Genomic DNA, 120,769 nt, shown 5'->3' on the forward strand with positions numbered 1-120,769 from the left:
GCAGAGGCTGGCTGAGCATAGCCTCTCCTCCTCCAGCCTCCACAGCCAGGCTGCTGGGCTAAGAGGTGCGTCCCCTGCTCTTGCTTGTCTGTGCACCCACAGACACCTGCTCACACACGTGTGCTCACACACATGCCAGGACACCCTGTTCTCTGTTCAGGACTGGGTCTCATAGGCTTGCAAGACGTCTCATGGTGGTCTGAGTGCCTCTCATGTATGGGGATGCTCCAAGTGACCCAGGGGCTCCAGGCACACTGCAGCATGCTGCGCTCACTACCTGGCGTGGCCCTGCTGAGCCCCCTGCCCCCAGCTGCCAATGGCTGACCACAGGCATACTGTACCAGGGAACCCTTCTGGTGGATCTACAAGCACTTGGTGTGCACGAGGGGAGAGCTGGTGGTGTGCTAGGGCAACCCAGCACCTGGATGTGGAATGATTCCCCAGGCCCCTCTAGTGTTTCTGCCTCCAGGAACACTCAAGCCACATGTCTTGAAGGCGTAATGACACTTCCCACACATTCACTTCATGCACATCAGCACACACGAGCATCCCTTGGGATCAGATCAACTCATGCAGAGTCCATTGAACTGGGCCTGGAACCAGCTGTGGAGGCTCTTCTGGCTCCCCGGCAGTTTCCCCTGGAGGGGCTTCCCCTTCTCCTGGAGAATGGAGATCCAGGAAATGCCATCCTGTAGGTTACTTCGCCACAGATATGAGAGGCCCTGTTGTGAAAAGCCCAAGACCAGGACAGAGTTCTGTCCCCAAGCCCATGCCCCTTGAGGTCCCTTGGGCTGGAAGGCAGATTTTGGGTGGGGGCCTGTGGGCACATGGCTGCGCACCCTCACCACCTCCCTCTCTTTTCTACTGAGACTCATTTGAGTGCTCAACTTCTCAGAGCTCTACCTCCCTCCTTTGTGACCTTGCAGTTCACCTAGGCTAATTAAGATTGATTATCCCTGCAGCACCAGGTGGACACATGGGCAAATAGTTTCCAGCCTCATGGGACATTTCTTTCCTTCCCTATTAGGTGCTGGTTAATAGTTAACTTTCAGAAGTTTTCCTCCTGTCAAGCAGGGAGCTTTTCAACATTTTTCTTTAACCCCTTGGTTAAAGAAAACCCAAGAGCCAGTTGGTGTGTGGTGAACTTCTCTCCATGCAGGGTGGAACCAGTGTCCACTTTGCAGATGCCTCCATGCTGCTGCAGCAGGAGGCAGGCAATGACAACACTGCCAGGTCAGCGTGAGCTGCAGGCAGCCATCTACAGGTGCCAGCAGCAGGATACAGGAGAGGGTCTGGGGAAGTTTTGATTTCACTTAGAGGATGTAGAAGCTTGGTCTGATGGAGGGCTACAGCTGCAGCTGAGGATCTGGGGGAGGGGGGCACAGAAGCTACCTGGCTGTTTGCCACCAGGAAAAGAGCCTGCACCAGGCAGGACTATGGGCAAGAGGGGCTGGGACTCCATAGCCCTCTGTCACGTAAGTGCCTCAGGAAGATGAGCACCCGGCAGGTGGCCATGAGATGATGTGGTCCTAGCACTCTGCAGGGGAAGCAGGGGAAGGGGACTGTGGCTGGGTCAGTGGGCTGCATCCTGACTGTGAGCTGTTGTAGTGGGTTTACATGTCAAGGTTTTGGTAGCAGGGGGCCGTAGGGGTGGCTTCTGCGAGAAGAATCCAACCCCATGTTAGATAAGGGCCCTGCCGCTGGCCAGGGCCAATAAGCAATGTTGTTTGTGCCTCTGTGAGAGAACATTTAAGACAGGGAAAAAAAAAACACTGCTGGGAAACAGCAGCTGGGAGACAGAGGAGTGAGAAACAGCCCTGCAGACCCCAAGGTCAGTGCAGCAGGAGGTGCTCCAGGCACGCAGCAGCAGTTCCCCTGCAGCCTGTGGAGAGGCCCCTGGTGGAGCAGGCTGTCCCCCTGCAGCCCATGGGTCCCACACGGAGCAGATCTCCACGCTGCAGCCCGTGGAGGAGCCCCCGGTGGAGCCAGTGGATGTGGCCTGGAGGAGGCTGCGGCCCATGGAGAGCCCCCGCAGGAGCAGGCCCTGGGCCGGAGCTGCAGCCCATGGAGAGGAGCCCCCGCAGGAGCAGGGGCTCTGGGGGGGGACTGTGGCCTGTGGAGGTCACACGTTGGAGCAGTTTGCTCCTGACGGATGGACCCTGTGGTATGTACCTGTACTGGAGCAGTTCTTGAAGAGCTGCTGCCTGTGGTCAGCCCCCGCAGGCTCAGTTCGGGAAGGACGGCATCCCGTGGGAGGGACCCCACATGGGAGCAGGGGCAGCGAGTGATCAAGAAGGAGCAGTGGAGATGAAGTGCTAGGGACTGCCCGCAGCCCCCATTCCCCTGCACTGCTCAGGGGGAGGAGGTGGAAGAGGGTGGATGGAGGGAAGGCGTTTTTGGTTTCTTTCCTTTGCTTCTCACTTTTCTAGCCTGTTAGTAATAGGCAATACATTATCTCCCTACTCTGAGTCTGTTTTGCCCGTGACGGTAATTGTTGAGTGATCTCCCTGTCTTTATCTCAACCCTTGAGCCCTTTGTGTCTTATTTTCTCCTCCTTTCTCTTTGAGGAGGGGGAGTGAGAGAGTGGCTGAGATGGAGCTCGGCTGCCCACCCGAGTAAAACCACCACAGCTGCCACATCCATTGCAGCTTCCCACAGTGGAGGGAACCTGGAAGGCATGGTGCTTCCCCAGCACCACTGGCTTCAGGGCTTGGTGCTGCTGTCCCACCTGGGCAAATATTTCTCAACTCCCTTAACATCTGTAATGTGGGGAGGATCTTTCTTTCTCCCCTGAATAGTCCTAGAGATGGGTGACTGTAAGAATTCCTGTGAGCGACTGGGATATCAGACTCCATCACCAGTTTGTGTGAGTACTGAGGTCCCTGTTGTGCTGTAAATCAAAATTTAGCCCTTCTTCCTCTACAAGAGCAGAGTGGGTGGGAATGGGCTTGATGCTCTGATCTACCCAGTGGAGCCTCAAGCCCCTTACCAGTATATGCACAATACATCCACAAGCCCCTTACCAGTATATGCACAATACGTCCACAGTAGTTGGTGCTAAGGCACCAGGTGCTGGGAGCTCCCCAACAGCTGTGACCACCAGCTCTCTTCTAATGGCAGGAAAAGAAAAAAAAGAATGCATAGGTTACTGCTTACTCTATCTAATAGTTGTGCTGTTCCCCAGCAGTTTGTGTATTTCAAAGAAAAAGAGGGTCTGCTATTAACAGTTCAAAGGGGTAGGATATTTCACAACCTTGTTTTTGTCTCACTGATGGCCACCGACAAACCTTCAGCACATGGTGACCCTCATGCCACAGAGATGAGTAATTGGGGCTGCTCCCTGGCAGACAGCAGCATGGCACAGTGCTTTGTCCCTTCACCCAAGGTGGGGAATAGCATTTTTTGACAGGTGTCTTAAAATATCACTGGATTTCCGTTCTCTCTGCCATGATGGAAAAAGCAAACAGGCAAAGAGACTTTGCACTTGAATTGTTAAATTTTCATGGCAATTTAGCAAGGCTGATTGAAAGTCATTTTCCAGCTAATTTCAGTTCCTCTGCATTGCTCCTTAGCTACAGGGCCAGGGCTGCAAATGTGACAACTGGGAGCTGCTCAATTGCTGCTCAGAGTCTTGTCATGGAATAAAGCTGACCTGGGAAACATTGTTATCAGCATTTGATAAGAGATCATAATACTAATTTTGGTCCTAAAATCTTTCCCTAATAGAAATGATCAGCTTATATTTATCCCAGCAATTACAGCTGCAAAGAGCTCACACGGTTAGAGGACAGCCATGTTCTGCAGTTGAAAGAGATGTTTACATGGATAGTGTGAACTAATGCTAACGTGCGTTTTTGAAGGATTTTTTCCCAGTGATGGTTAAATCAGCACCTAACTTTTAGAAATTGTGTCCCACTCTCCCATGGACAGGCTGTCCTCATATCTGCCTGACACATGGGTGTCTTGCCAGTCCCCTAAAACATCTGACTTTTGTCCTTGTAAGACCCAGAAGGCAGGACCTGGCCTTGCTCCAATGCCAGCGTGGGTTTGGGCTCAAGGTCTGACATTTTCGGTGGTATTTTTGAGGGTGTCTGCAAGGTGCTTTTACCAGAAAATGTCCCTTCCTGTGCATCAGGTGTTGGTGGGCACAGGGATCCCAGCCTGCACTTGATACCAGAGTCCTGAAGTGTGGCTATGAGCAATGTGACCTGCTAAGGCATCATGATATCAGGGTGTGATCATTGCTTGCAGATATTGACAGCCCACATCTCTCATCTAGTATGTGTGACCTGAAGGCTCAGCAGGACCAAAGGACAGAGCATGCATGGCTCCACACTGGGGATGCTGGAGCTGCTGCCAGGGAGTTGGGGTTTCAGGGGCTCAGGCAGATCTGCAGAGCCTTTGCAAGGCAGATTCCTACATGTTTAGTGGCAAAGAGGAGACAGCTTTCCTGCCAGCTCCAGACCTTACCACACTGCAGAGCACAGTCCTTGACTCAGCACAGCTCACCAGCTGCTTTCCATGAGCACCAACCATTACCCTGTTTCATCTGCCCATGTAAGTCAAAGTGTCTGCAGGGCCTACGGAGCTGGTGGGCGATGCCAGCCAGCACTGATGGATGCACTGGGAAAGCAAGAAGCCAGGAGGTACCAGGGAGAAATGCATTAGCCTGATTTGTCTGGGTCTCCTCTGGCTACTGGGTGATTCATCAACAAGAAGGATCAGTGCATGCCAGTGGGGCAATGAGGCCACCTGGGGTGGTGCCTGGACACCTACCTGGCCCTGCTGCAGAGCTGGCACTGGCACTTCTGCCACACAGGTGGGTGAAAAGTCAAGGACTGGAAATGGGGCACTGGAACAGGCTCCTGAGGGAAGTAGTCATGGTACCAAACCTGCTGGAGTCCAAGAAGCATTTGGACATTGCTCACAGACATATGGTCTGATTTTTGGGTTGTCCTACGTGGAGTCAGGAGTTGAGCTTGAAGATCCTTGATAATAGGATCATAGAATCATAGAATCAAGTACGTGCTGGTCAAACTGAGGCACAAGAAGGAAATACATAGGCAGTGGAAGCAGGGATATGTGGCTTGGGAAGAGTACAGTGATGCTGTCCAGATGTGCAGGGATGGGATTGGGAAAGCCAAGGAAGGGATGGAACTGAGCTGGGCAAGAGATGAAAAAAATAACAAGAAGGGATTCTATAGGTACATTGGCCAGAAGTAAAAGATCAAGGAGAGCGTTCCCTCTCTGATAAACGAGAAGGGAGAACTGTTAAGGACAGACATGGAGAAGGCTGAGATACGCAACAACTTCTTTGCCTCAGTCTTCACTGCTAGTCCAGCTTCCCATGTCTTTTGTTTCCCTGAACCTGTAGATGAAGGCTGGGGGAGCAAAGTCCCAACCACTGTAAGCGAAGAGCAGGTTCAATACCACCCAATGAAACCAAACGAGTACAAGTCTATGGGGCCCGATGCTATCCATCCCAGGGTCCTGAGGGAACTGGCTGATGGAGTTGCCAAGCTTCTCTCTATCATATTTGAAAAGTTCTGGCAGTCAGGTGAAGTCCCTGGTGACTGGAAAAAGGGGAACGTCACTCCCATTTTTAAAAAGGGTCAAAAGTAGGATGTGGGGAACTACAGACTGGTGAGCCTCACCTCTGTGCCTGGGAAGATCATGGAAAAAGTCCTCCTGGAAGCAATGTCAAGGCACACGCAAGACCAGGAGGTGATCCGAGACAGCCAGCATGGCTTCACCAAGCATAAATCCGGCCTGACCAACCTGGTGGTCTACTAGGATGGAGTGAGTGCATCAGTTGACAAGGGAAGACCGACCGATATCATCTACCTGGCCTTCTGCTAAGCCTTTGACACGGTTCCACATGACATCCTGATTTCTGTATTGGACAGATATGGATTTGGTGGGTGGACCACTCAGTGGAAAAGGAGTTGGCCTGAAGGTCACACCCAGAGAGTGGTGGTCAATGGCTCCATGTCCAGGTGGAGGCCGGTGCTGAGTGGTGTCCCTCAGGGGTCTGTCTTGGGACCAGTGCTATTTAATATCTTTATTGACGACGTAGATGATGGGATCGAGTGCACCCTCAGCAGGTTTGCAGATGACACCAAGCTGAGTGGTGCAGTCAATACACCAGAAGGAAGGGATGCCATCCAAAGTGACCTGGACAAGGTAAAAAGAGGGCCCATGTGAACCCAATAAGGTTTAACAAGACAAAGTGTAACTAGATGGTCTTTGGGGTACCTTCCAACCCAAGCCATTCTGTGATTCTATGATTCTATGTGCAATCAACCACAGCCAAGGGTGCAGGGTGAATTCACTAGTGCTTCCCACAAGGTTTACGCAAAGGGAAAATCACTGGCATTTCTGTGTTGGGACTTCTGCCTGGTTCAGGTCTCACATACAGCAGCCTCAATTTTAGCGTGTCAGGACTTTCAGACATTCGGCACTTTGTCTCCGGTGACCTGGGCTCACTGAACACATTAGCACTGTCCCATCTTCAGCGCAAAACCTGCCCGCACTGCCTGCTCATGAAGGCCATTAACCACCATCTTGCTCTACCCGGTCCCCAAGAAAGGAGCCAGACATCTGCACTGGTCCCTCTCAGGACAGGGAAATGGGAGCGCATGCATTCAAGTTCATGAGGCCCAAAGTCAGGATCCTGTTAGGCTGAGTCAGGTGCAGGGCACTTCCCAAGGGCTGAAGTGGGGCCCAACTGCTTTAGCTGGTGTGACTGCTCCTGACACCCCTCAAATACTTCCTTTGCAGGGGCGATCTCTGAGGGTTGGATTGGCCCCCTTGCTCCTGCTGGCAGCATGCTGCAGAGCAGGACTAGCAGACAACGTGAAGCCTCCTCAGCTCCGCTCCTTCCCCAACATCCCCCTGTCCTCCCTCAGCAGCCTCAGGTCAGCCCCGTCCCACAGGACCAGGGCTGGGAAGCCTGCAGCAGCTCTGCCAGGGCACGGAGCTGGCACCCCCGAGTCTGCTCACTCATCCCACTTATGGTCCCATTAGCCACCATCATCCAAAGCTGGCAGAGGGCTGGGGGGGTCTCAGCAAGGTGAATAAATGCCCTGAAGAAGGACCCCACTGTCAAGCCCAATCCTCTGCCACTGAGAGAGGCTCCAGCTGGGTACTGGACTCCCTGGCATGTGCACAGACCTTTATTTTCCACATATTTGTGACCCTGTGTGTGATGAGCAATAATCAGGTTGGGATCCCACTGTCTGTTGCTGCCAGGACTCCCAAGCCAAGGCATTCAAAGTGCTTTCCCTGCATGCAGGCTGAGCCCCATGGCTGCAGCAGGGAGGTTGCTTGCTGTGGGCCTGTGCCTTCAGCCATGGGGATGGTGGAGGCTGCTCAGAGTCCAAGGGGGCAGGAATATGGGACAAAGACAGGTTTGTTTCACCAGCCTAGACTTCTTTCACCAGCTCAGCCAGGTGCTTTCTAGTTCAGCATGGGCATCCCCCGGGAGGATGCTCCTCTTGTCCCAATGTATTTGTAGGGTCGAGGCCAGAGACACTGTGTCCCCACTAGAGCCTTGCTGAGGACCTCGTGACCCCTCTGTATCGTGCAGCCCATGGGACTGGGTCCTGTGAGGAAAGCTGCCACTGGCCATGGCCAGAGGGGAGGAGAACTCAGCAGGCCCTGGGGCATCACAGACCACCATGGGCACAATAAAAGGGTGGCCAGTGCCTACTGCCTTCCTGGGGCCAGCACTGCCAAGTGGGTCATCTCCAGGCCAGGTTCAGGCCCCCTTTGCCTATCGGGCAGCTGGGGAGGTGGCGGTGCACTGCTGTACCAGCCCTGCATGGTTGGGATCCCTGGCTCAGAGACCCTGGGTGGGTTAAGTGCTCCCTGCATCATCCTCTCCATGGGACATCCCTGGGCAACCCGATGGCCCTGGCTGGGGTCAGGCTCTGGTCTGGTCCCCAAGCGCAGCCACAGTTAATATCAGTAGTACCACCACAAGCCTGTCACTGGGGCTTCAGCTGGGAATCCTCCGTGGAAGACCCCACCTTAATCTAGCAATATTGGCCCAGGCTTTTCTTGTTAACTTCTACCAGATTTCCAGATGCTGCTGGTCAGCGTGTCCAGCAGCAAGGACTGTCCTTCTGTGCCTTCATGGGGGTTCAGAGCAGGGGTGTGGGGTGAACCGCACAGCTCCAGGTAGGTTTTGGGTCGGTTGGTCAGTGCTGGGGCTCAATTCAAAGAAGTCCCCCCAGGGGCTTAGACCATTTAGGAGTAGCCAAGTGCTTCAGAACAGGAGCAGTATGAGACAGAGGCACCTGGAGAGAGCAACAAGCAGGGCCTTCCTAGTTGCGGGAGGCTGGAGAGGGCCATGGCTTCCGACACCATGGCACTGCCAGACTGCCAGATTGTTTGTGCTTCCCCTAAGATGTGTGTTCCCCATGCCCCTGCCCTCCCAGAGATGGTCCACATGGGTGGTCAAACAGGGTCTGTCCTTGCCGAGGCCCTGGTGTGCTGGCTGTGGGACATGTGCAGTAGTGGGACATGGCAGGGGCTGACAAACAGCTGTGACGCATGGTCCTTCTGCAGCCCCCTCATCCTTGGTCCTTCACTGAGCGTGAGCCATGAACATGGGCTTTGAGCCTCACCTCCTCAGGAGCATGTATGCACATTTGCAGGCACCTGCCTGCAGGACAGCAGTGTGCAGGGGAAAGCTGTTTGCTGCCTGTCTGGTGGGAGAAGGCAAAACACAGTGACAGGCAGATCTTCCAGGGCTCCTCGAAGTCAGCGTGGAGAGCCTGGCATTGTTCAAAGGGAAAGTACCTTTTTAGTCGTCATCTTCTCGGTTGCCCATGCATGCCTCCTGCACAGCTTCCCACTGGCTGTGGGCAGGACCTGGCAGCATGCACCCTGCCCACCCCGTACACCAGGTTGAGGATGAAGAGGCTGAGGTGGTCCTTAGCTGAGATACTGCTGAAGCAGCCAGGACAAGGGTAGATTAATTTGAAATAAATCCCCTTCCTTCTCCCCCAAAATGGTTGGGATCTCCTCCTGGGTGCTCTGCACAAGCACCTCTGGTGCCTGCTGTCCCACCGATGGCGAGCAGTGTGGTTGTGGCTTTTGGGAAGATGTGTGAGATCTGTCTCATTCAGGGACGGTTGGAGCACTCTCCAGCTACATTTGGAGCACCTGGGATCTGCTTCCAACCAGTGAACTGCCTCTGGGTGAATTTCTGGCATGTATGCTGGCATATTTGGCAGGAGATGGGAAACATGAATCATGCATTCAAACCCATGAGCACCTTGCCAACATCCAGACCTCCACCCAGACTGTTTAGGAACAAATGTGGCTTCAGCAGAGGTTTTGCAAGCTGTTCATCCCTCCCCACGTGCTGATCCCAGGTCTAGGGTCCCTTTTTACTCTCCCTGGCAAGTCCTTGCAGCACAGCTCCCACAGCAATGTCACTCAGCCCTGGCGGTTTTATATCATTGCATTTTGGGGAAAAGTTTTCATGGGCTCCTTTCATTTAGAAGACTTTCCAGGAAGATACTGTAAGTAACCATGGGTGTGCTAATTGCCTTGAAGGCACTGGAAAACCCTCTGCTCCTTGTGACCCACATCCCTACAAGAACTCCCCTGCTTCTCTGCATCAGCAGGCAAGGGGGTTGTGCCCACCTCCCAGCCAACTTCAGCCCAAGCACAGAGCAGACGCCTGGGGACCCCGATAAAGAAAGTTTTTCTTTCTTCACCCATCCTGAAGCCTTCGTGTATGAAGTTGAGTCCCAAATGCACCTTAAAATCACAAGCATTTGCTGACATAATGTTTAAAGTTGAAAGAGGTTCAAAAAAGAGCTGTAAGCCCACTTGGGTCATAAGAACCTGCCTGGCAGTGGGAGTCTGAAGAACTTGCGTTCATTGAGTTTCTTCAGAAGAATACTCAGAAATGCAAGTGGGGGCTGTTAGGCATCATGGAGGGGGGAGGGCTGTGCGTGAGACAGCTCTTTAATCACAGACCCACAGAATCACAATCATCTAGATTGGAAGAGACCTCCAAGATCACCGAGTCCAACCTCTGACCTAACACTAACAAGTCAACCACTAAACCATATTGCTAAGCTCTACATCTAAACGTCTTTTAAAGACCCTGGGCTGCCCAGGGATGGTGACTCAACCACTTCCCTGGGCAGCCCATTCCAATGCCTAACAACCCTTTTGGTAAAGTTCTTTCTAATATCCAACCTAAACCTCCCCTGGTGCAACTCTAGCCCATCCCCTCTCGTCGTGTCACCAGGCACGTGGGAGAACAGACCAACCCCCACCTCGCTACAGCCTCCTTTAAGGTACTCATAGAGCGCGATAAGGTCACCCCTGAGCCTCCTCTTCTCCAGGCTGAACAATCCCAGCTCCCTCAGCTGCTCCTCATAAGACTTGTTCTCCAGATCCCTCACCAGCTTCGTTGCAGAGAAGGTCTCTGGAAGGTCTGCAAGAAGGTCTCTTCATTCCAGAGAAGGTCTCTGGACTTGCTGGAGAACCTCGATGTCCTTCGTGTAGTGAGGGGCCCAAAACTGAACACAGCACTCGAGGTGCAGCCTCACCAGAGCCGAGTACAGGGGGACAATCACTTCCCTAGACCTGCTGGCCACACTGCTTCTTATACAAGCCAGGATGCTGTTGGCCTTCTTGGCCACCTGAGCACACTGCTGGCTCATACTCAGCTGACTCTCAACCAATACTCCCAGGTCCTTCTCTGCCAGGCAGCTTTCCAACCACTCATCTCCCAGCCTGTAGCGCTGCTTGGGGTTGTTGTGCCCCAGGTGCAGGACCCAGCACTTGGCCTTGTTGAACTTCACACAGTTGGCCTCAGCCCATCGGTCCAGCCTATCCAGATCCTCCTGCAGAGCCTTCCTACCCTCGAGCAGATCGACACACGCACCTAACTTGGTGTTGTCTGCAAACTTACTGAGGGTGCACTCGATCCCCTCATCCAGATCATCGATAAAGATATTAAAGAGAATTGGCCCCAGTACTGAGCCCTGGGGGACTCCACTAGTGACTGGCCTCCAACTGGATTTGACTCCATTCACCACGACTCTTTGGGCCCGGCTATCCAGCCAGTTTTTAATCCAATGAAGCGTATGCCAGTCCAAGCCACGAGCAGCCAGTTTCTTGAGGAGAATGCTGTGGGAAATGGTGTCAAAAGCCTTACTGAAGTCAAGGTAGACCACATCCACAGCCTTTCCCTCATCCACTAAGCACGTCACTTTGTCATAGAAGGAGATTAGGTTCGTCAAGCAGGACCTGCCTCTCATAAACCCATGCTGACTGGGCCTGATCGCCTGGTTGCCCTGCAAATGCTGCGTGATGACACCCAAGATAATCTGCTCCATGAGCTTCCCTGGCACTGAGGTCAAACTAACAGGCCTATAGTTTCCCGGGTCTACCTTCTGGCCCTTCTTGTAGATGGGCGTCATATTTGCTAGCCACCAGTCGACTGGGACCTCCCCCAATAGCCAGGACTGTTGATAAATGACGGAAAGCAGCTGGCCAGTTCTTCCCCCCCAGTTCTCTCAGTACCCTCAGGTGGATCCCATCCGGCCCCATCAACTTGCATACATCTAAGTGCTGTAGCAGGTCACCAACCATTTCCTCATGGATTGTGAGGGCCACAATCTGCTCCTCATCCCCCTGCACCAGCTCAGGGTACTGGGTATCTAGAGAACAACTGGTCTTGCCGCTAAAGACTGAGGCAAAGAAGGCATTAAGCACCTCAGCCTTTTCCTCATCTCTCGTCACTAAGCTTCCCCCCGCATCCAGTAAAGGATGGGGATTCTCCTTAGTCCTTCTTTTCGTGTTAATGTATTTATATAAACATTTTCTGTTATCTTTAACAGCAGCAGCCAGATTGAGCTCCAGATGAGCTTTGGCCTTTCTAATTTTGTCCCTATACATCCTTACAATATCCTTATAATCCTGAGTGGCCTGCCCTCTTTTCCAAAGATCATAAACCCTCTTTTTTTTTCCTAAGCTCTAGCCACAACTCTGTTCAGCCAGGCTGGTCTTCTTCCGCGCCAGCTCGTCTTTGGGCACAGGGGGACAGACCGCTCCTGAGCCATTAAGATTTCCTTCTTGAGGAGTGCCCAGCCTTCCTGGACTCCTCTGCCCTTCAGGACTGCCTCCCAAGGGACTCTTCCAATCAGACACATGTGAAGCAAAATTTAGTGGCTGGAAATTGGAAGCACTCAAATTATGTCTGAGATGCACTCAAATTATGGCTGATTCATACAGCAGAGGTTATTAAGTTCCTTAGGGCGGTGGTCAGCTCCCCACCATGCCTCAGCTGGCTGTCCTTCCCATGGACATCTGCTCAGCCATCAGCCCCAGGCTGCACAGGAGGCTATGGGGCTAGTTCTTCAGGCTTCACTGGGTGAGGCACCGGCCTGGATGATTATAACAGTCCCATGTGATGTGGTTCTTTTTCCACCCAAAGAGGACCTTGGATCACTTTTGACCCTCTTGTTTTCTGACTTTCCAGCTTTTAGGTTTCACTTTTCTTTTTCTTTGGTACCCACATGTGTTAGAAAAGGAGATTTGCACGAAGTCATCTGGGCCCAAGAGCAGGGACACTAGGGCTTGTAACTGGTAATATGAAATCCAGAACAGATAGATTTTTTTTCAATTTTTTTTATGTCCCTGTGATTCTTAATAGAAATATTCACACAGTTCACACAGTCTCAAAATGTTTGCATTAGTAAGTAATAGATTGTGAAGCATTAGGTACAAAGTCAAATTCTTGGGCAGAAATAACATTTTCTACTGGGGCAGTCCTCCAAGTCAGCACTCCTACTGCAACACAGTGATTAATAGTGCACCCTCCGCTGTGGCTCCCCAGAGCAGAGCGACTTAGCATAGACCCAGCTTTAAAGAGCACCCGTCCAGCTAGGGCAGCTGAGTGATGCAGGAGCCATGTGAGGAAGATGCTTTGTAGCGGGTGCTGCCACATCAACTGAATCTTTCCTGCCTCAGAGCACCGATGTTGGCAGAATGGTGTTTGTGTTAAGGGAGTAAACACTAGCATGTTTGTGCTCCACAGTTTCCGCTTTGTTCTTCATCTTTTTCTGCTTTTTCTCTCCTTGGTGCCTAGGGTTTCTGCTGGGTGGGTCTCAGCTGTGGCTCTCAGTGGGCAGGCTGGTGTCAGGCTCATTTTGCTCAACCCCTGCCATTCTCAAGCTGGCAGTTAATTAAGTTGTCAGAACCATCTATTTAATCAGAGCATGTCAGACACATGCCAGGGTCTCCCCTCAGGAGAACTGATTATTTCCTGGCAGCATCAGGATGCAAAGACACAGGATATCCCATCGTTCTGCTGATCTTATGATGTTCAGGGTAAATCCTCAGCCTCACTGGGCTCCTATCAGGATGGAACTGATGCTCTCCAGGGACTCATGACCCAGGATTGCATCCGGCTGGTCTTTGCTGAAAGCCCATTGAAGGAATGAGAGTCTTCCACAAGGCTCTTGCCAGCATGGGGAAGCATATGCACAGAGGGCCAAGGCTGCAACTGGGAGCAGAACCTGTCCAGCCCTTCCTCCTTTCCGTTACAGCCCATGGGAAAGAAGTAATCGGTTGTCAATATTGTCACTCTTTTCACCAGTGTCTCCTAAGCCCATCACTGACTCGCTTTGGACCCCATCTGTGCCACGGGTCTGCTGAGATGGACACACCAAAAGTGCTTTCCTGATTACTTTGCAGTTGGTAGCTCTGTCTCATGGCAAGAGGCAAGCCACATCCTGCCCTGGTCCCCAGGTTCCCTGCCTGGAAAGTGGGCAAATATGCCTTCCTCCCTGCACCCCAGAGGTGCTGCAGTTCTTCCCACTGAAATCCTCTTACCCCTCCAAGTTGGAATGTGTTACAACTATTAGGCAGGTTATGAATCTCTTCTGATTAAATTTTAAAAACACATTTCCTGTCCCTTTTGTTCTTAGTTGTCAAGGACGTGCATAACTACCTGAAGTTATGCTCAACTATCTGAAGATCGGCAGGCCTTGACTGCATTTTGCCACTAGATCTTGTTACCTGGGAAGCAGGATGAAGGCAGTGGGAGGGCTGTGTATCCCCAAAGACTCCAGGGCTCCAGACACATAGGGATACAAGGTTTGATCTAAGTTATCTGGTGGTATCTCAGTCCCAGAGACTTCTTCAGGCTTTGGGTCCCACTCAAACAACCTGGAGGAAGATGGCACAGATGGCCCTGCATGAGTACCACGAGCTGCATGTGTTTTCTTTGGATGGAAACATTGGCCTGAAGCTCCTGGAAGCTCACCAGTGGGTTCCCCACATCCGAAAGGTGTGCAGGGCAGAAAGCGCCTAGGAGCACAGTGCAAGGAGTTGTGCTCCCTCTCCAGCAGGGCTGACTGCTTCTGCAAGCCCCCCTCAGCCCTCGGGCACCCCGTGCCTCACAGCAGGCACAACTTTGCCAAGGGGGAAGGAGATGAGGAGCACACGGAGTGTCTCACTGCTCCCAGCTGGCAGCTGGCTCCCTGAGAGCCACAAAGGGCCTTTTTATGGCCTGCATAAACAAGTGAGAGGCATGAAAGGTTGTTACCGCAGAGCATTACTTCTAGCAGCAGCTCAGGCGAGGATTCTCAAAATAACCTCTTCCCAAAACCACATGCTCTTCTTTCCATGCTGCTGGGTTATATGGATTAAAAGCTTTCGGTGTGCTCAGTTCCTCCACTGGCCCCCGCAGCCCAGGAGCTGGTCACAGGCATGGCTTGACAACTGCAAGGCAGATCTGGCAGTAAACCAGATCACGCTTGTGCGTGCTTGTGCGTGTGCACGTGTATGCACATGGGTATGTCTTCACCTCCCGTTGCAAGTGGGCAGGAACACAATCACACTGACTTTTGCTATATCCTTGTGTTTGCAGATCTGATGACGAGCACTTTGCGATGATTATTAATAACCAGAGGTGTGCTTCCCTGACACTGATATTGCAAGGACTAATTAATAGTTTGCTCTGTGCCTGGAAGGAGTGCTAACACTGCTTCCAACAGGGAAAGCAATCATGATGAGACAGGAGTTAATAAAAATCATGTAACAGTAAGGAATGTAGAAATAGAGTCAAGGGTCACTACTGAAGTATGTCCTGACCCTTTTTGGTTTCCATCCCATAAAGCCAGGCCAGACTCACTGCAGATTTTAGTTGTAATGGGAAAACTTGCCGGAAAAATTTAAAAAATATAAAAATACAAGTTCTCAAAGAGATCTAGTAAGAGCCCAGTGACCAAATCTGTCCTACCATTGAAACATCAAACATCTGCAAGGCCTTTCCTTTTATGTCAGTCCTCATTTATTTGTACTGGCATTAGTATTTTCTTATGTTGTTGTTTCAGGCCAATTCTGCCCGACAATGGGAGTGTGGCCAGGAGATCTCACTTTAGCTGCGAAAGCATGGGTCCCAGGTGGTCCAAGCAGTGAGCAGTGCTCGCAGGCTCCTCCATCACCTCGCCACTGCAGGAGGCTCAGGGATTTCCCTTGTGCACAGCTGAGCAACAAAGGTCTCCATGTCCAACATGGTGCGGGTGGACAGACAGTTCCCTCGGGCTGTGTAGTGGATTATGGATATTTAAAAAAATATATATTAAATAATACATTAAAAAAATGGATATTTAAAATAGATGGATATTTAAAACAATTTTTCTCATGGAAACCTAACTTTCTGGGAAATTTATTTGATTTTTCTGAAGAAACAACTGAGTAAGTATTGGCTGCTTTGAATTTCTGTGGGATTGTTGTTGTTCCCATTAAGCTCCCAAAAATCTTGTAAAGTTCTCGCTTCCTCAGTGCTTTCTGGGAAACAAAGTACAAAAGCTTATTTGTCTGTTATTGAATAATCAGAAGAGGATCCATCATACGACAGGGTGATCAATATTTTGCAAATTAAGCTCTTTTCCTCATTTCAGTGGGCAGAGGGCTGTATGGCCAAGTATGCACATAAATTGCATTTTCCATGTCTTCAGCACTGCTGAGGAGTTTCAGTTTTAGCTGAAACTGTTATTTTAGCTGAAACTGAGGAGTTTTAACTTCCTAGTAAGTGGAAGACAGCTCAGGCTTGGCCATTTGTACCAGTGCTAGAAGGGATTCCTCACTGGAGGAATTTGTTTTGCATGTTCCTGTTCTGGCTCCTTGGCTTCACAGGGGGAATACTGCCATGCTAGGTACTAGAAAACTATCAAGAATATCTGTATGTATGTGGTCACCCACTGTTTGTTTTTGACCCAAATTCACTTTTAACATTTAAATTTCTTTTCAGAGGATGACAGAATCTGACCCATCAAACAGAAATTGTCATTTTTCCATTGGATGAACTGAAAGATGAAAACAGGCGGTAACAGTCTTCAAGACTGTGCACAGATCTACAACAGTGCATATTTTAGCAACAATACTGTGCAACCTTTTTCCTGTAAAAGTTCCCTACAAAACCAGCACAGCACGACAGGCGAGTGACGCCCCTTGCGACTGCACCGCAGCTGCTGCAGCAGCAAGGGGTGGCACCCATTCAGCAGCACCTGGCAGCACAGCACTGTGGTAGAGGCCTGAAGGTGAAAACTATGTCTGCAAGGGGAATCTGAGAAGCCAGATGAAATGCCATTTATTTGTAAATGAAAGCCCTCCCTCAAGCTTGGCCCTGACACAGTGCCTTTTTTTTTTTTTTTCCAAGAGGTTCCTGCTATTTACCCAACTTTCCAGCTGGGCTTCGCTGCAGCACAAAGAGGCAGGACCTGCCTGGGTTTGCACAGTGAGTCAACAGCTCAGCGGGGGATTAGAGCCTACAATCCTTCTGGCAGTGCTGCCTTGGCTCTAACCACCGGACCATGCAGCCTCGTTTTGTTACTGGTGCTCTCTGCTGCTATGTGGTTTGTCAGGAAAAAGCCTCGATGTGGCTTATAAAGGGGCACTTCATAAAGCAGTAGAAGAAGCCGGACTTGTTCCAGTTCCTTGTCCCGGTGAGGGTGCTGAGGGCTGGGTCAGACCAGTCAGACCTACCTTTCCCGGGGTCGCTGGCAGAAGAGGGAAATCCAGGGACACCATACAGTGCTCGGAGCCCTGCGTGACCCGGCCGGAGCCCAGCCCAGCACATGCTTGCTGGCCCTGGACATCAGGACAGGATTAGCCAGGAAGGGGGAAGCCCGGCTGCATGCTAACCTGTGCCTGACACCCCACTTCTGTCCTCCACCCTCAGCACCTGCTGGGCAGAGAGGGCCGCTTCAGTTTTGGCCTCCACAAAGGTTTCGTGGATGTCTACAGCAGAGCCTGGTGCTGGGGGTGCACGTGTGGGTGGAGAGCAACTGCACCCCTTAGAGCGGGCTGCCTGCCCTGGCGCACTCAAAATCTCGAAGCCAGACAACCACACAGAGCTCACCGGCAACCGACTGAGGGGGGTTGCTGCGGCAAGCCCTGCACGAAGGCTGCCAGGCACCGCCACACGCTGCGGGACGGTCACCCCGCCTGGGCGCCGCGCAGCTTGCCTCAAACTTGGCCCCGGGGAGGCCGATCTCCTCCGTGACCGGGGACGCCTCGGTACGGGGCTGCAGCTCCCCGCGGGGAGGGGGGAGCTCCGGGAGGCTCCGTGGGGACCGGGACCTGGGGCGGGGCGGCGGGGCTGCGGCGGCCGAGCCAGGCGGGGCGAAGAGAAGCGCGCAGGGCCCTGCGGCGCCTGCCCGGGGCTCACCCGGGACGAGCCAGCAAGCAGCGGCGGCGCCCCCCTCACCCTCACTGGGCCGGCGGCTGCTCCGTTCGGGGCGGCGGCACTCCCGGGCCGGGCCGGGCCGAGCCGAGCCGAGCCGAGCCGAGCCGAGCCGAGCCAGGGGCGGCTCCCCGCAGGCGGGGCTGTGGGCGGGCAGGCGGCGCGGCTCGGGGCCGGTCCCCCCCTCCGCAGCGCCGCCGCGGCCCGCCCCACGCTGCGCTCCCGCCGCACGGCGGGCAGGCGGCAGGCGGCGGCCGCTGCGGCGTGGGGCCGCGCCCCGGAGGAGGAGGCGGCGGCGGCGGTGGAGCGGGCCCAGGTGAGCGCCCGCGCGGGCCCGGGGGCGCGGGGCCGGGGCCGGGGCCGGGGCCGGGCCGCCCGGTGTCCCCAGGTGCGCTGCCCGCAGAGCGGCGGGAGCCGGCGGGAGCGAGCTGCCGGCGGCGAGCGGGAGGGGGCGAAGCCCCGCCGGGCCGCCCCCTGCCGCAGGGAAGCGCCCGCAGTCTGCCAGCCCAGCCTCCCGGGGCCGGCTGCCGGCACCGCGCCGCGCCTCCCTGCCCGTCCCCGGGGGAGCCGAGCCGGGGCGGTGCCGCGCTGCCCGCCCGCAGCGGAGCGGGACGGGTGCGGGGAGGCGGCGGCGCGGGTCGGATCCCGGCCCTGCACCAGGGCGAGCCGGCCCCGGGACCCGCCCGGAGCTGCGGGTTGCTGTAACAGCGTTTGGCCGCGGGGCTTTGATTTCAGGGAGACAATTTACATTAGAGGGAGAATGTGTAGAGGGCCAGGAACAACTTGGAATGGGTCCTCGCATATTTCTGTGGTTATTTTTGGAGTATCGTCATATGGCAGGAGGTGGGCTCTGGAGGTATCCTTGAGCTCAGCATTTTCTCCATACGCTGGTTACCCAGGAGATTGTGTTAGGGGACCCGTGCGGCCCTCTTCTCTGTCAGTGTTTTCTGTTTAAAATGCTATTTCCATTGCTGCTTCTGCAGTGGTATTGTTTCCCTCCTGCACGCCCAGCCCTTCTTTCACGGCGTGTTGTGGTAGGGACCCTTCTGCGGACAAACAAAGGTCTGGGTATGCGCTCCTGAATATTTGCAGTAATGCTGCAGGAGCAGGCGGTGGAAAAGCCGCGTTTGATTTAGCTGTTGATGGTGTGAGGTGACTCCTGATCTGCCCCCTCCCACCCCCCGCTGAAATGCCCTGAGAGGTGTGGCTTTTCCAGCTACCTAGAGAGGCATCAGCCTCTGCCTGCACTTAGCTGTCATTTTCCCTCATATTCTCACACTGGACTTGTTCAAAGAGGCTTTTGCATCCAAACAGCTCGAGATGTGGGAAGCCTTTTGTTACCGAGGTCTGCTTCTTGGGGCTGCCTGGCAGACCTCTGGCTCCTTTGCAGCTCTCTGGAGGACTGCATGTGCCTCTCGTCCCTTTGACTCAAGCTGTCACAGCTATGCAGGCTGTGGAACTGTCCTTGTGGCCTTCAGCAGCGTGCCCATGTTGTCTTCAAGCACATTTGGAGCTGAGGGAAGGCTGGATTTGGGTGGTGATCCTGACAAGTCAATTGCTCTTTAATTGTATGTTTTGGCTTCTGGTTTGCCAGGCATGGAGCCTGTGCGGGTCTCCCCAGGGTGCTCAGAGCCATGCTCTCCGTGAGGACCCCCAGCCTGGCAGGAGAGGCAGGGTGTGTTCTTTGAGCTGTGTCAGACCCTTGTTATTGTAGCATATGGCAGGTATACAATTGCCCTCTTTTGTCCAAATCATCCCCTTCTTATGCAAGGGCAATCCCCAAATTTGGTGAACCATCAGCATGTAGCCATCCCCTGGGGGCGTGAGCTGCCTCCCCTGCTCGCAGCCACTGCTGTGAGCAGAGCATTCACATCTCTTCACAATCATTGTGCCGTGTTTATTGCTTTAACAGCAACTTCAGATGGCGATGGAGTCATTAGACCAGACACTGCTGTAAATAGCAGAGCCCTGGTTGTGACCGCAGGGGTTCAGGGTGTCTTGGGAGGGTGTGATGCTGCTCTGGGTTAGCTGCAGAGCCTGCATGTTTGCACCGATGGTAGGCTGGCTCTGCATGAAGGTTTTTCCCCACCATTTTGGTTAAGTGTTGATGTTGTAGCTAGAACTATCCAGCATTTTTATTTTTACTGATTTTTGAGACATCAGCCTTTTCCAAAACTGTCAGGAGAGATGTTTTGTTTTGTACAAAGCTTCAAAAAAAAAAAAGTCTGGGGTTGTATTTCTGTGCAAAAAGCATGACTGTAGAAGAGAGCCTGCACTCCTGGTGCACAAGGTTTTGGTACCTTTCCTGTCTAGTGCAGGCAAAGAGCTTAGTGGGTCCTGTTTCCTGGGCTGCTGTCATCGTTACCATGACATATGACAGCCTTGCAGGGCAAGTGTCTTCTGGCATGCTGTTCATGGGAAGCCAGGAGAGGTGGCCAGGTTGGCTGAAGAAGGCCTTGGTGTCACTGCATTGTAGAATGGGGAAAATTTTCAAAATCAATTTTCTTCCCCAAGGCGGCTGAGTTCCCTTTTAAGCTCTGGCTGATGACCTTGGTCCTGGTGAGGAGGTGAATCTCTCCTTGATTTACAGAATAACCTCTCCTGCTTTCTGCTTGCAGCACCAAGCCCTTGTCCTGTATATAAACGAAGTGTCTCTGTGTTGCCTACACTCCTTGCTCTAGCGCTGCTGAAGAGTTTTGCATAACTAAAAGGGGGTTACATGGACAGAGGGACCAGTCAGGTGCCTGGCTAATTTTGTTCCTAGAAAAATATTTCCTGTAGATAATTAGGATTTCTAAATTAGGAAGTTGTGGAGAATGGCCTGTTGGTTAAAGTACAGGAGGTGGGCTTGGCTGTTCCCAGGCTCGCTCTGGGTTTCCTGCCTGGTCTCACAGGCATCACTTGAGTGTCCTTTGCCTTAATTTTATTCAGCTATGAAATGATGATAACTCCCTGCTGCCTTGGGCACAGTGATATGCTGCCTGAGCGACAGCTGGGATGCTGATGGGGAAGCGTGTGTGAGGAGATGGGTTGAGCATGGGCTTAGGCTTGGTGGCAGATCTGTGTGGGTGTCTGGAAGGCCTGTGTTTAGCTATGTAGTAGACTTTCATGCGGTGCCTGTCACTTGAAGGTCTGAGCCTATTCTGAAGTCTGAAGCTCTGTTTTGAGCATAGATACAAAAAAAGAAACACGGAATGGCGGAGATTCCCAGGCCTGGTGGCTGGAAGCTGCTGCGCAGGAAGACTTGTACGGTTATAGATACGTTACTCTCACACGGCATCTAAAAATGTGCTTGTGCTGAGGCTGTGACAGTGACGGCTGCGTGGCTTATTGTTCTCATTAGAGCAGTCAGGTGGCTGTGAGTCAGCAGGTTTGGGTTTGTCACAACCGTGGTGATTGTGCCAGAAGACCTGGGAGGTTCGGCAGCCAAGAGCAGTGTGGGCTCTTCCTCCACCTGGGTGCGCGGGGATTTGAGCCTGGATTTGGGCTCACTGTTGGCTTGTGCTCTCCTCTGAGCATGGAAGAAGTTACAGCGGTAGTGGGAGTCTGAGAGCTGTCTGCCTTGGGACCTCCTTCCTGGCGGTATGGATTTGCCTGCCTTGGGCCATTGTTCTGTTGTTCTGCCTTGGGCCGCCCTGTTCTTCAGGGCGGCAGCCTGCCGAGCGAGCAGGTTTTCTCATGCTTATCACGTTGCCTGGATTACAGGAGACAGGAACGGTGGTGGGAAGAGACAGTCCTTGGTGGGGACGTGGCGCAGTATTTCCTTGTGGTTCCAGACCCATCTTTCCTCTCAGCCCTTGAGTGGAAGCTTGTGGTTTGCCCAAGGCCTCAGTGAGTGTGAAAGGGAAGAGAAGATTTGGGTGCCTGTGTCTGCCGCCGTGGAAGCAGCAGCTGCTTTCTGCAGCAGCTCTCCTGTCTACGTGGTGTGTCTTTGGTGCAAAGCAGGATGTTCGGCCCGGGCCCGTGGATGTCCCTCATCTGGGATGGTAGTTGCTCCATCCACCCTTCCTTTCTCCAAGGAGGTGAACTGTTTGGGGGTGCATGGGGGCATCCAAAACAGGAGGTGTTTGGCTGAGCTTTCCTACGGCTGGGACAGAAGCCAAGGTTTGCTCTCCTTGTGCTGGACAGGGGAATGTAGGACTATATGGAAAGGGAGGGTCATCTTAGAGCCCTGTTTGGTGATTTGGTACAAATCCTTCACGTCTGTTTGTCTCAGTACACAGCTGAAGGTGCTTTGAATTGAAGCTGAGAATTATGTAGTACCCTGCTTATAGTGTATGCATGTACATGTGCCTAGTCATGCACACATCACAGGCTTACTGTCTGGGAGGAAGGGAGTAAGGGACAGAGCCTGAAACACAGAAAATGATGGTCTGGAAGGGGAGGGGATTTCCTTCCATCTTATGCTGATGGTCTGTGATTTGCCCTCCACAGGGGGAAAAAAACAAAACAAAACAAACAAAAAAAACCCTCCACTACTAGCTGTCCTGTGGGCTTGACAGTGTCTCAGGATGGGTCTGCCCTGTGTGGGAGCAGCTGGATCTGGGCGAGCAGCATCCTGGGGCTGGTGTGATCACAGAGCGGAGAGGAGACTGGGCTGGCCCCATTGTGCTCAAAACACGAGACAAATGAGGCTGAAGCTGCAGATCTGCTGTTCCCAGCAGGTCAGCAGTTTTATTTGGGTACTTGGCCTCTGTAGAGATGAAATGTGGTATCACTTTAATATCTGATCCATTTCCCTTTCAGAAGCCAGCCCTCTCCCCATCAGCTGTAGTCGGACCCCATGGTAGTCTTGTTGGGCTTCGTTTTGCCTTATCTCTTCTGTTTCCCAGTCTGGTCCAAAAGACTGATGCTCCTTTCCAGGGTATTGGAGACGTGGTCAAACCTGGCTCCAGGTGCTGTGCTAGTGTAAAATGCATCCCGCGTTTGAACTGATGCTGAATGAGGATTTACAGTACAGCTATTCTGCCAGGTTCCACCCACCTGACTCTTTCCTCTTCTGTTCCTACTAACCCACTGCCTCGGCCCCACTTACTGGCTGGTGGCGGAGCAGAGATGTGTGCCGGTATCCTTCACGGAGTACCAGATGAAGAGGAAAACACAGGGTGGAGTCATCTTTTGCACAAAGGAAACGTTGAAGTATCGTTTCTGACTTGGGTGGATTTTTAGGTGGCTGGGGAGAGATTAAACAGGATCTTAACACATTCACAGCCGCCTTCCCACTTCGTTTTCCTGTGAATCTGTTGCTGTCATGGTATCTTTCAGCAGGTATTTTTAGCTTTGCTCCCCCCCCTCCCTCCCTCTGCCCGTATCAGGCTTTTGAATGGAAACAGATTTCTATGGCAGAACGGAATAAGCCATTTCACGAGGCATTTTGTTATGGGTAGAAGAGACGGGAATCTGAATGTTCATTTTAAATGACATATCCCCTTTGTAATCAGCAAATTGTGCTTGCTGTGGTGAGTGCCAGCAGAAAGCCGTCCTGGCTCATCTGGAGGCAGCTAGGTGTGTACCCTGGCAGCCTGCTGCTGTGGGGGACAGACCGCAGGGGGGACGGACAGCTCCTTCACACCCTTCTCTGGCCCTTCGGAGCCATCATCCGGGTGGCCCAACATGAAGGGCTGCAGCACTGGGAGTGCTCCTGCAGGTTTTCCTCTGTAATTATCCTGTTGGGGAACGGTACCCCTGCATACGAGAGAAGCAATTAAATGTTCTCATTAGATGCACTATTGATCTGGCGGTGTCTCTGTTGGCAGGAGCTCCTGCTGAGCATGGGATGGCATGGCACCTGACAAAATGTTGAGTCTCATCTTTGCCAGTGACCAGAGGGAGGTGGCAAAAGTCACAAAGCAGGGCAGTGATGCTGTGCGAAGGTGTGAGGCACCCCTCGCCAGACAGCGAGGTCTACTGCTTTCCAAGGGAAGGTGGAATTTTGGCCAAGAACACAAACCCAACAGTGATGCTCACCTTTGGGTCAGGAAACTTCCAGCCTGAATTCTCAGTAGTATTGCCTTTTAGGAGAGATTTATTACAACTCCTGATAGGTGTTGTTGTTCTACCACTACTTTGCAGAAACAGAAATACCCTTTGAGGTCTGGTCCGGGCCAGGGTATACGCATGCCTACGTGAAGCAGGGACCATTACCTCTGCAAATTCATTGGGGCTTTTCCTTGGGGAACCAAAAAAATGCTTTCTGATAGTATGGCATGAGTACATCCTTGCTGGTTACCTTGGTCTAGTGAGTAATACATCTGTAAGAAATACAGCTGACTTTAGGATGACTGTTGAAAGTAATAAAGGGGGTACAGGTAGAGAAAACACAGCTGCTCCTGCTGTGTTTTGGTGGCAATTTCCACCGTAGCTATAAGCCTGCCTGGCCACTTCCATGCTGTTGCTTTGAAGCTCAGTCCCACCACATGTGGGCAGGACAACCTGCAAGGCCAGAGTTACCCATGGTGTTGTGGTCCACGGTCATCTGCTGAGTGCTGGCTGGGCTGTTCTTGCTTAGATCACTGGAGCTGATGTGATCGCAGTGTGGGGTGGAGCTGTGCACAGCTGGATCTCTACCCAGGTGTGTTTTGTGCTCCACTAAGCTGCCCCGGGGCTGCCGCGCTGCTCTGCCCTACTCATGTTCTCATTCTGGTGGACAAGTGGAGGGGACAGCGTGAATCCTTGTCCCCTCCCTTGCCCTCTGTTCATAGAAAATCCCGAGTTGGAAGGGACCAAAAGATCATCTAGTCCAACTCCTAGGTCCCTAAAGGACCACCCAAAAAATGAGACCATCTGTCTGAGAGTATTATCCAAACGCTTCTTGAACTCAGCAGGCTTGGTGCCGTGACCACCCCTGTCGCAGCTTCGAGCCATTCCCTCGGGACCTATCGCTGGTCTCCAGAGAGGAGATCAGCGCCTGCCCCTCCACTCCCCCTCTTGAGGAAGGACTGATGAACATTTTTGTAATGCTCTGGCCTAGATTTGAGCAAGCTGGGCATGACATACGGCTTCCTCCTAACCCCCGCGAGTAGCTGAGCCTGCCAGCATTGCTGGCTGGGCTCTGCCCCTTGCAAGGGCTGCAGCATTTGTCGGGCTGATTCAGCCTCCTGCCTGTGGTCAGTGTCCCAGTGCCTGCTTTGACAGCCAGCACTCACGCTTGCCCTGTCAGGGTCAGGCTGGATAATTGCTATGAGTTTGTGACAATGTGGGTCATCGTGGGATGTTTCCAAGCCGGAGGCACTTGTCTGTGGCTGAAATGGCATACGGCAGCCTTGGGCTGGGAGAGCTGCGTGGCAGAGATCGCGATACAATCTAGCAGGCATTTTTGCTAGCAGGAGTGTTACAGGGAGGCAGAAGCTAGCAGGGATGGGGGAGGGTTTGCTCTCAGATGCCACCCTTCTCAGAGCACTTCATTAATATGATATTAATTGATGCAGTAGCTCAGATCCCAAAGTGTCTCCCTGCTGAAACGCAGCCAGCCCCGGTGAAACCTGCTTCAGCAACAGCAGCAAACAGGAAGGACGGATGCTCTGTGGCTGATGGGGAGCACAGGGCTTTGTTTGGCAGCACACGTGTGCTGGCGCTATAGCACACGCAGATGGGGGATGCTGGGTGCCTCTGCCCTGCCCTTGGTGTCTGCCCCCCGGATCTTCCTGCTCTGTGGGGACGAGTTGCAGCCCCGGGGTGCTGGGCTGCTGACGGATGGGAGCTGGGCTCCTGCTCCCGGGTGGGCCGACAGGCTGCTGCGTGCCTGCTTGCCCCCCTCCGCTGCTTGACTCGCCCTCGAGCTGGGACGAAGAAGGCCGAGTGTGTGAGCTTGGGAGCAGCATGGGGACCCCACAGGAATCTCTGGGCTTGGTAGAGTAGGAGCAGGGCCATGGGGGCTTGTGGTCACACCGGTGAGGAGAGTGGCTGGGAGTGATCCCTGCGGATCCCTGGGGTGTTGTGCAGCCGGTCTTTGAGCCTGGTCGGCCTGGCCTGCTGGGCACCCGTGTGTCAGCTGCTGGCAGCGGAGCTGCGAGAGCTGGGCTGCTGGTGGGGCTCCTCCACCTGCGTCCTCGGCCGGGGCAGCACCTGCCTGAGAGGAGGAGGCAGGAGCAGGAAAGGAGTCTGCTGTGGGATCGAGGGGTGTGAGGAGTCAGGAAGGTGAAGCTGCTCTTTCTTCCCTGGACTTTACCCCGTGCAGTGAAGGGACGCTGGCCAGGGCATTGCTGCCAGCCGTGTCCCCTGGGATGGCCTGGGCAGTAAATTCTCCCTGCTTAAAGGTGATTTTGTTTCCCTGGAGGTGCTGAAGCTCCTGGCTTACTGCATCAGGTCTGGTGGACAGCGTAACGTCCTGTCCTTGTTTGCAGTGATGTGGACTGGAGCCAGCTGCAATATCTGAGCTAGCTGCTGAAGGCTGACAGTGTAAATGCTCGGATGCTGCGTGTCACCTTGTGCTGCTTGGGGACTCTGTCCAAATGGAAGTGGAACAGCTTTTGTGCCCTGAGCAAGCTTTTGAGAAAGTTGCTGTGGATCTGTGTTGCTCCTGTGGAGCCAAAGCCTGCTCTTGGCACTTTCACGCAGTGCAAGCTGCGTAGGGCTGCATGCGGCTGACTTTTGTTGACAGGGAGTGAAAGGGTTTTACTACATCTGTGTGAAATGTGGAACAAGTGAGCTCTGAGTCCTTGATGCTGAGTGCTCAAAGGGCTTTTGGTTTCTTTTTGTTTGTTTGTTTATGATGTTTGTGAGGTGACTGAATTTTGCATAAGCAAGTTATCCTGCTTTTGCATTTGTGCTTATGAGAGGATTGCCTGTGCGTGTTGAACTTATATTTGAAAATTAACCTTTGTGAAAAAGGAGGAGGTGTCCTTGCTGTGCTATAGAACGTTGCTACTTCCTTTATGTAACTGTAGAGACCACTGGGCTGCAGCTCTTCCCTGTACCTGCAAGGGTCTCCTTTATTTTTTCCTTCCTCCATTAGACATAGCTGTCATCCAACACATGGCTCTGAAAATGCTGTTGCAGGATCCAGTTCTTGGAGCGTTTCCTTTTAAAACTGCTCATTTTACTAGTGGTGTGCCAAACCTGCCCGTCTCTCTGTGGATGGATGAGCCAGACTGTTTCCCCATGTATTGTGCATCATTGCCCAGGAGGAGAGTCCTGCAGACCAGATGTTGCCCTCACTGCCCCTTGCCTGGGCTATCATTGTCAGAGGGGCCGTGCAGGTGAGACAGAGGGACAGAAGACAATGACATGGCACAGATGGCCCTGAAATGAGAACTTGGGTAGCAATTGGCCGTGCAAGCCAAGAATGTATCTGTTTCACTTCTCAGACGTGTCTTGGTTCTGCAGTGCTGCCTGTAGTAAATACTTGCTTTTACCAGTCAGATTAGCAGAGTTGGCTCCGAACACATGCAGCGAGCAGATATGCTGCTTTAGAAGGTGCTGTTTTCACGTCACTCTCTTTGAGAGTAAAGCTGCATTTAAAGAAATCTGTAGTGGAAATTCTTCAGCAAGCGGATTTGTATGGTGTCTAAACGCAGTGCTTGAGCGGTTTGGGCACCATCTTGTGATGAAACGCCTGGCTACTGTCTGTCCATGTGCCTGTCATCATCCCTGGGAAGATATTTTTTTTTTCCTTTTAACCAAATCCGATTTCTTCTTTGCAGGTACTGAATTGTGCCTGAGCAGAGTGCTGAGATAAGCCCCTGGAAGCAGTGTGAGTTTATCTTGAAAGCCTTTATTCTCCTTTCTAGATCTCATGTAAGACCAACTGGGTTTTGTAGGGTAGAAGGGCTTGTGCTGGCTGGTGGCAGGAGATTGGAGATGGTGCTGCAGTATGAAAGAGGTTCGTGTGGTGGCTGGTTCTTTGCTAGAAACCCACATAGGATTACAGGAAACGTGGCCTGCTACTGCTGAAGTGCAGAAGTGTTGGAATTAGGATTCTTATGGCTTTTCTAATGTGTTGGGATTTTTCCTATTTTAGGAGTTAGGCAATAGCCCATTTGCCAACAGGAAGGCTCCTACCAGCTGTCTGAGTCTTTGCTTACTGACAAAGCTGTTTTGGGGCATCACACTTACATTAAGTTTCCATGTGCTTTTTTGTGCAGCCTTTTGGGGAAGGCAGTGCATTTGCAAACCAGCAAAATGTGCCACTGTGTTTTGTGAGGAGGTCCCAGGGTTTCAGGTGGGGTTGGGCACGGCTGGCATGAAGTGTGTCCCGGGTTTGCAACTTGGAGTGGAAGACAAGCGAGGACAGAGATCTGAGCCACAGATTTAAACTTTTGGGGAACCTGAAAGAGTGAAGGCCTTGTGGCCCAGACCTTCCTGGAGAGGGCTGTTAACACCTTGGGTCCCTCCGGGTGGGTGGTCTGCTCTGCTCCAGTGCCTTGGTGCAGGTCTGCATTACACTGTCCCTGTGAAACCAGCCACGAGCTTCTTCTGTAGGACATGTGGCAGGGGACATCTGGGAGAATGAGGTCTAGCCTCTGCTGTAGCTCTCTGACCTACGAGTTGAGCTTGAGAGGAGGGCAGTGCAGCAGGTCTACCTCTGCTCCAGAGCCAGAATGCAGGGAAGGTGGTGGTGTCTGTAAACTGGGGGCAATGAGCTCAACATCTGCAGTGGATTGAAAGCACCTTACTGAAGAAATGATGAATGCGGCTGCAACTGCTGTTTGTCATGGTCTGTGATGTCCCAGGTGGCATGCAGTTCAAGCACAAGGCCGAGCCTGTTGGGCCTTTGCTCCCAGCTGGCAGCGCTCCTTTACTGCTCCTGCTGCCTGGGGGACGGCTCTGAGCCTCACAGGCTTTGTGCAGCGTGGGTGCATTGGGTGGTGGTTTCCAGGTCTCCAGTGTCACCTCTGTACCTCCTCCAGCACCATCCGGTCCTGGCTGTTGCTGGTCACAACACCCTGCACTGAGGGTATGGCTCCTGCCTGTCTGAGGCAGGCAGCGCTCAGGATGTGGGCAGGGACTCCACATCCTTGCTGAGAGCTGCAGATGTGCTCCTTGGGGCTGGAGGTGTCCTTGGATCTGAACAGAACAGCTCGTTAGTTCTTATGAGTAGTTCCTCACCAGCAGAGAGCTAGGAGACTGGCCCTCCAGAGGGCTTCTTTGCAGGTCCAGTTCTGCCCATGTCCAGAGGGAAAACAAGGAGCACAGGGTTTCCTGTCCCTCCTCTCTGTGCTGCATAGACACTTGGGTGTTGGAATACCAGTTTTGGAATTAGAGAGGTAGAAGTGCAGTCCTAACTCGAGTGTTGGTTTGCACGTGACCCTGCGTCACCACGTGCCTCAGTTCCCCTCTGGCATGGGGTAGGTGTCTGAGTGCTGCTGCTCTGGGGTTCTGAGTGAGGAAGGCTGCCTGGCGTGGGAGCGTTTGGCTGCTATGTTTGCTGTGCTGTGTTTGCCTGCCGGGAAGCTTTGCCCCTGTGCTAGAGGGGTGAGTCCCTGTCTTTACAACAGGGCTGTTGAGGTTCCCCTGCAGAGCCGCCCCCTTCTTGCTACAAGCTCCTTTTTCTTCCCTCTCTGGGGAGAGGAGTGTCCCTTCCCATCCTGGGCAGCTCCTGCCTGCCCTGCACAGCTCCCTCTGCTCTGGCTCTGTATTTAAGACTGTCCCTGAGAAATGCTGGGGAGCCCCCAAGGGCTCCTTGCTCCCTTATCACTGAACGTGAGCTTGGCTGTGCTGGAGGGGGCTGGGGCAGGTGGACAGCGTGCAATCAAGCCCAGTGGGTGAGGTGTGGGTTGAGGGGGATGGAGAGCAGGAAGAAACCCCCTCTGGCACTCCCCTGTGCTGGGTGCCGCACCAGAAGCTGTGAGTGAGCCCTGCTGCGACTCCCAGCACCCCGCCATGCCCTTGGCTTTTCTGGCAGCCTGGGTGCAGCGGGATGTCGGTGGCCCAGCTCTGGGTGTGTTGGGTTTCTTGTGTCTCTTTCTTGCTTGTGCTCTGTTTAACAGGTGTCCTTGCTAGCTGTGCGAGGCACAGATGCACCAGCAACTTGGAGAAAACACTTGCACATTGAAGCAGAACTGATTGGTTGCCGTGCAGTTTGGGGAGGCTTGCTGAGCCACGCACTGGGGTGACAGCATGGAGCCTGCGGGCCCAGCTGCCTGGCAGGTCCTGGCAAGCAGAGCCTCCTTGCTGGGGCAGCACGTGTGGCCTGACCCACTGCTGTGCTGTGCTGAGGAGGGTGTCCCTGCCCTTCTCGGGGTGCTTGTGATGCTCCCAGTCTTGGCACAACTGTCAGCCTTTCATTCCTCTACGTTTCTGCATCTTCCTCACAGCTGATTGTACCTCATCAATATCATGAAGGGCTTGCTGCTGAATTTTGGCAGGCGGAGGTGAAGAGGAAGAACTCTCCTTGGGAGCTTGCTCTAAGGAGGTGGCCTTCCTCCTGGAAAGTGATGCACAAGACTTGACTGGAGGAAATGAATCCACTGCTTTCCACTTTGAATCCACTGCTTTTGGCCCTGAACAGGGCTCTTTTGGGGCTGAAGATCAAAGAATCACAGAATGGTTAGGGTTGGAAGGAGAACACCTGGTCCAATCCCTCTGCTCAAGCAGGGACACCCAGAGCAGGCTGCCCAGGATCATATTCAGGTGTATTTTGAAGAACTCTTGAGGAGGAGGGAGACTCCACAACCTCTGGGCAACCTGTGCCAGTGCTTTTGTCCCTTGTACAGTAAAGAAGAGGACTAAGACTGTACAGTATTTGCTGGTCAGCTTGCCTGAGAGCTCATGCTTGCCTTTAGCAGGGAAAAGAGGTTGAGAGAAGGCAGGGCCGAGTGTTTGACTAAGCTGAGTTCCTTGTATTGGCTCCTCTTGCTCTGGGTACTCTACACCTGCAGCTGCTCACACTCTTCTTTCCCAGCGCTCTGCTTGGAGGCTGGGCTTGTGGTTTCCTGGCTGTCTGCTTCTGCGTCCTTCTTGCGGCTGATCTCCCTGGCTGCTATGTGCCAGTGCAAGACAGCAAACCCCATGGATAGTGCCTTCCTCTGCTTGCTTTTGCCTGTGAGCAGATTGCCACAGAGGCAGCAGGTGACTTGGAGTGTGGACAGGAGCTGCTTTCTGCAGTCACTGGTGGAGGAGTGTTCCTTGGTGATGCATGGTCCAGATGTCCTAACACCCCTGCCCACTTCTGACACCGGTCTGAGCTGTCTGCTTGTCTGTTGCTCCTCAGAGATCAGCCACCCTTCCACAGGGCATATGTGCACATGGGTGAATTGGAACTTTTTGCTTCTCCTTCTTAATGCACTAATTTTGCTCTTTGAAGCTGGTCACAGTTACCAGCCTTTGGTTCAGTGTCCCTCCCTCTGCTAAATATGCTGTCTTTGTCTGCTGCTACAAAACAGCCCCAGTCTCTACTGCAGTACCTTCCCTGCATGGCTGTGAGAGCAGGAGGGGAGGAATGGCTGCGGTGCTCCAGGGCTGAGATTGTCGTGGTCCTGACATCTCCATGGAGAGCCTCGTCCAACCCAGGCTGATGGCTCTGGAGTGTGTGACCATGGCATCTCCCGAGCAGCCCCTTCCCTGCCACTCCCAAAAAAGTGCAGCGGAGGCCTGCTGGGCATGGCCAGCTCTTCACATGGCAGCTCTGTCCCCAGTGCAGAGACCCCTGCGCTGTCAGGACGTGCACATGGCGCTGAGATGGTTTAGCCCCATAACTCTGCTTGCAGGCAGTTTCTAATGGCAGCAAAGCACAGATGAGCACAGAGCAGCTGCTGAGGTCCCTCCCCAGTGCCCCAGGCAGGATTAGCTCCTTATTGTAAGAATTGGCTCAGGAAGTTGCACTAATCACATTTTGCCTGAGAATTGCTTTTGGTCCATTTCATGGAGTAGCTGGGAAGATGAAGGTGCTCTTTCTTCTTTGGTCTTTACCCTGCGCAGTGATGGGACTTTGGCCAGGGTGGTGCTGCCATCCCCGTCCCCCTAGGATGGCCTGGGCACAGCCGCACAGCCCACAGGAGCTGGCACCCACAGTGTGGGGCAGATGTCTGCTCTGTGGCGGTACTGCCCAGGGTGGGTGCTGCAGCACTGTGCCCGCTCCACCGCCCTGGCTCAGGGCTGCTGGTGCACTTTCCTCTTCATCCAGGGCCTGTCCTCACTGGGTATGTGTCTTGGTCAATGAAGCTTGCTCTGCACCATTTCAGCTGCTTTGGTGTTGTCTCAGCAAATTGTTTTGTGGTATGTGGCAATGTGCGCCCTGAAGGCTGGCGAGAATGCTGCCAGCTCTCCCTCAAACTCGTATTGAGAAAGGATGGCTTCTAGCCAAACATCCTGCTTGCTTCGGCTGGTACTTTTAACCTCTTCTGTATCGCCTCAGTTAGGAGCCTGGTTTCCCCCAGGTTGCCCTACAGCTGGGATGCACACCCACTGCTGACGCACCCCTGCCTCTCTGCCCAGCCGTTGAAAGTTTCTCTGCTGAGATCCATGCTGGGGCTGTAATCTTGCCCCACCTTTAGGTGTGCATTCAGTGCTGTCTGTTTGGCTGGCAGGAGCTGTGGCTTTCCTTTGAAGATAGAGCTTTGCTGCTCCCATGGTTGTGCGTCTCTGAAGGTGTTCTGTGGGGCTGCTGTGCTTGTTCATCTGAGCTTGCAGGGCTCGGCTCTCTCCTGGGTGCAGCTCAAGGATGCCGTGGCTCACCTGCCTCCCGCTGCCCATCTGGTGCCAGTCCAGGGGCTGCGCCTGCCACAGTGGCAGGGTGCTTTTTGGGCCTCTGTGTACAGCTTCTTGGGCTGCTGAGAGGGTCTTTGTCATGGCTGTTATCTTTTATATTGTGGGATTGGATGGGGTCGCCTGAAAATGGCCAGTTCTCCATCAGGCCATGTGCAGCTCAGGTCTCGGCTGGTGTCCTTCGCCCCACTGCAAAGGCTGCAGGACACCTGGTATGGCGATGGGACGGTGGATGGGGCTCTGGAGGGAGCTTTGTGCTGCGGTGAGCAACTTTTGGAGTCTGAGAGGCAGCTGAACGTGTGGGCTAGAAACTGAGGTTCGACCCCTGTGGTGTCACGTGGGGGCACATGTCCTGCTCCCACATGCACGTAGTGGCCCAAAGGCTGTTCAGGTGGAGCCGGCGCTGTTTTCCTGCCCTGGAGTCACATCTGTCATGCGACTGCAGCACAGGCCCCACCTGCCTCGAGCCGAACCGGCCAGGGCCCAATTGGCAGGCTGGCAGGGGGCTGCTGCTCCCTGGGGCACAGCTGTGACCATGCTCCTTCCTGACCCCGAGGCGATGATTCAGTGCTGTGTTTTGGATGAAAAGGGCAGGAGGGCGGGGGAAAGAAAAGGCCTGCTGTAATTCTGTTAGGATTCTGCGTGCTGCCTTCTTCACAAGGCGGCTCGGCTGCGAGTGCCGAGGTGCCGGTATCTGCGTTGCCAAGGAAACGGAGGCTCTTGGCGGCTGGGGAGATGGAGATGGGGCTGGAGCCAGCGTCGTGGCTCTGAGCCGGAGGCCACCCCTCTGCTGCCACCGGCGGCAGCCTGGTGGCTGTTCCCAGGCTTTGTTGCAGAGGACGCATCAGATGGCATCCATGCCTGCATCTTCCTGCAGAAGTTCCCGAGGTGCTGGTGACAGAAGGCCCGTGAGGGTGTTTCCCTGGTGATCTGTGCCCGGGGGTCCCCCGAAGCCGGGGCAGGCAAGGGAGAGGCTCACGGAGGTGAGGCAAATGCAAGCGCTGCAGGAGTGCAGGTTGGAAACCCAGGTGTTCGAGCCACCTCCACGCAGTTCCCTTGTGCTGGCCCCAAGGGCTCTACTCTTGCCAGAGGGTCTGGTGCTGGTGGGTGGTGCACGGTTTGTCGCAGGTGATGGGTTGGAAGGGAGGTCTTCCCTCTGCTGCTCAGCTCCTCCATCCTGTACATGAGGCAAGCGGACCGCCCCTCCTGGGGAGTACAGACTTGTACCCTCTGCTGGAAGGCGCCTGTCATGGGCCACCTTCAGCTGAGGAGCGACCACGGACCAGCCAGCCCGTGGCCTTTGGAGCTGTGCTTTCTGTGGGCCTTCTCCTGTAGGCCCAGAGGTGGGTGTGACCTCTGCCAGGGCCGATCTGTGCCTGGTGGCCACAGTGACCTCCTGCCAGCCAGACTGGGACCTATGGGATAGAAGGGGTGGGCTGGGATGGACGCAGCTGAGACTTCTTGTCTGTAGCCCAGGGCAGTGCAGATCAACGTAGGAGCTGTCGCTGCCTCTGTTCCCTTTGTCCTGGCTGTGGTGTGGTCCCCAGTTGAGCTGCAAGGACAGGAGCCACACCATCCTGTGCCTGGCTCTGCTTGGCACAAACACCCTCACAGTGCCCGCCATGGTGCTGGGGAGGTGCTGCTGCATCTGGCAGTGAGGCTGTGCCCAGGTGGTCAAAAGTGTGTTGTGTGGCAGGGCTGTCCTGGGGCACCATGGTGGGGCTGAGAGCTCGCCTCTAGTTCTGCAGAACTCGCATCCAGACCTGGCAGGTGTCAGTTAAACCACGATGATAGTTTGAAAATGTTTCTCTGCCTGCCAGATCAGGGGAAAAAGTTTTGATCAGGAACTTTGCGCATCATGTAAACTTTAATCTTTTTGCTGATTGCTTCAGTGGTAAAACATTAATTTCTTTCTTTGTGCCATGACTGCTGAATGGTGCTTCCCCGCTGCAGGGTGAGCTTAGCTGCGACCCCAGGCACTGCCAGCTGGATTCTGATCCCCCACTTTAGGTCTGTCTGGAGCAACCTCCTGGGCAGGGCTTTGTGCCCCCGCATGCCTGTGTTATTTAGTGGAACTTTCCTACCACCCCTGTGTGACAGCAGGAAGCTCTGGTAGGCCTTTCACTGGTTCTCACTGAGGGCTCTGCCCTGGGGTGCGGTGGAAAGGAGAGGCTTAGTTCAGTTGTAGTTTTTTTTTTATTTGTTTGTTTGTCTGTTTTTAACCTCTCCAGCCTTTCCTTTTCTTGTCATTTAATTGTCCAAGTTCGCTAGGTGCCTGTCACCGGCGGGGGGGCGGTACAGAATTTGAGACTCATCAAATCTAGAAGAGATTCTGCAAGCAATAAGCATACGTCTTCTGGGAGCTGGAGAGAGATTAAACAGTGAGGGGAAAAAAAAAACCTGCTGAGGATTGTCCAAGAGGTAAATGGAAGGGTTGGGGGAGAGCAACAGAAAACTAGCAATATTTGCTTACCAGCAGTTGCCCCCCTCATCCCTGGGAGGCCTGCTGGGATGATGGGTTCCCCAGGGAAGACCTGGCTGGATGTTGAGGGGGGAAAGCAAGGCTGGAGCTGTTTTACAGCGGGAACCGGGGGTCTCAGTGTGTCTCTCCCATTTTGGTATTGGCATAAGTTTGTGCATCTGTTTGTCAGAACTGTATTTGTGCATCATCTGTATAACTGACTGTGATATCCCCATCTACCCAGGGAGTCTCTGCTCCTTACTCTGGAAAAACCGGGTGCTCATCTGTTCCTGTGCAAGCTTTCCCTCTGCAGCTCCCTTGCAATGGGGGAGCATTTGCTGTAATCTTGCTCAACAGGGTTATTCCTTCTTGGAAATCTGATTGTGTGTGGAAAGTGGAAGAGAGGTGCCAAGAATGAAAAGGGTTAAAATTAAGCAGCAGACTTGGTGCCATACCTGGGCTGGGTTCTTTCCTGGGCTCTGCAGGGGCACCGGGCAAGGCGTGCACTGCCTTGGGCAGCAGAGGGGCACTTGCCGGCTGGCTGCCTGGCCCTGGGCTGCAGGCAGTGACTGCTGTGTTTGAAACCTGCCTGGGCACGGGGACTTTGACTTTCTGCTGAAGAGAGGGAAAAAAATGAATTTTGATCTTTGTATTTGCAAATAATAGCAAACGAGATGAATTGGTGGCGTTGTTTGCAGTCTTGGGACAAGTTTAAACCAGTGCCTGGGGAGGTGTCAGCAGCTCAGCCTCTAGCAGGAGCAGTCTGCTGTGCGTAGCAGCTTCCAGGTGCACGAGGGAGCGTGGTGTGGGCATCAGCAGAGGAGCTCCTTGTGCTAGCCAGCTACTAATCTCAGAAACGAGCTGAACAACAGCATACCTTGCAGGCACTGTCCAAAAAGATGTTTGCAAGAACAGTTCCTTCACTGAGCTGCAGCTCCTGATTGGTTTCATTTACTGATTTGCTTCTTTTCTTCCTGTGGACTTGCATCACTTTCTTCCTTACAAAGAAATTTTGCGATGTTTGGAAGAATTCCTCCAACATGTTGGTCTGTATCAGTTGGGAAGCAGCAGCCACGCTGAGGGTTGTGATTTGCCCTTGGTGCAGAGCACTCCCTTCTTATGCCCCCAAGGGCTCTGTCCCACGGGTTGGCATGTTACGGAGGTGGAGAAGTGCTGTCCCGGGCTCGTTGCTGGTTACAACCAGTGATCTGTTGAGCAGCAAATGTGAGCATGGTGTGGTGGAGGATGGAGGCAGCGTGGCAGGTTGGGAATCCTGCTCTGCTGGTGTGGCTGATTGCCGGTGTGCAGGGAGCAGGTTGTTTGGGCAGGTGCTTCTGGATTTGTAAGGCTTTGCCGAGCCTGGCTGTGTCCTCAGCACTTGGAGCTCAGGGCCTTGGGGGAGGAGAGCCAAGCTGGAAAGGGTTATGCTGGCCAGAGCACAGGGGGAGCCCTGAAGCATTGCTGTCCTTGGGAAAGCAGGTTGTGTGGTGCTATGGAAGTGCTGCTTCCCAAGCTGTCTGGGCTGGCTGCTTGAGATGGAGCGGAGCGGTTTAGATTTGTTCTTTTCCTTTTTGTATTCATCATTTGTCAGCTTCCAGAAGCAGCAACTGGACTCGGAGTGGAAGGTCCGCCTTGTCTAAAAGCATTGCTCCCTTTCCTCTAGGCCGTGGGTACAAAGCGAAGCTGGGGGCCATGCGGTGGGAGGCCAGGCGTGGGGAGAGGCGGCAGCAGGGCATGTCCCCAGCTCAGCCATGTCGCAGTGCTTCAAGCAGATGCCATATGAAGGAGATACAGGGCTTTGTGGTCTCACAAAGCTTCTGGAACTGGCAGGGGCTTGGGTTGCGGAGGCTCCTGCCGATGCCTGTTGCTGAGCAAGTAACAGAGATGGAGCTTTCCAGGTACTGTTCCCTGCGCTGCTGGTGGGTGAGTCCAGCTTCATCCATGCCCCTCTCCAGCAGCTCAGCGGGAAGTGCTGCCGGCTGCCCTGCTCTGTGCAGGGAGACAGGGTACCCCAGGGCGTTTGGGCATCACTGACAAAGGAGTTGGGGTTTCTCTGCCCAAGATTGCTGAGACCCTCACCACGGGGATGGAAGTTGTCTTGAAGCTCTGGTGGCTCTTTTGTTTGGGGCTTCCATTTCAGGGCTGCTTCTGTTCCTGGTTTTGCTGGCTTGTACCAAAACAGGGAGAAGAGCCAGGAGCCACAAGGCCTCCTGCAAGGCCCCAGCACCAGCAGCTCAGGTGCAGCCCCTTGGTCAGGGCAGGGGGCTGGGAGATGCTGGGCAAGGTGTGTGAGCATGTCTTCCCTCCAGACAGTGACAGGTTATGTAGGTGAAGCATGGGGGCCTTTAGTCTTCGTTACGTGGTGGCTGTGTCGAGACGGGTGGGCAGAAGAACATCCAGGTGCTTCAGAAGGGTTTGGATGACCTGTGAAGGCATCAGTGGCTGCACTGCTCAGGTGTCAGTACTCCAGGCTGCCCCTCAGGGCAATCGCAAGGCTGTCTGGGTAAGTTATTGCCTTGGGTCTGTTTTCTTAACAGTCCATTCCCAGTCCCAGGTGTTTGTAAGGCACTTGGAGAATCCTTTCTTAGAAACAGCAAACTGCTTTGGATCAAATGAGATCCTCTGGTATGAGAAAGAACTCTGTTTGTAGCTGCTGTAGGCGGGAGGGAAGGGAGGTTGCTGTGGGCGGTGGCTTAAACCCTATAGTGCAGGGTATCCAGAGGGTGCATGACACAGGGATGCTGCCCATGTGACATACATCAAAGGATGTTGCGTGTTGAATGTTAAGCGAACTGCTTTCTCCCTTGCTCTTTTCCTTAACACTTGTGAGGTCCCTGTCCACGTCCAGGACCTCTGCTGAAACTTGTTGAATGCCCCGGGTCTTATCATATCATGGTATCATAAAGCTCCTGTCTCCCTGCTTCTAGCGTCTCCTCTATACTCTGCTGACAGTGCAGATGTCCCTTTTAAAAGGTATGTGCTTGCCTGGTAGAGGCACATTTCTGGTTTTACAGAGCTGCTTGACTTAGTGGAGGAGGCAAGCTGTGCAATGCTGTGTTTTGCAAGAAGCCTTAATGAACTTCATGCCCCCTACGCTCGTTCCTGGAGCGGAGGGCAGATTTCAGGCAGCCAGTGCAGGGGGACTATTTGCAAGGTTTGCTGACAGTGGTACGGCTTGTGGTGCGCGGCTGCCTGGTCTGCTGCTGGCTCTGCTGCGTGCAGGGCTCTGCTCTGCCAAGCTCTGTCTGTGCTGTGCACTGCCCCGTGCTGCTGGGTGCCTGAGCTGTGGGGGCCAGGCGTGAGGCGAGCTTTAGGGTCCCCGTAAAGGACCCAGCTTTGCTTTGTGCACCATGCAGGTGGCCAGCGTGTCGCCCATCCTGGAGGCAGGAGCGGAGCACTGGGCAGGGGGTGCCGCCTCGTAGCCGCTCTCTGACGTGAGCTCCCAGAAGCAGTGCCCGTGCTGCACTGAAGGCTGAACCAGCCTGTGGGTGTTGCGGGAGGTGCTGGAGGCTGGGGTTGTCCCGGGGCCTCTCCGAAGCCTCCACGCTGCTGCAGCTGTGCTGGCAGGGAGGTGGCACAGAAGTGGGGCCCTCCGTGTGCGGGAGGGGGACCGGTGCCGGAGAGCCACCGGTGCTGGAAGCTGCCCTGGCTCTGAGAACCAGCCTGGGGGTGCTGCGGGGGGGGCGGCCAGCGCTGCGGGGGGGATACCCCTGGAGCGGTGGCTGCAGGAGGAGGGCGGCCGTGCCTCTGCCTCACAGCTGTCACTGTTTTCCAGCAGGCTGGTGACAGGTGGGCACTTCTGCTTTTGGTAACGAGCTGCTGTCATCGCAGGGAGGGGACCTGATGCACGAGGGAGTAGAGGTGACATGGGAGAGCTGGGGAACAGAATCAGCCCTGCGGTGGCAGCAGCTCAGCGCTTCTGGCTGCGCTGCTACTGCCTAGGCTGGCACGACGGGGCCCTGGCATGCTGCACGGTCTTGGGGTGTGGAGGGGACAATGAGTTTGGTGGGTGCACAGGAAAACAAAGACAGCCCGGCAGTACTGAGCAGGCTGTTGGTGGTCCACAGAGTACACGATGCTGTGGCATCTGGGCCGTTAGTGCTTGGCGATGGATATTTTTCAAGACTTGGGGCATTTTAAACAGGGTTTCAGCCACCAGCCTCCTGCCCTTTCAAGTAACACCTACCCAGTTGAGTAAGTTCAGGAATAAATTGCTCTGCTCCTTCCAGTGGACAGATGGCGTGCCGTGGCCCAGCAACTGCTCCCGTGCTGGCAGTGGCAAGTGTCCTGTGCCAGCAGTCACCACAGGACTGGCCAGCTGTGGGGCCACTGCTGCCTGTCACCACCAGCCCAGCTCGGGCACAAGGCACGCTCGTACCCAGGGCAGGGGAGGGCAGGTGCCTTCAGTGTTTTGGCCTCTATTTTCCTGGAGGCAAAAACCTCTTGGGCTGCAGGAAGAGCGTGGAAGTACAGAGCTACCCAGCAGCAGAGCAGCTGCAGGGACACGTGTCCAGCAATGAGCCAGGTATCAGCTGGGTGCTTGCCCTGTCCCACATCGCAGGGCTGGGTGCTGGCGTGGAGGATGGCCCTGTCCTGGCCTTGCTTACATGGCCCTGCAAGAGCAGGGAGGAGAGCAAACTGTGACGTGAGATGTGGATGAGGCATTGCAAGTTGCAGTCTGCGCCTGCTCTTTTGCCTCACTGCTAATGTCTCGGCAGCACTTCAAGCTGGAGAAATGTATGGTGTTTTTGCAGGGCTGAATCATGCTCTCATCTGACCCACCAGTTGAGAGATCTTCATTTGCGTGCTAATGAAGTAGTGTGAAAAGTGTTTCTTGACTTCCTGAGCTGTCCCCTGGGAAGGGTCAGAGCGATTTATTCCTGAATTTCAGCTGGGAGGTGTCACTTGAAATGGTAGGAGCTTGGTGGCTGAAACCCTGTTAAAATGTCCGAAGTCTTGAAAAACAGCTGTTTGCTGATGTGTGCAGTGGGAGCTGGACAGCGGGGAGGACAAAGTGTTGCTTTTGCATCTGGACAGGCTTGGGCATGGAGCAGCCCAATCCCACCCGCTGGGTGGTGGATGCACCTTGGTGCTGCTGGGCAGGGGAGCTGCTGAGCCCTTCTGGAGTGTGGGGAATGGGACAGCGGTCAAAGTCCTCTTTCCTGCTTTTCAGGTGCCAGAAGGACTGTGTGTGTGTGGTTTTTTTAAAGCAAGGCAGAGTCTGCCAGGATCTGAGAGTCCAGCTGGGCGCGTGCTGCTGGAGCAGAGGACGGAGCTGGTGTCTGGTCCTGGTCTCTTGTGCTGGGCTCAGCCCCCGATGCTCCCGGCTCAGTGGTGGCAGCTGAGTACCCTCCTGAGCCCAGGAGGTGATCAAGTTACCGTCACGCCATAAACTCAAGGCTGACTTGCGGGATATCCCTACCCTTTCCACGTGAACTCAGTGACATCTCAGCTTTGCATTTTTTGCCTGAACTTTCTCATGGTTCATGTTTTACCGAAGTCCTGTGTGGCATGATGCTGTTGACTTTGGAGCCACAGAGGGGCTGACCAGGCTCTCAGAGGATAGCTTGGTGAGATACGTACGGACTGTTTTATCGACACCAAGCTGGGGGTTATTGTTACAGGAGATTGCTGCCCATCTCCAGAAGGCAATGCCACTGGAGGAGCGGTGTGGTTTATTGCAGGGGAGGCACTTTTCTGGCTGTCAGGCATGTTGGAAAAGTACAGCTTCATGCTCCGGGGTCAAATGTCTCCGTGCTGCTGGGCTAACACATGATGAGTAAGCAGATGTCCAGGCTCTTGGCAACTGCTGACATAATATAAATACATAATTGCCCAAACACAGATTCAACATGTGTCAATGAAGTCTGATCTCAATGCATGAGAGCAGCTTTGCCAGCCTCACTCAGAGAGGCTGCGAGCGGGCCGTCCTCACCCTGTCTGGGCTGCATGGATGGTACCGTGGGGATCTTTGTGAGGTGGACCCCAAAGCTTGTGGAAGTGTTGCATATGATCACTGTCCTTGTATAAATATTTTACCTCACGGTCATTTCCTCCTCCCATCCTTACCCTCGTATTTTTTCCTGCTTGACCCAACTCGTAGCTCAGCAGCTCCAGCCCTGGCCATTGTGTGCCCTGTGGATGACGATCCACCATCTGCTTCTCACCGCAGTGCTCAGCAGCTTCTTCACCTCTGGGTTTGACTCCTTTTCGCCAGCCCAGCGCCCTGGTTGCTCCCAGGAACTCAGGATCTGGTCAGTGATTGCAGAGCACACCAGCTAAACAGCCCAAGCTTGCCAGGCTCTGCTCAGGGCTGGAAAGCAGTCACCTATCCTGCCAAACATGTCTCTAGTAGCTGGTAAAGCCATATATCGATTTGAGACCCTCAAGGAAGGCAGGCTTCTGTCCCTCTTCAGGAGAAGACTGTTCCGGACTGCCTTGATGAGACCTTCCTGCCCTCCATTACCAGCCAGGCTTTGGGACACAGCTGTCATCTGCTGGAGGGACAGGAGCTGATGTGTCTCTGCGGTTTCACTAGGAGCATTCTCTTGGGGTTAGTTAGTGGTGATCTTCTCTAGTGCTGGGATCATGCTTTATTGTTCTCAGCTGCCTGAAGATAGGAGCTGCGTAGGGCCAGATCCTGCTGACACTTTGCTGTTGTGCAGTGGGCCAGGCTTGCTCTGATTAGCAGAACGAGGCAGCAGAGCTCTGTCTGGGCAGTGCAAGGTCTGCCCACAGGCTGGTGGAAAAAGTGTCTGACATGAAGAGGGAATACACTTGCTATTCAGTACGTTTCTAGCATGACCTGCTCCTGCTCAGACAACATGTTGAGCAGAACATGATGCTATGTTGGTCTGACATCTCATTTCCAAAATCCTTCCGGCAAAGGGGTGGGAGGGAGCAGGTTTGGAGGCGATAGAGAAAGGGTGGATTACAGGGACTGTGGCTCTCAGGTACGTTTATGCAATAGTGTGGATGGACATCAAGGCTTGTGGGTGGGTGGAGGAAAGATGCCTGCAAGAACCTCATGGTTCTGTGGAGGCCTGGATAGTAGTGGCAGGGGACGGGTGAGTGGGTGAGTCTTCAGGCTCTCCAGCGCCGTGCCATTTCTGTGGTAACTGCTGTGCACGGTGGCTGTGGGCTGCAGTGGCATGTGTTCATCCTGCCTGTTGCGTGCACATTGACGTTCTTGCTGGGCAGAGGAGTTGGGTCACTGAGAACTGGAAGATGCCTTGGGTGCTAAGCAAAGGGGGAAATGCTTTACCATAAAGGGAGAACATCAGAAGAGATTGTGATTGCCTGGAGAGACTTGGATGCTAAAACATCCGCCTCTGTGACTGATTTGAAGAAAAAGTGGGACATGAGGAGGGGATGTAGAGAACTTGAGACAAACATGTGGGGGTGAGGAGTCTTAGAAAGCTCCTAGCATTACTGTGCTGCATCTGTGGTTACATACCAGAAGGTAACTCTTGGTGCTGCAGTAGCAAAGCTTTGTTATCCTGGCTAGCAGAGATCTGCAGGAGCCAGGCAGAGAGGAGGGCTGAACCATGGGGTCTGTCCAGCTGTGGGCAGCAGGGTTACTTGGAACAGACCCTCGCTGTATGGCCGAGACCCCAGTGGCAGGAGGAGGAGGAACCAGTGCTGCCTGGTTTGGACACAGCAGTGCTCCGTGGCCTGGGGAAGGTGGGGAGATGCAGATCTGACATTGTGGAAAGGTAGGAGCAGCTCTCCCCTGGTGCCCAGGGGACAGGGACAGCCACAGCCCAGGACTGCAGGGGTGAGATTTGGATGAGACACTGGGGGAACACCTCTGATGTGAGGAGAAGCAGGCTGTGGAGCAGGTGGCTGTGGAGGGAGAGGAGTTTCTACTGCAGAAACTATTAAAGGCTTGTCAGGCTGGTGGACCAGCTCTGTGTGTTGGGCTGAATGGGATTAAACGAACTCTCAAAGCATCTCTGCTGCAGTGTTTGCCTTGCTGATGAAAGGATGCGGTGACCTCCCGGGGGCTTGCAGGGGAGGCAGCGCAGGGCCTGGAGGAGGCCTGTGGGGTGCGAGCGCAGGCGGCTGTGGGGATGAGGGCTTCCACGTCAGCAGCATCTGGAGCCTCACCTCTGTGAGTCAGCGTTTCGGGTACTGATGATTCACAGCCATACTGCGAGACAGCCATGGGCTGATGCAGGGCTGAAATTAATTGTCTGGAAGGAGGGCAGCTCGAGAGGAGGGAGGCGAGCTGTTTTCCCTCATCTTTTCAGTGTTTACCAAGCAGGGCTGTGAGTTATGCCAGCACTGAGATGTGCTCAGCCTGCAAAGCGTGCTTCACCTTTCAGCCCCCTGCCCTGCTTCCTGCTGCCGTGGCACTTCAGTGAGCAGGCAGCTGAAGTCTGGCTGTCACCGTCCTGAGGCTGCAGAGCACAGCCCCCCGCTTGGCTGTGCCTTCCAGCACATTATTTCAGTCACATGCGTCCCCTACCATTCTGAATCTCCAGGGCAGAGAACGGGATAATCTCCCTCCTCTGTGGGCGTATGTGCCAGGAGACACCTCTGATCCCCAAACCCACAGTGCCAGGCTCCTTGTTCAGCGCATGTGTTTTTAGAATTCAAATTAAAAGTGGAGACTGGGATGCAGGAGCTGGTGGCTGGAAGCTGCTGCCCTGTCGTGGGGTGCTGGGAATGGTCAGAGTGGCCAGGATGGTTTTGGAGTGGAGATGATCCTATCGTGTGCCACTTGCTCAAATGGGGTGAGAAAGGAGGCACTGCACCTCTGTTTTCAGGCAGCCACTTCAAGAAGCAGCCTCTCCTGGTAGGAGTCTCCCATACTTGTCTGCAGCACGCTGGTGACTTTTGAGCACACGTGGACACCCATGAAAATCCCTTGAGCTGTTCTGAACCAGCTCGAGGCTGAGTAACAAGTACCGTTTTTATGCTTCAAGAAAATAAGTCAGGGTTTTTCTGAATTCTTTCTGGGCTCAGTTAACCTCAACATGAGATTTAAATTGTCGTAACTACCACAGACGTGTTCCTCTCAGAAGGCTTGGCCCCATCATTGATGCCGTAGCTCAGCTCAGCGTGTGGCGAGGTCAGAGGCTCAAGTAATGGGTCCTCAGTGCATGTGTGTCCAGCTCAGTGATTTCCAAGCTTGAGATTTCTTAATGGACACTTGAAGGATTTTTGCAGACAAGGTGCAGAAGCCCTGCAGCAAGCTGAAGCCTGACAGCAGTAATTTTTTTGCTTTTATTTTGCAAGTCATTGTGGGATTTTCCATTTGTCCTTGGTTTGTTTTTTTTGCAGTGTCTGGCCACTCTGAAAAGCCAAAGGACAGATTTTCCCCAGCTCTGTGGCAGATTCTCCCTCTCTCTTTGGGAGACTAGTGAAGCGTGTTGGTAGCGTGGTAGACCTGCAGCAACGTAAGGAAGGTTGTGCAAATCCATGAGACTCTTGTCTACCCTCTCTGAGGCAACTAGCTGAATTTTGTCTCCCTGCAGCTCAGCTTGATGGGGAGGTGTCTGTCTGTCTGGCCGTATACACCGCATACCTTTCCAGCATGCATTGCCTGGGCTTCTGGTCACTGTTTCTGGCTCCTGCTCAGCCCTTTGATTTCGAGATGCTTCAACACCTCGTTGGTCCGACTTTGACATATCTGTTAAATGCTTTAGAGCATGGAAATTTCCAAGTCACGGTTTTTCCCACAGCAGCTGTAATTCATCTCTGCTGCAGGTATATTTTGGGACTCCGGTGTATGAGCGAGCACTGCAGCACTGGTCACTGTGGGTGCGTTGGAGGCCAGTGCTGGGGTGGCTTTGGGAATTGGACCTGAAGCTGTGTCACTGTGAGGATACAGCACTGCAGTAATGTGGTTTTGTTTTCCGTCCTGAATATAAAGCAGGGACAGAAAGCAGCACAGGCAGCGCTAATTGCTGCCGAAGGACAAATGGGATGTATAAAAGGTGTAAAGTGGGAGAGGATGAGGGTAAATCTGTTCCAGAAAGCCAGTTGTTTTGTGTATGAACGCTTTGTGCCTTGTGCTGCGGCAGAGCCAGCCCAGGGCAGGACTGGGCTCGCCCCCCCCCCCCCGGAGGCAGCACCTTGGCCTCTGGGGAAATGCCTCGGTGGGGAGCAGATGGGAGAGCAGAGTGGCCTCCTGGCTGCGGGCAGGGGGAACTGCTGCTGCTGCTCTCATCCTGCTCCCTGTGCTTGGCCCCTGCCCTGGGGCCCACCCAGTGCCCAGGCTGTCCTGCGTCAGTGAGAGGAGGGCTGGGGACCGTTTTCTTGTCACCTCTGAGGCATCCCATGCTCAGTCTAGCTGAGCCTTGGTCTAGTGAAGTGGGGAAGCAGCTGTTGGCTCTATGGATGCTTCCCCTCGGCAAGCACCTTGGATCCAGCCAACAAATCTCCAGAGGAGCTTTGTTTTGGGTCTGGTGCGAGGCGTGGTCTTTGGGAACCCCAGGTACTGAGTCATCATCTGAGACAAAGTGGAAGCGAGGGCGCCCGGCAGACGTGGGAGGCACTGGGAGGTTCCCCAGGCCAGCAGGGACAGCGTGCTTTGTCAGGGAGCAGAGGCTGCAAGGCTGGAGGCTGCCTGGGGGATGCTCGTCCCTGCAGCTTCAGGGCTGGTATCAGTGCTGATCATCTCGCACCAGCCCCAAAGCATAGGCTCAGCACAGGGCGGATTGTACACTGCGTAGGGCCAGACAGAAGTGCCAGCGCTGCCAAAGGGTCGGTTTGGGCTGCTGGGAGACCTGGTTGTGCACAGAGCTGGCACTAAGGATCGCTGCACTGGGGCCCACGTGCTGGACTGTCCCACGCACCCAGGGCACAGTGAGCATGTCCAGTGCTTTGGGTGGAGGCGGGCAGGGGCCTGGTGACAGCGCTTGCAGAGGGTGGTGTGGGTTGGGGGGCCGCCCACAGCGCAGCGGGGCAGCTGTGGTCCCGTGGCAGGAGATACCTTCTTGTCAGCAGCAGTTGTTTTGCTCAGCAGCCCCAGATCTGCTCGTACATCCTGAGTCCCTGCAGTGTTCCCTTGCATCCCCTGCGCAGGTCAGCTGCTGAGCTGCAGTAAAGCACGCATGCTGCTCTGCTCCCCACCCCGCAGCAGCTCCAGGATGACTTTCCTTTTCTTCTCCCTGCACTCTGTTATCCTTTCTTCTGTCTGTTCTGTGCTTTATAACATTTGCCTCTTATCTTTGATAATTGCCTGTGAGGCTTGAACATCTCCAAGCCCTAAGAGATGTCTTTGTTTTGGAAAGAGGCCAACTCTCTGGCTAAAAAGGTCATTTCTTCTGTTCCTGGACATAACCAGGGAGTGTGAGGCCCCTTCTCTGCAGCAGCCTGGGAAGGCTGGGATATTTCTCCGCTCGGCATAAGCCAGAGATCCTCCTTTTTGCATGTCCACTCTGCATTTGAGCTGTGGGTCTTCACCAGTGGCTATGCTGCTTGTTAGCTTGATCCTGCCCTACCCGCCCAGCCCTTCGCCTTGCTGCTGGTGCTGCTGCGGCCGCTCTGACCATGTCGGGAGGTCAGTGCCCTGCACTGGGCTCGCCAGTGGCCTGCCAAGGGCTGCGATAGGCAGGGAGCCCTTGCTTTGCAAGTTCCTCTCTCATCATTTAGGCTTATTTGGAATTATTTGCTCTGGAATTTCCTAGAGTCCTAGCCTTGCTTTGGTCTGTTCTCAGCAGTGGGAACGTGGTTCATGGTTTCTTTCAGCAGGGCTGGAGCAGAGTGGGTGCTCACACGCATCATGGCAGCGCCTCGCAGCTGGGCTGTGTCCGCTCTCTGCTGGCGGTGCGACACTGGGCAGCCCCAGTGGCGATGTCTTTAGGCATTCAGAAAGCATGAGCCAGGGTTCATGAAAAGAGAGGAATCAGTTTAAAGACAGCAAGTTTTCTAACAAAAGCCCCTGTGTACCAATGGTGCCTTTGGTGCTCCTAATGTGAAATGTTAAACAGGAGATCTTAAACAGGGACAAGTAGTTCAAGTCAGATATTTCAGGAAAAGACCATTTTGGGCAGGGACCAGGCATTATGCTCCTGTAGCCCCTGCACTGCTCCTGCAGCCCTTCTGCTTGGGCCACGGATGGGGAGCGGCTGCCCCCAACCGTAACTTCTTTAATGAGTTGATCTGCATTGGTAGGCACCAGGCCCAGTAACGCTTCTCCTCTGGTTGGTGTCTGATACCTGGACCAGGAATTTATCCTCAGCACACTCCAGGAGTCTCCTTGCTTACAGCCTGCTGTGTAGCTTTTCCAGCAGACATCCAGGTGGTTGAAAGGATCATCAGGATGACAGAATTCGTCGGGATGAAGGCCTGTGAGTACAATGCTTCTTGTAGTTGAAGCAAGAAGGCCTCATCAGCAGGCTCCCCTTGATTAGGTGGCCTGTAGCAGACCCCAACCGCAAACTGTCCTTTATTGGTCTGCTCCTTAACTTTTACCCACAGGCTCTCAATCTGTCCGTGGCTGTTTCCCAGAGACCTCTGTTCACCAGACCTCTGGTGCTGCTGTCGGGCAGGGGGTGTGCGGGCATGGGTGTCCCTGGGCATGCCCCAGGCAGTATGTGGGTACCCTTGTGGCCTAAGCTGATCCACAGCCGGGTGTCAGAGAGGCAAAGGGAAGGGCCTTTATGTTTTCTTGCCGTTGGGATGGGATTTTGGTTCCAGACTCGTTTTCTCTTTATCCCTAAACATCTGCCCTGCAGGACTGGCAGCTTGGGGACCAGTGTAGAAGAGGACAAGAGTGAAAAGATCCCTGGCTCTTTGTCCCTGCCAGCCCCCACTAGCTACTCCTGACTTTTGAACCGTCCTCAGGTCAGGTCTGTCCTTGAGGAGCCTTGTCCCCTTAAGCAGGTTTTGTGAGCAGGATAGCACTCAAAATCAAAGGCTTATTTGAGGTTGAAGGAAACCTTGAATCAGACTTGTAGATAAAACTGCTCCATGCAGGAGAGACTATGTCTTCCTCCTGGTTTGTGAATGTCTCCAAAATAATGGTTGGCAGACAGTTTCACCAGGCTGGCATAGGGGGAACTGAGAGCAGTGCCTCTTTGCCCCAGCAGGGTGCTGCTGCAAGCCAGGCTTCTCTGGCTGAAGTTGCCTCTGCTGGGATCTAAGGGCTTACTGTGTTGTTGAACTAAAACCTAACCCCAATTTAGCCGTGACCCCTTCTAAGAATTGAGATGCATCCCACACTGGTCAGAGGGAGCTGGCAGTCCTTCAGCATCTGAGTCACAGAACAGCATTTCGAATTGCTGCAGGGAATACAAATGTTTGCCTCCTATGTCAGCTGTGATTGCAAGGATGAGAGAGAATGGTGCTGCGGTTCAGCGGGGTCGGCAGAGGTGGTGAAAAGCAAGGGCAGACGAGTCAGCAAGCCACTGTGTTTGCAGGACCTTGTAGCTGGCACGCGTAGGTCAGCGCTTGCTCTAGGGGAAGCATTGCAGCCCTGGGGCTGGTCTCCAGACTGCCCTGGGAGGCCTGCAGTGGATTTTGGGGTGAAGGTGAGTGATCTCCGTGGGACAGCCCAGGCTTTAGCCGGCTTTTCACTAAGCCCAGTCACACCACAGCAGAGTTAGGGATGGTACCACTGCTGATGTCTTTCTTCTGGCCCTAACTCTGCGCTGAAATGCACGGAGGTCTCTGAGACCCTGCCAGAGAACTGTGGCATGCTGCCTGGACCTGTGCTTCCCCACAGGGCTCGTTTGCCTCTCCATAGAGTTAAAAGCTAAAACCAGGGGAGCTTGTCCATGGGGGCAGCTGTTCTCACTCCAGGCATTGCACACTGTGCTCTGCCACCACTGTGGCTTCCTCCCCTCCTGGGGTGCCTTCCTGTGGCTTCCAAGCACCCATCTCCTCCTGCAGTGCCTGAGCTGAAGCGCCACTGGGTGTGCAGTGAGGGCCTCCAAGCATCCCTGGAAGGCTGGGGCTGCCCAGTGTCCTTGCAGGGACAAGTGGGGCTTGGTGGGGATTGTCATCCAGGGAACATCCCTTTGTATTTGGGATTGCTGCAGTTGCTTGCAAGAAGTTGAATAAGGTATCAGGGCTCCATTCACCTCTTCTAACCACTGAGGACGGCCTCTGTGCTGGTCCTGCAACAAGTGTCCCTTGCCTCTGAATGCAGTGATGATGATGTTGCTCCTCAATCATTTTTTTGGGGTGGTTAACAGATGGCTTTCCAAAAACAAAGACAGCCCAAGACAAAACTGAGCTAATAGTTCTGGCAGCTGGTGTGCAGTGACTGTCGGGACTGGCTCCGTAGTGGTGCTGATGTGCCGTAAGGTGTTGCCACGGAGAGCGTGGCAGCTTTCTGTTCTACCAGGTTTTTGTAAAAGTCACTCTTGCTGTTCTGGCAGCATGCAGCCGCCTTAGGAAGGGGCTCCACACTGTCCCGCTGTGGCCCCCATATGCTGGGTCTTGTAGCTGAGCCCTGTCCTGCCCCCACTGCCCAGCTTGGCCTCCAGCCCACTCTGCCTGTTCTCAATTGCTATTTTGGTGTCTCGTTTCTACTCCAGATCTCCACTGCCTTCCCCGACCTGGGATTTCATGCAGATGTTTGGATGTTTGAGGCTGAAAGGTGTAAAACCTCTGTCCATCTGTCTGCTGGCCCAGCTGCTCGTGCAGTAGGAGGGATGCTGCTGCTCCCACCTTCTGTTCCGCTGTCTCCCTACTCCTGGAGCTGCCCGTGCCTTGCCACCAGGGCTGTGTCTCCTTGTCCTCTTCAAGGTGCACGGTGTTGAGCTTGGGGAAAGCCAAGCTCCAGCACTGCTGTGGTCACCGCTGCCTTCCCCTTGGCTGCGGGCTGCACACAGCCAGGGGCTGGGGTGCAGCCAGGCTCCGTCCAGCCCTACTCTCTCTGGCTCCCCGCACATCCTCAGGCACGTGGGCCTGTAAGGAGCTCGGCAGGGCGCTGTGGGCACGCCATGCCACACCAGCATGGGGGCTGGGGGTGGCAGGGGACCCCGTGAAGGTCTGGGTGCTTCTGGGTGCTGGCAGCCTGGCACGATGCAGCCTGAACCTCCCAGCCGGGAGGCAGTGCAGGCTCATGCTGTGGGGGGCAGTCACCCAGCAGGGTTCCACTGCTGGTCAGGTCTCAGGTGCCTTGTGATTCCCGTGGGCCGAGCTGCCTGCGGGTTTTGGAGCGAGAGAAAAGTGTTCCCCTGAAGGCAGGCTGCTGGGGGCTTTCCATTCTGCAGAGCCTCGGGCTGCAGCCAGCTGGCCCTTCCCTGGGCACTCCCCACCAGTGAAGGCGTTTGAGATCCGTGTGTCTCCTCTGTGAAGTTCGGTGTGCCTTAATGCTGGTCCACGTGTCCAGCCCGATGCAGATTCCTGCCACGGGGGCGATGGGAGGCAGCTGGCTGGTGCCTGCTCCTGGCCCGAGTCCTCATCCCCGTTGGTGTTTCTGGGCTGGAGGTGTGGGTGCTGCGGGTCCCTCTTAGCCTGGCACCCCAGGGGCTTGAGTGTCTTCCTGCCTCTGGCTGGGTGCATTGCTTCTTGCCAGGGACCGAGGTAAGATCATTTCTTCTCCTGTCTTCCACAGACTTCCCTGAAGAGCTGGTGCAGGGGCGTTTCATGTGCTTAAGGGCTGATCAGATGGTGGGGGTGTCCCATGGTTATCGCCAGGCCTGCCGAAGGCCTTCTAGCTGCCCTGGGGTGAGCAGGCATGGGGCAGTGGCACGGTGTTAGGTGGCAGTGCTGCTGCTGCCTCCCTCGTGCTGTGGGCCACGCTGCTAAGGGCTGGGGAGTTTGGCTGAGCTGTTGTTGTGCTGGGGTGTGCATGACATGATAAATTAGGTCCTTCCCATCATGTGTCAAGTCCAATCTGAGCCATGGTTATGGTCTCAGGGTCTCTCTCTGCTCCATCTCTCCCTTTCTGCCTCCTCCTCCTGTCTGTACCTGGCCTTACAGTTTTGGTACAAACAGGATGGTGTTGGCTGAGGATGTACTGCTGACAGGCAGTGTCATCCGAGTCTCTTCAACCCCCCGAGAACTATTTGGCACACTCTTCTTCCCATCAAAAGTCTTCAAGCAACCACCCATGCTGGTGATGGTGGGGAAATCTTCGCGTTAAAGCCTGTTTCTCTGATATGCTGCCAGCATCCAACTGGCTTACCCTCAGGGCTGCAGCCTGGTCCCTGCCCTTTTGTTTCCCCCTAAGGTGAATGCTCCTGGGGAAGGAGCATGAGGTCCTGGTGGTGGAGAACTGTGAGTGTCACGCAGTGAGCAGTGGGCACTCTGGGGAGCTTGCTCTGGTGGCTGCTGGCAGACAGGGCTGAGCAGGGTTTTCTGCTTCTGCCCTTGGCGCAGTCAGGTTCTAGGTGGCCAGACTGTGGGTGGGTGCCTACCCCTGATTGCTGAGGGCTGCCTGGGGTCTGCTGGCGTATCTCCAGACTTTATCTGCCTTGTTCTTGTCGTCGGGCTCCTGATGGCCTGGAGTGCTCTGTAGTTTTCATCGGCATTTGTACAAACTGGTGGCTGCTCCCTGAGCACTGCTCTTCCAAGGCTGCTTGGCTGCTGCTGTTGGTGCCTGGCAAGCATTGCCCAGCCCTTGCTGTCAGACTGCCTGCCTGCCCCAGCTGCCTGGACAGCCACGGACAGCCCCGGCTGCCAGACATAGGAGCAAGAAGGCCAAGCTTCGAGGAGCCACGGCTGAGAGGTGATCACCTCTGGTGTGGAACCTGTCTACTGGGTGCTGCTGTGTGGCCATGCTTCGTGGCAGGGCAGGAGCAGAGTGCTGCATTGTTTGGGGGGTGCTGGGTCCACGGGCTGCAATTCTGTAGTCGTGTCCTCCCTGGTCCTCCTGCTGAGCAGCTCTGCTTGTTATACCACTCTTTGCTACATGAGAGCAGCCAGAGGCCTAGCACTGAAAGCTGCCCCTCTCTGAACTGTGCAAGTTGGGTGCCCTCCGCGAGGCCCCAGCCTGCTGCAGCGTGGCCCCGCAGCCACTGCTTCCCTGCAAGAGTGAGTGCGGCACAAGGGCAGGGGCAAGTGCAGCCCCCATGCTGCCTGCCCCCCATGGGCTGCTCAGGTCAGGGGTGCTGGGCGCTACCTGGGCTGTCCCACAGCAGCTCTGCCAGTGCGCCCGCTTGTGCTTTGGGGTTTCCTGCTGCTCACTGAAAGCAGGATCCATCCTCTGCTGCGGTGATGTTAGCGCTGTGCTTTAATGGATACTCAGGCACCCTGTGCTGTTGGGTACCATGGGGGTGCAGTACACATGTGGTGCAGTAACTGGCCCCAGCGTGTGCTCTGTGGTGTTTTTCCTCCCTGGGGGGGCAGACTGGGACAAGGAGCCACATGTCCCATAAGCAGAGAGATGCTGGATGTCACGCTCAGCTCTTTGGTGTGGACAGGGCTGATGAAAGAGCTTCTGTTCAGCTTTTGCTGTCAGTACATCTTCGATCTGACTGCTGAACTAGTGCAAGTGGGGTACTTGGATATCACATTCCAGAGGTAGCATGGTATTTTCTGCCCTACAACCTGTTAAAGAGACCTGGGTGATGCCCAGAAGTGCCGCATTGACTCAGAATGAACCTGTACAGCAGGCCCAGCTCCTTGATGAAAACCCCGCGTAGGAGCTGAGTGGTGGAGCTCCTTCCCTGCTACTGTGTGTATGGGAAGGACGCCGGAATGATCGCAGCCTGTCCTCTGATACTTGGCCTGGGATGAGTCAGATGTTTGCAGGTGAGAGAGGCTGAGCACCGGGAGGGAGGCGGACAGGGCTGGCATAATTTTCCCTATGGGGTCTGCGCAGTGCCGAGGGCTGCAGTGCAGGTGCAGAGCTCCTGGTGAGGTGGGAGCCCAGCCTGGGGGAGCCTGAGCGCTGCAGGGGGGGAGCAGGGAGGTCCCCGGCTGGCAGGGCAGGAAGGCAGCCCAGTTCCCAGCTCCGCTGCGGCTGCAGTACGCATCAATCAATGCGCGGGGGTGTTGGAGTTGAGGAAGCGCCTGCTCTGCAGAAAGCGCTGCCTTGTGCACGGCATCAGCCTGGCGGAGAGGAGCTGTGCTGGCAGCATGGGGACCGGGAGCTTGCGCCAAGGTAGGAACTGCCCCGCTATGCAGAAGGCAACCATGCAGGATGCTCTGTGGCACTGCGGGCTGCCCAGGGCCGTCTGGACCTGGCTGCTTCCCTGCAGGCAGCTGCAGCATCTGGGCTTTCAGCAGCAGCGCCTGCCCAGCAGAGCAGCAGTTTGGGTGTGCTGTGGGTCCTAGAGACTGGGCAGGGGGCGAGGGGGCGGGCAGTTTTCCAGCTGGGGAGCAGGGTGCGGCTGTGCAGGTCTCCGTCCCGTCCAGCCCTGCAGGAGGAGGAGTGGTGTTCGCTCTCCAGGAGCTGGGAGCACCCCATGTTCCTGACCTCCTCCCCCTTCTGTTACCAGGGCAGCTGGTAGGATTTTTTGGCCTTGTTGCAAGGCCTGTGGCAGAGCTGTGTGTGAGAGGGCTCGCTGCCTGCAAACAGGGTGCTCTGGGCTGCTCCCACAGTGCAGGGGGCTAGCCATGCACAGGTGCAGCCGGTCTGGGGTTTGTGAGCCTCCCAGCTGCCTCCAGGACCAGGCTGGGTGACAGCTTGGTGGCAGGCGCTGGACTTGGGCGCTGTGTAGTGCCAGGGCTTTGGGGATCTGTGTCCTCCTTCTGCTTTTACCTGTCCCTGGAGGATACCCAGCCTCCTTGCTGGGATGGCTGGGCACACGTTCCCTTGGGCTCCTCTGTTTTTTCCAGGATGACTGGAAGGCACTGCCTGCGCTCCTCACCACACCTGAGGCCTGCCAGTATACCTGCACGGCTGCTGGGGGCCTGGCAAGCTCTTCAGCCCCTCTGAGGGCTGGAGTCAGCTCTGGAAAGCTGCTGCCTGTGTCTGAGCGGTCGGTGAGGTAGCTGGGCCCCCACGTGTGGAGTCGCGAGGCTGCCACCTCCCTCGTGGCGCTCCCCACAGTGGTGCTGTTTTGCTGGGAGCAGCACATCTCCAGCAGTCCCTGGGGCCGCGGTCTGTCCTGGGGCCAGGGTCTGTCCTGCAGCGTGGCAGCAGATTTTGCTGCCCAGAGCAGCCCTGTGGGGCCCTTGGCAGCTGCTGTACGCAGTGGTGAGGGTGAAGGGCACCGCCTGGTTGCTGTCCAGCTCCGAGCACCCTGGTTACTCTGAGGTTTGGGATGCCTGTGCAGGCATTCCGTCCTGCACAGGGGGCTTTGCAGGAATACACGTGTGATGCTTCAGAAACAGAAACCTCCATCCCCAGCTTCTGCATAGGCAGCATCCTCAGGGAAGAGAAAGGAGAGGATGGCTAAGCCTGGGAGCAAAGAGGGATGCTCAGCCTTTAAAGCTAACCCAGCAGCACAGAGTGAATGGGAAGGTGGAAGCGGAAAGCAGGCTCAGGCAAAACCCTGTTTGTTTGGAGGCAGCAGGGAAGGGGAAGCTCTGGGAGGGAAGCGCTGCGGAGGCTCAAGCTGTGATGTGCTGGGGAAGTGTGGGGGCAGAGCTTCTGGGAAATCCATGAATCCACACACCAGCTTGAAGGGGGGTGAGGAGGAAAACACCAAGAAAAAGAGAAGAGGGAGGAGATTATGGGAGATCGTAGGCATTGCAGGCAGGTCCACCTGTGATCCCATTAAGGCTTTTTTGCCATTCTGGTGTGCCTGTCTCTGCAGCTTGGAGCTCTGACCAGCTCCAGCTGTGTGACCTCAAGTTCGCCATGCTGTGAATATCCTCCAGCTGATTTTGTATCAAGTTTCAGCATTAGTTCGATGGCTGTTTCCAAAAATCAGGTTTGGGGAAACCAGCTGTGTGTGGCATGCAGTCCTGTGGCCTGCAGGTGCAGAGGAGTCCTCCAGCAAGCGCCCTGTCCCTGCTGCCAGCCACGGGGTTGGGAGGGTGGGCAGAGGAAGGGGCTGGGAGGATGGCGCCCACCCCCTCCTGCCCATCCTGCCTTGACCGCTGCTGGCCTTGGCACAAGAGCTGGGGAGCAAGGCGTGGGTGGGCAGAGCCTGCGACGGGCTGGGACAGGGCAGAAGAGGGGTGCCGGGAGTAAACGGCAGCTGGGCTGTGTGAGAAGGGCAGGGGCGAGGTGCTGGGTTGGGGGTGTAGGCAGAGGGCAGGGACTGGGTGCTCTGGGGCAACACGTCCCTGCGCTGGAGTGGGATCTGCAGTCCCAGCAGTGCTCAGCATCAGCAGAGCGTGGTGGAAGCCACTGGCAAAATCACTACTGAGTGCCAGCCTGCACCATGGCACGCCACTGGCCCTGGTAATGCTCTGGCCTCGGTCTCAGCAGTGCAGCAGCAGCCTCGTGAAGTCAGAACCTGCCCACAGCTGGCTCCAGGGGTGCTGTGGTTTTCTCAGCAGAACTGGAAGGGAATAGTGGAGTTAATCTTGCCTGTGCAGATTGGCTTTGAAATGGAAATTGTGAGGCTGCCAGGTGGTGGGACAGGAGTGCTGAGGAGGTGCAGGGTGGCAGCCTCTGGCACAGGCGGCTCAGCCCACACACCAGAGGAGCTGTGCTGGGCACGGCTTTGCTCCAGGGTGATGCATGAGGAGTGACACCGGGAGCCAGGGACAGCGACAGGACAGCATGGGCAGGCTGCTTACCCTGGAGGTTTGGGTCTTGTCCTGTAGGCAATGTTTAGAGAAAAAAAAAAAAAAAAAAAAAACCTGTTTGGGACAGCATTTTCACTGGTCTCAAACAGTTTAGCTGCACTTGTGATCTAAACCTCTCCTGTCAGTTTGTGGTGCCAAATGCATGTTAGGTCGTAGCAAGCTGCCAAAAGGATGGTTTATGTCCTTTTCCTATTGCACCCATGGCTCTCCACATCAGGGGTTTCCTGTGCAGAGGTGCTGAACTTTTTTTCTGCAAGGGGAGGTGGCAGGAGCTGAGTTTTGTGTCCGAAAAGCAGTGTGAGACGGCAAGCACTGCACAACCAGCTTCTTGCTGTCTGGCAGTGTGTTTTCCATCTTTGAAGCTCAGATAATTCCTGCTTAAGTCACATAGATGCTCTGGTAATAAACATCCTCTGGTTTTGGAGCCCTTGAGTGATGCAGCAAAATCCTTGGGGAAAATGAGCTGACCAGGCTCCCCAGGGGGAAGAAGGGGCTGGAATTGCTTGTTAACAATGAGCTGGGAGTGTGGGCCATGTTTGTCTGTATGGAGGATGGCTGGGAGACATGATGCTGTGGTGGGAAGCCAGTCTGTGTCCCCGAGCACTGTGGGGACAGTCAGTGCACTGGTGTTCCTGCCTTCCTCGGAAGCCTTCTCCTGTGGCTGGCCCTCCAGCAGCCATGGGCCGTGCTGTTTGATGGAGCGCTGGCGGTGCTGGAGGGTGGCAGCGTCCTGCACGGGGACAGGAAGGAGCCAGGCTGAGGCTGACCCCAGTGCCCAGCCAGCCTCGAGCATCCCTGGCCCCCCGGTGCCTGCTTCTGCCTTCCCCGTGCCCCTTTTGCCTTGGGGTGACCCTGGGGATGTGTTCAGCTGGGCTGGTGAAACAGGGCACAGCCTGGGCTGCACAGGAGATGGGGTCTCAACTTGGACCCTGGCTGCTGCTGGTGCTGCCCAAGAAAAGCTCCCAAAAGCTCGTTAGTTATGAACTTGCCAGCCGTTATGCCCTTCCAAGCGACAGCTCAGCCTTTTACTCCCTAGCAGCGCTGAGCTGCAGCTGATGCAGTGAGCCCACAGCTTTTGCAGTGTGCAGCTGGTTCCGAGCCCTGACCTGAGAGCACCGAGGGGCCCCACGTGGCCTCCTGGGCACTCACGGGGATGGGCTGGATGGGCCCTTGCCGTGCCCCTGCTGGGTGTTGGTGCTTGGATTGCTCTGCACCCATGCTAAGCCTTAGCTTCCTGCTGTGGCCCAGGGATGGAGGTGCTGGTGCTGCCAAGGAGCCGGGTGGCACCTGAATCCAAGAGGGGGAACGGCCGGTGGGGGTGCGCCATGCTGGGACTGGTGAGAGGGGGCCAAGGTGGGGTGGCAGAGGGCAGGAGAAGGCAGGGTAGGATGTGAGTGAGGAGATGAAAGGTCTTTGGGGCCACGTCAGGCCCCTTCCTTAGGGCTCGGTGCTTCTTCTGGCAACGTTACCCGTTGGCTCAGCCACCCTGAAGCTTCTGCATTGTGCTCTCGCCTGCTGCAGCAGGTCCCCGTACCTTACAGCCCAAAGCACGGCGCCCCTGGAGCTCATTCTCCAGGTGGGCACCGCATACACTCATGCAGGTGTGCGATGAGAGTGGCGATGAAGCCCCAGCCTGCCACCTTTGGGTGAAACCAATCCAGTTATAGCTGAGGTGTTTCCGTGGGGATCGACACGTTGGAGTGGGGACACACATACTTCATTTGTAAGAAAGTTTAGAAACTTTAAGTGAAAAATTTAGGGTGGTTTTGGCCCAAAGTGACTATTGCTATTTAGAGATTCCACATTAATTTAAAAAATCACACATCAAGAAGTGTTTTGAAGTGTTTCATGCACCCATTTGAAGTGGGAGCATGTAACTTTTATCTGAAGTTGAAAAGCAGCAGCCCTCCATCCCATTTCCTCCATGGAAAAAATAAACCAGTGGTGACCTTCAGAATATTCTCATGCCCTCAGCTGAGCGCTGGGGGTTGTCAGGCGAGCGGGTGTTTCTCAGGAGGCAGAGGCAGGTCGTCCTGCCTGTCCCTGGCCATGTACACGTGGGGCTGGCCACTCCATGCCTCTTGGGACAGGGGCAAGGGAGAAATTCCAGCTCTTTTGGTGTCAACTGAGTCTTTCTGTGGTGACCTCAGATGGATCAGTCTGGATGAAGTTTCACAACTCCACTCTCTGCTGAGGACACCTGAAAGATGCAATGTGAGATGCTGTGGGGGTTTCTTGCTGAGGGCTAGCTGAACGCCACCATGCCGTGCTCTCGTTCCCCCTCCTCAAAAGAACAGGGGGGAGAAAATATGATGGGGAAGAAAAAAGGCTCAAGGGTTGAGATAGGCACGGTTAAAAGGAAAAGAATAAAAACCAGTAAAGGCCACAAGGAGGCAAAGAGAGAAAACAATTATCCTCCACTTCCCATCAGCAAGTGATGTGCAGCCACGCCTTGGGGAGCAGGGCCTCAGCACGCGTAGCGGTGGCTCGAGAGGACAGACGCTTTCGTAAGGAGAGCCCCCCCTTCTCCTTCCCCTGCCCCAGCTCTTGTTGCTGGGCCTGTTACCGCACGGTGTGGAACATGCCTTGGGTGGGTCCCGGCCAGCTGCCCTGGCCACGGCCCCTCCCCAGCACTTGCCCACCCCCAGCCTGCTGGCGGTGGGGGCTGGAGGCAGCCCCGATGCTGTGCCCGCACAGGGCAAAACGCCGGTGCTGTGTCCGTGCTGTCCTGCCTATGGGCTGCTGTGGGGAAAGGGAACTCCGTCCCAGGCAGACGCAGCAGTCTTTTTCCTGCTGCCATAGGTGGTGGTCCTGACCTTGGCTCTTGCTCTCATATCTGCCAGAACATTTGGGTAGTCAGAGGTGACAGCGGTGGGATGCAGTGTCACCAAGCAAATTCCCTAGCCCCTGGGCAGGCTTGGAGCCATGCTGCGAGCTCATCCCTGCGTTAGCACAGGCAAGTACTGCTAGGGTATGAGCAGCCCAAGTGGCAGAAGGGTGATGGGTACAAAAGGTGCTCGACGTCCTGTGGGAGCTGGGGCCATCCCCAGGAGCCCCCCCCAGCCCCATGGCTGCCCACACCCGCCCTGCAGCCTCAAGCCACGTGCTCAGACTGCCTGTGCAGGAGGTGAGCATAGGGGCTGCCTCATCTACTGCTACTGTGCCTTGTGCTGCCCTGGTGAGGGCTTGTCAGGGGCATTGGCAGAAGCCAAAAGCGGGGCTCTGTGCCTCGGTTTCTCCACCTCATACTCTGAACAGCGAGGCCTGGCTGGAGGTGCCCATGCCAGCAGATATATTCTCTTAGTTCGTGCTTTCCTGCATGTAGTACAGCTTTTCTGGGGGAAGGAGATAGCGTGCTGCAAGCATAATGTGCATAAAGGACAACGTAAAGGGCACGATTTCAAAAATATGTTACTCAGCACCCCAGTGAGGGACAGTAAGCACTGAAGTTGCCTTCCCCCTGTGTTCCTGGCCCTAGTTTTGTTTGTGCATCTTGCACAGGATGGACAGCTGGAGCTGGAGGCAGGTTTTGTCCCGCCTACCGTGCAGGGTTCAGCCTTGCTGGCTGTGGGAACCCAGCGTGCTGGGCTAGTGGGAATACAGAGGGGAGAAAACAGCCATCCCGGATGCAGTATGTAGAGTTGACCATGATTGCAAATTCCTGTGTTAATGCAGCATTTTAACCTGACTCAAAGCCTCATTTTTTCTTCCCAGAATAAAATCTTTCATTGGTTTTATATATATATATATATATATATATATATATTCCATGTATAAATATTTATACATATTTATGTAGGAGATATATATACATATATTCTGCTGCAGTTAACAAAGGCCCTAGAGCAGGGATACAGCCCCAGCTCTGTGAGTACAGTGCTGGGGAGGGAGCCTGGCATCCTGCCTGCCCCCATGCACCCTGCCTGCCCTGCTGCACCCAGCTCCCCAGCCGGCTGCAGCTGCCATTGGGTTGAGGTGCTGCCATCCCTCTCCATGCCCAGCCTCAGGCTGCCACAGGGTTGGAGGCTGAGCTCTTTCTCATCCGTGGCTGGCAGGGCAGAATGCACATAGCGGTCTGCGTCGGGGCAGCTCGATGCTAGGGACTTTGGGTCCACATGGGAGCAGGGAGCAGGGCTGCCGGTGTGGGGCTGGGCTGCTGGTGTGACGCTTTCTGTCTCTCTATCTCAGTGCCAGGGCAGGGTGACGAGCAGCCATGACAACAGAGACAGGTCCTGATTCGGAGGTGAAGAACGCGCAGGAGGAGGCCCCACAGCAGCAGCTGGAGGCAGCCACCCACGGCCCCACTGCCGTGGCTGCCAGCCGGGAAGCTGAGGCCAACGAGAAGTCTGGGGCGCAGCCCGACGCCCGAAACGTGGAGCCGGTGAGTAGGCAAGGGACAGGAGCTGTGGCCCAGGTGGGACAGCAAGGGAAAGACTGTGGGTCTGGATGCCCATCAGGCCTTCAGCCATTGCCAGCAGCTCCTGGCATCAGACCCATACTTTGGAGCAGGGCAGAGCCTGGCACTCAGCTCGTCCAGCCCCCAAGCCTGCTGCCGCAGAGAGGAGGTGGCCCCAGCTGCTCTGTGACAGACCCTACATATGTAAGCACTGCTTTCTGCAGGGACGTTTGCTGCGCTGTGGCTTTGCAGCCTCTTGACTTCCCTGGGCGTCAGGTGTGCCCCCTGGCACAGGGCAGAGGCCCTGCCTGCTGGGCGTGGGGTTGGCACAGCCACTTTTCCCAAGCTCCGCACTGCGGTTCCCTTCCTGAGCAAGGCAGCCTGGGCATGTATGTGTGGGAGCCCTACACGCCTGGTGCAGTGCATGGGCTCTGCTGGCTGCCTCACAGCTGCCTGCACCAGCCTGTGCAGAGCAGTAGTGCCTGTGCACAGGAAAAGGAAAAAAAAAAAAAAAAAAAATGGTCCAAAGTGCTGATAGTGGCTAGAAATGACACTGCTGCTTCATGCAATTCCGGGGCAGGAGAAGGAAGCAGGTGGCCAAGCGTCCCAGCAGCTGAGCTGCCCCAGCAGGGCTGGGAGCAATTGCAGTTCCCCAAGAGCTGCCACCGCAGGGGACCCCCAGCTCCATGCTGCTGCCAGTGCTTCCAGCAGCCACAGAGCTGCCTCAGCCCTGCCTGCTGCAGGAGGCAGCCAGATAGGGAGGTCTCAGCTGCTGGACCAACAACAGGCCCACAGGCATTCTTTTTGCAGTCTCTCTTCCAACCGTGGCTGTGGCAACAGTTGGGGGTGGGGGCTCAGGGATGAGCTCCTAGCTGTGGGATCCTGTATTGCTAAGGGGCAGAGGCAGTGCTGGCCTCCTCTGCTGGCCTTGCAAGGGCTCCCATCCTGGCAGCGGTGCCAAGTAACTCTGTGCATCTCTCACCCTCCAGGGCACAGACATGGAAGAAAAGGACTACAGCGAGACCGATGGGCTCTCTGATAAAACAACGCCTAGCAAGACCCAGAAGTCGCCCCAGAAAATTAACAAGAAAATCAAGAGTGCCCTCTGCAGAGTGACCCTGCTTGATGCCTCTGAGTATGAGTGCGAAGTGGAGGTGAGTCAGAGGAGCGCACCGGAGCTGAGCAGGGGACACGTCTCAGCCTAGGAACCCTGCCCAGCCCACAGCTGGCCTCCAGCAAGTCCTTGATGTCAGGGCTATTCCAAGGACAGCTTTGGAGTGCTTGTCATACAGACAAAATGATCGACAGAAATGACCGTTTAAGTTGGAATTTCAAAACAAACAAAAAATCTGGAAAGATAGACCTTAGCAGGAAATTTCAGCTTAGAGAGTCCAAATTTGTTAGCTACTCGCTATGGAAAACAGTGTGTCGAAAGCAGAAGCTTAATAGATGGAGATAAAGCTCTGCATGAAAATATGTGCATGACACATATGTATGCCAGCGTTTCTGTTGACACCTCAAGAGCACAGCGTGTTTGCTGTCCCACGTGCCAAGGCAGAGGATGTGTGTGCATGTGTTTGTGCAAAGAGGCCAACATGTGCAGATACACATGGCTCCCCGAGATGGGTTTGCATGTGTGCACACAGACCCACATGGGTTTTGGCAGCATTACAAACTGCACCTCACCCCATTCTCCCTGTTTTCATCCCTTGTGTCCTTCCCCATAAAACTGGCAGGCCAGGGACCATCTGGGACGTGTGCTGAAGCCTGGCAGCAGTGTGTGTGTGTGAGTAAATAAAGGTGATACACATGCATGTCCTTGTCGATGCACCCTCATGTGCGTTGGCAAGAGCAGCGGGCCTGGGCACCCTGCTGTGGGTGTGTGGGCTGCTCGCTATTTGTGCAGTGTCGCAAGCGTGCAATGCGAGTGTGGGCGAGCGTGTGTTTCCCTGGTAGTGGCTGCTGCTGCAGGAAGGGACAAAAGGGACTGGTGCCTGCCAGTGGCCACCTTTACACTGGGATATGCTGCAGGTCTGCTTCAGCTGCTGTCAGCACAGGGTTAGGAGACACCTAGAATTAAATCAAGCCCAGAGTTTGGGCTGGGGTGGGGGCTTTGTGAACCCACTGTGGGGAAGAGGCAGCTCGGAGAAGGGTTGTGGGCCGGGTGTGCCCATTTCTGCACTTGCTTCTGTCTCCTGCCTGCATTCAAGGAGGCAGCATGTCTCTGACCTGCAGCATCTTCCTGGTCAGAGGGACATTTCTGAGAAACTTTGCTTAAAAATGCAGAAGTTGAAACTGTTCAGAAGCAGAGATCCTGGAGCCTTTGTCAGGGAGACCTTTGCACTTGCTGCTGGTGAGTGGGTGGAGGGGTTTTTGTTCTCAGCAGGGTGGCAACAGCTCAGGCTGCGCACAGCAGACCTGCATCTGTATGCAGGTCCTGGCTCCACGAGGTCTCGGCTGCACAGGATTAACGAACATAAGGAACGCTCCTGCTCTCTGTGGCTGCACAGGAATAGTGAATGCCCCAAGGCAGCTGGCGGGGGAGGTCTGGCCTCTGGGTTCCAGCACCAGCAGTGGTGCCTTTGATCTCTGTGCTCCAGCAGCCCTTACTGTCACTTTAGTGGTAAAGTCTGTCACAGAGAGCTTTAGTGGCTGTGGAAAGATGGATTGTCATGAAGATGAAAGTCTCTTCCAACAATATAACCAGAGCCGAGTGCTCCTGTGACTGCGGTGGGCTCATGGGGCAAAGGAGTGACTTCGGTCAGCCCTGAAGCATCATGTGGTGGTGTCATCCTTCCCCAGATCCCCATTCTCATTTACCAAGCAAAACCTGCATGCAAACACAAATCTGGGATGTACAATGGCTGGCTGCTTCGTTAGCAGAACAATGATTCTCAACAAGCTTAGGAAAAGCAGAGCATTACAGTCCCAGCCCCCGCCCAGGCTTTGTTTCTAGTCTGGTTTTGTTCCCAGTGCTTGATGTTGGCAGTGAGCTGGGGCATGCAGGGCTTTATTCACAGTGAGGTCAAGTTCTCTGTTGTTGCAGTGCAGAGGACAGGGTTGACTCAGCAAACACAGAGCTTCTGCTGTCTAAAAATGTAATTTGGGGTGTAGGGGAGAGGAGGAGGAATTGTTTAGCGCAGAAAGGCTTGTGCTGAATTTCTTCTTTCTCTCTGTTGGGCCCCATGGAAATAGTTTTGCCTTGTCTGCATGCAGAGGATGTTAATGCTTAATTCTGTGAAAATCAGAAAGGGAAATCAAACCATTTGGTGTTACACCCTTCCGTGTGCTGTGTGCTGAACCCCTGCTGTGGAAATCTGGGTTAGCTGGAAGGGGAGGATACAGAAAGGGTATGGCAGGAACTGCTGGGGTCTGGAGGAGATCTGGATGTCAGGAGGAGCTCAGGGCTGGGGTCTGGCAGCAGTGAGACATTGTAGTTGTGCTGGTTTCTGTGAGAGTGGCTCCAGTGCTGTAGCGCTTGGTAGAGGTACTCAAAGAAATGGGTACCTCAGAGAGGGTAAATCAGGAGCTACTGGTCGGAGAAGTCTGTAAATGCATGAGAAACATATGAGCCTCTCCGTGAGCAATCATGGGCCTCGCTGCTACCGGTAGTGAAGAGAAAATACACAAGGGAGTTCAAAGGACCAGTAATGAGGGCATCCTCCATCATAGCATGCGTCTTAGGCTCTTCGTGCTTCTCTTCCGTCCTGCTGTGCTGTGAGGAGGGCGTTGGGAAGGAGCTTGGCCTACAGGCAGCAGCATCCACCACGAGGTCTGGGACGTGTTTGTCCCAACCCTTTGCTCTGGAGCAGAGGTGCCTGGTCTGGCTGCACCCTGCTCTGGTTTGGCACCACCGTCCCCTGGTGTGATGGGGGATGAGCCAGGTGGCCGCTGGGTCTCCCCAACCTATGGGACCTGCCACGGGCTGCACCGTGGGCTGTGCGGCCTGGGGAGCACATGGTGCCCCGATGGGGTCTGTGGGCCCAGGCCAAGCACTGCCAGACAAGGGGGCTGCTCTCAAAGGCAGCTCCCAGCAGTTTTGTGTGGTGGCCTGGGGGGGCCAGGGCTGCCCTGATCCTGGGGCTGCTCCCAGCCAACACCGATGCAGGCAGGGACAGAGGTGTCCTGTGTCCAGCGGGTGCTGCCTTCTCCTGTTGGCTCTCTGGCGACACGAGGGAGCTGGTTCACTGTGAGCCTCTCTGTCTCCTGCAGAAGCATGCCCGAGGCCAGGTCCTCTTCGACATGGTGTGTGAGCACCTTAACCTTCTGGAGAAGGATTACTTCGGCCTTACCTTCTGCGACTCCGACAGCCAGAAGGTGAGGATGGGGAACCCCTCTACAGCCACCCCACTGCTGAGCGGGGTCCCCAGCCCCCTGACATGTTGTCTCCTCCTTTCAGAACTGGCTGGACCCCTCCAAGGAGATCAAGAAGCAGATCCGCAGTAAGTGGTTGGGGAGGGCCATTCCTCCCCAGTGCTGGGCTCCCAGACAGCTCAGCCCCAGCCACTGTTTGCGGTTGGGCTGAGCCCTCATCTCCACTTGTAACTTTGTGCCCTTGGTGGGTTCTAGGTCTCCGGCTGATCACAGGACGGGGCAGGGATGTTGCCGGGAGCCTGGTGTTCCACGGGGTCACACATGAGAAACCTGGGAGGTAGTGGCTGGAAACCAGGCCCCGTGCAGGTTCAGCCGCTGTGGCAGAGAGCCTCCCTGCTCATTGCCCCCTCGCTAGTGCACTGTCCCTGGCTGCTCAGTCCTTGCTGTGCCCTCCATCAGCTCATTTTAGTAGTGTGGCAGAAAATGATCGTCCTTTTCTGTCAGGTTAGTAAGTTAAATCAACTGATGGGGCACTCCAACAAACTCAAGCACTGAGGCATGGTCAGGGCCAGGAACGGCCCAGCTTATTCAGGTGTCTGTTAGCCCTGCCCACCTCCCCTCCTCTTCGTGACAGGTGCGGGCATCACAGACCCCGTCTGTGCCTCTGGAGAGCACCTGAGACCTGGTCCCCGCCCTGGGTGCCATCTCCTCTTGCCCAGAGCAGGGAGGATGGGGATGGGTGGAGGCGGGGTGAGCTTACTGGGATGGGTACTGGGATGCAGGAGTGCCTTTGTCCAAGGTGTTGCCTTGCTGCACCATGCACTGGAGTGGCAGAAGGGCTGTTGCCTATGATGTCACCTCACTAGGACATGTGAGGCTTTTGCTGTGACAGTGTAGGTCTCTACATGGAGTGAGCTGAGCTGGTGGGTCCCAAGATGTGATGGTTTTCTATCCCCAGCTGTTTGGGGACGTTTACCCAGATTGCACTGTTGTCCTGACAGCTGAGTGGCTAGAGCAGCTGTGAGCTGCACAACCTCTCAGGGGTTCATCTGCCTCATGGCAGCCTTTGGAGCTTCCTGACCCTGTGCCAGGCTTGGGTGGAGTCCTGGGACCCTTTAATAAATGCCTGGATGCTGTGTGCACTCTGTGTGCGGGAGTGAGGGAGATTCCTGCAGGCAGCCAGTGTAGCCCCTGCCCTTACTGCTCCCTATTTTTGCTAGGTGGACTCTGGAACTTCGCCTTCACTGTGAAGTTTTACCCTCCTGACCCTGCACAGCTCACGGAGGACATCACAAGGTGAGGACTGCCCTTAGGAGCCTACAACGTGGTGTGCCCTTGGGCACAGCTGCTGGAACAGCTTCCAGAGGGCCAGGCGGGAAGCGTGAGGAGGGGCAGCACTCAGGACAGCAGCAGGGGTAGCCAGGGGAGTTGTCAGAGGCTCGCTGTCTTTCCTCTGTGCGTGGCACCTCTAAATCACACAGAATGGGGCTGGGAAGGCATCTGTTGGAGGTGGGAGTCCCACGGAGAGTGGTGCAGAGTGGGTGTTCTTTACATGCAGAGCCTCCACTGGGAGCCCCAGCCTGCTTCCAGGGCACGCGCCTCTGCCCTGCTCTTACCCTCTGTCCCCTTCTGCAGGTACTACTTGTGCCTGCAGCTGCGTGCGGACATCATCACAGGGCGCCTCCCCTGCTCCTTCGTCACGCACGCCCTGCTGGGCTCATATGCCGTGCAGGCTGAACTGGGCGATTACGATGCCGAGGAGCATGTGGGCAACTATGTCAGCGAGCTTCGCTTCGCCCCCAACCAGACACGGGAGCTGGAAGAGCGCATCATGGAACTGCACAAGACCTACCGGTGAGCTGCGGAAGGGGACAGGCTATTGGTGAGGGAAGGCACTGGGGAGCTGGCCTGTGCCCTGTGGGGCGTCTGGCCATGTGTCCCTGTCTCTGTCTCTCTGCAGGGGCATGACTCCTGGGGAAGCAGAAATCCACTTCCTGGAGAACGCAAAGAAGCTTTCCATGTACGGGGTGGACCTGCACCATGCCAAGGTACTGGGCTGTGGAGCTGTGGGAGCGATGGCCAACGCCAAGCCCCGTTCTGCCCTGGTGCCAGCACACCCCTGGCACATCGGGGTTTACAGTAGCTCCAGCTCCTGTTTCCTACAGTTGGTACAGTGACGAGAGAGAGAGAGTTTAAATGTGCAAGCTGCTTTGGGTGCCTGTTGAGTGCAAGAGCTGAACAGGGCTGGAACTGTTATTTTAGCAAGGGGAAGTGCCAAGTCGTGCCCCTGGGGAGGAACAAGCCCAGGCTCCAAGACATGCTGGGGGCACCTGGCGGGAAAGCAGCTGGGCAGGGAAGACCCTGAGGGTCCTGGGGGGGACGGCAAGTCGAACATCGATCAACATTGTGCTCTTGCAGCAGAGTATGCCAATAGTATTCTGGGCTGCATTAGGCAGAGCATTACCAGCAGGTCAAGGGAGGTGGTTCTTCCCCTCTGCTCAGCACTGGTGAGGTCACACCTGGAGCCCTATGTCCAGTTCTGGGATCCCCAAGATGCTGAGGAGACTGTCGCACCTCCCATATGAGGCAAGGCTGAGGGAATTGGGACAGTTCAGCCTGAAGAAGAGAAGGCTTGGAAGAGGGTCATCAATGTTTATAAATACCTGAAGGGAGGGTGCAGACAGGACAGAGCCAGGCTCTTTTCAGTGGTGCCCAGGGACAGGACCAGAGGCAATAGGCACAAACTAAAACACAGGAGGTTACTTCTGAACGTCAGGAAACACTTCTTTACTATATGGGCGACTGTCACATCACTGTTGCCCAGAGAGGCTGTGGAATCTCCCTCCTTGGAGGTATTTAAAATCCATCTGGACATGGTCCTGTACAACCAGCTCTGGGTGGCCTTCCCTGAGCAGTGGGATTGAAACACATGGTCCCTTCCAACCTCAACCATCCTGTGATTCTGTGACCTCTGCCAACTTGTCCCACTTAGAGTGCTAGGCAGGAGGGAGCATGTCACTCTGGAATGGACTGGTCCTTACTGGGCTGCTGAACCACCTCCTCCTGTCCCTCTCGCCTCCTCCAGGACTCAGAGGGCATCGACATCATGCTGGGCGTCTGTGCGAACGGCCTGCTTATCTACAGGGACCGGCTGAGGATCAACCGTTTTGCCTGGCCCAAGATCCTTAAAATTTCCTACAAGAGGAGCAACTTCTACATCAAAATCCGCCCTGGTGAGGTGAGTGCAATGGGCCCAGCGCAGCCTGAAGTGGAGCTGTGTGGGGTGGTCCTTTCCTAGCCTCATCTTCTGCCCCAGGAGTCCCAAGCTAATGGCCTCAGCTGGCCAAGAGAGAGGATAGCTCCTGTGGTGAATGGAGGCTTTCAGCAAGTGCTTTCTTGTTTGCACTCTCATTTTCTCACTGACATAATGTCTTTGGCCACAGCAGTTCATCAGGCTCAGGACACCCCACACTTCTTTCCCCATAAGCCAGACACTGTGACCCTGCTGGTAAAAGAAGGTGTCCCAGGAAGGGAATTTCAGGACCGTTTTTGATATTTGTCTTCCATACTTCAAAAAAAAAAAAAAAAAAAAAAAAAGAGGCTTTTCTTTCGTTTTCTGTCATTGTTTTCTGACTTTACTTTCACTCTTTTTACTTTTACTTGCACTGATGGGAAAATGCATTTCCACCCACACATTTCCCAGTGGACAGTGCATCTGAGATGGAGAGAGAGACTCTCTCTAGCCAAAACAAGCCGTAAAAGTTTTATGTTTCTTGAGGGAGTTTCTCTCACACTGAAAATCCATTTACAGTTGAGGAAAGTGCTTAGGCCAAAAATTTAGGCGGTATGATCCTACCACCCAGTGGGACTGGGCATGGAACTTTCCAGCATTGTTTTGAAGATGTTTTCTGTGTCATGGCTCCTGCCAAGGCAACCTGAGGGCCTTGGCAAGGCAGATCCCATCCCACCGTATCCTCTAGGGCAGGATCTGCCTGTAACCGCATGTCTCTATCTCCCCCAAGTACGAGCAGTTTGAGAGCACCATTGGCTTCAAGCTGCCCAACCACCGCTCTGCCAAGCGTCTCTGGAAGGTCTGCATAGAGCATCACACCTTCTTCAGGTGAGGAGCCCTTCTCCAGGCCTCAGAGGCAGGCATGCTCCTGCCTCTGGCCCATTCCAGCATATTCGTGTGGGGAAGGGGAGCTCCTGCAGTGTCCCCAGCTGCTGCCTGTGCCCTTCCCAGGCAGAGCTGGCCATCTTCCCACTCTTTGCGGGTGGGCTGTCCCCTGCCTTTCAGCCCCCTGGGTCTGGCCACTCTGCCTTTCGTGTGCAGGGAGGGAACAGCTCTGCCCCTCTGTCAGCCACAGACCTGCTGTGCCCCAGGTGCGGAGGCTCTCATTTGTCCTCCTCATGTGGGGAGCCGTCTCTGCTCTGTTGGCTGCCCTGTGCCACTGCTGCCCAGGACCACTTGCTGGTTCAGTCCTCGTCTTACGGCTCTAAATTCTCCCTATCGCTCCTTTAGCCCTGCGCTGTGGCTGGCCTCTCTCCTTCACCGTGGTCTCAGCTCTGCTTTGCACACCGGTGTTGGGGGGCAGTGCTGGGGGGCATGGCTGGGACTCGCCGATGCGACCCCACCTCTCCCATCCCCAGGCTGGTGTCCCCAGAGCCACCCCCGAAGGGCTTCCTGGTGATGGGCTCCAAGTTTCGCTACAGCGGGCGGACGCAGGCACAGACACGGCAGGCCAGCGCCCTCATTGACCGCCCAGCCCCCTTCTTCGAGCGCTCCTCCAGCAAACGGTACACCATGTCTCGCAGCCTTGATGGAGGTATGCCCCAAATTGGGGAGGGGGAGGGAGATTGGTCCGCTGGCGGGAGCAAGGAGGCAAGGAGGAAGGTTCAGAGGGGTGCAGCCAGGGTCACTTCTGGAGGCTGTCCCTGACTAGATGCCCCTGGCCTGTCCCCACACCAAGTGGTGGCTCAAACCATGTGAGCAGCAGGGCCGCAGGCACAGCTGGCTCCGCTGAGCCAGGGCTGGGGTCTGGGCAGCCTGGGGATGGGGCTGTCCCCAGCTCCTTGTGCACAAAGCAGGTGTGGAAGCCAGGGTGGTGCAGGGAAGGAGAAGTGGGCTGAACTTTGGGTCATCAGCACCGCCAAGAAGCCCTAGGGCACGTCTTTCCTGCTACAGATGATCTTGGGGCTCCACAGCCACCATCTCCTAGCCAGACTGGGGTGGAGGGCTGGGGCAGGTAGGGCTGGGAAAAAATGCTTGCTGTCTGTGACCTGGGCTCTCCCTGTACACCCAGAGTTCTCACGCCCGGCCTCCGTCAGCGAGAACCACGATGCTGGAGCAGAGGGTGAGAAGCAGGATGAGGATGGTGAGTTTGGCAGTGGGAGACGGTCCGAGACAGAGGACGAGGAGGTGACTACCCCAACAAAGATCAAGGAGCTGAAGGTACAGACCTTGTGGGCAGAGGACCGTGAGTTAGGTGGGTGGGCTGGCCCACGCCCACAGCAGACATGCAGCAGGCTGGGACACGGGCATCAGGGCTCCATCTCCCTGTCTCAGGGACATGCTGCAGGTGGGAAGGGTCACATCAGGACAGAGTCATCTGGAGCCCTTTCTCCACCAGGCAAGCCCAGTGCTTGGTGTGACCTGTCCTGCTTGGGGGCATGGCTCTTGGCCTCACCGCTGGACACAGAGCTGTCATACCCTACCAGCAGCTCCAGTTTCCCCAGCACCCTCCAGCTTTCCTCAGGGCTGGCCCCCAGCAGAGCCCAGTCCCTAGGCAGGACTGGTCACCAAGCAGTGCTGATCACGGGGCGGTCCCATGCTGGTGTGCAGGATGGGGAAGGGCCAGGCGTGCCAGTGGTCACCACTATGCAAGCAAGGAGTTCCCTAGCCATGGGAAGCATGCTGGGCCCCTGCTTCCTTGGCACCCTGTAGCTCTACACGGCCCTGCTTGGGCACCCCATGGCCGTGCCCACAGCCCCATTGTTGTGCAGCTATGGCCCTCTGCTCTCCGCCCTGGCCCTGGGTTGGCTCAGGGCACAGCCCAGCCCATCTCAGCCCTGTACTGAGCGGGGGTTCAGTCCTCCTGTGCTGATAACCAGTTCTGACTGGGGGCAGGGGGGCACAGCCAGGCCCTGTGCAGGCACCTGAATTCAACTTAACTGTGATGCTCTTGAGAAGTTTCCTCAACTGACCCTGCTGGTTACTTTTAACCCTCTCTTTGCTGCCAGCCGGAGCACGAAACAACCCCCAGGCACAAGCAGGAGGTATTCTCTCTCTGGAGTATCTTAGTTCTCATCGGTGCATCATATTGTCCATCCTTTTCAAAGCACCACTGTGTGTTACCCTATTTACTGGAATACAAGATGCACCGAGGCGGGGGGTTGGCCTGCTAGAGACACCCGATGAGCAGACAGCTGGGGATCTGCCCCAGAGCACACACAGCATCTTCTATCCCACTAAGTAAGGTAGTCCTAACTGTATGTGTGAGCAAGAGCCCTCCCAAGGCACAACGGCCAGGCCACCATGCCGAGTCCTTGGCCCATTGGGAAGACTTGGCTTCTGCTCATGTTACTGACTCCTCCATGTCCTCTCCTCATGTCTCCTCTCTGTCCAGCCCTGTGGCCCTATCTCTCCCACTGAAGAGACAGCCCCGGCACAGGCTGGCCCCATCGTTCCCACCTCCCGGCCTATGCTTTGCTTTTGGCTTTCCTGACTTGGGCTGTGCATCACGTGCCCTGCACAGAGGCTCGCTTTTCACGAAGCCCCTTGCTGCCTTTCTGCCCTGCCGGGAGCAAACAAGTCCCTGAGCATCCTTTGGCGCTGACCCGTCAGAGGCAGACAATGACAGCCACCCCCATGCAGCGGAGGGGCTTCCCAACCAACTGTGGCTGGCCTGGCCAGGGTGAGCTATCGCAGGCAGGAGGGAGGCTGTGTTCTCCCGTCACACAAATTACCTGTGCCTGCGGTGCTACCTTCAACAGAAATGGGCAGCAGAGATATCCCCGGCCTGGGTCTGCTGATTCATCCCAGCCTAAAATTCACAGTTGCTCTCCAGGTTTCTCTTCTACTCAGAGTGGGGTTTGGATCATCGCTGGACCAGTCAACAGAGGCCAGTGCAGCCCTAGCAGTGCTAGCCAAGCGGCCATGAGATGGGGCTTGCTGCACTTCCACTATGCAGCCCTTGGCATCCTGCTCAGCACAGCAGGGCAAACCCTGCTGGTGCAGTGGGCACCACGGCTCCTGCAGGCTGGCGTCTCGCCCCCCAGCCCAACACTGGTCACGGTCCCTCCACTGTCTGCTTCATTGCTTACCCCTGCTGCATGTGCATGTGCTGCTCCCGCAGCCCTGTGCCCCCTGGCACTACCCTGAGCCTAGAGGTGGGCAAACCGTGAAGCACATGCAAGTGGACAGGGGAGTTTGTCCATGAATTCTGCTGAGCCTTCACGATCTGTATAATGTGTCTGAGCTTTTCATGGGACTCCTTTGGATCTCTGGGATTTCACTGAGCAGAGATATGGGGGAGGGGAGATGCTTCAGCTGACTCCTTTCGAACCTCAAACCAGGTTTGAGTTTGAAGCAGAAGCTGGGTTCTTTTTCGGAGCTAGTTTGCCCACCTCTGCGGCAGAACAAGGGGAGCCACCCTGGTGCCTGTAACATCACCAAAGGATTCTTTAACACCTAAATGTAACCTTGCGCTTGAGCTCTCTGAGCTGTCCTCTTTCTACAGCAGGCAAGACCCAACCCCACCCCAGACTGCTGTTGGGCCCAAGCTGGTCCATGTTGATGCAGGTTTGGATCCGTGTTGGTCATCTTTGACCAGCCCTTGACCTCTTGCCCTTCAGCAGAAACCCCCCTTTGAAGACACTCCTTCAGAAATGCCGATGGGCGACTCCCTGAAGCTCTTGCTCAGAGGACTGGCCAGTTTCCTGCCCTGCTGGGACAGAGGCTCTTGGTCCTTTTGTGCCTCGCATGTGAGAGCAGCAGAGATGAGGCTGCTGATATTTCCAGTGGGCCCCTATCCCTTGCCTGATCCCTAAGGAGAGCCCTCTCTCTTCTGTAGATGGTTCAGCTCATCCTCAGCAGGCCATGCTGGAGATGCCAAAGGGGCATATTGTGCCCTGCACAGAAGGAAGACCACTGTGGGTGTTCCACCACTTGCAGTTCCCTGCAATGGTCTTAGTGAGAACTGCAGCCCAGGGTGCTCTTATACGCTCTACATTTGGCTCTTGAGACCCTAAATTCAAGCCCAGTGTAAAGCAACCTCTCCCCAGCATCCCTGATTGTCTCTTTTGCCTTGGCTAGTGCTTTAACCATGGTTACCTTCCTCTCTCCTTCCCCAAGTTTTTAGACAAGCCAGAAGATGTTTTGCTAAAGCATCAGGCCAGCATCAATGAGCTGAAACGGACCCTGAAGGAGCCCAACAGCAAGCTGGTTCACAGGGACCGGGACAGGAGGCTGCCTTCCTCACCAGCCTCTTCCTCGCCCAAGCATGAGGATGAAACACCGAAGGGAACCCCAGAAAAGGCCAGCGAGGTTTGTTCTGCTGCTTGTCTTATGGATGGGATCAAGCTGTTCATGGGGAGGTCTTCATCAGTTGCTGGGCTCCTGGTCTCTGCCTCTAGCACAGCCCTGGGGAGAGCACGGTGGGAGCTGTGTGTTGGGCACAGCGGGTAAAGCAAGGGAGCCTCTGGCCAGGCTGTTGTCTCTGTTTTGTAATGAGCTGTTTCCTCTCTGCTGGTAGTGATCTCCCTTTATGCCCAGGCACTGCATGGGGTCAAACTGGTCCTTTTCAGGGGGATGTGTTTGTTACCTGTGAGTTGGGCTGTGAGATGGGGCCTTCTTCACCCTTTATCCTATCAGGGCTCCTGCTTGTCAGCACCCTGTGCAAGTCTTGTCCGATGGGTGTCCCCAGGAGTGCGGGGCTGGGCTCCTGCACAGAGGTGCTCCGTGGCACACTGACCTGCCACGACCTGGTTGGTGGGAGCCAGAGGAGGGGTGCTGGGTTGAGTGGTGCTGTGCTGGGATTCTGCATTAGTGTCCTCTCCTCCTGGCATTTTATCTGCTGGCTTTGCAGTGGGACATCTGCCCTAGGAGAGAAAGGAAGATGCCTGGGGTGCTGGAGCAGGACATCTGGGCTGTGCAGAGTCCCCCCCCACCCCCACCCTCAGTGCAGCTGGGTGCTGCACGGGGTTGGGCTCGTGCTTGGCTCAGCCCAGGCAGTGGCCCAGGCCTCAATGGTGAGGGTATTCCGCAGCTCGGACACCCTCTCCCTCCCTCCCATGTGGGCTGAGAGCACTGGACCCTCCATGCTTGCTCTCCCCACCTCAGCGTCCTCTCCCCTGCAAGAGCTGTGGAGCCAGCAGCCGTGAGCTTCAGGCCTCGTACACTCTGCATGTGGGGCACTCCCTGCCCCAGCTCTGTCCTGGAACTGTTTCACTGAGCAAGTGAGGTCATGGCACTGTGATATGAGGAGGGGCTCTGGGGGGAGGCTCGTTTGGGGCCTCTCCATGGGGAATTTGTGGTGTGCACATGTGCCTGCTGGTCCCCTGGAGATACGGGGCTGGCTCGGCTGGGGCTGCAGAGGTGAGTTGCAGGAGGTAACAACCCCTCAACAAAGCGCTAAGCCGGAAAGAGGAGGAAGGTTTTTAACCTCACATCTGTTTTAGAAGCATATGTATAGTGTGCAAAGAAAGACCTAAACGTAACATCTAGACCTGGCATAGCTGGTGATCTCTGTTCGTCCATCCATCCATCATCCACCCATTTGTTCCTTCATTCCTTCTCATGTGCTCTCTCTCTCTTTCTGTGTCTGTCTGTCTGTCTCTCTCCCTCCCTCCCTCTCTCTTTCTCTCTCTCTCTTTCCCCATGGGTGCTGGGGTTTCCGTGCTGACACAGAGGATGGAAGAGGACACCTTAGACGATTTTGCATCTGAGCACGGAGCTTCCCTATGCATGGAGTCTTTCACGCAGAAAAGCCTTGTCTCCTCTCCTGAGGTTATCATCATCCCCTTTCTCTTTCCACCCTTGGCTTCACAGTTTGCCCTCTCATGGTGCCCCCCTCAGGCAGTGTGAGGCGTTCCTGCCCTCTAAGCAGAGCTCAAGCTGTTTGCTGGCACCCCTGGATGGGTCTCTGGGGCAGGGCTGTTGGTGGAATCTGCTCCTGTTCTTATTGCTTTGAATCTGTGAGACAGAGTCCTGGGAGACCTTCCAGTGAAGCCCCACTGGCCTTGAGTGGTGGCAGGGCATCCCCCAGGGTTGGCTGTGCTCTGGGTGAGGGTCCATGCTGGAGCTGGTGCCAGGGGTCCCAGGAGGCAAGTGCTGAGCCCCACGGCACAGGTTCTCTGCAGGTGTCTCCTCCAGGTGCAGACAGGCACCCAGCTACAGGCTGTCTTCAGCAATCCCTTGTGCTTTCCCCTCCCTTCAGCTGCAGTTACAGTTGCTGAGGCCCCGGCACCCGGAAGTAGGGCACCTCTGGATGCACCAAAAATGTTGGATTGGCACCTGTACACAGCAGGATCACCCTGCCTTCCAAGTCCTTGTGTGCTTCCTGCCTGTGAGGGACGTGGGCACAGCACTCCTTGCGTTCAGGGTTCGTTGTCGTGTGATAGCGATTGTTTCCTGGGACAGCTGAAAAAAGATAGCACTGAGAAGAAGAAAAGTGGTCTTCGAGACTTGGTTCTGATATGGTTGGATCCAACCGCGCTGAAATGTAGCGCACAGCAGTGCTGGAGTGCGTGTCCTCCCTGAGTGCCCCCAGAAAAGGCAGCAGAGGAGCAGCAGCAGCCTGGGGCAGGTGGACAGGGTAGGGGTGGAGGGGGCAAGGGCGAGGCTGGTTGCACCCTGATGCTCCCTGAGGTCCCCGGGTGTGATGCTGCTGCGAGCGGTGTGACCGGGAGTCCTCCCTGTGCACGGGGACTGTGCTGTGGAGATGAGCCAAGGCAGGATGGGCAGGCCTGGCTTGTTGGCCCCACTGGGGTCCAGTCCCACTGTGCTTGGGGAAACTGAACTTAGGCCCAGGCCACTGCCTGTGCTGGCCGGCCCGCACAAGCAGCATCTGCCCCATCTGCAGCTCAGAGCAGCCTTTGGCTCAGTGCTAGAGATCCCAGCGCTGGCAGGGGCAGGCTCTGCTCCACCAGGACAGCTGGAGTGTGAACCTGGGCTGAAGCACGTGTCCCCGAGAGGTGGGATGGATATGAGTGAGGGTTTGAGCACAGCCTCGGGCTTCAGCAAGGATAAATGCACCTTCGGTGAGGCTTGGGCTCTGTGGCAGCATCTCCTGTTTTGTTCTGGGGCCCTCTATGTGCCAGTACTTGGGGGTTGCTGTGAACTTCTAGGTGCCAGTACTGCACTTGTCTACAGAAGTGAGATACAATCTCTGCCAGAGCAGAATGCTGCAGCCTTTGCACAGAAACAGCAGCAACGAGGTGTGCACGCTGCACTAAATGCACGCGTTCCTCTCTTCTGCCCTCCAGAGGCCCTCGGGGTGCCAGGGCTGTGCTGAGGTGCTGACAGCCAGCTGGTCTCACCTGAGGTTTCTCTCCACACATTGGCAGCTGAGATTCAGCATCTGATGCATGCAGCCTTGCCCACATGTGGCTGGCGCTCTCCATGAGGAAGTCAGGATCCCATGACGATGATTGCACGAAGACCGGCACGTCTGCAGAGCTTGCATTGTGCTCAAGTGGAAAGTCCCTTGGTGCCCATGGGGTTGCTGAGGTTGGGTTATCTGCCACCCCTGCCTATGTGAGGTCACTTCTCCACCTTCCCCTCCTTGGTTCTCACTCTTGCTGGGGGAAGAGAGCCGGACTGGGAGTTGGATGGAGTCTCCTCAGCTTCAGGTGACAACAGTGTCATCTTGATCTTGGATTCATTAATTCTTCCCTCCTTATTGTGAGGCTTGTGCATTCCTTTCAGGTGAGCTGGGTCTTTTCTTTGCAGAGGAGCAAAGAAAAATGGCAGGTACAACAGGAACAGTGCCAGAGGGAAAACCTCCTGACTGCTCTGGGCTCCTCTGAGGTTGTGAGCTTTGCCTGCAGCCATCAGGTGCAGAAGGCTGTCTCTGTTCCACATTGTCGTTGCATTTCTTTCCCATCTCCGTGTTTGTCCTTTCTTGTGACATGAAGGCCGTGGTGAGAATGTCCTTCCCAGCTGCTCCTGTTCTCTGGAGAAGGTGTGTTAGGGGAAAAAAAAACTCCAAAGCTCCAGAAGTTCTCTGCTTTCCTGGAGGTATCCAGCTGTTTGCACTGAACATACCCAGGAGTCCTCAGGCTCTGGGGGGCTGCCAAGAGCTGTGGAACCAGAGCTGTGGCCAGGGCTGGCCTTGAGCCACCTGCAGCAGAGAGTTCAGAACATACCACAGGGTAGTTGGCTGTTTCCCTGGCATGGGCTATGCTCATCCCAAGAAAGTTTGAGGAGAAGCTGGTTTAGAGATAAATCTGGAGATTTAGTTTTTTCCTTACTGGTTATGAGGTACTGCTGTGGATCAACATACTGTTCCAGGCTTCAGAAGACAACCTAACGCTCTTTAATGTACAACAACATTTGTCTAGAGCCTTACCTCAGAGCAGGATCCTGACCAGGCTCATCATCTTTGTCTGGGGAAGGTCTCCTCCAAAAGGACTCTGTCTTACAGCCAGAGAAAAGGGAAGAAAAAGCTGAAGAGATCTGTACCTGTGCTCAAGCCCTGTCTATCAGTGCATTGGCTGCAGAAAGGGTCGATCGGTGAGGCTGCGTTGCAGGACCAGAAGAGCTGTACCCTCAGGGAAGTAAGCCGTCCTCTGGCTGAATCAGCCATGAGCATTCCTAGTGTTCAGAAAAGGCTGGAAACTGATCTGGGCATCCTGGTAGGCCCAAGGTACCCATTTAGCTCGTGGTAGTGGTGCTTCCTGGGTCAAACTTACCCATGAAAGACACAGATGTGCCTGGGAGTCACTGAGTACCTCTGCTGTGGCTTCTGTGGACAAACGAGAAACAAAACTATGTGAGGAGACCACTGGGGGAGGCAGATGTGGAGAAAGTGGCCTGCAGAGCAGTTTTTGGGAACATGGGTACACTGAGAATTGATACCAGAGAGGCTTGTGCAAGGGGTGCTGTGGGAAGCTGGCGGAGGATGGCTCTACTGAAGGTCTAGGCTCCTCGGTGCTCACAGCCAGTTTTCATGGTGCAGGCCTGCTCCGTAGCCTCCTGCTGCAGTGCAACAGCCACTTGCTCTCACCAGAGCATGGCAGGGAAAGGAGCCAGCACTAGGTATGCTGACTGCCCAGGTGGTGCTAGCACCACAGCCTGGGATGCTGAGTGCCAGCAGCCATAGACCTTTCTTTGGCACCTGGTAAAGAAGGCAGGAACTAGGGCGTGGTATCTTTTTTGTTGGGGTCTCTCACCACTTTTTAAACTGAAGTTTTGAACTGAAAGAGGGTAGATTTAGATTAGATAAAAGGAAGACTTTTTTTACTCTGAGGGTGGTGAGGCACTGGAACAGGTTGCCCAGAGGAGCTGTGGATGCCCCATCCCCGGAGGTGTTCAAGGCCAAGCTGGATGGGACTGGGGGCAGCCTGGGCTGGTGGGAGGTGTCCCTGCCCATGGCAGGGGTTTGGAATTGGGCGTTCTTTAAGGTCCCTTCCAACCCAAACCATTCTGTAATTCTGTGATTTCTGATTCCCCTCCTTGTGGAGGCCTTTCCATTATCAGTTGTTTTTCCTCCTTTCTCTCTCTCCTCTAATCTCGTTTTCCCTTCTCTCTCTCTCTGTGCTTCCTTCTGTCCTCTGTTTCTCTTTATTCGGTATCAATTAGGTTTCCATTCTGGGTGTAACCACTCCCAACATTCACCCTGGCCCCTCTGTGTACGGTACTGCCGGTCCAGCTCTCCTTTGCATTACTTTGTTTTCCTCGTTTGAGCAGGGAGAGTGCAGCCAGCCCCAGCTCCCTGCGGCTGACGTGCAGGAAGGTGCTGCAGAAGGTCAGTTTCTCTCACCCTGCAAAAGCAACACTGGCTCTGTCCTACTGGCCAGTGTCCTGGGCATCCCATGGTGTGGGCAGAGCCAGCCCAGAGTGGCCATGGGAGCCCTGTGGTGAGCTCTGCAGGACCTGCAGCCCTGCCCTTCATGTGTGTGCAGTGTGTACCCTAGGATGGCTGAGGAGGCTGCTGGGCTTCCTCATCAGTACAAATGCCCATTGCTGTTTTCCTGCTGCTGTGTTCTCATGGGTTATTTTCAGCCTTCTGTTCCAGAATTGGAAAAATTTTATCCCTGCTTTGTCCTTGGAGCTTGTGAGGTCTTCAGGGGTCTTGCAGGACAAACACATGAATGTACCAAGTGTATGTAGTAATAGTAATCTAGCATCCAGCCCTGCACAGCAGCATAGCTTCACTGTGTGCTATATCAAATACTCACTGTGTCTTTGCAGCAGGATGCTGCAGCCTTCGCTTGGTCCTTGCTGCAGTCCCTGCAGCTATCTCAGCCGCCGAGCCTATGTTTTTTCATTTTACAGTTAACTTTTTAAAGGTTACTTTTCTGAACTGCATGGTTTCAGCATCGCTAGAAACCTCTGCTAAATAATTGGTTTTGGTGATATTTCCCAGGAGATCTGGAAAGGAAGGATGGACCTTGGAGTGAATCCAAGTGGCAGCGTCTGGTAGGAAGGGGAAAGGGCCTTGCTGATGCCTAAGGTGGCTTCTCTTCTTGCTCATGCTACTTCTTGCTCAGTCCAACTTGGTGTTAGGGCATGTGGATGAAACTGAGAGTAAAGCTAGACAAAACAACCACTGCTTACAACAAAATCTCACCCTTAGCTCTCATAGAAACTGTTAGGGCCAGCTAAAAACAGGAGTGAAATGGGGAGTCCCAGTTTGGTTTAGTCTGCTGTACTCCCCTGCCTCATGGGGAGCTCTGTTAATGTGCCTGCTGAGAGCATTGCTCCCACTTCTTTATTTCCAAAAAAGTGACAGATTTTGCAGGTATGTTGGTAGGCCATTGCCCATAACAGAAGGTGGTCCAAGGCCCTGGAGAGGATAGAGGGGCTCAGCCACTTTCACAGCATCAGCCCCCTTATTTTAAGTGCCTTCTCTCCATCAATGCCATCAGTTGTCAGGCTCTTTGTATATACCCTGCCTCAACTCTTGCATGAACAATAATTATTAATTTAGTCAACCCCATCTAAGGCACATCAGCTTTCTGTTACTCATGAAAGCAATCATCAGCTGTTAGGTAAAGTATGTTTGATGCTAACTCTTCTTGCTCCAATTGCAATGCAGGGCTCGGAGCATTGGGTATTTATAGAGAGAGAAACTTCTAGGCTGGAAGAGGTAGCTCTAAAGAAAGCTCTGGGAGTCAAGAAAGAAGAAGCACGTGCAGGTACTTCAGAGGTGAAAATGAGTGTGAGCATGTCGAAAGTGGAGATGGCAGTAGGGAAAGCCAAGGAAGTGGCAGGCCAGGAAGAGACAACAGATGCAGATCTGGAGACCTGGAAGAGAGCAAAAATGATTGCTAGTCCCGAAGATTTTGAGTCTGTCTGGGAGGATGAGATCTATGAGAAGGAAACCAGGGAGGAGCCCAGCATGGAGGCAAAGTGCTTGCCACCTGAGAGAGCAGAGGAGGAGCCCAAAGAGAGAGGCGAGGAAGTAACTGCAAGTGAACCAGGTCTGTCCAGGCCAAGCCAGCAGCCTGAAGAGAAGCAAAGGACAAAGACTTTGGGACCAGATCTGCCCCAGGGAGAAAGCAAGATGATCTCTGAGGAGCACGTTTCTGCAGCCTCCAGGAAGCAGGATGCCAGAGTGCTAACTGCAACCACAGAGTTCATTAAAATTAAAGTGAAGTCAAGTGATGACAACACAGAGACTTCTGCTACACAGAGGATCATCTACTTAGGAGACCTAGAGGGAGATGAGAAGGACAATAAAACACATCTGCTTTCAGAGGCAGGAGGACAGCTTGACTTGTTGGAGATGCCAGAAACCACAGTGAACAGGCCAGGAGAGGGATCAGAGCCCACAGCGCCCATGGAAGAAAGGTTCCAGTCCACTTCCCCAGTGTATGAGCAACAGAGAGCAGTATCAGAAAAACCTGTCGTAGTGCCAGAGCAGCCTGAGACAGGCTATGATGAGACAAGCCCTGCAGGACGTCTTCCCTTGGAGCAGGAGCACTGTTTGTCAGTGCAGCAAGAGGAAGCAACAGCGAGTCTTAGGGGCTGTGAAACACAGGAGAAAGATCAAACCATGTTGTGTTCCCAGGAGGTGGGCTCAGATGAAAAAGATCTGCAAAGCCCAGTAGGAGGATTGAAGCTGAGTGCCCTGGAAGGGGAAGGCAGTAGGGCTGAGGACCCGAAACAGAGCCCAGCTGCAGGAGAGCAGTGGGGCACGGACGTCTCTGTGACAGAGTGGAGGCTCTCAGAAAGAACCGTACCTGATGGGAATGAGGAGGAAAGCTCCAGAGTGGTTCTGCAGATGGAAGAGATAGAGACTAAATCATCCTCTTCAGCTGTGTCTCAGCAGGGCTGCCCTCATGCCACTGCAGGGCTGGAGGAGGATGAACCCAGCACTCCCACCCCTGGGCCCTTTCCCCAGCAACCGGGCCCTGTCCCTGCAGAGCCAGCCCAGGACGCAGAATCCGAAGGCCAAGACCTGTCCTGGGGCACTAGCCTTGTGAGAGGTGTGGGCACACTGGAGTATGTGAACCCCTCAAAAGAGGTGACATGCAGGGAGGCAGGTTCTGCAGGGGCACTCAAGGACATGAGCCCTGTGACAGAGTATGAAACACCCGGGGACGTGAGTTCTGAACCTGAAGAAAGACCACAAGATGTGGGCTTTGCTACAAGGAAAATACACCAAGATGCAAGTCCTGTTGCAAGAGGACTACACCAAAACATAGACAGTGCAGCAGAGCCAGTCAGAGATCCGGCCACAGGGGAGGATGTCTGGGACTCAAACCCTGTCACTACGAAGGGAGTCCAGAGAACCACAGAAAAGCCACTCCAGAAAGAAAAGCCTGTGATAAAAGAGCTCTCCCAGAACATAGGGCCCAGATCAGGAAAGCTGATGGGAGATGAAGGCTGTGGAATGCAAGAATTATCCCATGACAAAAGCCCTTGCATGAAACAGCTGCCTTCCAAGGCAGAAGAAGCAGAACAAAAGACTGAGACCATTATAGGACACCTGCCTCCAAAGGGTCCTGAGTCTGGAGGGCCGCTCCACACTGCACATACCAAAGCACAAGAGCCGCCCTGGGACTTGGAGTTTAATGTGGGACAAGCTCTGCAAGGCAGGAGCTCTGTGGTAGGAGAACCTGCTAGGGACAGTGACCTTGCTCTGGGGCAGCCAGTGCAGCCTCCCAAAGAAGATGCTGAAGTCCTGCACTCCCACTCCATAGTAACGGGAATACGTCAAGAAAGCACAATGTTCCAGCTTTCAACCTCTATGTATGAAGGCAGTGAAGAGCTGCAAGTGAGCAGTGGGATACAGAAAAGAGAGTCTGGGCCATTGGTGTGTACTGATGGTAGGACAGAAACTGTGTCCCAGGAGCACAGAGGTGTCACTGAGGCCCCGCTCCTGGGTAGCTGGCAGGACAGTGAGAGCTACAAGAAGACCTCAGTGGCCTCTAAGATTAAGATGTTTGAGCAAAGTGAAGCTGAGCGAAGGGCAGCCCAGGAGGAAGAAGAGCATTTGCCTGAAACTGAGACACCAGCAAAAGCAAAGGGGAAGATGAATCTGACACAGGACGTGCTTTTGAACACAGGCCCCATCTCGCCTCCGTCGCTGACAGGTACTCCGGTGGAACTGGCATCCAGTGTGGGCTCATTTGCCCTCAAGGGGCAAGGGGCTGGTTCAGGAAACTCCTCTCAGCCCCTGTCTCTGAAGGAAGATGTTTCTGTTGATCTGGAGCATGGAGAAGACAGTGCTGACCTGGCTTCCCCTGACTCCGGCTGTGAACTCACACTGGCAGAAGCCGTGGTAACTCTTCCAATGAACTGTCCGGATGGAAAGTTCATGCGCATGTTGTGTGGCTCTTTATTTACCATGTTCAGTGGCACCTCACACATCCATTGACTGAGAACAGTCGCTTTGCATCCCCTGTCCTTTTATGTATGTGTGTGCAGTCAGGCTTATTTGCTGAATGCAGACCTGCTGGCTAGTTGGTTCATCAGCTTTTTGTTTTGTGATACCTCCCCCCCGCCCGACATTTTGGCAACCTGGAGAATGCCACTCGCTAATCCTGAAAATGGGCACCCAAGCCTCATGTCCAGGAGCAAGAAAGGGAGATGGGGGGTTGGATTAAGGAGGTGTGGCTCTGCCACAGATTTACATACACCAGTCAGCAACATGCCCACGCTTCCAGCTTCACCCCTGCATTTCTTACGTTGATAACCCTTCTTGCTTAGCTCACCAGCCTCACCCATCCTCCCCTGTCTTCGGCAAGCTGGTGGCTGGATGATGAAATAGCTTTCTTCACTCTTGTAAGCATTAGATCAGCTCCTATAGAGTTAATTTCCTTAAAACTAACCATTTTCTCTAATCCAGAGCAAATCTCAGGAACCAAGTGGGGAAGAAAAGGATTTATCTGACCCGTCTGTAAAATCCAGCATGAAAGAAGAGAATTTAAAGACTGCTGTTCCAGTGGTCTTACAGGTCTCACTGCTGTTTTACTAACTGCTTTTTGCCATAGTATGATAGCTCACCTTAAGCAGCTGAGGACTGTATGCTTCCAGCTCCTCTCCCCCTGGTAGAGCTGTTATGAATGTATTTATACACACACACACACACACACACACATATGCGGCTGTGTTCCTCTTGCGTTTGTTTGACACCCTGTTTCTCATACCTCTCAACCTCCCAGCAGTGCAAACAAAAAGTGCCTTTGCCAGCAGAGCCTGGCACGTTGCAGGGGATGGCTCTGGCAGCAAATGCTCGGACCAGAGTCCAGGAGGTGGTCTTCCCGTGGCATTAGTGGGATGATTTCTAAGGGAGAAATGCCTAGAGCAAGATGCAAAATAAAGCAAACGCATGGGTCTAGATTTCCCATTGCTTCATGACAAAATATGGCAAGAAGAGATGTACCCTCTGGTGGCAGAGTTGAGAGGTATGTCTGTGTTTGGGGAGCAGCTGGTGGATGGAGGTAGTCCCTGGGGTCTGATCGTGCTGTCAATTACACTGACCGAACACACGATCCGATGCCTTAAGAGTCACCCCTGGTTGCGCGAGGCCTTTGGAGGGGGGCTGGTGGGCAGCTGTGGTGTGTCTAGCCCTCCTCCCTCTGGGGCGATGTCCCCCAGCCCCACATGGATGCTCCACTTGGGCTGAGCTCAGTGCAGTTGGCACGCTCCTTCGCTTCTCCTTCACTGTACCTTGCTGATGGGGCCCTTTTCTTTAAAACTCTTCTTTTTTCCCTTTGTCTTTTTTTTTTCGTTCCCAGTTTTACTGGTGTATGATAGCATTGGCGTTTGAGCTGTTTCTGAATGTCTCTTAACAGAGCTGTTGTTTTGCATACATCTGCTTTCACCAGGTGCACTGATGTGCCTCTAAGCTGGCCAAGCTTTTCTGTGTGACTGACCCTTTTTTCCAGTGATTAATTACCAGTAGGCTTTTGGCAAAATCAGATTAAATAACCCTTTTCCCCCCACCCCTGCAAAGTCGCTGCTGTCAGAAAGGTTTCAGTTTCCATGCTTGAGTTGTGTTTAACTCTACTCTGTGATGTTCGCTGCAGCCTTTTCTCCTCCTCCTCCCCCCTCTCCTCTGTCAGCGCAGCCCGCGTTGCTGTGCCATGCCATGCTCACTGTCTGCATCTCTCTCCATCATTGTGTCTCATTCAGAGAGCAGGCTTGAGGGAGGGCACCGAGGAGAAAGCTAAGCCACCTCGGCACAAGGCTCCTGAGAGTGACACTGGTGATGAGGAGCAGGACCAGGAGAAGGACGCAGTGTTTCTGAAGGACAACCACCTGGCCATCGAGCGCAAGTGCTCCAGCATCACGGTCAGTTCAACCTCCAGCCTGGAAGCAGAGGTGGACTTCACAGTGATTGGTGACTTCCATGGAACAGCCTTTGAGGATATCTCCCGAAGCCTGCCCGAGCTGGACAAGGACAAGAGTGAGATGGAAGATGAAGGTCTGGTTTCCTTCCAGCATACTGACAAAGTAGTTCCTGGACTGGAAGAAGATGTCAAAGTCAGGGAGAAAGTCTCCCAGCCCAGCACAGATGTCTCCCAGCTAGAGGTACACAGGGAAGCCGTTCAACCAAGATTGCTTCGGTGCTGTCATCTCTCCATGTTCTCTGTCCTGGTGCTTGGTATTGCCTTCCTGATGTGCAGTCCCACATCAATTTGGAAGAGCATGCTAGCTTTCAGACTGCCTGGGTTCCTGTCTGGTGTAACTATTTTACCCTGATGCATGCTCTTGTCTGTCTTGCATGGTTCTTTCTGTTTGGGCAGGGGCATGGCTCTGTCACGTGTTTTGTGCATCTGCTAGCCAGAAGTCATCACTGTCTCTTAATACACTGTGTCTGGCTGCCTACCCTGTCCCTCACACCACTACAGCATGTCAGCAGCTAGAAGGGCATGTTTTGGTAACTGATGGCTCTGTCTCTGTGTTTTGCATGAAGTCAGTGCCCAGTTTGTACAGCGAAGAGAAATGTGCTGCCAACTATCCTGTCTGCTCGTGCCTGGGCAGGAGAGGTTTGCAGAGTAGCCTGTGAGAGCAGCTCTGAAGGTCGTGGAGGGCCAGCCATACGCTGGGAGTGCTTATAGCAGGGCTAAGAAAGCTGCATGTGGCACATGTGTGTCCGAGGGGAAGCTGAGCGTATGCTGCTGTGAGAGGACAGTAGAGCCAGCCCAACCTTGGATGAAATATAGCATGACCTCTGCGCGGGGCCAGAGCATCTTCTGCCTGGGCCAGTCAGCGCTGGCCACAGCTCCCCAGCCCCGGCCAGGTGAGTTCCCCAACTGCTCTCTGGAGCTGCTCACAGCATGAGTCCAGACCTGGAGCCAGGAGGAAGCTACAGAAGAAAGCAAGTTGCCTCTGAGACAGCCCTTGTTTGGAGCATCACATGCTGTGTGCTGCTGGGCTGTGGGCTTGGATTATCAACTCCAGTGCTCAGCAGGGGCAGTTGTCTCAGAAATGCTGGGCATGTGCTGGAAACCCAAGTTTCCCCACGTTAGCCTCTGTCTGGCAGCCAAGTGTCACCGCAGCTGTCAGGAACTGAAGCAGATCATAGAAATGCCAAAGGTCACGAGAGAAATAGAATTGGTGGGTGAAGACCAATTTGCCCTGACCTGTGGTGTCTATAAATCGGTCCAAAAAATCCCTGGCAGCCTTGGAATGGAGCATCGGGTCTGATTTGAGGTATGTCAATCCTGTAGGGCTCTTTGCATAGTAGCTATTAGCCCAGTGTAGCAGCTTGGCCTCTGCTCTTGGTCTGGTGAGGGCCAGCGTGACACTTGCAGGTTGTCGCACACAGTCGCACTTGCAGAAGATTACAGTGGGGCTCTGGTCAGGCACACTGGTGCAGGAGGAGCACTGAAGTGTTCTCCAGGCAGGGCTGCCTTGGTGCGCCCAGGGAAGCAGGTTTCATTGGAGCAGTGGCTGATTTCCCATGTTTCTTCTGCAGTCACGAGCCCTGAAAACGGATGCTGTGACTGTTTGCCTGGGGTTGGGCACAAAGAATCCTGAAGACACCTCTGCTCCTCACCAGATCAGCACCCCAGAAGCAGCCCAGGTGACATGGCTGGGTCTGTCCTTTCATGGACCTGCTCCCTGATGGCTCTGCAGAGCCTCAGTCCAGGAAAAACTGGCCCCAGACACCAGAGCCAAGACTATTGGGGTTTTCTGCTTTCTCTTGTCTTGCTGTACTCCCCAGAACATCAATTCAAAGCCTGTCCAAAGTTACTCTGCATTTACTTTTCCATGCAGGCACCCTTGAACCCCTCCCCTACACGCGCTTCCCTTGCCCAGCTTGCCATGCTGCTGCAGTGCTGGATGTGGTGATGTCTGCAGAGAGGGACGGTCACCATGTGCTCCGCACTGTGCTGCTGGGCCCACAGGCATTGCTTCCCTGGCAGCAGGGAAGTAAAGCTCCATCTCTGCAGATGTAGCCCCTTCACAGGCACCTCCAGACTCACTAGGCTGCCTTTGCCTTTGGCAGGTGGAAGGAAGCGCCCTTGGCCACAAAGACGCGACAGCTGCTGCTCAGGCAGTCACCGCAGAGACTGTGCCAACAACCTCAGTAAGCGGGGCTGGCCCTCACAGTGCTGGGGCTGCGGACGTCCCGTGCCATCCCCCTGTTTTGGGGAGGGAGGCTGGAACAGGCCGTGCTGCTGGGGTGGGGAGAGGAAGACCTCGCCTTGCCAGCGAAGGCTCTGGGGCGAGCTGCCCTGCTCCAAAGCTGCCCTCTGGAGCTCGCTGCACTGGCCTGTGCGTTGTGCCCGAGCTCACCTGCCCGTGTGCTCTTCTTTCAGGATAACACCACCAAGCCTGGGAAAGGGGCTGGCCCCGTGACAGAACTTCGCTCTGTGTCACCGGTGAGTGGGGCACAGGAGGGAGGGAGGGAAGGAGAGAGGTAGGCAGTCCCTCAGGGCTGTGCTGGCCGTCCCGCTGTGCAGTGTTGCAGCGCAGTGACCGTGGCTGATCCCATGGTACTGGGCAAGAGCAGAAGGGCGCGTCGGTACTGAGGGGCAAGAAGGCTGGGGAACCATGCCTGTGGTGTTTCTCCTGTGGTGGATGTACACCCTGAGCATCAGCTGGAGGAGGATAATTCCCCAGAATAAAATAAAAAATAGCCCAGTTCCTGGTGAAGTCTCAAGCAGGCTGAGATATCTTTAGCACTGAGGGTGCTGCCAGACTACCCAGGGCCATGCTTAACGTCTCCTAACTCCCTGGAGGTGACAGCCATCAACAACCCTGCCCAGGAGCAGCCCTTCCTGTATGAAGTGTCTTCCTACTTGATTATTCCTTTGAAATGGAATCAAGCTTGGCCAAATGCCGTGTGCCACCCCATGCTGGTCACCTGGTGAGCCTGGAGCCCAGGGAGGCAGTGCTTGGCTCAGGCTTCCCAGATGCTTCCATGAAAAGCAGAACAAAGTGCTGCATTTAGGGACAGAGGAAGCCTGAGAGCCCTGCCTTTACATTGGCCCTAAGGCACTGATGGGCAAGAGTGAGATGCTGTCATCTAATCATCGTCTTGCTGCAGAGACTTTTTTTGTTGGTCTAGGCTTGGGGTAGCTGTTCTGCGCCACATGAAAACACAGATCCAGTCAGAAGCACAGCATGTCATCTTTTCCCTTGCCGTGCTCTCCCCTCAGCAAGGCAGACACGCTCACCTCAGCAACATTGTCCCAGTGGGAAGGTCCCAGACCTTTGGAAGCACCAAGGGAGCCAGCCCTAAAGGCTCCCCTGTGGCAGCCTCTGCTGACACTGCTGCTCTGTCCTGCAGATCACCGGCAGCTCCACTGGGAAGGAAGTGCTCACCAGCATATTCAGTGCCACTGCAGAAACCCTCTCTACTTCCACCACTACCCATGTTACCAAGGTAAGAGCATCTCCAAACGGGGCAGCCAAGAGGGGGCTGATGAAAGCCAATGGAGTTTGAGGAAGGTGGAGTTATGCTGTTGTTGGTACAGAAGAATCACAGAATCATTCAGGTTGTAAAATACCTAAAATCATCTAGTCCAACCTTTAACCTAGTACTAGAGTCCAACGCTTACCATGCTACTAAGTGCTACATCTACATGTTTCTTGAAGACCTGCAGGGTTGGTGACTCAACCACTTTCCTGGGCAACCTGTTCCAATGCTGCACAACTCTTTCAGTAAAGAAATTTCTCCTAATATCCAACCTAAGCTTCCCCTGGTGCAACTTGAGGCCGTTTTCCCTCATTGTATCGCTTGGTGCTTGGGAGAAGAACCCAATCCCCACCTCACTATAGCTTCCTTTAAGGTAATTGTACAGCACGATAAGATCTCCCCTGAGCTTCCTTTTCTCTAGGCTAAACAACCCCAGTTCTGTCAGCTGCTCCTTGTAAGACTTGTTTTCTAGACCCCTCACCAGCTTCATTGCCCGTCTCTGGACACATTCCAGGGCCTTGATGTCCTTCTTGTAGTGAGGGGCCCAAAACTGAACACAGTAGTCAAGGTGCGGCCTCACCATAGCCAAGTACAGAGGGACAATTACTTCCCTAGTCCTGCTGGCCACACTGTTTCTGATAAAAGCCAGGATTCTGTTGGCCACCTTGGCCATCTGAGCACAATGCTGGCTCCTGTTCAGCCAGCTATCGACCAGTATCATCAATTCATCTGGCTATTAACCAATACCTCCAGGTCCCTTTCCGCCAGGCACCTTTCCAGCCACTCTTCCCCCAGCCTGTAGAGCTGCTTGGGGTTGTTGTGCCCCAAGTGCAGGACCCGGCACTTGGCCTTGTTGAACCTCATACAGTTGGCCTCAGCCCATCAGTCCAGCCTATCCAGATCCCTTTGCAAACCCTCCCTACCCTCAAGCAGATCAACACGTGCACCCAACTTGGTGTCGTCTGCAAACTTACTGAGGGTGCACTCGATCCCTTCATCCAGATCATTGATAAAGATGTTGAAGAGAAGCATCCCCAGTACTGAGCCCTAGGGGACATCACTTGTGACCAGCCTCCAACTGGATTTAACTGCATTCACCATGACTCTTTGGGCCTGGCCACACAGCCAGTTTTTAACCCAATGAAGTGTACAGCCATCCAGGCCTTGAGCAGCCAGCTCCTTTGGGAGAATGCTGTGGGAAACAGTGTCAAAAACCTTACTGTAGTCTAGGTTAGACCACATCCACAGCCTTTCCCTCGTCCACTGAGGGTGTCACCTTGTAGTAGAAGGAGATCAGGTTCGTCAAGCAGGGCCTGCCTTTAATAAACCCGTTCAGACTGGGCCTGATCACCTGGTTGTCCTGTAAGTGCCATGTGATGGCAGTCAAGGTAATCTGCTCCATGAGCTTCCCTGGCACTGAGCTCAGACTGACAGGCCTATAGTTTCCCTGATCCTCATTCCAGCCCTTTTTGTAGGTGGGCATCATGTTTGCTAGACGCCAGTCGACTGGGACTGATAGCCAGGACTGCTGATAAATGATGGAAAGTGGCTTGGTGAGCACTTCTGCCAGCTCCCTCATACCTTCGCATGGATCCCATCCGACCCCATAGACTTGCGTACATCTAAGTGGTCACTAACCATTTCCTTCTGGTCTTCCTTCTGTTCCCCATCCCTACCTACCAGCTCAGGCAACTGAGTACCCAAAGAATAACTGGCCTTACTTCTAAAGGCTGAGGCAAAGAAGGCATTAAATATCTCAGCCTTCTCCTCATTTCTTGTCGCTATTTCCCTCCACATCTAATAAAGGATGGAGATTCTCCTTAGTCCTCCTTTTCTTGTATTTATAAAAACATTTTTTTATTGTCTTTAACAGAAGTAGCCAGATTGAGCTCAAATTGGGCCTTGGCCCTTCTAATTTTGTCCCTGCACAGCCTCGCAACATCCTTATAGTCCTCCTGAGGGACCTGCGCCTTCTTCCAAAAGTCATAAACCCTCTTTTTCTTCCTGAACTCTAGCCACAACTCTCTGTTCAGCCAGGCCAGTCTTCTTCCTCACCAGCTCATCTTTTGGCACATGGGGACACCCTGCTCCTGTACCTTTAGGATTTCCTTCTGGAAGATTGTCCAGCCTTCCTGGACTCCTTTGCCCTTCAGGACTGCCTCCCAAGGGACTCTGCCAACCAGTCTCCTTAACAGGACCGAAGTCTGCCCTCCAGAAGTCCAGGGTGGTGGTTCTGGTAATCCCTCTCCTTACTTTTCCAAGAATCAAAAACTATTAATTCATGATCACTGTGCCCGAGGTGGCCTCCAACCTTCATATCACCTACAAGTCCTTCCCTATTTACAAGCAAAAGGTCCAGCTCTGTCTCTAGTCTGGCTCGCTCACCAGCTGTGTCTGGAAGTTATCTTCCACACACTCCAGAAACCTCCTAGACTGTTTCCTCTCTGCTGCGTTGTATTTCCAGCAGACATCTGGTAAGTTGAATTCCCCCACAAGAACAAGGGCTAGTGATTGCAAGACTTCTCCCAGCTGTTTGTAGAATATTTCATCTGCCTCTTCAGCCTGGTTAGGTGATCTGTAACAGACACCAGCTAGGACATGTGCCTCATTGGCCTTCCCCCTAATTCTTACCCATAAACATTCAACCCTGTCATTGCCGTTATTAATCTCAAGACAATCCAAAGACTCCCTAACGCACAGGGCTACCCCACCGCCTCTCCTTCCTAGCCTATTCCTTCTGAAGAGTTTGTAGCCATCCGTTGCAGCACTCTACTCATGCGAGCTGTCCCACCATGTTTTGGTGATAGCAACTATGTCATAGCCTAGTATGTCTGCTGCACAATGGCTTCCAGCTCCTCCTGGTTGTTGCACGTACTGTGTGCATTGGTATAGATGCACTTCAGTTGGGTTAGCGATCCTGCCACGTTTTGGGGGGCAGAGAATCCCTAATTCCTGCATGACCATTTCTGGGCACTGGTGATTTCTAACCTGTCAATGTCCCTTGTGCCTTTGGTACCACGTGGCTCTCCATCCTGTACCTCAACAGGGGCGGCAGACTGATGAACCTTGCTAGCACACTGTCCTTTAACCATTGTCATACCACCCCCAGGCTTGTCTCTGTCAAACCTGGTTTTATCCCTTTCTCCCTTCAAATCTAATTTAAAGTCCTGTCAATGAGCACTGCTAACTCCTGAGCAAAGATCCTTTTTCCCCTTAGAGACAGGTGAACCCCATCCATTGCTGATGTCTTGTAAAAAGACTCGTGATCAAAGAACCCAAAGTTCTGCTGGTGACACCAGGCTCAGAGCCATTTGGTGGCTCTTCCTGCTCCTCACCTCATCAGTCCCTGCAACTGGAGGGACAGAGAACACACCTGTGCTCCTGACCCCTTAACTAGTTTCCCCAAGGCCATAAAGTCTCGGACTTCATCTTGAAACTTCATCACTGCCTACGTGAAAAAACAGTAACAGGTAATAGTCTGAAGGCTGAAACAGGGCAGGAAGTTTTCTCTTCACATCCCTAATCCAGGCCCCAGGGAGGCAGCAGACCTCCATGTGAAGTGGGTCTGGTCCGCACATTGGGCCTTCTGTTCCCTTCAGAAGGGATTCTCCCATGACAGTGACCTGTCTCTAAGAAGATGCCCTTCCCCTCCTTACAATCTGAAAAAGTGTCTGCTGGCTGTGGGAGATCATCATCTGGCCCTTTGCCGCACTCCAAGAGCCCCTGGCCCAGTTCAGCCCTGCTGTGCTACCCATCCAGTGCAGCCAGGCATGACTGCAGGGGATTTCAGACAAGGATAACCTGTGTTAGACCGACTTTGGGTGTTCATCACCCCCATGGACTGTGCCCAAGTGCCACGCCCACCTCTATGCCTTGGTATATTGGGAAGGAAGGGAGTCACTGGGTCAAGAAGGAAAAGCAGAGCTTGGCATTGCTGAATTCTTTGTCCTGAAGGCAGCAGTGGGGATGGAGAGACTGCATTAGGCTGCCGCCAGTGTGTGCGCAACTCCCTGTCCTTTTAACTGGTGTGTGTTAATCCAGGCATACCTTGAGTCAGATCCCTTGTCCAGAAAATCCACAGCACAGCTGCCAGGTACCTCACACCAGTGCCAGAGCACCTCACCTCAGCTCAGCTATGGAAGCTGTGTTCATGTTGGTATATTGGATTTATTAGAGATGGAGTGGCTCAGGCAAGGGGGAGAGATGTTAGAAAATTAAGGAGGTATAGCTGCATCAGAGGACCTCACCCATGGCCACTTCATTCCCAAAGTAAGTACACATAAATGAAAGTAGAAACCCAGCAAGGGACCTGAGAAGGCAAGAGTGGTGCTCCACCACCTGCCTGCCACTGGCCCTTTTCCTTTGCTGTCTCATGCACTGTTATTCCTACCCCCCTGTGATTAGCTGTGTCGTGCTAGCTCCAACCATGCACTGAGTCAAGCTTAGGGGGAGATACATGAAATAACCGGGGAGTTTCTAAGATGATGCTGGCCTTGTCCCTCCTCTGGTGGGCAGTTACACCTACCAGGAACTGGTTTGTTGGGTGCTCTCCGACTCCTCTCCTTCACACGCAGACAGAGGCAGCATGATGACTCTTGGCTTCTGAATCTTACTATCTGTCCTGTGACCAAGCGGCTGCAGGCAAGGCCTTGTGTTAGTCTTTTTGCCCCAGAAGCCTGTAGGCTGCAAGGCGTGGGGCCGAGGCAGGGCACAGGTCCTGGGGGGCTGCAAGTGAGTGCTGTCTTCTTCTTGTGCAGACTGTGAAAGGAGGATTTTCAGAGACCAGGATAGAGAAGCGCATCATTATCACAGGAGATGAAGATGTGGACCAGGACCAGGTAGGAGCAGAATACCCTGGCTTTCCCCAGCTGTGGCTGCCCCTGGCAGTGTTACTCAATGCTTCTGGTTCTGGCTTGTACATGTTTGGTCCTTCACTCTGAAAACAGAGCCCTGAGGCCCCAAACCTACCAGCTCTGCACAGGCCATAGAAGAGGGCAGTTGTGTACCTCCAGGAGGTACAGTGGTACTCACGGGAAACCCTAGCTCCATCTCAGAAGGAGTGACATCAGTCATCACCCACTTGGCCTGCAAAAGGACGGGATCGTTTGGTTTATACTGAGCAAGAGTTCCCAGCCCAGCTCCCATCAGCACCTGTTGCAGAAGTGAAGCAGCAGTACAGATTACGTTTCCAGTTGCCTTTTCTCTGTTGCAATACCCTGCAGTGAGACAGGTTCTCCCTTTCTTTCTTGCAGTCTCGCTATGGGTTGACTCCCTCCAGCTGACTTTGTTTTGCATCTGCCTCCTTGACATAGGAACGAAAAGTGAAAAACTTATTAACATAAATCCTTCAGGCTGCAGGGTCATTTCCCTCTGACCTAATCCTTTGGGATTTGTTGCTTAAAAAATGAAATTGAAGTTCTAAAGTACTTTAAAGGGATCTTCAGCAGGCTCTAAAATTAATTTTAGATTTTTTAGAATTATAATAATAAATTTAGTAAAAATACTATTTTAGTTTTTTTTCTAGGATATTTCTGCAGAGAATTGCTGCTCTTCCTTCGCTTGGGTTTCTGAAGGGAGCCTGGGACATTGTGCATCTCTACAGAAATGACAGCAAATGAAGGGCAGTGCACAAGGCCTCCCAGTGCTGTACAAACACCTGGTCGGTGATAGGTTCCAGCCCTTTCTGCCAGGCCATTATGTGTAGGTTCAGCTTTGAATCTCTGTATCTGTGCCTGCCTGGAATCCCATTCAGCTCCAGCTGCTTTCTGTCTGCTGGTTGAGAGCAATGCTAGTACCAGACTTCATGGAAATGTCAATGAATACTTTCATCATTCTGATTTTAGGCACTGGCTTTAGCAATCAAAGAGGCAAAACTACAGCATCCTGACATGCTGGTAACCAAAGCTGTGGTATACAGAGAAACAGAACCTTCTCCAGAGGAAAGAGACAAGAAACCTCAGGTAGGTGGAGAAGTTATCAGGTACAGCTTACACCTGCTGTGTAAGAGATGTATGTAATAAAGTGTGTCAGCATGTCCCGTACACCGTATTGTGTGGAATAACGCAGTGGAGTCCTTTGCAGAGGTTCTTCACTGATGCTTGCCTAGGTCTCCATACGATTGCATAGGCAGAGCATGCATTTCCACAGTGCATGGGCTTTGCTCACCTTCCTGCTCAAACAGCCTGGGCACATTTCCACAGCTAGTCATGGTCGCTGTTTGGGACTGACCCCACCAGCTGCAGGTGCTGGTAGCAATTGTGACACAGGAGTGACACAGGAGGTAGCTTTGTGACACAGGAGTGGCAGCTCTTGGCCAGCAGTTCCAGTATGATGGTGATTGCAGGCATGGCCACATGGCTGTGGTTATAAAGCCAGTGCCACATCACCAGAAGCCATGTTGTATATGTCGCCTTGCTCTCCTGCTCAGCAGAGGGGTCAGAATCATTTGCATGTAAAGAGGAAGGACCTGCTCGTCTCCCTGGGGCAGGGAGTGAGAGAGGTGATACCAATATGGATAGGCTGAGAAACTTGGCAACAGGTTTTGTAAAGCCATTCCCAAGTATCAGACCGGTATTTGCAAAAGAAGAGTCTTTTTTTAATCCCATCCCTGTTCTCCAGGTTGTCCTTTTAGAACCATGCAGGTGCAGGCAGCAGCGCACAAGGTTTGCATCTCCCCACAGATACCTCAGAGCAGATACAGCTCCACACACATTTTTCTCCAGGGCAAAACTGGCTTGAGGAGTCCTGCTCCACTCTTACCCCCGTACTCTGACCCCTTTGCTCCCGCATCAGATTGCTACAGCTGTTTTGTAGCAAGCTGTACAGCAAGGCCGTGGCACCTTTCAACAAACTTCTGTAACAGAGCAGCTAAGGGGCAGAGGAGCATGCTGAAGAAGGGAAGGGGAACTTTTGAAGGTAGCTTCACTACTGAAAAATGTTTGAGGAGCTCAGTTGCGAGCTAGACAGTGCACTTCAAGAGGCCTCTTGGAAATGGGATTTCATGTTTCTTTATTATATGAAGATTTTCAGTTTGGAAGGTCAGAAAAGGCTGTTGCATCTGTCTACTCTTACTTCCTTTAACACAGCACAAATAAGCCTAGACATTTCTGCATCTCTTAGGGAGCCACTCAATTATAATTTAATGGCCTAAAGTAATCAGCGATCCACTGATATCTCCCCCATACAGCAACACCAGCTCAGTGAACTAAGAGGTCCTTCTAATGACCAGACGTTCTGGTAAAGAAGTGCAAACAGTGTCCCTAAATGTTCGCAAATTTACTGTCCATTGCCCTCATACAAACAGGAAGCCTGTTATAGTTGAATGAGTCAGAAAGGGAACACCCCATGACCAGTAATTTTCATCTGCCTTGTACAGGAATCTTGACCAACATGTTCTTGGAAGTCAACATCTGTATTCAAACCTGGAGAACAGTGAAGAAGGAGCCTTCATGCTGGATTTGTCAGCAAGACATAGACATCCTGGCTGCAATGTTTATGGCGAGAGACAAAATTTTTAAAAAAGGAATAGCAAATATATTATATATATATATACATACACACACACACACATATATATATATATATATAAAAACAGGAAACAAAATGCATCCTTGCACTGCTGCTATATGCTGGAAATGAATAGCAAACAACACCAACAACAAACAAAACCACCCTCTTTGCAGATAAATTGAAGAATTTACTGGATTGGTGATAAAATAAGATCATAAAAACATAATAACAATAATACAATAAGCCACCATCTTGCATGTTACATTAAAGGATACACAATCATGAGTTCATTTGTTGCACATTAAATGGAAAGGAAAACTGCTTTGCAACAAAGCAAGAAATAAGCAAACTGAAATAAAACAAACACAAGCAGAAGCAAAACCATTCCCCACCTCTGGAAAGAAGAGAGAAAAACATTGAGTTTATTACTTTAGAGTTATTTTCCGATTTGGAAGTTTGATTTCGCCCTTCTCCTCATTCCATGCTGGTTCTTTTGCATCTTTTGGGGTTCTGTTAACTCTTCCCCTTCTCTGTGCACTTGTCCAACCTCTTGTTCTCTGAAGGTATTTAAGAATTGATTTCATTTCAAACAAAACAAATGATATGTATATGGTTTCTCATTTATAAAAATGCAGCCTGTAGGGGTTTCATATGGATGTGCATTTAAGTTATGTATATTATTATATATAACAAGGGGGGAGGGGGGGAACAATACTGAAATAATTCAACAGCACTGGTAAATATGATGACATTTTTAAATTATTACCTATTTGGTTGACTGTGGTTGGTGTATTTTGAGACTCTTAGATCACATTGGGACTCTTAGTCCTGCAAGAAGAGAACAGGGAAGGTGTCAGCCGCTGCTGTTTGGAGGGAGGAAGGGGAGAGAGAGAGGTGGGAGAAGTCCTGCTGACTGATCCACATGACAGAGGAGAGCTGGGTTTCCTGTTGCAGTATGTGGTGTTTGGAAAAGGTTGCTCAGTGGTGAGTTGGAAGGGCAAGGAAGGAGGTTCAGGCTGCTCCTGCAGCCTGAGATCCTCTCCCTGGCTCCCACCCAAAGGCATCAGCATCAGCTGGGATCAAGGTTGCAGCTGCAGGACTGTGTTCATCGCTTCTCTTCAGCTCATTGAGCTGTGAAGACTTTTGGGTTGTTTTGGATTGATTTGGATTGTTTCTGGATCCCAGTAATGCAGTTACTCAAGATTTGTAGTAGGAAGGGTTGGAGGCAGAGTAGTTGTTTCTGCCCTGCTTTCCTGCTGCCCAGGGTGCGACGGTTAGTGATGGTGATGGCAGAGCAATGGCAGTCCTTCCCTGTCCTTGCCTCCAGGTGCTGCCCAAGGGCAGGCAGTAGAGAGACCACGTCGTCTCCATCACTGCAGTGTCCCAAGTGTACAAGGCTGGATGACAGAGCCTGGTCCTTCTATGTAAGGAGGCATGTGTCAAGGAGATACCAGTGAAGCTGCCTGCCCCACAACTCACGATGACTCTGCCTTTAGAGACAGGCCTTCTCTATGGCTGCCTTTGGAAGGGGATTATGGGCCAAGCCCAGGGTCTTGTACACTGTGAACCAGGCAGTTAAAGTAGACTTGGAACAAAAATCAGAAAGGAAAGGAAATTAACACATTTCCGTTTTGGGATTATCTCTATCTCCTGTGTAAACAGAAGGGCCCGCAATTCTGCACCATTTTGCCTTTAGTCTCCCATCCTTCACACAGACTGCCCAGAAATAGGTGCATTTAACTGGTTTCTGCAATGGATCTGAGGATGACAGTGAGCAGGGAGAGCCTGAGCCATTAGGATGTTGTGGGCAGACCTCCCTTACCAAATCTTCTGTCCTGGTCTCTGGCAGCCTTGGATCACCAGCTGCTTGCTATTATGTCCTCATGAAGTCTGTTCTCCTTCTGGTGTATAGGTTTCCCCTGCAAGCATTGAAGACTTGAGCACAGGCTACTTGGACAGTGGACAGAGTTGATGGCTGATGCCAGTGCAGTCATGTTCCTGGAGAAGTTGGTTGTGGGGTCTCCCTCAGCTTCTGTCTGAGTGCGTTCATCTGCTTGTGACCTGCTGCTTTTAGAGACCAGACCCCAAAACAGAAAGAATTAAGGCAGTTGCAAAGAGGCTAATTTTCTCTCTTTCCTTTTTATATACACCCAAGCCAGCTGTCGATAGCAGTCACACTTTCAGAGACACACACCGGGTGACAGAGGACCAGTTCTCAGTGCCTGCACAGGGCATCTAGCCCTTCTCGCCTATTAGCAATGATCTGCACACCGTGCTGGTTGTTCTTCAGCACACTTTAGTTCATACTCAGAGGAGCCCATGTGGCTTTGCTACCCTTACAACCAACCACAGGCTACTCTGAAGATAGATACCTGCTTTTTTCATCATGTGTACCATTATAAAAATGAAGGTTACTGTTAAAATTAGTGGCCTTACACAGTTAGAATTGATGTGAGTTTGGACTCAGACTAGTTATGTGTGGAGTGAGTGGATCCAGTTCCCTGGCTTCCGCAGCTTGTTTAATGGGGGTGACAATGTTCCAAAAAAAAAAAAAAAAAAAGGAAAAAAGCTCACTGCTTGTTCACCTGGTGAGGTGCGGGTTTCTGCTGCTCAGCAACAATTGATGCCCCTGCGGGCTTGGCTCTTGCAGCCTGCCCCTCGTGTTGCTGCCATTTTGGATAGCTGATTACCATTTGTTTTCTTCCAGGGGCCTTTCTGTTGAAAGGGATGAGAGACATGAGTGCCTGTTTTTACCTGATCCCATAAATCCATTCCAAACCTGGCCTGCAATTGCATGAGTAATAGTAACAGTAACAATAACAATAAATATTTATTTTTATTTGAAAAGCACCTTACCAACCAACTGCAGTGCTCTGTTGTTCCTTCACTAACTCCCCTTTTCTCTTCCCTTGTTCTTCTTCTCCCCCCTTCAGTCATACTCCTTTTCAGTGCTCGGTGGTGTATGCGTGTGTGCTCACTGTTCTTGTATTCAATAAAAGTGAAATAAATGTGTTTGATGCTAAACCAGCTTGTGGCCTCATTGGACTCTTTCCCACCAAGAGGATGGACAAACTGGGGGACGTGGGCACGTCCAACCAGGTTTTCTGCACATTAAAACACTGGACTCTCTCCTGTATATAGCGAAGACGCCAGTTTGGGTATTGCTGTCTAATGGGGAGGTGAAAGAAAGTCAGGTGTTCTTTATAGCTTATCCCTCAGCTCTGGCGTGTGGTGTGTTTGTGTGATGCAGTGAAGAAGGCTAGTGGTTGGGAAGATGTTCAAAACACAGGGAGGAGGGGGCTGCGCTTGTCTTTGAGGAGCTTCCTCTGTCCCGGGAGGTGATGATGCCGTCTGGGTGTCTGTCCCGGGCTCTCGGTCTGACTGCCCCACCACGGGGCTCTGGGTGTGCAGCTGGGGGGTGACTGCCAGCTTCGGGGGCTGGATAAGCGACAGGCCCTCCTTGGGGGGGGGGAGGGACGCGACTTTGGGTCGAAACGAGGCAACCGCCGGCCTCGGACCGGGCGGCAGGTCCGGGGCGTCTCTAGGAGCCGTGGGGAGGAGCAGGGGTGCGGGGGGCCACAGGAGAAGGCCGCTGGCCGGCAGGCGTGGCGCCCGCGGCGAGGCCTGCAGCAGCGTGGGACCGTGGGCAGGAGGAGGATCCCCGCCCGGGGCGTCGGGGCCTTGGGAACCCTTGAGGCACCCCTACGAGGTGCGGGGAGCCCCAGAGAGCCTTTGGGGCCCGAGCGGGGGGGGTCAGGAGCAGAGGGGAAGGCGGCCGCGCCCGGAACGGCCGTGCCGCGGCGTGGGGCTGCCCGGGCGCTGTCGGGGAAGGACCGGGCGGGGAGGAGCGGGGCAGGGCCGCCTTTCCCTGCGGCGCCGCCCGGCTGTGGCGGTCGCGGCCTGCCGAGCGAAGCCGAGCCGTGCCTCGCTCCGCCCGCGGCCGGGCCATGGCGGGGCCGCAGCTGGACGCCGAGCTGGCCAAGCGGCTCTTCTTCGAGGGCGCCACCGTCGTCGTGCTGGGCGTGCCCGAGGGCACCGAGTTCGGCATCGACTACAACAGCTGGGCCGTGGGCCCCCGGTTCCGCGGCGTCAAGATGATCCCCCCGGGCGTCCATTTCCTCCACTACAGCGCGGCCAGGGGCGCCGGCAGCCGGGAGACGGGGCCGCGGGCGGGCTTCTTCCTGAGCCTGCAGCGCCGGGAGGTGCGGGTGCTGCGCTGGGACGCCGGCAGCGAGGCGGTGGACCTGGCGCCCCCGGCCCCAGGGGAGGCCGAGGCCCTCAGGGAGAACCTGCAGGAGATGGACAAGTTCCTTGGGCCCTACCCTTACGAGACCCTGAAGAAATGGATTTCCCTCAGCAGCTTCATCAGCGAGCCGGTGATGAGGAAGCTGCAGCCGGAGAGCGGGCAGATCACCGCCTTCTCCGAAGTGCTCCCGGTTGCAGCAGGGAAGCACCCCGAGGACCGCGCGGGGCAGAACCGGCCCCCGTACGACACGGGGTGCAAGAGCTACGCCGAGGGCATGGCACGGCTTCCCGAGATGAAGCCGAGGGCTGGCACTGAGATCAGATTCACAGAGCTGCCGAAGCAGATGTACCCTGACGGAGCTACTCCAGAGGAGATAACCAGGCACAGCATGGACCTTAGCTATGCTCTAGAAAAAGTGATCGACCAGCGATATGCCAGCCAGCCTCAGGATTTGCTCGGTGAGTACAGAGTATCCCACTTAGGCACTTAGAAAAAATGAAGTTGTCTCAATGTAAAAATGAGAGCCCCAGCACGAAGCCTTAAGTTGTTGTGTGGACCTTGTTCACGTGTGCCCTTTTAACTGTGTGACTGCGTGGGATGGAGGAAGTTTGGGGGGGCTGCAGTCTCTGCAGGGCCTGTACTATTAGCAATGGTACCGGGGTGTGAGTGCTCGCATTCATAGTGTCTGTAGCTGCTGACTGCCACGTTTGCTTCTCTTGCTCCTGGGTGCTGCACTAATACATTTAGAGCCTGGATTGCCTCCCATTAAGTCAAAAGCATCCACCGCAGCTGGCTGTGGTTGGGGGGCACTGCAGATCCCCCCCTGGCAAGCAGGCACAGCATGCTGCTGCTGGTGCGCAGGTACCAGCCTGGCAATTTGGCTATGAAATGATTTGAGGACAGAGCCAGCAGGGTCCTGGGAGCATTGAACAGGGCTGAACATTGCAGTTCTCAGATTCTTGTCCCCTTCCTGGTGGTGCGCTGGTATCGGTTCACCAACAGGCACCAGCAGGGAGGCACGTGGCGCACCTGTACTGGAGCTGCGCCTCCTGGTCACAGCGCTGTAATTGCTGGCTAGCCTTCTCTGACAGCTTGTGATACAAATAAATGTCAAGTCTGTGACAGTCCCGGGGGTGTGTTCAGTGGCAGCATGGACAAAGGACATGAGACAGAGTGTCAGGATTGCTGAGCTTTGGAGTAAGCCTTTGTTTTTCCCTTCATCCATCTTTTCTATATTAGTGTTATATAGTTTATTCTTTATCAAAATTGTTGTAGACAGATTACATCAGAGCTGATTACGTCATCATATGTGAAGTTTCCCAGAGCCCTGGGAAATGGTGACACCATTTCTCTGGCTGATGCTAGGCATCCAGTGAGACCACGTCCTGGCTCTTAATTCAATGATGGAAAAACATCCATTAATGCACTGCTCACCTCTTCCAGTGTTCCAGCACCCTTCTGCTCAGAGGCATTTGCACTCCTGTATGGCTTTAGAAACCCAGGCGCAGGAGGAAATGCTTGCAGAGTACCAGCCATGTCTGTTTTTATAATCGTGTATCCTGAGTGGTCTTAAGAACATGGACGACACTGGAAGTCCTAAGGTAGCTCTGTACTCTGATTCCCAGCAAAGTCACTCTCCAAAGACGATCATTTGAGTTACAACGAGCTCTGCACAGTTATGCTAAAGCTGAAGAGCAGAGCATTAGGAAATAGCATTTGGAGTATCGATTGCTGTTAGCAGAATCGCTTGGAGGGCAGAATGTTGTTTATATGCAAAAGTTAAACCCAGCATCTATGCAGTCATTTACAAAGCTTTTAAGGGGACATGTACTTTGGATATGCTTTAACTTATGTAGGTTTTATTTTGTTTTGCTCAATATGTGCAGCTGAGTTGCAGTTTGCTTTTATCTGCTTCCTGATTGGGAATGTATATGATGCATTTGAACACTGGAAAAGACTCTTAAATATTCTGTGCCGTTCTGAAGTTGCCGTTGGAAAGTATCAAGACCTTTACACCAATCTCATCTTTGTGCTGTATCACCAGCTCAATGAAATCCCATCTGATTTTTTTGTGGACATCGTCTCCCAGGACAACTTTTTAACCAGCACCTTACAGGTACGTCTGTGACTATCCCTTGAAAAATGGGAGTGGGAGGAGAGGGCTGAGAGGACATCAGAGCAAATTCAGGGAGAAGCTTCCAAAGGAAGTAAGCTGCTGGTGAGCTCTGTCAAAGATAGGGAACCTGTGTTCTCTAAGGACGCTTACGTTTTCTTTTACTTTTTCCCTGTTTTATTTACACAGAAATGCCACTTGCTTGTCATCCCCGAGCTTGATCTAATGATGAGTTTAAAGTATTGATCTTTTGCCTAGAAGAGTTTAATGTATTATCAATTTGAGTTAGTCCACATGCACAGAGGCCAGCAAAGTGAGGCAATGAGGTGAAAGGCAAATGAAGATAGCTACAACACAGAATGGGGACTGTGTCTGTTTTGTTGTTTTCCTTGCAAATAATGCTGGAAGTCGTCTGGTCCATTAGCACAGTTTTAGAGTTCTGGAGCAGCTCATCTAATGCGACTGGATTGTACCAGCATACTTTTTCTAAAAATGATTCGAGCTTTTAGCTGCATTAAGCTGAACGACTGTGAGAGAGGCTGAGCAAGTGCAAGGTGATGTCCGTTGATATTTTTTAATGTATTTATTTTTTAGATTTTCTTCCCCCAAATACCATTCATTTAAAAAAAAAAAAAAAAGGAAAGAAAAAAAAGTATAGCATAAAAGACTGATGATGGTAATTTTTGGTCAGCTTGAATGGTATGCTTAGCATGCAGACAAGTTGAAGTTAAAACTTATTGAGCTTAGGGCATTGATAGTATTTAAGAGGCCTTGCCATTCCTGCTAGCTTTATACAAAGGTGAAGGTTTCCTAGAATCAAATTCTTATTCATAGGAAATCTATGGTTAGTCCAAAATGTAGAAATACTCTGCTTATACTGATGTGGGCCTGAGCAAACCTATAAACCAGCAGCAGTAAAGCCACTTACTTCCACTCACTTTAACCATGCGAACAGATCAGCAAATAGACAGAAATTTTATATCTAAGGAAAACTTAGATTAAAAAAAAAAAAAGCCATAACCAAACACACTGGTAAAACTCAGCAATAGAAACTTAATCTCAGCAGGAACCAGTAGTAAGTTATGTTAGAGATGCTTGTGGCAAATTGGTATTGCATTCTCCTTTCTCAGGGAATGGCTTCTTTTCTCTAGTTGTAACTCCAAGATCCTGCTGTACATTTTGGGGGATGGGGTGGAGGAATAGGTGTTAGTTTTTAACTTGCTGGGTAAAGTGATATGGAAGCATCGCTTTAATCAAGTGACTGACTTCACTTGACCCCACTAGAATTTTTAAGAATTCAGATTTACAAAATTCTTGTGTGTTTTTTTTTCCCTATTTTATTTTATTTTTGTTGGTGTTTTTTTTCCATCCCGTTACAGCACTGGAAAATCTGCCTCTATTTGCAGCATGCTCACCGAGCAATGCTTAGCCCTGTGAAGTTACAGCAGTAGAAAGAATGTGTCAACCGGCCATTCTTTCCATCTGATGGAAATTTTGGAAACATTCTGTCTTGCTGGTTATCTTTCCTTTTTGGGCGCCTGAGTATTGCATGCCCTGCGATTTCATCCGTCTTTGCTTTTTATGTAAGCTGATGCCCTTAGTGTGGCTGTGTTGGCTTCAGTGATCACCGTTAATCCCTAGCAGGAGTCACCACGCTCCTAGTAATGAAAAAGAAATTTGCCTTATGGTTGAACTGAGCCTCTCCTTGCTAAGAGTCCTCTGCGTCCCTGCTCCTGTGGGATTTCACGGATGTGCTGAAACAGTGCCAGGGACTTGTGTTACCCAGGCTCTTCGTGTGCACAGTCATCAGAGTTAACAGCCTTACCTGGATGTGGGCAGGTGGATGGAAGTGCCAAATGGGAGAGGCTGGGGGGTGTTATCTGTGTGTTCAGCTCTGAGTGCAGCGATTTTATCTTTGGAGTTTGATCTAAAGCAGGAAGAGTGCAGAATAACCTCCATTGAGTACTGCAACCCTGACAACGTTTAAAGAAAGAAAGATTGATGAAATAAGTAGTTTAATGTGCAATTCGTTGAGGAGAAGTGGGAGGTATAATCTTTTAATCTTTTTTGTCATAGCGGTGTTTCTGTGTAAGGGAGCTGTGTTACCAAGAGTTAGTTTTACACTACAACAATCAGGGAATGGGCAAATGATCATAAGCAAAGCAACAAACGTTGCTGTTCATTGTCAGTGCTTTATGCAGCTGTCAGTGGGTCTCTTCCAAGTAAGAATTTGTTTTTTTCCCCAAGCAGTTTTTCCTTCAGTTCCATTGTGCAATGAAATTTTTCTTTGACTTCGAAATATAAATTTCTTCCTATGGAAATGAACTCTGGACCACACGTTCGGTGTAGGATCAGAAGTGGGCTGATGAGAGATGGGATTTCGGGCTAAATGCCCTGTTTAATCATACACAGGTACTTTGACTCTTAAAATGCCAACAGAAGGCTGTGAATTTATGAAAAGTTTATAGATTTGTGCGTGTTTGAATGGCGGAGAGGAGCCACCCTCAAAGGTTATTCCAGATTTCAGTGCCCTGTGCTGAAAAGAATAGCTGTGCTCGGAATAACTGGACTTTTTCAAGAGAGCTCCCATTCCTTTCTTACCTTCAAGGCATTTTATTGCATTTCCTCTATGTTTCCTAAGGTGTTGATTATACAATATTGCAAAAATATGCGGGGAGATCTCGTGGTCCATCCAACCGTGAAAAAAATGGGTATAATTACCTGTTGGCCTTGTCGATTCATGCTGTAAAATTGCATATGTGGCAGATAAAAATTCAGTCTCTTTTTTTTTTTACCCTCCTGCTCTGCCAGAGGGTTTTTTTTGCTCACAGTTAAGCATATTTCAGAATTCTGCAATACATATTTAATAACACATATATGCGTTTGCTTGAAACAAAGTTATTACCTCAGTGCAAATATTTCTAAGGCTAACTCAGTGGAATACAAGCAGAACGTCCGTCTGTCTTGGCTGTGGGATGAGAGACAAAGTGCAGGCTTTGCACTTAGGTTGCCCCAAAGCTGGTTTCCAGGATGTCTGATCCTTTCCCAGTGGACCTAACTTTAAACTTACCTGGTACACACTGTTGATGATGCTCAGTTTGTGCCACGGCTGAGTTCTTACTGACATTTACTCTGTTCTTTCAGGTGTTTTTTTCCTACACATGCAATGCTGCCGTTGAAAGGACCCTAAGGAAAAAGGCTGAAAAATTCAAGGCTCACCTAACGAAGAAATTTAAGTGGGACTTTGAGGCAGAGCCTGATGACTGTGCTCCTGTAGTGGTAGAATTTCCTGAGGGTGTGCAGGTGGACTAAGCAAATCACCCACTTAAAAACAGCTTTTTTAAAGAACTTTTTCTCTACACCCTCTTTAACTTTTCCAGCTTCCTAAAGTCTGTTTCTGCAGCTAATTCCTCTTTATGCTGTAGAAACAGATGTAGAAAATATGGAAGGAGGAAGGATTCGTCACCTCATGAGAAGATCAGAGTTACTGGAGCAGTTTGAATATAGTGGTATGGATGCTTTGGACACTTTGTTTCTGTTTTCTAGCTCTTCTGCAGCAACTTCTCATTCTGTACGGAACCAGCTTCTAGATCCTTGGTCTCCTCTGTCCTCCTGGACTGGAGGTCACACCCAATTCAGACAGAAACTGCATTTAACGCTTGGAGCCTTTACCGATCCTGTTTGATGTCTCAGGAGTGAGGAGTGGAAGCCCACAGTAGGTCACCACAGCTTTTTGCAGCCTGAGCTCAAACTGTGAACGGAGAACTTCTGCTTTTCTAGGCTTGAATTACAGGAATATAACCAGAACTGTTTCAAAACTGTTGGAGACTTATGCTGCTTACTGTGATTTGTTCCCATGTTGTGGTGGAGGACTCAAAGCCACAGAGGAATTCAGGCCGACTTTTATACCACTAATACTGAGATAGATTTTCTTCTAATTCTGTTGAAGCTTTTGTATTTACTGCAGATGCTTTGTTTAGCATGGTGTAAAAGAATGTTGAAAGTTTGATAATGAGAGATATAATGACTGGACAATAGTCACACAGGTTGGAACAGAGGAGCCAGTTTGAGATAAAAGGTCAGACTTTCACGTGAACTGGACACTTCTGCTTTGTTGTGAACAGAAATCTCAAGTGCTTTCACAGGTGATGGTCTTTTCTATCTCCCTATCCCCCCTAAGGTAGGCTGTAAGAAAATTCTGTGGGGCTCATTCAGAGCTGCACAAGGATTTAGTCCTGTAACTTGCTTGTTACTTTCTTAGCTGTTAGACTCCTTCAGGTATTTGTATGCATGTCTAACAAGATAACATGCTTGTTAGTCTGTAACGTTTAAAATAAATCTTACTCTCTTGGCCTTGCCTACAGAAAACATCCGTACAAATTTTTTATGAGTTATTTAGCCCAAGCTTTTAGTATTATGACACTGGCCTGTCCCTCACATTGGGATGTCCAGCGTCCCCAGAAGTAGCATCACAATGGTATCCGTGGCATCAAAGGACAACTCATAGTGTAATGGTACATGGCATGATGCAGAGATGTTCTGGGAAGGGGGTATGTGGTGTTATAATCAGGAACTTACCACAGGAATCAGCTGTCAGAAGCCCTCGTGTGCTGCTTCATTACCATTTCCTCACTTTCCTCATGGGCTTCAAACTCCATTACTCTGTTGTCTTTATTTATCCATTTTAAATAGACTCAGTATTGACCGAAGGCTCTTAGGGGAGGTTACTCCGATTTGGTGAGTGTTTTGTTCTTAAATCTTTCCTTATATGCTTTTTTGTCTTTGAGATCTTGTATATTGTATGACTGTGCTCTTCTCCTGCCTTGCTCTTTGTTTGCTTATATCCACAGGGAGTACTGTCTTCGCAGTTGCCATTTGGACAAATAATTTGCAAGGAGTGTTCCCAGATTTGATGAAAGATGCCTTTCAGTTTGTTGGCTCTTTGCACCAACCTGGTGACTGGTTCTGTTGCTTTGGAGCAGAACAGCGGTTACTGATGTAAGGAAGTAGCAAAGGTAGCATGGAGCCCGGTGGCCTTCCCGTGGGGAAGGGAACCAGGAGGATTAGTGCTCTGCTTTTCCTGGCTCAAAACCAGCCTGTCCCAGCAGTCTCAGTGACTCTCAGCAGACTGTCCTGGCAGTGCTCCCACTTGTTTGATGGATAGGTTACTCTGAGTGTGTCTTAGGCAATTAATTATCAGTTTTTGTTTTTGAGACTTAACAAAATGTGTAAGAGCCAGATTCCTATAATGAACTACACTGTTAGCAACCAAGAACAGAAAATGTGATTGTCCTTCCATTGTGCTTTTTTTTTTTTCCTTTTTGCAAGGTTGTAATAGGGAGAGGTAATATCTTTAATTAGACTCACAAAACAGATGGGGAAGAAATAGGCCTTTGGGGACACTGTTGTTAGATGTGGAACAGAAGCAGTGAACGTTCAGCTAAATACAGGTTGAGGTCAGGTGCTCAGAATTCACCTCTGTTATGTGAATCAGTTGCATACTTGGGGGGAAGAGGGAAGCTGGCACATACAAAGCAACATATGTTGGTTGTTGGCAAGGGGAGGGGGGTCGTAAATCTGGGAGGGGAAAGAGGAAGGCTGTTATTCTTGTCGAAGTCAGCAGGAAGGAGAATATAAAAGGAAAGTTGTAACGTGTAATGGAAGAAATATTTTCTTGCCTTTATATAGCCTGAGGTGATCTGTTGCTATGATAACGCTACCCCTTCTTTCCAGCTAAGACAGATACAATAATCTGGAAGCAAAAGAGAGATTTGTGTGTGTGTGTGTGTGTGTAAATATACATTACTGCAAGCTAATGAAGTGTAAGAGGTGATGTCTGCAACACTGAGTCAGCAATGAATTAGGGTCAGGCTGAGCAGCTTCTGGTGCATTGTGAAATAGCACTGATGTGTGAGGTATGTTGGCTTTCTGTTTATGCGGAGAGTTGTCCAGCTGCCTGAGTTGTGCAAATGAGGCAAACTGGTATTGTTTCAGTCCTGTGACTTGTGCTTGCACTGCAAATTGTCTTGAAGCTTGGACTCTGCTCAGTACTGGGTGAGGCTAATCACTTAAGGATCTACAATGGCATGAGCTGACCACTGGATACCCTGAAGATGCACTGCAGACCACGTCTACAATGCAAAGCTCACTGTGATTACATTCAACCCTGACAGCCACCATTCCATTTTTTGTCACTTTACTCATAGGCTCAGTAACGTTAGCCAAACCAGAGTTTTGAGACTCAGTGATATTTGTTCTGTTTGTGATGGCCTCTGTTCTCCTGCACCACACTGAAGAGAGTTGCTCCTCTTTCATCGACCCTGCAAATTCAAAGATGTGAAATGATCTAGCTGGGGCTGGAGGAAGCTGCCCTCCCATCCCAGCGCTGTGGCACACCCTTATTTCATTGGGAAAAGGAATGGCACAACCTGCCCTGCCAGTTAATGCTGCTTCCTTTGCCATTTGATCTCCATCTTTCCCGCTGTCAAAAAGGCAGATGGACCATTTCCATCTGTTTTCAGGTGGACTGCTGCTGATGGCTTCATTGTGTCACCAGTGAGCATCCACAGTGTAGTTTTGCAGTTTAAGTTGTTTTCACATGGGAACTATCTCACCAGTGTTTTAGCTCCTGTGACAGCAATGCTTGCAGACCTCGAACAGCACCAAGGCCATCCAGTGTTAACGCTGTGCAGACGGGTAGAGGTGTTTTTGTCTTCTCAGTGCAAACTGAAGATGAAACTGAACAGATGCAGAAGCTGTAGAAAGCGATCACTGACACTGCATAGCTTGTTAGTACTGTGTTTTTAACAATCTTAAGTGAGCTTAGGGTTGTTTATTATTTGAAACAGCAACTCTTCCTCAGTCCTTTTTATACTGCTTAATGGTGAGTTGAATTTTTAGTTATTTGCTGAATGGTCTCTTATGCTAACTCAAGCTTTTCTGTGTATGTCTTATTTCGGTTAAAATCTTTTCTGTTTTTATTAGGCTATTATATTGTTTGTAAGTGTTTTACCCTTATTTTTCTAATCCAAAAATAACAAACAATAGATACCCATTTGTCATTTGTGCCTCTAGCAATTAGCAGGAGAGAGAGATTTTTAAGTATCTTGACATTCATCACCTTTGTTTGGAGCAACGTTTATTTCTGCTACTGCTCAGGTGCACCTTTGACAGCTGGACAAAGAAAATGTCAGCTGCTGTTGATGGAGCTTTTGGCACCGAGCTTCTGGAATATGGAAAGAGATGAAACAGAATGTCTTGATCCCTTCCTCTGAAAAAGGAAATAACCTTCCCCTGATACTGCTGTGCTTTGTCCAGCAAAGCTATGGCAGTGGTTTATTCTGCAGCCCTGTTACTATAAAAGGGATGTGCTGTGAATGGCCATTCCTTCACGATGTGGTCAGCTACTTCGTAGCTATTTCTGCTCCCCCTCAGAGAATGTACACCTCCCATCTTCGCTGCGTGCAGGCTGCTGAGCAGACTGGGAGCCTGTCCCACTGAGGTAAGTGTTGTACAGGCCACAGAGTGGAGCTGAAGTACAGCTGGGAGGATGCTCCAACCAGCGTGGCCGAGCTGGAGCCTGTAATTAATGCAGAGGAGTCATTGACTCTGCGGGGGCCACTTTAAGAGACCATAAATGAGCTGCCAGGCAGCCTTCCTACAAATAAATAAACTAAGTCTAAATGGGTTAATCAATAGGAGGAAAAATCCATATACACAGACTTTCAGAGCCACTGTTTTGGATTCATTGGGTGTGCTTCAGCTGGCTCCGAGGGCTTTGCAATTTCAGGAGGAGCATGCTGCTGTCAGGGCGCAGCAGTTGGTGCAGAAATGGGTCGTGCAGCTGTAGCAGTGGGGCAAGGTCCAGACCTTGCAGGCCTCCAGCAGAGCTTGGCTTACGCTCCCGGCAGCGCTGGTCAGCTGCAGTTTGGAGGGCCCCAAGGGTTTAAGCGAGAAGGCTGTGCTAGACTCGTGGCATGTTGGTAAACCCCTGCCGTGCCTCAACTTTGGGCAGGGAAGAAGTGAGGTGAAGAAAGAATCACACAAGGGTTAATTGTTCGTCTCAGGCCCATTTGTAGGGATGTCACAGCTGTGCTGGTGGCCTGGCTGGCCATTCCCATGTCCTGCACCTCCTCCAGCAAACGGGATGTGGATCTGAAGTGCAGAGAAACTTCCCAAATTTCACATCTCCAGAGCCTTAACACTTGAATTTTTTCCCCATCTGCTTGTGAGCCTGCAGCTCAGTCACAATGGTACGGGTGCCCTGCAACACTACCCTGCCTAGAGAGAGGTGCTAGTTAGCAGGAGCACTCTGCCCTACACCGGCAGTGTCCCTGTGTTCATTCACTTCTTGCCAGGGTTCCTCATCTTGTAAAACTCACATCTCTTCCCACCATAGCCATTAAAAATAAATCAGTAAATCTAATGGGACTTGCGAAGGATGGGTGGTGAAAAATGGGGGCAGTCGGCAGTGAGTGGGTGGGTGTGAGGGGGGTTCCCTAGGCCTCCTTGGGAGCGGAGGAAGAGGAGCTCTTGGCTGCAGCTGGAGATGCTGAAAGCCTCTGTGCTGGGCTGGAGGCGAGGGACAGCCTTTGCCTGGGACATGTGCAGGACTTGCCAGAATGTTGAACAGGTGGTGTTATCCTGGGCTGCAGTTTTCATCACTTCCTTTCAAAGCTGGATCTAGCAACATTCAATTTATTTAAGAAGCTGAGGTTTATTTTAAATGCAAAAGTTGCTATTCCTTCCCAGCCCTTGTCACTATGGCTGAATTCATTAGGATGAGAAGACAGCAAAAAAGTAATTACCATGATTTTTATAAAGCAAGTTTAAACCCTAATACAGATGACAAACTTCAGATTTAAAGGTATTCATAAAAAAAAAAAAAAGGAAATGGTCATTTGTTTTTAGATTCAAGACTCCCTGATTTCTGTCTACTTGAGGAGCAGCTTTACGGGTGAGAAAGAGCAGGTGGAATCCAGAAAGGCTTCATCCGGGAGGAGCTGCAGTCTCACAGGAGGCTGCTGAGGTCTGGAAATGAAGGACATGGAGGATGTTGCTATCAAAAAACTAAGTTCGGAGAAGACATTCCCTCTCAGCATTGAAGTGTAGGCACTGTTTTGTCCTTGCTTTGGAGGTATTGAATGTTGTATGAAATCCTGTGATAAAAGAGCTGCTGCTTCTGACTGAACGCAGAATTTAGTATTCTTCAGGAATCACGGAACAAGTGCACTTGAGCAAGCAGAGAGATGATGGTGTTTGTTCAGAAAGGATCTCCAAGGAAAATGGATTTCTTTGAGAATCCGACCAGTTTAATCCTTTTTTTGATTTTGCTTTTTTTGGGGGGCGGGGGGCTTTTCATTGGTTGGGTGGTGGTGGTGGTGGTTGTTTTTAAAGATGCTATCTTTGTTTAGATGAAGTTCTGTTAATTGTTTTTGGGAGTCTGTGTTGGGCATCCCAAGCTTACAGAACAACAGTTTTCAGTGAAGGTGAAGGACCTCTGAATGTCTCCATCTTCACAGGTTTGGCACTGGATATTGCAATTCCTGCACGCATGCTATATGAACAATTTTATTTGGCCAGTCCATCCTTGTGGTTTAGGCACTCGGCAGCTCTGGGTGCTCACATAGCTAGCTAGAGACCATCCTGCTCCGGCCAGTCCAAGGAATTTGTTGTACTGGCAGTTCCTCCACGGAGTGCTCCCGATCACTGGGTGCTGGTGACATATTCTGTTTGTGCTGGGCTTCCTGCCACAAAGGCGACGCTCATGCTGGTGCTGAGGCATTGCATTCACATGCTCATCTGGGAAGGGGCTGCCTGCTCATGGAGCCTGCTCGCAGGAGCAACAAACCAGACTTTGCACCAGGCTGTTCTGGGACACCCCGCGCTTTGGGGACAGTTGTTCCTTCAAAGCAGAGGCTGACTGTTCCCAGGCACAGGAAGGTGAATTATTCATTGAATAGGGTTTTCTCAAGGGCTTTAAGCATTTACAATGATGTATTTACGTTAATGATTACACCCAATGCTGCTTGTTGTTCCTTCTCTGTGGGAGTCCTTGTGCTCTGGAGGCTACAGCGTGCTGCTGGTCCCACAGGGGCTGGGAGCTGGCTCCCCCCGAGGGGGTCCCGCTGTGGGGCAGGGCCGCTGGCAGGGCACCTCTGCTGCGGCACCGAGGGGCAGGGCAGCGGGGAGAGGTGGGGAGGACAGTCCCAGCTCTGGTCTCTGGTGAGCTCAGCAGTTCAGCCGATCGGAGGGGAGTCCCGAGGCCTCGCTGACATTGGGGGGGCTCAGCTGGCAAGGGACCTGAGCCCAGGGGCACACCAAAGGGGGCAAGGAGGGCGCTGGTCCCACTGTCCTTTGATGTCCACGGGCCTGCGAGCAGCAGGGATGGACTGGTGGCCATCGCATCGCTGGGGAGGGGAGACGATGCAGGGCTGGGTGCCCTGCGGAACACGTCCTGTTTTCACTAAGTGCGGTCTCTTGTCTGATGTTATTCTTGTTTGTTGTTTTTTGTTGTTGTTTAAAAAAAAACACAACAAAACAGCCACTTTAGAATTTAAAAAACATCACTTGAGATTCTGCTGATCATTACCGTGAGCCTTACAAACTGGTGAGAGACCTTCTGTGTGCAATCCAGCAGGGACCTGTTAAGCACATCATCCAGCGGTGGTGTGTGACCCCTTGGGGCCTCTTGTGGCTTCATTTCATTAGCAGGGGATCACCAGGGAGGGCTGTGCATGTGTAGCGTTGCCACAAGTTCACACTGCCTAAGTGTGTTCATTTAACGGGCTTACTTTCTTAACGAGACCAATAACCAGTGTGATCTAATGTTTGTTTGGGGGCTCTTGTGCCCTTTATTCCTCAGCAGAAGCAGACAGGTCAAGAGTCCTCCACATTAGCAAGATGTTCCACCTTCCTTTTTATCCACCATTCCCTGCAAAGATTCTTTTACACTCACAAAGAAAATGTTATCTTTGATTTACATTTTTTTCACCTCTTCCTTTGCTTCTTCAGTGACAAAGCACTCATCTGTGCTTCAAAAGGCTGGCCAACTTCTCTCCCCATGTCAGGGGTCCCAGTCCAATTCTAACGCGACTGACTCCTTCTGCCTCCCCTGTGCTGCAATACTGAAAGGAAACTGCAGTTTTTGTCTTCAACCAGCTATAAACCTTTTTTTTTTCCATGTTCATCTCAGGTCACTACTCAGTAAAACCATCTTTTGGCTGGCTCTGCCTGTGCCACTGCGCAGGTTCCCCAGGAGCTGACTGAGCAGCCTGTGCAGCACACAGTTATGGAGGTGCAGATGCTTGCAGAGCACAGCTGCCAGCCCAAGTTACCTCTGGACCTTGCCCTGGCTACTGCAGATGCCTCTCAAAACCTTCTCTCTCCCTCTTGTTGCATGGTGGGTGGGCTCAAACCTGCGTTGTGTTGGCTCTTGCAGTGAAGGATGGAGGTGCTATAGAGAGGCATGCCTGGGATGAGACCTGTGGGTCTGCAAGAGCTCAGCATCTGCAGCTAGCCCTCTATTCTCTTAACACACACTGAACACACTGGTGAGCACCTGTGCAAGGGGGTCTGGGGGGAGCTGCCACCCGTGGGGGACCCGTGCTGGAGCAGTTTGCTCCTGGGGGATGGACCCTGTGATACGGAGCCATGTGGGAGCAGTTCTGGAAGAGCTGCTGCCTGTGGGCAGCCCCCTCAGGCTCAGTTCGGGAAGGACGGCATCCCGTGGGAGGGACCCCACGGGGAGCAGGGGCAGCGAGTGACCGAGAAGGAGCAGCAAATGAAGAAGTGCTGATGACTGACTGCAGCCCCCATTCCCCGTTCCCCTGCAACACTCAGGGGGGAGGAGGTGAAAGAGGGTGGGTGGTGGGAAGGTGTTTATAGTTTGCATTGGGTTCTTGCTGCTCTAGTCTGTTATCAGTAGGCAATAAATTATATTAATCTCATCTATTGCTGAGTCTGTTTTGCCTGTAATTGGTGAGTGATCTCCCCATCCTTATCTTAACCCGTGAGCTTTTTCATCTTATTTCCTCCCCCTGTCCTTTTGAGGAGAAGTGAGAGAGCAGCCTGATGGTGCTTAGCTACCCCTCGGTGTTAAACCACCACAGGTGCAGCAATCCTTCCCTGTGTCCTTCTGGTGGTTGAATCACCCTTTTACTGGGTAGCAATCTCCCCAGGGCCAGCAGTGCTTCCACCCGTGGGCTTGTTCCCCCCGTGGTGATTCTCCATGCAGCTGGCATGTGCTAGTGTATTGGTAATGAAAGCTTCAAGAAATATTCTCTCTGTATTCTTATGAGCAAGAGGAGCTAGTGTGGAGGACAACAGGAGCTTGCTGCTGAGGTTACTGAGGCTTTGCAGCAGTTGCAGTGCCTGGCCTGAAGGGAAGTAACCGGGATCGGAATAACTCACTGTAGCTAGAGGCAAGAGGGCTGGTCCTGCCTTTCTCCAAATTGCTCTGACCTTGGATTTTGGGTCTGTTCCATCCATGGATGAGAGCCAGTGACCCCCAGCTTTGTTTCTTCTTTCTGCGCATTCCCTCTCTCACAGATTTTTCTCTTTGGGCAGATATTTTCTCCCAGGCAAGTGACAAGCTGCTCACAAGAAGGTCAGATGCAGGAAGCCACACATCTCATTAGCACTGACGGCAGAGCCCAGCTGCTCTGTGCACAGGCACCCTGTGTCACCTGAATGCTGGCCCAGCATTGTTACTGGAGCACTGCTCCCCCGACCCTCCCTGTGCAGGAGGGTGCAGGGGTCCCACATTGCCAGACTCAGAGCTTCACGTGGCCAATGTGGGACTTCGGTCTTTCCCTGAAATGAAGCCTGTGCCATGTGTTCAGCGACCGCCAGGTGCTGCAGCTACAGGGCTGGTGTTTGGGGTGATGTGGGTGGGAAGGGGCAGTGTGGACGGCTGTCACCAGATGTCTCTGTCTCTTTGGGGACCTTCCGGAAGGCTCACACCCTAGCTGCAGGAGATGGCCATTTCTGTGTCAGTTCCTTTCACTTGACCTGGACCTGGAATCTCGCTCTGAGAAGAAGAAAGCTGGCTGTGTTTTACAGCCTTTCTTTCTGACCAGTGTGTTTTCCCTCCGGTTATAGATGTCTCTGGACTGTCTCCTGCAGACCTGTGCTGGGCTAAGTGCTGTACACCTGCAGATGTTATCCACCCGTCTGGGGCTGGCAGGCTGCAGCTGAGGAGAGGGCTCTGGCACCATATGCATGGCTGTGCAGGCTGTAGTAACAGTCTTGCTGAATCTTTATACCTCAGCACCAAGTGAACAGGCCTAAATTGATGTAGGAAGGCAGAGATGAAGATGCTATTGAGCATCCTTGTGCTGGCACATCTGCTGGTGGCTGGTACAGCAGCTCCCTTTGGTAAAACCCAAGGTTCTCTGTGTTCCTCTGATTGGCACAGGCTGCTGAGGAGGACGGGTTTGTGCATGGCTTTGTACAGCCCACAGGCAGAACCTGTGACATCCCTGGCCATGAAAGAGAGTACATCCTGGCTTTGTACATCCGGTTCTCAGGCAGCCAAAGGCACTCCTCTAGCCTGAGCCTGGATGGGAGCAGAGGTTCAAGGTGCAGAGATGGGCTTAATGCTTTCTCCAGAGCTGTGGCTTGCAGAGAAGGGCAAGGAATGCTCTTACCCCGAGTAAGGTTTCCAGCAAACCACCTACTGGCAGTCCCTGCCAGGGTGTTTGGCATTGTTTCCCTGGGGAATTTCTGCCTTTGCCTGGCACCTCCTGCACTTCCCCAGCAGATGCCTATGCACCCAAGTACTGCCATTACAGCACCTTATGAGCTTGTTGACGAAGGAGGATCCAATGGAGGGTCCTATGAGCCTTGTGCTGTTGACCACATCAGGCCACATCCAGTTTGCTGCTGTGTTACAACCCCATGCCTCATGTGTGAGACCATGGAGCACCCATCTGCTCTTCCCAGGCTGCTGTGGACTGCTCCAAGCGAAAGCATCGTGTTAACACTGGGCAGTTGCCTCCCACACTCAACAAGCAGGATGTATCTGCACTTTAGCAGAAGAGCTCACTGGTGCAGGGTGGTTGTGTACACAGCATATGGGGATACTGAATGCCAAAGGCTTCAGAACTTCCTGTTGCACTGAAGACAGCAGCTCTGCAGAGCAGTGTGTGTGTGCAGCCCCTTGCAGAGCAAGCCCTCTCCTGCTGTCAGTGCCCTGGCGTGGGGCAGGGGCTGGGCAGGGAGCTAGTGTTTTGTAGGAAGTGTCCAGCTGAGATGGCAGCTACCTTTCTGTCCCAGCTCCATGCTCAGCTCCTCCTGCTTCTTTGCATCTGCAAGCCTCAGCCAAAGTTGCATCTGGCTACAGGGCAAAGCTGGTACCCAGCTGTCTGTCCACGGGGCAGTTGATAGTGCCAAGGTACACAGCATGACGTGACAAGGGCCCCCAGGCACACTCAGCACCATTGTGGCACTGGGGTGCAGGAGGGAGCAGCTGGTAGCTGAGGGCTGAGGCTGGTGGTCAAGCCCTGACATCTGCCTCGCCCCTCAGCACAGGCATGCTTGTAGCCCGAGGCACTTCTGCTGGGGCTCCATCCCCTGCCGCCTGGTCCTGGGTGGCTGCGTGCTGGTTCAGCATCCGTGCTCACCTGCCTTGTGCAGCAGGAGAACAGTGTGTGTCCCCATCCCATGTGTAGCAGCCCCGGGTGCAGGGGCATTGAGGAGTAGCTAATCACTGTGCTCTGTAAAAAGAAGCAAATGGAAAGAACTTCTGCAGAGAATATAAGCTCCTGGGGAAGAAATAGTTGCACTGCTCTAACCACACCATGGGTGGCCGTCGTGCACCAACTGATCCCTTCCTTCCCAGTGACCAAGGGCAGGGCAGCCCAGGGCTGCTGCTGGGGGTACACACATCCCTTTCCACCATGAGGACAGAATGGGGATCTCCTGCCCCTCTAACCCCTATGCCAGGCTGCCTGGGATGGAGAGCTGTTCTCAGGAGGTCTCCGAGGGACCCCAGCATTTGGAGGATTTCAGCTCTGGGTGACTCTGGTCCTCAACTGCCTCCAGCAGCTCCCATGCCCTCTGCTGGCCATGCATCAGCCCGGTGCAGCTCACATGGGCCTGCCAGTGCCTCCCCATCCCTCTGCTGTCTGTCTCCCACTCAGCCAGAACCTCCGTGTGATCCCAGGGCCTTCAGTGGGTGTTACTGGCTGTGCCCTTGCTCTGCAGTGACAAGACTGTGACGGGGAGAAGTGTGGGGATGGTGGTGTGTGCCTGTGTCTTGGTAGCACCATGTCTGAGAAACCAGAAAGGCGTGGGGAAGGGGTGGGAGCTGGGGTAGACAGAACTGCTGCAAGTGCTCCATCACCTTGAAAGCATTCTTCCACTCGGCATCTGATTTACTCACGTTGTAAAGATCAGAACTATGAAAAGAGATTTGAAACAACTGGGCAAATACAGTAATATATCTGCAACCTCTGGCTCAGGAAATGACCCGAATCTGTCTGACCGGGGGAATCTAGGTGGTACCCATGCTCTGGGTCCTTGCAGAGAGGAGTCTGTGGGGTCTGCAGCTGACAGTGATAAGCCCTTGTCTTGAACTACTGGCTGTGCCCATGGGAACTAGTTGAAAAGGAGGGCTGCTTCTTGAGCTGGCTTGTCCACTTTGGACTAAACAGATTCTTCTAGATGTGTCAGTCCCACATGTGCCTGTCTGTCCTCTCTTCATTTTCTGCTGCTTAATCATCTCTTGATGCCCTTCATCACAGCCTTCTCTTATCTGGAGGAGCACCTGGGAAGAAAGAAAAAAAAAAAAAGGATCTGGAAACCTTGTCGCTGAGGTCAGGGACTGCCTGGCCAAAGGGGTTGTGCTCAAAATGTGGCATTTGACGCTGATGCACTGGTGGGGATGAAGGTGAGCAGTGGAGGACAGGCTGTGGCTCTCAGAGTGCTCCCTGCCCACATGTTGCCAGGCATGTTTAGGGGGGCTGCTCCTCCTAAGCTTTGAAGACCTTATGTGTCTGCCCATCCTTATTGTGGGTCAAGCAAGGAGGGAACTCCAGGGCCCTGACGTGGCCTCCTGACTCCAGCAAAGCAATGAGGTGCTCCTGCAGTGTTTTGCTCTCCATATGGAGTGTCCTGGTTCTGGTCCCTTGCAGCTGCTCATTGGGGATATTGCGGTAAGGTGACAAAGACCCCAGGGGCCAGGGGTAAGGGTAGAAGGTCTGGGAAACACAGCTAAGGTTTCTCCCAGTTATTGCCACATTGTCAGGCTAAGAGAAAAGATGTGTACTAGTGGAATAAATGAGGCTGTGGAGTTTGGGAACTGGAAGAAAATGAGCAGAGGAAGTACTGGGAGCTCAGGGTGGTGGGTGAGCAGGGGCTACCTGGCCGTGAACTCATGCTCCTTGCAGCAAGCTGGGCAGGCAGCTGTGAAATGGCAGTATGCGACACGAGCATCTGCCATTTCCTCTGCTCATCTGGAAAAGTGCAGCTTTCGGGGGGAGCTCCAGAAAGCAGCTGATGGTCTCCCTGTCCTGGTGAAGGCATGTCAAGCCAAGCTGCTGCCACAGGCCGTGGGGCTATCACAGCCATGAGTGGAAGGGGAAAGAGCAGTTGGAAGCCTTGCAGCACAGCCCCGGTAACCTGGACTGAGTGTCCATGGTGGTGTCTTACCCCGGGCACACAGGCCTGGGGAGCTCGTGCTGTGCAGGGCATTTGGAAGCACGTGGTAGCTGACAGGTACGAGGTGGTGTTGCTCAACTCATTGCAACACGATTGTACTGTCTTGTACTGAACAGTCTTGTACTGAATGAAGCACAAAGCTGCAAGGAGCTTCCTCCTGGGGAGGACACACTGTACCAGAAAATCGTGTGCGTGGCCTGATAATGATATGATATGATACAATTTTGGTTCATATGAGTAGCAACAAGAGACAGGAGCAGAATTCAAGGAGCCAAGCACCACAACTGGGAGAGAGCTGTGGGAAGGAGATAGGGAAGAGTAGATCCAGCCTGCGACAGGATAGTTGTGTCTAGCTTAGGACTACGGATCTGTCCATCCCTGGGGGAGGATGGGTGGGCAAAAAAATGGCCTTTTCCTTTCCGCTCCACCTGGTAGAGAGAGCCTGACTTTGGCTACTCTGTCACCTTTGCTGGCAGGTGGCAGTGATGGTTTTTGTTTGCCCCTCTTGTCTGGAGTCTGTGCTCCGTTGGCAGGAAGGGATCAGCTCCCCATGTCTGGGAGCACGTTTTCATTTTTGCTTCGGGTTTTGTTTTCTTAATTGGATGAAGCATTTTGACATGCAGCCACCAGTTCTGTCAGCAGGCTGCTGAGGAGACTGGCATGCTCAGGGGAAGCTGGCTAACAATGCAGGGAACTGCATGAAGCTTCACTGGGAGATGCCTCATGCAAATGCATAATATGCATAATTTACTGGGCCTTTAATATTAATGATCAACCTAGCCTAACCCCTTGTAAAAACAATTAGCAACAAAACTGCCTCTGCAGCTGTGTGGATGTCTTGTTCTTCCAAAGGCAGCAGTGGGGCTTTTCCTCCTCTGCTCCGTTTTGCCACTTGTACTTCTTCCCAGGTCCTCCCCTTGGAGCAGGAAAAGGAAAGAAAGACAGCTTTTAAAAGCTCCACACTGCTCTCCAGGGCCATCAAGGAGCTTGTCCTCTATCTCTGAAGATCAGCACAGCCCCAAGGATTCCTTGCCCAACCTTTCCTTCCAGACATGGAGAAGATTTCTCAAGTTGTGGCACTATCAAAGTTTAGGAGAGGTTGGCAGTGTGGAAGGAAATGGTTGGAAGGGAGGAGACTGAGGAAAGGATAACACACCATCTGCTTTTCAGCCTGCCTTCATACCCCAAAGGAGGCAGGCAGCCAGCCCAGGCTGTGGCTCACACGCCCCTTGCAGCATATTTGTGTGTCTGTACACAAACTGCTAGAAGGGCCTGCAGAGAGCTCTGCTGTACAAAAGCAGGGTGTTGGTGTCTCCCTGTGCTCATGACAACATTTTGCCTCTGTCAGAAGGACTAAAGGTGAAGAACCCACGGCCTCTCAGCACTCCTGCTCTGACCTTCCCTGTCATTTCCTCTCTGCAGACAGCATGGCCTTTTTTTTTTTTTTTTTTTTTTTTAAATTCTTGAATTGTACAACACCGAGCAAGCCTCCCAGTTTGAGGGGTCGGGGTGCAGGAAATGCCTTCTTCTTTAATAGCTGCACTTAAGCAATCTTTCAGTCTAGAAAATGGGAGGCTGAATGGAGAGCATCAACCCATAATGCAGCTTTCCTTCTCCTGCTAATGCTCGGTCGCTAGTGCGGGGGGAAGCACAGGCTCTCAGCTCCTGCCAACCAAGTGATGCACTGTCATTAAAGCTCTGAAGCAGGAAAATGCTTAAGCATATTTTTGAAGTGCCTTCCAGAGCCTGGAGTGAAATCTCACAGCTGCAGCACAAGGCTGAATCCCACCAGGTGCTTGGAGGAGCTCTTCTAGCCCTGTTCTGCGCCTGTAGGTCGAGAGCCTGTGTGCCTCCTCTCCAGGCCTGGCCAGCCTGGAGATCAGGCTGGGGGCCTGCTCTGCTCACAGGGGCAGGTGGTGGCCCTGGAGCTGTGGGCAGGTGGCTGCATGGTTCAGTCTGGCTTGTGTTTCCCTGGCAAAACTGACCGTGCAATTGGGTTTCTCCATTTGCCTCCTGAAGTTCTGAGACATGGTAGAGGGCACATTTGGACTGGGATGGTCCAACCTGGTGATCTTGCAGAGATGTTTTACCTTTCATTGAAAAAATGAGGACTACCATATGCCTCCCACAACAGGACATCACTGGGATGTGCTGGGGTCCCAGTTCCCACACCTGGTGCCTGGTGGTGATTAAATTCACTAGGTGCTGGAGACACTGCACAAGGCTGGCAGGCCAGCACTGGACCCGAGTGGGAGGTCTGCTGGGGTGCTGGGGGCTGCAGCGAGCCCAGGCCAAGGCTCCTCGGGGGTTCTGACTCAGAGCTGTATGGCTGTGCTCAAGTACTCCTGCTCCTCCCTGCCCTCTTCTGCCCCTTTGGGCACAGCTCTGCTGCCCTGCTCCCTAACCCACAGCTCCAGCCCCCCACAAATGCCCTCACTGCCATGGAGCAGGGCAGGAGAGGAGGGGAGCAGAGATGGGGCCAGCAGGGCACCCCCTTTCTCACCACCCCTGTGCCGATGAGGGAGGAGCACTGCTGAGCTGGAAGGCATTGCCTCTCTGCCCAGCGGCCACATTGCTTTGCTCATCTCTTCTCCT

General features: G+C 53.2%; 2 protein-coding genes and 1 long non-coding RNA gene across 28 annotated transcripts; 2 read left to right on the forward strand and 1 right to left on the reverse strand.

Annotated features, from left to right (window-relative positions):
* Window positions 1-15,313: 15,313 nt before the first annotated feature.
* Window positions 15,314-17,869, reverse strand: LOC121079203. Its single transcript, XR_005824931.1, has 2 exons — window positions 17,714-17,869; window positions 15,314-15,585 (listed from the first exon to the last, which is right to left on the reverse strand). It is a non-coding gene; the product is annotated as an uncharacterized LOC121079203 (long non-coding RNA).
* Window positions 17,870-17,944: 75 nt separating this feature from the next.
* EPB41L1 (erythrocyte membrane protein band 4.1 like 1) lies at window positions 17,945-98,180 on the forward strand. Of its 25 annotated transcripts, XM_040575491.1 has the most exons (26): window positions 17,960-18,044; window positions 27,370-27,419; window positions 59,577-59,769; window positions 60,774-60,938; window positions 63,997-64,101; window positions 64,184-64,226; window positions 65,319-65,394; window positions 65,734-65,952; window positions 66,059-66,146; window positions 67,184-67,336; window positions 68,121-68,218; window positions 68,749-68,924; window positions 69,402-69,550; window positions 70,339-70,374; window positions 72,452-72,643; window positions 74,006-74,104; window positions 79,359-82,049; window positions 82,617-82,724; window positions 83,906-84,304; window positions 85,695-85,802; window positions 86,229-86,309; window positions 86,542-86,604; window positions 87,516-87,611; window positions 92,402-92,482; window positions 93,488-93,604; window positions 97,066-98,180. In XM_040575491.1, the coding sequence occupies exons 3-26, from the start codon at window positions 59,602-59,604 to the stop codon at window positions 97,123-97,125; spliced, it is 5,571 nt and encodes a 1,856-aa protein (XP_040431425.1). In that variant the 5' UTR covers window positions 17,960-18,044; window positions 27,370-27,419; window positions 59,577-59,601; the 3' UTR covers window positions 97,126-98,180. The 25 variants fall into 25 exon arrangements, with proteins under 25 accessions (XP_040431448.1, XP_040431451.1, XP_040431425.1 ...); XM_040575497.1 differs by lacking the exon at window positions 17,960-18,044 and having other exon boundaries at window positions 95,020-98,180; XM_040575494.1 differs by lacking the exon at window positions 17,960-18,044 and having other exon boundaries at window positions 79,359-82,046.
* A 648-nt stretch (window positions 98,181-98,828) lies between these two features.
* On the forward strand, window positions 98,829-105,875 carry AAR2 (AAR2 splicing factor). Of its 2 annotated transcripts, none has more exons than XM_040575520.1 (3): window positions 98,829-99,857; window positions 101,286-101,515; window positions 102,892-104,638. In XM_040575520.1, the coding sequence occupies exons 1-3, from the start codon at window positions 99,101-99,103 to the stop codon at window positions 102,961-102,963; spliced, it is 1,059 nt and encodes a 352-aa protein (XP_040431454.1). In that variant the 5' UTR covers window positions 98,829-99,100; the 3' UTR covers window positions 102,964-104,638. The 2 variants fall into 2 exon arrangements, with proteins under 2 accessions (XP_040431454.1, XP_040431453.1); XM_040575519.1 differs by lacking the exon at window positions 102,892-104,638 and adding an exon at window positions 104,657-105,875 and having other exon boundaries at window positions 98,854-99,857.
* Window positions 105,876-120,769: the final 14,894 nt, after the last annotated feature.

Source organism: Cygnus olor, chromosome 16, assembly GCF_009769625.2.
Source record: "Cygnus olor isolate bCygOlo1 chromosome 16, bCygOlo1.pri.v2, whole genome shotgun sequence".
NCBI classification, from domain to species: domain Eukaryota; kingdom Metazoa; phylum Chordata; class Aves; order Anseriformes; family Anatidae; genus Cygnus; species Cygnus olor.

Excerpts from the sequence above, each read along its gene's own strand:
- EPB41L1 (XM_040575491.1), top strand. The coding sequence starts at position 59,602 with ATGACAACAGAGACAGGTCCTGATTCGGAGGTGAAGAACGCGCAGGAG. Across the intron at positions 65,395-65,733 it reads CTCACGGAGGACATCACAAG|GTACTACTTGTGCCTGCAGC; the intron begins GTGAGGACTGCC and ends CCCCTTCTGCAG. Across the intron at positions 84,305-85,694 it reads CAGATGTCTCCCAGCTAGAG|TCACGAGCCCTGAAAACGGA; the intron begins GTACACAGGGAA and ends TTTCTTCTGCAG.
- AAR2 (XM_040575519.1), top strand. The coding sequence starts at position 99,101 with ATGGCGGGGCCGCAGCTGGACGCCGAGCTGGCCAAGCGGCTCTTCTTC. Across the intron at positions 99,858-101,285 it reads CCAGCCTCAGGATTTGCTCG|CTGAGTTGCAGTTTGCTTTT; the intron begins GTGAGTACAGAG and ends CAATATGTGCAG. Across the intron at positions 101,516-104,656 it reads TTTTAACCAGCACCTTACAG|GTGTTTTTTTCCTACACATG; the intron begins GTACGTCTGTGA and ends CTGTTCTTTCAG.